We start from the raw sequence: 114,794 nt of genomic DNA, 5'->3' as shown, positions 1-114,794 counted from the left end.
TATGTTATATAACATTATATAACGATTATATAACATATATAACATTATATAACGGTTATATAACATATACAGTCAGCCCTTAATATAACGAAGTAGACATCCGGGCTGATCAGCCCTTCATTATGAGAAAATTCGCTAATGCTATAACAAATTATCTGGTATAGCAGAAAAATTTGGTATAATGTGATAAAATATAGAAAAATCAAATACATTTGTAAAATGTCAGATCACAGAGGCAAAGAAATTTCAAAGCATAAATCATTCATCTTTTGATAAATGAATTAAAATGGTAAAATTGCTTATTTGGGAAAAATTTTATGAAAGCAACATCAAATTATCTTTTATATTAAAATTTATCTTGCAAAAATCTTTGTTATACTAAAAAACAAATTCGTTTTAAAAGAAGTTCGTTATAAAAAGGGTCATTTACATATGTGAAATTATAAAATTTTCTTTGTTCAACATTATAATACATTTTATTAGTAAAATTCGGTGTAATGAATTTTTTTCATATGACTAAATGCGTACCACACTAAAGATTTGTTATATCGTGAAATTCGTTATATCAAAATTCACTATAGAGGGCTGACTGTATAACATTATATATAAACAGTTATATAACATATATAACATAAATTTATTAACTTGACTATTTTAATCAGTAAATAAAAAAGATAAAGTAAAGATTAAACAATTACAATTAAAATTAACATTGTTAACTATACATTTAAATGACTTTATAATTAAAATTATTTAAAAGGAAATAAAATTTATACACACTCGCACATATGCACACCCTCCATTTTTGGTAATTTTTATATAGTAAATTTGTCGATCATTAATTATCACGTGACTTTAGTAAAATACTGATTTTTTTAAATATTCATGCCGCAATTCTTACGTACATATTATAAAGCCTTAAAATTTTATTTACTATGCGTATTTTTGCCTATACTACAACTTTACTTAATGAGCCATGAAGAGTTTATATATAATATATCCATAGGGATGCGTACATGCGCAGGTGTGTACAAATTTTAAACCCTACTTAAAATTACAAATTAAAAAATTAAAAATTTATTATACTTTTTAAAATTAAATAAACTCTATTCCAAAACACCTAGAAAATAAAACTTTTAATTAAAAAGATTTAAATAAATCAAATTTTATAAAAATTAAGCCAGTAGTTAATTAGAAATTAACTGGAAATAATTGTTTTTATATATAAATAATATTTTTTAAATATAAATATAATGACATTATCATATTTTATATATTTTCACTTTTTTTCATATTATTTATTAAATAATTGTTTTTATATATAAATAATATTTTTTAAATATAAATATATGATTATTATCATATTTTTTATATATTTTCACTTTTTTTCATATTATTTATATATATTTTTATATGCTCTACAAGTTTATTTAAGGCATCAAAAAAGGTTATAAATCCAAAATTTGATTTTATCTATATAAAATAAGAAAAAAAATCAAAAAGTTAATTTTTCTTAAAATTTACTTTTAAAACTTATTTTAATATTTTAAGTAAACTTGTACATAAAATATATAAAAATACATACAATTTTTGATTTTAAAAGTTATATTATTGGTAAAATTTCAATAATTAAAATTTATTATCAATCACCAGACAAATCCACATTAGGACCCTGAACAATATATATATAGCAATATAGGTCAGATAAAAAATTCAAAATTTACTAAGGTCAATAAGCAAATATTTTTCATGTCTGCTAAGCAAACTTTTATCTAACCCATAAATTTTTTACACTGCTAAGCAATTTATTTTATGACATATATATATTTATATATAATTTTTTTTATAAAATATGTATATAAAAAAAACTAAAAAAACAAAAATTTTTGAAATAATGTATGGATAAAGCTATTATTATTTTTTTGTAATATTACGGTTTGAGACACAACAATTCATCAAATAAAATTGTCCAAATTAGAAATTTAATAAAAATATTTTGGATGCATATATTTAAAATAACTCAACATAATTTAATTGTTACTAACTTAAACTATAAAATGACGTTGAGATTATCCTGATTGGTGATCTAGATCAAAAGTTATTAGCCTGCAAAGTTTGGTATTTTCTTAATAGATGGTAGGATTTGAAACATCTAATTCTGGCCAGAATTTGACAAAATTCTATAATTTAGACCAGAACTATGACTGGCTGAGAGGTAATGCAGATCATAGCATTTTTTCCCATGGCACGACTAAAAAGACAAGCACAACACTGTCAAAAAATAGCTAAAAAAAGAAAAAAAGCTGTGAAAGATTTGTTCCAGATTTTATTTTTGAAAATATTGATGATTAATAAAGTAAAACATTTCCCGATATAGTTTGATTTTTAACCAATCGCAAATTAGTGTTATATATATCACGTGATTTTTTTAAAATCTCAATTTGAAACAACTTGATGATTTGCCAACTATACAACTTATAAATGTTTCTTATTAATATTTTCGTATATCTGTTCTGTGACTTCAGAGCGTAATTTAGGCACTTTAGTCAAAGGAAACATCCAAAACCTTCTTAAGTAAAGTTGTTCAGCAGGTTCGAATCTACTTACATATAAATTTTTATCATGATTGAATAGATATTTATGGATTTATTCATGTTTTTTGTAACGCCACCAATACGCGGAATTAAAATTTACTGTAAAATTTGTCAAAAAAAATATTTTTAAAAAATTTTCTAAGTAAAAATGAAATAACTTTTATTGATTATTACAAAAATTATAGTGTAAAATTATAAAAAAACAGAAAACCACTTATTTTTCTTGCTCTCATTTTCAATATATATTTTTTAACTGTTACACAGACGCGTATATGATTTATAATTTTAATGTTACGCGGACGCGTATTTGTTTTATCAAAAACACGTTACACAATCACGTCTAAAAATGTTTCCTGTATTACGTATACAATTAACTTATTCTTTGTATTAAAAATAGTAAATTTTTTTTACACAAACATGTTTATAACTTTGTTTACATATTTTATTAATTTTTTTTAATGTGAAAAATGTAAATATATATTATATTATATATATATATTAAAAAAATCTATCCTGCTACGCAAATATATATCTGACTATTAATAATTTAGTACTCTGCTACGCATAATTATATCTGACTATTTAAAAATTATGTTATCAAATAAGCAATAATAAATCTCACATAGGAAAAATTTTTATATGTTGGTTAAGCAAACTCAAAACCTACCTTTATATATATTGTTCAGGGTCCTTCCACATTACACAATTTTATTAGTAAAAAAATCTTGTATGACATTAAATAAAAAATCTTCAATCATATTAAAGTCCTTAGTTATATATTTTAGTATGACTATTCAACAAATTATTTCGATTTATCTAGTTGCACAATATTTTATGTAACCTTTTTTTTAAAAAAATTTTGTTAAAAAAAACATACAAAGTATAAAGTTTATGAAATTTTTGGTGCATTTGTTCAAGTCCTCGCGAGTCTGAAAATTTATGAGTTTATTATTTATGTTTTGAATAAATGGGAGTGCTTCTTTTCGATAAACTTTTGTTACAGAAATAAGTTTATTTGATAGTTTTTATATGAAGTCAAAATTTCAATTTTATTATACTTCAAAACTTTTGTTTTTTTGTTATTATTATTATAATAACGTTTAACCCTTTAAATATTCCATGTAGACGGCAGATTTTCTAGGATATCATTAATTTCTTTTTCTGTCAGTAGAGCTTGGACTCGCACTCATGTAACTCGAGTTGACTCGAGTTGAACTCGCACTCGAGTCAGAAATTTCTTGACTCGAGTCAACCGGGATCACGTGGTTGATAGTGCCGGCTGAACCCTATTTGTAATTCCTGCCGGCACTACGACTATAACGGTCTGGGTAAAATTATGGATAATTTTTTTGGCCTGCACTTTAACTTTTGACTCAAATTAACTTGAGCAACTTCACTCCCGACTCGACTCGAGTACTCTTCGAGTCAAAAAATTCTTGACTCGTTTTACTCGAGCTGACTCATTCCGATTCGATGCTCTATCTGTCAGTACTGTACTTTTAAGTAACAAAGGATTTAATATTTCTTTTTCTTCTTCTGGTATATTTGATTGTCTATTTGAATTTTTAGAAGATAATTGTTGTTGTGAAATTTCATGTGATATAGAATGAGGGGTATTTTCGAGAGCTTTTTTTTTTTGTGAGGATTTTGTTAATCTTATGTCTGTTTTAACTAGTATTTCTAAATAGTGTCTTCCTTTTGTATTTATCTGTTCAGTTTTAATAACTTCTTAATGATACATTTCCTTTATCCTTTTCAATCCTTCTTTATAAGCATTATTTAATTCTTCTAATCCTTCTGGAGTTAACTGTGAAGGTGGATTCTTCTTGAAAAGTTTGTATTCCCTATAATTACTTATTTGAAATACTTCAACTAAATTATCTATCAATTTCCATAGAGGATCAATTTGATTATTTACTTTATGATCTTTTTTATCATAATTGTATGGATCTAAAAACTCATTCAATAATGTATCAATCCTTTCCCTTTCGTTTTAGGTGGTTTGAATTTGAAGATTTAAGTTTTTTTGATCAACAACATTTCAGATTACATTTGGTTTAATATATCCAACCCCATGCATTTCAAGAGTTTCATCAAAAGCTGAATAATGACCTTTTCTTGCTAAATTAATAGAAGCACAATATTTGAATTTTTTTTCTAAATTAGGATATTTGTTAAAAATTGATAGGAAATGAACCACAGAGGTTGTATAATTATTTTTTCTGCGATAGGGAAAAGAGGCGAGAATGCTGTTAGACTATCATGTTGTAATTCATAGTTACCAATGCAAATTCTGATGAGATGACTTTTTCATATTGCAAAATATTTATAATAGTAGTACCAAGCTTTGACACATATGTTTTCATTTATTGGGCCATCTGAAATTTCTTCAATACCGATATTCTTCTTTTTTGCATAAATGTAAATTGCTATTCTAATAGTAACCTATAACAATTACAATACTCTTTTTGCTGACCTATAGTCGACAATAGCCTGAAGTTTATCTAAAAATTGAACTCCAATTGCTGTAGCTAAATGAAAGATCCCATAACTTGAAAAATGGTCAGTATAACATTAAGCATTTCTTTCAAAGTATGCCATTGGCTTAATATTGGCCTTATTTTTTTCCATCACACATGTGATTTAATTAACCTCCTAAAAATAGCCTTATCTACACAAATATTCAAATACTTATTGTCATTTAACAAAAATTCTTCTTTATACATTTGTATAGCATCAGGAAATTTGTTTAGGCGGAATTTAGTGTAATATTTCAAAGGTGGTGTAAAATTTCGAAATATTACACTAAAAACGTAATATTACAAAAGTTTACGCTCTTAAATTTAAATAATTATAGTAATTTAAGAATATCTCGCTATCTACTGATCCAATCAAGACGATCTATAGCTCATTGGAATCAGCTCATTAAGACGAATCAAATGGTAGTAAAATCGCATTTCTACAGTTGATAGAACGTTCTATAGTATACAATAAAGTTTTAAATTAATAGAAAGCCATCTATTGAACGTAAAGATGCGATTTTACCACCATTTGATTCGTCTTGATGAGCTGATTCCAATGAGCTATAGATCGTCTTGATTGGATCAGTAGATAGTGAGATATTCTTAAATTACTATAATTATTTAAATTTAAGAGCATAAACTTTTGTAATATTACGTTTTTAGTGTAATATTTTGAAATTTTACACCACCTTCGAAATATTACACTAAATTATGCCTAAACAAATTTCCTGATGAGTACAAAAAATCTCATTATCATCATTTGGAGAGCCGGTAGGAGTTAGAATAACTATGTTAGGAGGTGGGATTAAATACCCAAACTCACATTGAGCAATAATTTCCTTTTCAATCATTTTAATATTCAAGTTTTTATTATAACTTATATTTTCACTTTCGTTTATCTGGAAGTTTAATAACTTCTCAAAAATACAATCAATCTTATTTTGCATTACACGCATTCCTAGTGTCATTCCAAAAAGAGGTACTATTAGCATTCAATTCTCTAATTTCTTCAGACATATTATTAATGGGTATAGCCGTATAAGCAATGTTGATTGGAATACCATCCTTAAGATTGCATGTGAACTTGTGAGGTTCTACACATTATATCGTAAATATTGCTGAAACTAAAACTAATCTCCTTGAAATTTATATTATCAATAACAGCTAAATTAAACATATTCTTTCCTCTTATTAATCATTTTGTAGGATCAATGTTTTGCATTCTAGTTTTTTCCAACCGGTGTTCATGATGACTTGTATGTCCAATTATTGAACATTTTGTCAATAATGAATAGAGTGAAGAAATTAATTTTGGTCGTCTACACAAAGATGTTAATATAGTAGAAAGTCAAAGATTAAAATAAGAAAAAGTGTATCCTACTAATACTGAAAGCAAAAAGGAAATGGGCTTGTTTATTTTTTGAGGATTAGATTGTTTTAAAGGTTGGTTTTGTAATATTTTTTTCTGATTAAATCATGTTATTTTTTTTGATTCCAATTGTAAAAACATTCTTTCAAAAAAAACTTTTAAAAACTTAGTAGGAAACGCATCAATATATTCTTCCCTCAGCCAAAAACGAATCATCCTTGTGCAATTCTTTCAGCCAAAAACGAATCATATTCTTTATTAACAAGAGGTTCTGTGAAAAATGTCGAGACAAGTGACATCCCCTCGTCCTCCACCTCGGTTAAGAGATCTCACATATATTGATTACGATATATATGAACATCCTAATATTCCTGCAGGGCACCTTCACTTTGGGAGAAATGGTGGTATGTGAAATAAAAAATATGAAATATAACTTATTTATATGATTAAAAGTGCATATTTTTCATTTAGTAATACCAGCTGGTGATTGAAGGTATTTTTAATTAGCTTTTAAATGTTCGTATAAATGCTACAATTTGTTACCAGCTATTTCTCTAAATTTCTTAAAATCTTTTTCTTCTAATTCTTTTTCATTAGGATAGATTGGAATCTGATTTAAACGTATCAATATTCAAACTATAAAAAAAGTAGGGATTTTTAATAAAATTAAAGAATGATAAGATTGACACTGGTCAAAAACCAACACTGGTAAAAAAATGGTCTATCCTACACATATCCTACACATATCTTACATATATCGGGTACTCAAAATGTAGAAAATCATACACAAATAATACACATATCATACACATATCGGGTACGTACCCGATACGTTGTATTTATATGTATATTATTTGTACATTTATTTTCTACATTTTGAGTGCCCAATATGTGTAAGATATGTGTAGGATAAATCATTTTTTTACCAGTGCAATATATTAGGTAGCAGATATGTATCAGATATGTACCTGATATATTGGTTTTTGACCAGTGTGAGTTTGATTTATTGTACTTGTATTTATTTTGTCTAAATAATTTTTATTTAAATATTGAAAATAAAAAGGTAAAAAAGTTTCAAGAATTCTTTTCTGATATTCCATTTCTTTATTATCTTTAATATAAAGTAACTAACGTGCAAATTTTTTTTAATATCTTGATCATGATATTTTTGATCAACACAGGTTACCAATATTTTTTCTTTACTAGGTTTTACATGAAAGTGGTCGCCTTTCAATTCATAACATTATGAATAAATGCAACGTGAATTTTTAACATCTTCAAAGGTAGGTATACAAACTGGATCACATTCCCTAAGAGCAGGACATGTATGTTGTCTGTTACATATAATCTGTATATTTTTTTCTAATAATTTTCGGAAATGTTTTGAACAACCATCCACTGGTCAAATGATGAAGAATCGGTGTATTAAGAGCCAGTTAAGAATCGGGACCAATCAGGTTTCGGTTCTTAACCGGCTCTTATTTTTTTTATCATTAAATAATCAGTATCCCGATAGGCCTATTGATTCTATTATATAAGAAGCCGATAGATTCTAAACGTATATCAAATTTGATCAGCTGATAATAAGTAACAAATTGATTACCTTCCGGATTTCCCGATGACTAATAAATAAACACCCGATCTGTCACTGATCTGTCATTAATTTATAAATAAGCATCGGTAAAACATCACATGTCCGATAATAATACTGATAGAACATTGATATTAGACGGTGAGAAATTTAAAGGTTTAATAATAATTATTATATATTTATTTATTTGTATATTTATAATATTCATAATATAAAACATGATTGATATTACAGTATTATTATAAATTTTAAATATGAAACTTTCTATTGATCGGTATTACTGACACATATTTCCAGGTTTCTTTTCGTCCTATTGAAAAAGAACCTTCAACAAACCGACCCAGTATACTATGTACGGGGATAATACAATCCCTGCTAAGATCATAAAATTCTTTTTCCATAGTTCTATATTGCACAAATTTTCATCGCCATTAATTGTGCAATGAAATCTAGTCTTGTGATTTTCTGCCAGAAGGTACCACTTTACAAATGCTAGGGAATGATTTACAGAACCTTCCGGAAAATGTATAATATGTTCAAAATAAAATTGAACAATACCGGGATAAGTATCTTTAGTATTATCATGGAGAAATTGGGATAATATTTTGGCCGATGTGACGTGCCTTTTAGAATACATTGACCCAAAAACTTCGGATCCAATTTTTAGTCGTCCATAAGTGTTCACTTTTGGTAATACCGGTATAGCAGAAGGAGCAGCATGGATATCTGATAGTGCTGCGAAATCTTTTCCATAGGCATTGCGGTAATATTCAACCAACAAATCTAATACTTCTTTTGAAAGGTTGGTGTCTATCCTTTTAGGATTAAGAAAAGTACCTGGAAAAGGTTCCGAACCCGTTCCGGCCATTTCTTCCACGTTTCTAGACATTGATAAAAATTCCCGGTAATCTATTCCATTAATTTCATCATGAATTACAAGACTGCCGGTAGTTTCTTTCGGTGTAATTAGTGTGATACAAGTCGATAAATGTTGATGGTCTTGGGCGCATGAAGAAAACTGATCAAGAAGAGAGTTGAATTGAATGGTTTTTAATAATTCTGGTTCGATTCTTCTATTACTGCTATGATACGATCCTATAAATATAGACTATTTAATAAATTGATTTAATTATATTGATAAGTTCGGAAATCTGGAATTACCTAATAGACCGTTCATGCGTTCGTAACTGAAACACCAGAACGCGTATAATAGTCCATAGTCTAACGCACAATGGCAAATATGTAAGCATAAATGTAAATTCGGCGTAATTTTTTCTGCGCCGTAATTTTCTTCAATGAGCTTTGCCACTTCTAGAAGATTTTTATGAGCTTCTTCTAACCCATTCGTTGTTATAGATCTGCATACAAGAATATTGCATGCACGGACAAAATTGGCGAGTATCAATTTATCCGATTCTTGAAGCAGATCCCATGTTATGGAAGTGGCATAAATTAAGATAAAAGTCTTCCATTGATCAGCGGTGAACCTTGAAAAGCCTTCACCCTGTAGCAATTTTGTAGGGAATTCTACCGATATCTGCTGGAACTTTTATTGCATTTGCCCTTTTTTGCATTGTTTCTAAATCTTTTTGTGTCAATCGGCCCTCCTCGATCCACAGTCTGGTCACGATCCACTTAGCAATACCCAAGAACAAACAATGCATTGGATCCACTGTGAGAAATCGCACTGAATCAAAGTACGGAAGTCGATACATTTCTGACCACCGTACTAAAGTATTATGGACGTGACTATTTCTAGCATCTTTAGTATTGCAATTCAACCATTCTCGCGCATCCCTTCGAACCTGGTTGATATCTCTTTCGACAAACCATTCATCAATATCATCAAATCCGCCAAAATTCGGTTGATTTCGATCATCATATTGAGCCTTTTTTAAGCATCTATGACAAGCCACTCGCGCAGAGATATGACCGCAGAGTTTTCTCGCGGCTGGAATATCACATGAGCAGCATATTACTGCGGCTCGAATAGATTTTCCGGTAGAGCTTTCGTATGTTTTCGATAGTTCAATCCCATTCCATAACTCGATTAATTGATCGATGATGGGAGCTATATAATGGTTTAGTTGATGTAAACTAGGCTCATTTGGCCCCGGAATTAAAGCCATTGTCAAAATATTTGATGGCTTGAATCTTTCATTTCGAGGCAGGTTACATATTACACCATATAGAGCTCCTATACTATAAGTTGAATTATCGAATGGTTGGAACCAGTCGATATTTAACATGATGCCTAAGTGGCGGTCTGAGACATCTTTCCGGAAAAATGGTATATTTTGACGATGATCCTGAAAGGTTTTCCAGATCTTTCCGTCATAAATATCATTCAAAAATTGAGAATCGTTACGGTCCGCCCATTTTCTACATAATTTCTCAAATCCTTTTCGATTATACATTAATTGTAATTGGTGTTTTAAACTAACAGTAGGGAACGTTAAAGAAGGTCGATAGATTGTTCCGTTAGTAACCGGAACTTTCTTAGCAAGTGTAGCATTGCACTTTTTTCTTTGATTTGCCATCGGATGATCCGGAAAATCTACATAGGTACAATGAATTGTGGCTGGAACTTGGTAAGGGTCGTTAGTTGATACTTCTGTTACATTATACAATTTGCAACACTTTTCACACGATGCGAATTTGACAATATGAGCACAGACGCCAAGTTTTTTACGTGCCATATACAAAGATGTAGGAAAAGAATTGTACGTGTTTGCATCCAAAAGAACCAAAAGATATCTAAAAAATTTGACTAAAGAATCGGTAGTGACGTCGGATAACTTATATCTCTCGATATAATAAGATCCATAAAACAATCCAATGAAAGTCTTCAGTAAAATCAATGAAGGAGGCTTCTGGATCATCACCGTATGTATTTTCCGGTGCGTCAAACCAGCCGGATGAAGATTCATTTGGTATTTCTTCGATAGGATCAAAGTCATTATCAACTTGATCGTTTTCTTCATCATCAGCATCACTAGTATCATCATCTGAAATACTTTGTTCAATAACAACAATAGGGTATGATACATTCTTGGAATTTCCACTACCGATATGTTTTCGTTTATCTTTCGATTTGGCTTTTGATGATTTCGATTTTTTGGGAAGAAACGAATAATTTTCCTCATCAACAATAGGTTCATGATGACCATCATCTGAATTATGTGATTCTATTTCCATTGGATCATTCAAGAGGTCTACCGATGTATCTTGGTTTAGGTCATCAGATGAAACTTGATTTAAATCTATAATTTCTTCAATAACTCCTCTTGGTCTAATATCCCTTTTTAAACTATGACTATTTTTTGTACGTGGATCAACCATGTTACCTTTACATTTATTGCAATGACACGGAACTTTATTTGATGTTTTCTGTTTAAAATTATAGGATTTCTTTACAAAGACAGCTTTTGTTCTTCGGTATTTTCTCGTCATTGTAAATAATAATATAAAAAAATTTTATTAAAAATGAATTTCCGGTTCTTCGATGAACGGATATATTAGTATGATTGATAATTGACATTGTTGACCATATTAGGTTACTATCAATTTATTGTATTTATTGTATTTAAATCAATATAAGTTCCTTTATTTGAATCAAAAAAAGCTTATACTTCAATAGACTATTTCGTTATTTTCAATAGACTTATCGGCATGAAAAAAAAGGAAAAAAAAATTCAATCAAAAAAAGCTTATTTAATAGACTATTTCGTTACTTTCGACAGACCTATCGGTCCTCATATGACAAAAAAAAATATATATAAAGACCCCTTTCTTCCCACGAACTGATTTTTTTTTCTCTGCCATATCATTATACTTTGATCTAAATCATTAAAAAAAAATCGTAATCATTACATTTAATCTAATTATAGGAAAAAAAAAAATATTATTAATAATCATAATATTTTAATTGTGGAAATAAATAAAGGTATAAAAGAACGTCTTTTACCTTATTGTATTGTTTTTTTTTTATCCTTTAACAAATTTTGGTAAAAATGCGTGGAAGAAGACCTTTCAAAATTAAGAAAATAAGCTTAAGACGCTTATCTACAACAAATTTAACCTCTTACAACCATCATCAAACAAACTCAATGTCACCACATCGTCGTCACCGTTATCGTTCAAGAAGGAACAAGTCTAGATGTTCTTCTTATTCTAATTATTCAGATAGTCGTTCACCAAGTCAACAAAGAGGACGTTCGACTACAAGACATAATAGGACTAATTATTCAGATAGTCGTTCACCAAGTCAACAAGGAGGGTGTTCAACTACAAGATATAATAGAATCGATGGTATGGTTATAATATAATAATTATGTTTTTTATTTTACATATTTTGAATATAATGTCATGATTTCAATTTACAGATATCGAAGCCCTAAGCAGAGCTATCACTGCACTTACGGAAGAAGTTCGGACCTCAAGAAATCTCAAACAAGGAACGACCTACAAGCTGAATGGCCATCAACCCCTCAGACAACACCAGTTCCAAGGAGTAGACAAAATACATCACTCACGCCAGAACCAGAAACTGGATATCGTCGACGTGCTCGGGTTTTGCTTGAAGATATGGACGAAGATCAATATAAGTTGTTCCATGCGAGTATCAAGTAACTATTGGTTATTCAGCAAAATTTTTTAATCGATATTTTTTTATAAAATTAAGGATGAGGTCGTGCAGATGCTTAGCGGTCTCGATGATTCATTGCAATTGGATCATACCAAAAAATGGGTAGAAATTGCACCACACGTTTCAAAACACATCATGAAGGAGATCGCTAGAGTCTTGACCGGAAGGTTTCAATACAAAGATATAGAATTGAAATGGGTCTTACAGAATCTACACCGCCATCGTAGAGAAAGCTGGATGGTTAGCCTTGATCCGGATAAGACTAGATTTGAAAAGAAGAGAAAAGGAACGAATTCTCGAAGAAAAGATGTAAGTACTGAAGACATCCGAAATATGAAATTAAAATCCTTGATCTTGTTCCTTTCTATCCTAATCACTAATATCTGATTGCAATAGAAAAAAGAGCGACGTCAGAAAGGCATCGAGCATATGTTCAATATTAATGATGCCTCGCTTAAAGAATTTCAACCGTCATCATTATCTTCGGGAAGTTCAATGGTGCAAGACTGCGAAACCATATTTAATGAAGGAGGATTCCACAGTGATGAAGTTTCTGAAACTGATGAAGAGCTCACCAAAAAAGAAATCGAAGATCATGTTCGTCCTAAGAATAAAATTGAAACGGATAAACATGTTCTTCATGTTTATGACAAGCCCTGGAGGTCACGTCGCGTAAGTATCAAATAAAACAATTGTATAGTTATTGTATACATTTGCTTATTATCTCTTTTTCATTTTTATAGGGACGTAAATTACTTCGCTTGGCTGACCGAGTTGGTGAGAAAATAAGTCATGTAAAACTTTCACGACATCGTTGGTATGATGATAAAACGTGGATCGACGAGTCAAAACCGCCTGAAGGTGCCCCTGATTGGTCGATATCACAGTCGTACGGATCCGACGTACAACCACAAGATGAGATCGATAATATCGATAATATTAATGATGAACCTAACGAACTTGATGAACAGGTTTAATTAATGCATTAATGCAATGTTAGATTTAAAAGAGCACGTATATTAATAATAATTTGTAGTTTATATTTTTATTACGCAAGAATGATTTGTAGTTTATTTCTATATAACAACGATTAAATATAGCAAGCAAATGTATTACTGTAAAATTGATTAGTATATTGCTATATAATATATTGCAACGAATAGTAATAAATTGATTAAAACAATTTGAAATATCGTGATTTCAATTACTGCCCGGCGTGTATTGTATCGTTTAACGATACTTTATGATAACCCAAATAAATACTTAAATATTATATAAATATAAGTAAAATATCAGAAATCCGATATTAACATAATATTTATCCGATTTGCACCTTATAGTTTATTAAAACTTCAAAAGATTCAGTTATTAATTTGGTAAATATTGGGCGTTTATTTGTAAAATAACAGAAACCCGATTCTTCACCAATAGAAATCCAATACTTATGAAGTATTTATGCCCGGTTGTATCCAGAAATGCAACAAGAACCTGAGCCCAATCGGGAATAAGTATCGGGATTGTATAATATATATATCTGTGAAGAATTAGTGAAGAATCGGGTACCTGAATTTTCTCTGATATGTTGTCATTCGACCAGTGTATCTCCTTGACTAAAAAGTAAAAAAGTTTTTTACAAAATAGACACCTCCGTCTGCGAAGAATACTAGCTGCCATAGATGATGTTTATTTAATTTTTGAATTATGTAATTTATTCTGATCATGATTAAAATGATAACTACAAACACCTAGTTTTTCTAAAGATCAATTTACTTCCAAAATTTTTTTATTATCTATTTGCCACACTCCAACTAATTGCCATAATGTTTAAAAGCTTTCTGTATTTTTATACTTTTGGATTTTACCATCTACTTTATCAATTAATACACACGAGGTCAAATCTTGAGTCTTTTTTGTTCAATAAATATATCAATTTCATCATCATTCTTATTCTCTTCATTATCACTTTCAAATTCGTCATAATTACTATCACTATTTGATTCAAAGTTTTCATTGTATTTTACATCAGCTTTGTTTAATTCAAATATACTTGATTCAAAAACTGCTTCAACTTTGTTATTTTCATTAATATTAAAGAAGACATTAATGAATATTTGTGTTTTTGAAGGATTTAAGTTAAATTCTATAACATTAATTCAAAAATTTCAATTACGATTACTAAAGAATTTGCCAACTTTAACTTCAAAATCCTTTCAAATGAAGAAACTTTTCTTATAAATATGTATAAAAAAAAATGTCATATTCAAACTCATGATTAAAAAAAATTATTTTTATTTGGCTTGTTTTATTTCACTAAATCCAGTTTAGTTAATGATTTTTGATAAAAATCATAGTAATGCATAATGTCGATCATTAACAAAAAAAATTTGGTCTGTATTTATCCAGTGATTGTTATATAATTATATAATATTTAATATAAAAAATTTATTTATTAATAAAATGTTTAACATTTTTTTTTTGAAAATAATTTTTTTATTTTGTTTTTTTTTTCATTTATAGTTTATATACTTTTATCTTATTTTATATATTTCAAGCAAAGTTTTAATAGCAAAAAACTCATAGTAATTTATTAGGATTCTGCTTACTTATAATAAAGATCACTGTAGAAAATTGGGCCTTTACTAATAGTTTTTACCTTACCTTTTTCTTAAATTCTATTGGTTAATTAGCTAAAAAGGAAAAAAATCATAACAATGTAACATAAAATTTCCTTTTTTAGTAGGATCTGCAAAGAATTTTATATATGATTTTTACCTTAGGCCTGGAGGTGACCTATTTTATAAGTAAGCAGGGTTCTAGTTTATTTTAATAGTAGAAATTATACTTTTCGTCAAAATGACAAAATACTAATTAAATTTATTTTGACAGATGTAATGTATTTTGACAGATGTAATTAATTCATAGTAATTTTATAATAAGGAAATAAAATTTGTGCGCACCCGCGCATGTGCGCACCCCTCCATTTTTGGTAATTTTTATATAGTAAATTTGTTGATCATCAATTATCACGTGACTTTAGTAAAATCCTGATTTTTTTAAATATTCATACCGCAACTCTTACGTATATATTATAGAGCCTTAAAATTTTATTTATTATGTGTATTTTTGCCTATTCTACAACTTTACTTAATGAGCCATGAAGGGTTTAGAATGTCATTTTTGACTTTTATATATAATATATCCATGGGGGTGTGCATAAATTTTAAACCCTTATAATAAATAGTGAATTGGTCCGTTCGCCGAAATACAACGTAATTAATTAGCGGAGAAGTATAGTAGAAATTTTATTTTTCTATATTATTTTTCTTATCTTACGTGTTTTCTTTTTCTTTGTGGTGTTTCTGGATTCAATTCGGTCTGAAGAGGCGTATCGCCTAGAATAAGCAAGCTTTGGGACAACGATAAGATGAAGATATTTTTAAGCTACCTTTTTTAAGTGGAATAACAAAACTTTGGACATGGAAAGAGCAACCAACGAACTTCTTATTAACGAAGATTTCGTGGAATTTCTCCACAACAATTTTCTATCTATATACCAACAGGCCCTCATTTTTCAAGATATTTGACCAGGCTATCAAGAAGCACGTGGCTGCTTCACAACACAAGAAACACCTGTTTAGAGTTTTCTTCTGGGATACTTTTACTAGTCTACAGGAACATTTTAAACACAACCTTCACCAACGTCCTTTGCCAAATATCATGAATAACACATAGCCACTCTTTCTGATTAAGCAATAACAAAAACTACCAATCAAAAAGCCTTCTAAAAATTTCTGAATCAAGTCACATGCCCTTTTAGATACGTTTTTAATAACATTTCAAAACCTTTCAATGACACAACAAATAATTACCAAAAGTGACTCACCCTTCTCCTTTTTTTTATATCTGGAATGGTTGACCAATCACGACTTACACAATGATTTTAACAGTGTTACATTCAGCTCAACATTTACCTGATACTGTAGAACAAATCTTAGATTTATCTTTAAACAACACACGTCAAATAAGTAAAAATCGGTCAAATATCGGACTGCCGATTTTTGGCTGTATTTGTCCGATTTGTGGCTTTATTCAGCCGATTTTATGACGCGAATTGCTAAAAATAGAAATTCCTCTTTTTAATGACAAAAAATAGGAATGCCACATTTTAAACCATCATGCCGATTCAAATAATAATCGGACTGCCGACTTGTAAATAAATTTACAAAATATCATCACAATCAAACTGCTGGCATGAAAATAAACATGCTGATTCATAAATCAGAACAACAAACATTTTATATTACCTGCTGATTCTTCAATAATTTCCCAAATCGGACTGCCAATTGTACCGATTCATATAATAATTTTTCAAAAAATAAGTGCCGATTTATAAATTGGCACAACAGACTTATACTGCCATGCAGATTCATGTAGTAATCATCCAAAATCGGACTGCGATAATCATGCCATCTCACAAATAGAATTGCCGATATATAGACCAGTAAGAACAATACTTAAAATAACCTATGCCTGTTTTTATTTCGATCACAAATAGAATTGAATAGAAATGCCGATTTATAGAACGGTAAGAGCAATACTTAAAATAAACTATGCCTGTTTTTATTTCGATCACAAATAGAATTGAATAGAAATGCCGATTTATAGAACGGTAAGAGCAATACTTAAAATAAACTATGCCTGTTTTTATTTCGATCACAAATAGAATTGAATAGAAATGCCGATTTATAGATCAGTAAGAACAATACTTAAAATAACTTATGCCTGTTTTTATTTCGATCATAAATAGAATTGAATAGAAATCCGATTTATAGATCAGTAAGAGCAATACTTAAAATAACCTATACCTGTTTTTATTTCGAGTAAGCCAGAATCTTTCTATTTTTGATTTTTTCGTAATTCATCATTACCCGTTTTTTCTATTATTGACCGATTTTAATTTATATGAACACATATTGTAATATACGTTTTTTTATTTTGCAGTTTATGATATATTTATTATTATATTCTTGCTATATTTATTATTACTGTGTTATAATCATCTTACTAATCTTACTATTTTCTTTCACTTTTTAAAAGAGAACGTTTTTTAGTAGTTGATCCCCTAATAATTTCTTTTGGAACCACTAGTCGAAATGGATCATCCTTTTCATCGCTATCATCGATAAGAATATAATCATTATTATCGGTTTTCTTATCATCATTATTCTTATCGTTATTATTATCGTTAACGTTATTGTCGTTTTTATCATTACTAGCATTGTTTTTATCTTCGTCGTTATTGTCGTCATTGTTATCATCATTGTTATCGTCATTACTATTATCCTCTTCATCACCATCTTCGTCGGATTCTTGTATAACCCAGCTTGACGAAATCCACCAACTGGGAATGTTCTCCTTTGGTTTACTTTTTTTGTCAAAATTTTCATCTGAGCAGTAACGTGGACGACTTAGACCAAATCCGATGCTAATACCAATTTCTTCCGATCGATGTAGAATTTTTTGAATCTAATAAAAATTTATAATTTATTAAGCATAAATGCTATATTCATTAATAACATCACGACTTCGCATACTCCCGACGACTGCCACTTCTTGTCGTAAATCTTTATTACTGAATTATTGTTAATTAATCAGCCTGATCTTGTATTTTTACTGCGTTCTTTGTTTGCTAATTCCTCATCTTCTGTGGACCATTCGTCCGAGTGTATGTCTGAAGTATTAGTCGCCTTTATACAATCTTTGATGAATTCTTCCCATTTTAAGTTACGAGGTTGGCATTCAGTCAAAAGTTTGTCTCGTGTCGATATCATATGTTGCAATCCTCTTTTGCGCTGGAACATCTTCTATTGAAGAGTAAATTAAAAAATTAATTAATTGTATATGTTTTTATTATTAAATAATGAATTTTATACCTGATCCCTCCTGGATATCATGTGTTGTCTTTTGGTATGTTCTGGCATTTTACCTTCTTTTTGCAGTTTCCAAATCTCTCGGCGAGATTTATGCAATTGTTTTATGATTTTTACTATCTCTATATCATATGCTACAATAGAAGGGTTCATGGCCGATTTTACTGCTGGCAAAAGTTTTCTTTCTATTGCTTTTTTTGTTCACTGTACGTCTTTGATAGGTCGAATTGAAGTGACCGATTAAGATTATTGAGAATATGGACTACTTTATTTTATTTAATAAAACAGTCATTAAATGATCAAATATTTATATTTAATAAAGATAAATTTTAATAAAAATGTATATTTACGTGAAGTGTCTTCTTATAATTACTTGACATGAGTGGCAGCTCACGTTTCTGTTCTCTAATAATAATAGGTAATAAGCTTCTATTGGGACGATTAACTAAAGGTTCTTCATGACTAGCGTTTTTTTCGGTTAGGTTATTTAAGCGTTGTGTGAGATTTAAGATTACATTTCTTAATTCTTGAATTTCTTGGTTTTCAACGCCACCTATTATAAGTCAGTATTTAATATAATTCATTTTGAAAATTTTTTTTTTTACATGTAAGTCAAAATAGGAGCGTGAGGGAAATAATACCGCTATTTAGAGCCGGAGTAATTGAAGAGGAAGGTTGATTTTGCAATATCGAAGATTGATTTGTAAGTGTTCCTATAATAATTATGTTAAATCGGTATATTTTTTGAAATGTAATTAAGACTAATTTAAAATAATATTACTTTTTGTTAATGATCTTTCTCTATTTTGTGGTGATGAATCTTTGGATGAGAGAGTGGTAAATTGATCATTAGAATCAAATACTTCACAATAGGATCGATGATGGTAAGAATTGCGGGATCTAGATTGTGATTTATGTGATCAATGATGTCGACGTGAACGGATAGGAGAACTAGAATGGGATGAAGAGATATGTTGTTGGTGAGAATGAGGATAAGAATGATGACTACGAGATTGGGAACAACTACGACTACGAGATTGGGAACGACTACAACTACGAGATTGGGAACGACTACGACTATGAGATTGGAAACGACTACGACTACGAGGTTGGGAACGACGATGGGAATGACGTGAATGAGAACGACGATGTAAACGACGTGAGTGGGATCATTAATGAGAACGATGTGAGTGAGAATGACGATGGGAACAACGTGAATAAGATCGTTGATGAGAACAACGTGAATGAGAACGACGATGGGAACAACGTGAATGGGATCATTGATGAGAACGATGTGAGTGAGAACGGGAATCTGATTCTTTTTGTTGAGATCTAGTATTGAGGTTCCTATGCATCCCGAGAAATTTGTAAAAATTTAAATCTTTTAAATCTTTTCATTATGGTATTTATTATTAAAGATCGAACAAGAGATAAAAAGGCACTTTATATACATATTTTGAATCATCCTATCATTTAACGCGTAATTGCCTAATTAAAATAAACTATAAAATAAATTATTAACTTCGTTTTCACATATCAATAAATTTATACTACATCGCTATTCATCAATTAAATATATCAATAATCAATTAATATCATTAAACTTAATTAAATTAATTACTTACGGAAGTTTGTTTTTCCAGTAGAAAATCTGTGACACGACGAAATAGCAATACGTAACGAAAAAGCAATAGGAAATATTTTTGAAACCGTGATGTGAACGCAAAAAGTGATAGAAAATATTTTCGAAACTGTGATGTGAACGAAAAGAGAGAGGAAATATTTTTGAACTGTGATATGAACGAAAAAAAGCGATATAAATATCGTCGAAGAAAGCGTGGTAAACATACACAAATATATCATGATTGGCACCTCCGATTTTGTAGGATTTATGCATCTGGCGCGTGACACTTATGCGTCATCCAGTCACGTGGTAGTAACAAACTGCGCGTCTGCGCCCAAGGCAGAAAATTAGTAAAATTAGTTCGACCTATACTTATTGGGCAATAAAAGAATAACTTTTTATACTTTTATACGTGATTTTGATATTTTGATTTAAAAATAACTCAATCAATTAATTTTTAACCATCGTTGATGTAATAGCGTATCAGTTTGAGACGAAGTACTCGTGTTATTGCGCCTGCATACATTACAATAATGAATAACATCTACAGGAGATGTTCCCCATATCGATAGGGAGAATGATCCCATACTAGACTGACTTTTTTGTTTAAATTATAGTTCATATGTATAACTACTAAAATGATAGATGCAAGTTTATCACGATCATTTAGCGCTGATGGACAAATCGTTCGTTGAGATACTTGTTACATGCAGTATGATGATTAATTACTATTAGATTTTATACAAAATTTATAACATTTTAAATCGATTTTAAAGGTATTAATATTATCTTATCTTGTATTATGAAAAAGAAGCTGGTTTAATAGCCAAAAAAAATATCATATTTACAAAATATAAAGGAATTTTCAAATTTATCTAGATGCAAAAGCCAAAAAAAAGAAAAAATGAAATATAATTGATTAATCATGACTTGTGAAATTTGAAGTATTCTGATAAGCTGCTAAATGTAGGTGATTGCGATTGTTGTTGTTGCGATTGTTGTTGCAGTTGTTATTGCGGCTGCGTTTGTTGATGTTGTTGCGAAAAATATAATCGTAAATTTAAATCATAAATTTCTTTTTCAGTCTTTTATTTTTTCGTCGTATATTTTTAACCACTCCACCAAATTATTTTCACAGGAACTTTTCTCCAACTTATTAAGTAATTTCTCTCCCGAATCGTACACAACTTTTTTAAAGTCCTGCAACTAGACTTGCAAATCGGCAACTTCCTCATCCTTTCCCTTTAATTCCTTTAGCATTCGCTCTCTTCTATTTTTTGCGATTTTGCGAGAATTTGCGAGAATTCAACGATGGTTTGCGAAAATAATCTTTCTGGCTAATCTCGGAATTTATAATTCGATGAATAAAGCATGTATTATTGCTAAAAATGGCTAATAACATTCATTATGCTATATTTTAGGGGGTGGGAGAGGCGCAAAAGTGCCTGTCAGGTGGTATTTTCCAATCATATATATATAATTGGTTAAAATCCCGAAAGATTTTGAGTAAATATTTGATTAATACAAATTAAATAAATACATATACTAATATGGTGATATTTATTCACTGTGCTTCAAAAATGTGGCTGATTGTTTCACTTTAATAAGTATCTAGCGGCTTTTTGTGAATCTTTAATATAAATAATTCTCCTAATGAAACATAATATATGCGGATTAAAGAAAATAACATATTAATTCAGGATCTAAATTTTTCAAAAAAATTTCCTATATAAAAAAAAATTTTCAAAAAATTTTCCTAGATAAAAAAATGTCTAACCCTCAAGCTGTTGCCAAATCTAATAGAACTGACCTGACAACAAGAACAAGAACTAAAGTATACTGCTTTTGTAAAGAATGTAATGGCAAGTTAGTGGACCCAAAAATGAAAACTAAACATGGGTTAAAATATAATATATCTTATGCGAATAATAATTTTAGTAACAATTATCAAGAAGCTGAGCCTTCTAATGCTAATCCATCTAATGATTTTGGTGATGATTATCAAGAGGCTGGGCCTTCTGATGTTAGACAATATACTGATGATAATAATGCAATAGAATGCGAACCTTTACTCGAGAGGATACCTATACATGAATCGGCAAAACATAAATTCACAAAGAAAGGGAAAATATCTGATCACGTTCTTGAAAATTTATTACCAGATAACGGAAGAGATATGAATGATGATCAAGATAGAGATTTTGAAGACTATGACGATGAAAATAGAGATTCTGAAAGTTTTGAAGATGATGATGAAGATGGTGTTTCTGGCGATTTTGAAGATGATGACGAAGACAGTAATTTTGGATTTGAAAGCGATGAAGAATATAGAGACTCTGAAGATTTTGAAGATGATGATAAGGAAGAAGTCAATTTTGCGTCAAAAGATTTTGACGATGATGAACCAAAACTTCCTAATATCAACAATGATAATTATACCTGGATTATCTTATGGATATTACAATATCAACAAAGATATAAGCTTCCTAGTAATGTTTCAATAGATTCTTTATTTAAATTTCTAAGGTTTTTTCTTTTAACGGTAGATGAAAATAAATTTTCATCTTTTCCTTCCTCCCTGTACGTAGCCAAAAAAATATTGGGAATATCAACGAATATTATCAAATATGCCACATGTAATAAATGTTACAAATTGTATGACATAAATGAAATATCAAACACAACCGAAGTACCAACATGTAGTTTTATAAACTATTCGAATCATAGCAAAGAAAGATTTCGACAAAAATGTAATAACCCTCTAGTCAAAAAAATAGACAGTAATAAAGATAGTGGCAATAATCCAATTATCCGTCCGATAATGACATTTCCATTAGTTAACATTAGGCGCCAACTAACCCTATTTTTCGGTCGCAAAGATTTTGAGGTGACATGTCGAAAGTGGGCAGAAAGGGAAAACGAAACTGAAGCCTTATTTGACATCTATGATGGGAGGATTTGGATGAGTTTTGAAGATGGCAAAGGAGAACCATTCTTCAAAAAAGAATACACCAAAACTCATATCGGATTAATGCTAAACATGGATTGGTTTCAACCCTATATAAATTCACAATATTCTGTCAGCGTAATATATGCCGTTATTTGTAACTTACCCCAAAGCGAACGTTTCAAGCCCTACAATATTCTCACACTAGCAGTTATACCCAGTCCTAAAGAGCCAAAGAAACATGAAATCAACAATTACTTATACCCCATCATAAATCAGCTAAATCAGTTATGAGAAGGGTATCATATAAAAACCTATGAATATAACAACGGTCGTTTTATCCATGGCGCGATAATAGGTTGTGCTAGTGACGTTCCTGCGACTCGAAAATTATGTGGTTTTATATCAGCTCGAATCGCATGTTATCGATGCTATAAATCAGCAAACTTGGTAAATAATCAACCCAATTTTGGTGGGTTTGAAGACATTAACGACTGGTTTGTTGAGAGAGATATTAATTTAATAAGGGAGAAGGCACGTGAATGGAAGAAATGTGCAACTGAAGAATCGCGTAAGGCTCATGTCTCACAGTATCATGTTCGTTGGTCAGAAGTATACCAATTACCTTATTTTAATTCTGTGCGCTTTTGCGTAGTTGATCTCATGCACTGCCTCTTTTTCGGGGTAGCAAAGTGGATTGTAATGAAGCTCTAGATCGACGAAGGTATATTAAATAATGAAAAGCTCAAAATAATGCAAGAGTGAGCCGACTTGATAAAATTTCCAAGTGACCTCAGTCGCCGTCCCGTTAGAATAGCCACTGGCAACGGCTTTTCAAATTTTACGGCGGACATGTGAAAAACGTTTGTTCTAATTTTTGCAATACCTATCACATGGAATCTCTTGAGAGAGATCAATCAAAAAATTCTTGCTTATTTCGTACGTTCCTGTAAAATTTTAACAAATCGGGAATTACAAAAAAGCGAGCTAAACGAAGCATTTACAAAACTACTCGAAATGAATAAATTAATTGAAAAAAAATACGGACAAAAAAAAATAAGCCCAAATCTGCATTTATGCCTTCACATATGTAAATGCGCTTTAGATTATGGACCTTTATCCTCATTTTGGTGTTTTAGCTTTGAACGAATGAACGGAATTCTAGGTATGATATATTAATTTCGCCGATTTGAAAATCGTATTGTTTTTTTAATTTATACAGATTGAGCAATTTATTTCTTAAGAACATAGGATCTTATAAAAATAGCAAACGTAACATTGAACCAGAGTTATTAAAAATAATGGTTGAAAGTTTCTTTTTAAACTATTACCTCACAAATTGCGATAGCAATATATTAAACACCACTTTGGACATTATAAAGCCTAGAAAATCTGCAGGAAGCTTGGCTGCACTTGATGATTTTACAAGTGATGAGTATCAAAATTTTCTGAGGCTTTCACTTATCGAAAATGAATCAGCTTATGGAACAAAACATTTTTCCGGGTTGTTAATGAAACCGCGCCAAGAAACATGTCTCCCAAACCGCGTCTTGGACTTACTGGTTGAATTTTATAATAGTTTGTATAAAGAATATTTCGTCCCCATTTATTCTATAACGGGTCCAAATAACGATATTGTTGTAATTTCCAAAATTATACAATACGGTAGAATAAGAATTGGGGCGGATATATTTAGTTCCATTCAGGCAGCTCGTCATGAGAAATCATCATACATATTAGCTCGTTTTGAGCAGGAAGATGGAACTATAGACACATATCCCGGTCAAATTCAATTTTATTTTGAACATACTATTTATTTAAAAAATTCATCATCATTAACTCATTCGCTAGCACTAGTTAAATGGTACAGGCTGGTCCAAGATCATAGGACAAGATATTTTTGTCAAGTAGACGATGACATAAAATCATGTAATATAGAATTATGGACAAATGGGTTTCATGATATGAGTCGAGATAGTATTATACCAGTACATCATATATTAGGAAAATTTATAAAATGTGATTTTAATATTGGAACGAGAAAGATAAAAGAATATATGGCCATGATTCCTTTAAATAAAAAAATTTCATTTTAAAAAACAAATGAATCTTATATAAAATTGTTTATATGTAAATCGGAATGACGAATTTGAATTATATAACATTTGTATTTGATTAAATTATAACTAATTTTTTTTATTAAAAGATATATCATATTTTTATTATATTATTATTATATTATTGTTACATATATTATATTTATAAAACTATTAAAGGGTTATTATCATTGTTGTTGTTGTTGTTGTTGTTGTTGTTGTTGTTGTTGTTGTTGTTGTTGTCATCGAATTCGTTGTTATTATTATTGAATCACTATTATTATTATTCGTCACTCATCATTATTATTGTCATCATCATTATTGTCATCATTATTATTATTGTCATCATTATTATTATTGTCATCATTATTATTATTGTCATCATTATTATTATTGTCATCATTATTATCACCACCTTCCTTATGACTTTCATTGCTGTCTTTGCTGTCTTTGCTGTCTTTGCTGTCTTCGCTGTCTTCGCTAACTGGCGCCCAGGTGGAAGAAATCCACCAGTCTGGCATTTTTTCTGTCAGTCTACTTTTATTATCGATGACATTATCTAAACGATGACGCATACAGATTAGACCAGTTCCAATACTCTCCCCGATTTCATCCGCCCTACTTAGAATTCTCCTAATCTAATTAAAAAAAAAATTATTTATAAATGTTATATTGATAAAGAAATAACTTTACATACTCTCGTAGATTGCCATTTTTTTTCATGTATTTTGATTACAGAATTCGATTTATCTAAACGTTCTGGTCTTTTCTCTAGATTTTTTTCATTATTGGCAAGATTTTCATCTTCTGATGACCACTCATCGGAATGAAGTTCCGAGATCACTACAATTTTTTCACAATCTTTCATGTACTCGTCCCAGGTAATTTCTTGAGGTTTGCAGTCATTTAAAACCTTGTCTTTTGTGTTAATCATGTGTTGTAAACCGCGTTTACGTCGCGTTATTTTCTGTTAAAAAGTTAATTAATAGTTAATTAATAATGTTAATGGATTGCATAGACAATTAGAAATAATTGACAAATTTTGCATTTTATTAAATTTCGTACTTGGTCTCGCCAAGAAGTCATATGTTGACGTCTACTGTGCGTATCTAATTTGCCATCCTGGGTTATTTTCCAAATATCTCGGTGAGACTTATGAAGCTGTTTGATTACATTAACAATCTCGGTATCGTATACTTCAATCGATGGATTCATTGCCGCTTTTACCGCTGGTAAAAGTTTTTTGTTTATTGATTTCTTCTGGTCACTAAACGTTTGTGAAACATTAAACAAAATTCTGGAACCTAAATTATTAATGATTTGAACAACTTCATCCTATTTAAAATAATAATGAATATGATTAAAGATTATAAAAGATAAATATTTTATAATAGAGGTGTAACTTACACGAAGTGTTTTTTTAAAGATTGGAGTCATTGGTGATAGTTTTTTCCTTTATTTCTGCTTATTATGGGTGATAGACTTCGATTAACACTTGTTGTTATACTCGCGATCGTCTTATCACTGGAATGGCTGAAGTTACTGCCTGTCAAAGCCTCCAGTCGACTAGACAATTGTGATACCGCGCTTTTTAGTTCTTGAATTTCTTGATTTAATAATTTTATAATAGGAAAAACAGTTATGCAATGAAGCGCGAAGTTGATGAAGCAATGATATGAATGGGTCCTCACCTAAAGATTGCGAAGATTGCTCTTCTTGATGATGTTGCTGTTATCCACCTATCAGAAGTTAATAAAGATATTATAAATTTATTATATTTTTAATTGATTTGATAATAATATATATATAACCACCTTCCGATAAATCTGGCAAATTTCCTATTATTTTACAAGTAATTAGTACAGGTCATATTAAATATAATTTCAATAATAATATAAATAATAATACTTTTTGTTAACGATCTCCCCCTAGAAGGGAGAGAGGATTGTTGAGAATGAGAAATGGAAGAAGAATGATAATGATGTCGACGTCAACGAGAGTGAGAGGAGGGAGAGGGGGAGAGAGAATGAGAATGATGTCGACGTCGACGTCGACGAGAGTGAGAGGAGGGAGAGAAAGAGAGATAATAATAATGGTGTCGAGAATGAGAATGATGTCGACGTCGACGTCGACGAGAGTGAAAGGAGGGAGAGGGGAGAGAGAACGAGAATGATGTTGACGTCGACATCGACGAGAGTGAGAGGAGGGAGAGGAGGAGAGAGAATGAGAATGATGTTGACGTCAACGTCGATGGGAGTGAGAGGAAGGAGATTGATGATATTGCTGAGAGCGATCTTGAGAAGGAGAACGAGGATGTGATTCGCTACGTGAAATAGGATTAAGCGTCAATTTATTTTTTTTCTTCATTTTAATAATGTAAAGAAACAAGATTGAAACGAAAAGAAAGGTGAAAAGTCACCTATTTAACCATTACTTACATCATTAAAATAATATCATAATCGTTATCTCTTAATTAAAAATTAATATCATCGATATCACTTAATTAAATTAATATTATCGATATCACTTAATTAAACTAAATTAATTATCATGTGTATATCACTATTAAAATTAAACTAAAAATTAATACCATCGATATCACTTAATTAATTATCATGTATATATCACTATTAAAAATCGTAAAATGAAATTTACTTAGCAAAACAATCATCAACCATCGTTCTAAAATTCGATAAAGGGATGGAGAAAGTTTTATATAAAAAATTATTGATTTGTTTGTTCACGTGAAATATTAACAAATAATTATACAATGATTATTGCCGTTTTCGACAATTGGAATGTCGAACAATATAAGGCGATTTTATAGTAACCAATCAATTGACAAAAGTATTTTTTTTAATCATGATTGTTGCAATTGGGCGTATGTATCAGTTTGTATCAGTTTGGAAACGGCTAAACTATCACTCGTAATACCGATAGTATTGTGTCCGTATACTAACCATTGTGGGTCCAGAGTGAAAATCCATGTGATTTGCAAATTTTTAGACATTCCGGACCTATAGACCTTAAATAATTACTTGCACTAGTTAAATGGTATAAACCGATTCATGATTCTCAAGATAAGATTTTATTGTCAAGTATATAACGACATAAAATCATGTAATATAGAATTATGGATAGAGATAGTATAATACCAATATATAATGTATTAGAAAATTTTATTACATGTAATTTAATGTTGAAGTGAGAAAGATAAAAAATTATATGGCAGTAGAGCTCCGAATGGGTCAGGTCAGGTCAGGTTAATTGATAAACCTGACCTGAAATTTTTTTTCAGGTCAGGTCAGGTCAGGTTATATCAGGTTGTCTGTTTGACCTGACCTGACCTGAAACCTGAAAAATTTCAGGACTATTTTTATTAAAGTATTGAAAAAAAAACGGTACAAAACTTTTTTTTTTAATATAATATTATGAAAAAAAACGTTTTTGCAACATTTTTTATTAAAATATTGAAAAAAAATATTGCAAAACGTTTTTTTTAATATAACATTATGAAAAAAATGTTATATTATGAAAAAACGTTTTCGCAACGTTTTTTCTCGAAATATTGCGATTCAACATTTTTATATTAAAATCATATAAAAAAGTGAATCCCAATACTGCAATTCACTTTTTTATATTGATTTTGTATAAAAAAAGTGAGTTGCGGTATTGCGATTCACTTTTTTATATAGATTCTATATAAAAAAAGTGAGTTGCGGTATTGCGATTCACTTTTTTATATAGATTCTATATAAAAAAAGTGAGTTGCGGTATTGCGATTCACTTTTTTATATTAATTCTATATAAAAAAAGTGAGTTGTGGTATTGCGATTCACTTTTTTATATAGATTCTATATAAAAAAAGTGAGTTGCGGTATTGCGATTCACTTTTTTTATATAGAATTAATATAAAAAAGTGAATCGCAATATCGCAACTCACTTTTATTATATAAAATCAATATAAAAAAGTGAATCGCAATACCGCAACTCACTTTTTTTTATATAGAATCTATATAAAAAAGTGAATCGCAATACTGCAACTCACTTTTTTTATATAGAATCAATATAAAAAAGTGAATCGCAATACTGCAACTCACTTTTATTATATAGTAGAATCAATAGTTTCAGGTCAACAGGTCAATCAGGTCAGGTCAATCTTCATACCTGACCTGAATTTTTTTTAAAAATCTCATACCTGACCTGAATTTCAGGTCTGGTCAGGTCAGGTTACCTGAATTTGGCTGACCTGTTCGGAGCTCTATATGGCAGTTATTCCTTTAAATAAAAAAATATCATTTTAATAAAAAGAATGAATTTTCTATAAATTTGAATAACATTATTAAAAATTGGCTCAAATCTCAAAATAATATATCACGTAACTTATCACGTATTACTAATTTAAAGTTGCTATTCTCCTTATTCTAAAAATAATTATTCTAAAATTCACGTGTATTTTTCATCAGCTTGTTCGCATTTTTCAGGACGCGTATTTTTATTATATAAAATATACCTTTCATCATTCCATACCCTTTACTTTCGCTCAATAATTTTTGTCTTTTCATCAATTATATTTTATTAACGCCATTATGGGTTCTCGCCGTTCTACAACTTCGCAGAAAAAATCTAAGGAGCGTTTTAAGACGCTCAAAGCGAAGCGTATGATGACCGTAAAATTTTTGAAAAGTAGGTATCGTACGCAAGGTTCATGGTTGTATTTCTCTAATGGAGTCGCCTGTAGACGGAGTTTTATACTCCCAGAGCTGTCCGGTTCTTAGATGGGTCACCTGAAGACGAGGTCTTATACCTCCAGGCAGTCTCGGTTCTTAAATGGAACAATCCTGAAGAATGCTTCCATGGACTATCGACTTATTCACTTAGCTTTTGCTAACCACCCATTATTATTTTTATATATATGTTATGTATTTTTTTTTATTGCTCAGTGAAAGTCGATTGTTATAACAGAGGCCTGGGAACATGCCTTGCATTAGATGCTTCGCAAACCAAGATACAAGAGCTATAAAATAGGACCCCGGATATCTAATATAAAGGTCATAATGGACTTTTGGCCAAAAACACCCCTTTTTGCTGAAACTCAAAAAATCGTTTTTTGTAAATATCTCAGCATCCAGTAATTCAATTTTAATGAACTTTTTTTTATTTTGTAGCCCTCATTTAGCTCTACAATTTAAAAAAAAAGTTCATCAAAATTGGACTACTGGATGCCGAGATATTTACAAAAAACGATTTTTTGAGCCCCTGAAAAATGGGCCAATCTGCCGAAAGTGTGACTTATGACCTGTTTTGGAGATATCCGGGGTCCTTATAAAATGCTCATCAAAGGACTACTAATGCACTACAAGAGCTCCAAAATGCTCACCAAAGGACTATTAATGCACTCTGGGACGCAGAAGATAGGGTTGAGGAGCTGGAGAACCATGAAGTAGAATCAATTTCTACTCTTCATCGGCAAATACGCAAATTACGATGTAAGTACTATCTTCCTTATTACTTAAAAATATCTTTGTCCTATTATTTCATATTATTTCATTAACATATCTTTTGTTAATTTCAGCGGAAAATCAAGCTCTAAAAAATCTGAGAAACTTATTACAGTCCCCTCTCGATATAACGAACCCTAGGTTCCAGCTGATCAGGGCTTCGTTATAAGCAACTTCGTTAACACTATAATGAATTATTCGGTATTGTATAATGAATTCTTCGGTATAGGAATATCGGTTATACAGATCATGTGACTTGTTGATCTGATTACCGATAATTTAACATTTTTTTTAATCTTTTTTTTATAGTGGTGCTTTCTAAACTTCAAAATAGATGCCTAGAATGAGAAGTAAGTGGGAACTGGGGGTTTTTTATATTAATTTCGTTTAAAAACATTTACTAATGTTCTTTTTTTATTTTTTTTATTGTAGGAAACTTCCTGGACTTCGAAATGGACGCTTGAGACGAAGTAAGTGGGGAACTCGATTTTTTTTATTAATTTCGTTTAAGAACATTTACTAATGTTCTTTTTTATTTTTTTTATTGTAGGGACTTCGAAATGGACGCTTGAGACAAGAAGTAAGTGGGGAACTCGATTTTTTTTATTAATTTCGTTTAAGAACATTTACTAATGTTCTTTTTTTATTTTTTTTATTGTAGGGACTTCGAAATGGACGCTTGGGACGAAGTAAGTGGGACAACTCAATTTTTTCTTTTAATTTCGTTTAAGAACATTTACTAATGTTCTTTTTTTATTTTTTTTATTGTAGGGACTTCGAAATGGACGCTTGAGACGAAGTAAGTGGGACAACTCAATTTTTTCTTTTAATTTCGTTTAAGAACATTTACTAATATTCTTTTTTATTTTTTTTTATTGTAGGGACTTCGAAATGAACGCTTGAGACAAGAAGTAAGTGGCACAACTCAATTTTTTCTTTTAATTTCGTTTAAGAACATTTACTAATGTTTTTTTTTTATTTTTTTATTATAGGGAATGCTTCCTGAAGTGTTCTATATAAAAATGTTTATTATAATTCCTTTTTTTTGTAGGAATGCTGTTTAACAATAACTGAATATATAATAAATAAATTATTAATGATATATTAATTTAACTAGGAGTGTCCTTACCCCTGTGATAAATATAAATTAATAACAATTCACATCGAATCCTAATACAACTGAATTAATGTAAATTAATGTAATTCTGCCTAAATATTAAATAAAATAGCCAGAATTATTAATCCCGATACGATCCTGATACAATCCCTGATCCATAATTTAAATATAAAACACAGGGGTGATATTTAATGTCATAATGCATCAATATTTATTAATAATTACATTTAATTATAAAGAAATTCTTCGTTATAACTGAAAAAAATTCGTTATAAAAAAAATCCGTTATATCGAGAGGCATTTTTATATAAGAAATTCACACACTTTACTTCGTACTACGTTATACGGTAAATAAATAGTAAACTTCGTTATATCAAGGTTTTTTTCATATTTAAAATCGGTACCACACTGTATGATCCGTTATATCATGTTATTCGCTATATCGAGGTTCGCTGTAGAGAGGGGTGACTGTACGCTCCAACTTACCTAATAATAATAATAATAAAAAAAAAAATCAAAATAATTTTTTTTTAAATAATTATGTTCTCTTTTTCTTTTATGGTATAAGTATATTTCTATTTGTTAAGTTAAGAAGCACTTAACTAATTTTCCACCTAAGGTCCTAAGTTTATTATCTTTAAGTATATCATGAAGGTTTAATTCACTTATTTTCCAATACTTCCTTTTTTTCTTCTCTATCCGAATTTTCATTGTTATGAAGTCGGTACATTAGTATATATATATATATATTAAAATTATTAAGTCTGCAGTATTACCGTGACAGTATTATACTTTAAATTGACAAAGATATGCTGTAACCGGCATGGTTATATTTAAAGGAGCAAATTCCGATTTGTACATCAGACCTGCGATATGAAAAGCGGACAATACTATATAATAATACAACATCTGAATTTAATGTCGGTTTTATTTAACAAAGATCGGTCATTAAAAATTGGTATTTCCGACTGAATTATCGGATTTCATCGAAAGCTATACTGAAATTGGCATGGCTATATTTAAAGGAGCAAATTCCGATTTGTACATCAGACCTCTGATATGAAAAGCGAACAATACTATATAATAATACAACATCCGAATTTAATATTAACAAAGATCGGCCATTAAAAATTGGTATTTCCGACTGATGTATCAGATTTCATCGAAAGCTATACTGAAATTGGCATGGCTATATTTAAAGGAGCAAATTCCGATTTGTACATCAAACCTCCGATATGAAAAGCGAGCAATACTATATAATAATACAACATCTGAATTTAATATTAACAAAGATCGGCCATTAAAAACTGGTATTTCTGACTGATGTATCGGATTTTATTAAAAATCGGCATAAATGGGTACATCTATACATAAATACGCAAAAATCGGCATGTTTATGCTAATATCGGCAAAGCTATTTTAAAAGGGTCAAAATCCGATTTTTTTTCATTCGACCTGTGCAACTATCATGTACTCGCCTGAGTCTCATCTTTAGTTGTTTCTTCGCTCCAAGAAAAAAGAAGAATCGTGACAAACCTACCAGTAGATTAATACTATACCAGGATTTTTGTGTTTCTTTAATTTTTTTATATAGTTTTTTTTCAATTTTTTGCAACTTCTTTTTTTGTCTTTTTTTATTACCTATATATTTTTTCAGATAGAGCTTTCAAACGGTAGTTACAAATCGTTATGATATGGGGAAGACTACTAGTATTAGGATTTTATAGTTGTGCATCTAGACACTCTATAGTAGATATCTTATCTCGTTACGCTTTTCAAACTTCATTTTGCAAATAGGACCTCATCTATTCTCAACTAGCAATATCCAGTAAGCGTATAGACTCTCCTATCTACAGCAACTTTACTAAAAATGGCCAATTTTTTGAAATATTTTTATAGATCTAGATACAATGGCTTTCAAAACAATTGTGCAATTATTTTGTAAAATTTTTAAAATATATCAAGATATATTTAAGGTATTTTTGAGATTAAAATATTAAAATAATATTAAAGTTAATTATATTATAATAATAAAATAATAACAAAAACATTAAAAAATTATTGTGATATTATTTTGAGTTATTTTTATAGACCTAGATACAATATAATTACAAAATAATAGCAAAAATATAATAAAAACATTTTGATGTATTAAATGTATTTTTGTAGTATTTTAAAATTATTACAAAATCATTTCAAAAAATTGACCATTTTTAGTAAAGAAGTTGGGTTTTGATTTTAATTGTGCGCTCATAAGATCCTACAATTTGGATAGATGGATTTGTCCAACACTGGAGCTACTTTATTAAAAATGGCCAATTTTTTGAAATGATTTTGTAATAATTTTAAAATACTACTAAAATACATTTAATATATTAAAATGTTTTTATTATACTTTGGTTATTATTTTGTAATTGTATTGTATCTAGGTCTATAAAAATATCTCAAAATAATGTCACAATAATTTTTTAATGCTTTTATTATTATTTTATTATTATAATATAATTAATTTTGATATTATTTTAATATTTTAATTTCAAAAATACCTTAAATATATTTTGATATATTTTAAAAATTTTACAAAATAATTGCACAATTGTTTTGAAAGCTATTGTATCTAGGTCTATAAAAATATTTCAAAAAATTGGCAATTTTTAGTAAAGTAGTAGATTTATGGAAAAGGAATGATCTGGATTGTTTAATTTTTTTGATTTTACAGGAATTCTAAAAATTGTTTTTTTTATTTTTTTATTTTTATTTGTAATGTAGTGGATCCTGTGATTGCCTTGTGAAGAAAAAGGGCATTTATGCTAAAATAGGACATTGCAAATATTTCTTACCCTCTGAGCAAAACGTATCACTCAACAGTATACACGTGAGGTGCTTTTCAGCATGACGAGTGGTTTGGTAGTTAATAATATTAAATTATAGTTTAGAGTTATACTTACTTATGTAATTTGCTTTAACAATTAATTTAATAAACTATCAAATATATTGTGATTAAAAAAAAAAAATATTACATTTTTTAGTGTAATATTTTGAAATTTTACACTACCTCCAAAATATTACACTAAATTACGCCTAAAAAAATTTCCTGATGTATTATATTTTATTATGCTTTTTAATTAACTATTATATAAAATTAGTTAATATGCATAGGACCCCGGACATCACATATATAACTCACATTTGAGTTTTAGCAAATTCAATCAAAATTAGGTTAAACTCATAATTTTAGATAGAGCAAATTGATTGAAAATTAATTAATAGTTATAATTATGAGTTTTAGCAAATTGTATTGATTTTACAAAGTCATATTTTATATTTGAGCAAATTGGTACTTTTTTTTAAATTTAATTTATCCTTTTTTTTTAACTTTATAAATAATATTTTTAAAAATATTAGTTTCGGGGTCCAGGTTATATTTTGGCCAAAATTAAGTATAATTCCGGCCAAATTTAAGCATAATGCAGGCCAAAAACCGTCCGTTTAGTTTCGCAACATTTTATTTTTTAATAATTATTTATTTAATTTATTATTTTTATTAATTATTATTTTATCTATAATCTACATATTTTAATTATAAAAATTGGCAGTTTAATTTATATTAATCATTTATTTTTTTATTGATAATAAAAGAAAAAATTATTAACTCATATTTTGAGTTTTAGCAAATTAGTATAGATTTGAAATGTGATAATTTGATTTTTAGCAAATTAGGTCTATTTTAGCAGGAGCAAAAAGTACTTAAATTCATGCAGATTAGTTATGAGTTATATATGTGATGTCCGGGGTCCTATATGCATAATAGATATCTGTATATCAGTAATTTTCTATCTGTTACTTAAAATTTATATTTGAATATCCATATATCTGTATAGATATTTAGATTTCATATCTACAAATCAGACTACTACAATTATACAATTATACAATTATTCTGTAAAATTTTTAAAATATATTAAAATATATCAAAATTTATTTAAGGTATTTTTGAAATTAAAGCATTAAAATAATATCAAAATCAATTATATTATAATAATAAAATAATAATAAAAGCATTAAAAATTATTGTGATATTATTTTGAGTTATTTTTATAAACCTAGATACAATACAATTATAAAATAATAACAAAAGTATAATAAAAATATTTTGATGTATTAAATATATTTTAGTAATATTTTAAATTATTATAAAATCATTTCAAAAAATTGGCTATTTTTAGTAAAATATATTAAACAAATTTGTGGTACTGAATTTTACAATTAAAATTTAAGAGAAATTAACTGTACGTAATAAAAAATATATGATTTAATGTAAAAAGCATTTGTTTGACATTGCAATTGCTATTAATTCTTATAACAAATTTATAGGTTTTTGCTATGGATTTATATTGTACTTTTAGAATTAGATTAGAATATAGAAGAAATTGATTTTAATATCAAAAATCCTATAATTACTATAAGAAAAGGAAGGCTAATTAGAAAAATAAAGAGTTGTATTGAAATTCAAGATTACTATGGCACTATGCTAGAAAATTCTGACATTTACAACTATTAAATGATAAGTTAATAACTAAATGTCAAATAATAATACAAATAGAAGTAATAATAATAAAAAGACAAGCAAAAGACTTATTAAAATTGTGAGAAAAAAGGTCATAATAAAGCAATATATAAATTTATTAATTAAAATGCATAAATTATTTCAAATATATATTGTTGATTTACTTGATTATATATTAGCAAATAGAATTAAATGCCATTTATTCATTAATTTAATAGATTATGTAAATTACTATCTAATTGTATATATTATAAATTATATGTTAACTGTATTAATAAAATAAAATATTTGCTTTATAGCATTATTTTGATTGTATCAGTTTTTTTATATTGAAAGTACCTAAAATTGTGCTGATGACATTTTAAAAGTTTTATATTTGTAGAATATAAACTTTTATAATTAAAATTGGAATTAAATTACCAAAGGTTAGAATTAGTTAGAATTAAAGTTAGGTTAGGATTAGGATTAATATTAGAGTTAAAATTATGGTTAAAAAGGGTTAAGATTAAAAATTTTGTAATTAATATATTAGGCCAAGTAAATAAATTTATTCGTTTCTCATTACCGGGCGGGTCATGTAAATGTTACGAAAAGATAAAAAAATTTATTTTATTTGGTCATGTGATTTTGGGTTTGACCAATCATAATCATAAAAAAATAATTTTTTTTCCACCCAGTAACCCGGGCAAAAAATTTATTGAATCAACCAATCATCTTCTAGGAAACGACTAAATTTTTTTTTGAAAATAAAATTTTTTTCCGGGCGGCCGGGTCAAATTTAGCAATTTTTTTTCATGAGAAACGAATAATTTTATTTCTTTGGCCTTATATTTAACAATAATATAATGAATTAAATTATTAAAATCTCTTAAAAAATCCAATAGTAATTTATGGAATTTTAGTGATTTAAAATTAACAAAAAATTATAAACTTGTAAAACTTTAAAAATTACAGAATTCTTAAACTGATAGTAATAAATAGGTTATAAAATTTGAAATTTAGTTACTACTTTTAATAGATAGAATTTTTTATTATTAACTATATAACCAATAAAATAATTGTTAAAATGTATATTTTTTTAATAATAACATGAAACCCATTAAACTCTCAAATAAATATTTGATCCAAAACTTGTAACTATTAAATCTAAGAAGAAATATAATAAAAAATAATAATTTAATATAATCAAATCTTGTTACATAATATACTTGTATTATTAAATATTTTGGGATTTTTTCTTTTTGGTGTATCATCATAAATTATTAAATCATCTAAAATTTAACTCTTCCTATATTTCTATTATAATAATAATGATATAAAATCACATTAGCAAATCAAATGAATCTTGTTGTTTTTGTTGAGAATTAAGTTGAGTGTTATGATGAATAGGCTGTTGTACTGGCTGTGCAGTAGTCCAGGTTCCTTTAACTGCCCAAGATGTAGAGTCAGCTTGTGCAAGAGAATTCATTGTTGGCTTAGCAGATTGTTTTGTATTGTTGGGTTCTTTTCCCAATGAATCCAAAGATACAAGATTAGATGCCCATATATCATTAGATTTCAAGTTGGGAAAGGAAGTATTTTGGTTTGGAATGTTCTGTAAATTTTTAAATATTAAAAAAACAGCTTTCATTAAAAAAAAAGATATTTTAAAACATCTAAATTGCTTACTTGCTTCGGTGTAGTTGGTGAAATAGGTTTTGTTGTATTGAAAGCATTAATAGGCTGTGAAGTATTTAATGATGTAGAGGAAGCTTTTTGTGTGTTAATTGGCAAATTTGTAGATGGTGGTGCAGATACAGGACCAAGAAAATCGTCAAGTAAATTATTGTTAATTCCAGAAGAAACATTTACATTAGGTTGAGTTGGTGATTGTACATTTGAAATAGGCTGAACTGATTTTAAATTTGTGATTGGTTGAATTGAAGGAACTGAATTATTTTGAAGTCCTGATGACTGAGAAATTGATGATCTTTGAGATGATGGCATAGGTGGTGCACTTTGAAAATCTTGGAAATCATCATCTATAAAAATGATTTTTTTTAAATATATTGGATAGAAGGTAAAGATAAACATATTTTGAATTAAAATAATAAAACATATTCTTTTCTTACCAAAATCATTGGAAGTGGTTTGATTGGAGGTAGCTGAAGTAACAGAAGGATCATCGAAATCAAATAAATTTACTTCTTTCTGTTGTTCGGATGAGCCGTTGGAATTAGAAGTGACTGACTCGGATGTCTTTTTAATTGAAGATATACTTGATCGATTATTATTTCCGAGACTCGATCTTCTGTCATCTGATGGGGAAATCCTTCCAGACCTATAATCACTTTGCCATTGTATGTCGTAATCATCATATCTGGAACGAGATCTCTCCTCAGCTAAACAATAACAAATATTTTCATATATTAAATTTTTTTAAATTTTTGTAAATAAAATACTGGTTAATATAAAACTTAACGATACTCACAATAACTATACGAATCGTTTCCGAATCCTCCATAACGAGATGATCCACCATTAAAGCTTCCGCTAAAACCTCCATAACCGATTGCGTCTGAACTAACGCCAGTGAATTTACTTCTATTGGCTTTTGCTTTCTTACGTTCTTGCCTAACTTTTTCGTTATCGTTTAGAAGGTCTGCAAGTTCTTTTGCCCGATTACGAACTAAATATATGTATATATTAAATATTAAATATATAAAATAAAATGAAAAAATCATTTTTATTCGATGTCCAACTAAAAATGTTTTCCTAACCGTTTATTCCTTGATCTTTTCCTTTTTCGTCAAAATAAGAGAAATTTCTCAAAACTTTAATAGTTCCCATATGTGCTCGGGCATCATCAACAACTCTTTCAGATCCATGTTTCACAAGATATTCAAGCAATTGAAGAGCCTGTTAATAAAAAATTAACAAAATAATTTGAATTAATTACCTATCCAATGAAATATCAATTAATTAAATTGGCTACCTTATAAATTTGTCTCCATTGCCTCGCTTCCTTTTCTGTAAATCGCTTATAAATTGTTGGCATGATCTCATTAAAATGTGCGCTTCAATTAAAATGAAGATAAATCAAAAAATTTCCCGGTTTGTATAAATAAAAAAAAATTCATTCTAACAAACTAGCTTATACCATTATCACTTACTAATTATAGGTACCTTGGGCAATTTCTTGCATCAAAGTACTACTAGCGCCCCAAGGTTCATTATTAGTGGCCTCACGTACTTTGGCCTCCATTTCAGTATAGTTCATCACGACATTCTTACTAAAAAAATACTTTTTAGCAATCTAGTTGAAACTTAACTTACAATGTTTATAATAAAAACTTACACTTTATTAAATACATCTTTAACATCCCAAAGGGTTATATTATTTAGTTGGTCCATATCCTTTGTGAAAATTTTTTAATTATCGTTTCGAATTTAAATATTTTTCAAGTTTTGATTTTTACTTTTTTTTTACTTTTTACTGGATTTACTGGGTGGCTGTGTCACTCACCAGCTTAATTGCTATTTTTAACACATTTTTTTTAGTGAGGCTCATCATTTTAACTAGGTTTAGCTAATGACTAAATCTGGCCAAGGACTGCAATGCCAAAACGGCCTACAAAAAATTCGAATCATGGTCGTCTTCACCCAAGAATCAAAGTTTCATACATACGATGACGGATCGTTTAGTAATTTTGATATATTTCATTATGCTCTTTATTTAATAATATCAGCTTCCTTGCCTGGAATTGCGAGAATTTGCAATTCCACAATATCAAATATAAAATAATTTACAATCTACTATGATAAAACACAGCCACCTTTAAAAAATCCTTCTTTTTATACTTTCACGTGACTTGCATCAAATTTATTTTAACCAAGAAGTGAACAAAACGAACTTGTTTAACTGTAATATCAAATTATTCTTTGCACGATGATATAATCTTTTCTAATAAGTATGCCAAGAGTTTTTAGAATGAATTAGCTGAAGAAAGACAATAAAAACTTTCTAATAGATATTGGAATTGGATAACATATTAGCAGTTATTATTGGCATTATAATTTCGTCAATCTGAATTACGAACCGAACAAATTTATAAATGCTTCAATAATTATGGTCAATAAATGATTGAGAGAGAAAACGATACACAATTTCTTATCCTCTTTACGAGAGGTTAAGTAACTTGATTGGATGATAAAAGGTCCAAATACTGTACCCTTTTGATATAGATAATAATTTAACAATTTAACAATCCATTCAAAATTTGCTTTATCTCTTCTGAAAATCGTTACTGGAATAGAATTCTCAAACATCATTAATAAAACTTCCAACAAACCGTACACATGCTTGAGTATATGGAGCTGGTGGAAGTTATCTTGAACTGTACAATTTCCAGGAGATTTCTTGGATAAGAAATTTTGAAAAACTCTTTAATTACTCGGTCATTATGTTAAAGTTGATTACAAAGTGTATTTTAATAATGTCGAAAAGATGGAAAAGAATTAAATTAGTATTTATTATACAAGAAAAATACTTCTTTCTTATCAATTTATTTTTATTATTAAAAATTTTACTTTGTTTATATTGCTCTAATTGTTAAACTTACTGAAAAACAGAATAAATGTTAATGAAGATTGAAATATAAATTACGTTCTGAATAGTAACCGATTAAGAAATTACAATTATTATTTTATTTATAAAATTCTATTAATACCATAAGTTAATACAACTTAAATAAAAAATATAAAGTTTTTATTAAGATCTTGAAGAGGATAATGAACTTGCAGCTTGATGATTTTTCGGCATTTTCTTTTTTGAATCTAATTTTTCTAATTCAGCTTTTGTATAACAAGTAGGTGCGGCTTCTACTAGCCATTGGGGCTGAATTTCCATAACTTGTCTCATATAATCTTTCTGGGTAGCAACTAATTCATAATAAAGCACCCATTTTGGTGGTGTTTGAAATAATGAACTACTTGGATGAATATATATTCTCCTTCCAGCTTCTCCAAATTTAATCTTTTGGTAAGAATCACCAAATGGTAACAATCTCGCTGTATTCATAAAAAATCCTGCAACAAAAGATTTTTGTATAGGAACTATATCAGCAGGATTTGGATTCGATTCTAACTTAACTTCAGTTCGTTCGCATAATGAGACAAGTTGATCTCGAACATCTCGTGCTCGTGTCATTGAACGATATACGATGAAGTTCTCATGACACCAGTGCAATGAGTAATTTGTATCAACCCATTGTTCCCAAACATTTAATAAGGTGAGATGATCTCCACCGGGCTTTGTAAAGTTTTGACGCGCTTTATCAGCATGAAATTTTTTATCCTTTGGACGATAAAAAACTGAACTTTGAACATTAAGCATACTAATAATTGATATGACATCTTCAGAACAATGATATTTTTCTGAATTTATAATAGTTTTGGATAACATAGGATCTAAAGGATATTCTGCCATTCTTCTTCCCAATTTTGTTAATTCTCCTTCATTATTTAAAGCACCAAGATCTGATAAATCTTTAAGAGCTGAAATAAGAGCTTGTTCGTGAGGAGGATCCATAAATTCGAAACTCATGACATCACGAATACCAATACTCTTTAGTGTTAATACTACATTCCCTAAATTAGTCCTTTTAATTTCGGGAACGTTATTCTCTTCCATTTCATTTGCATATGCATGTTTTGTATACAACCTGAAACAATGTCCTGGTCCGACACGACCAGCTCTTCCTGCGCGCTGTGTTGCTGAAGCTCTTGAACATGTAACAACCTCTAATGTTTCCAAACGTGTTTTTGCACTATAGAAGTTTTGCTTTACAAATCCTGGATCAATAACAAATGAGACACCATCAATAGTAATAGATGTTTCTGCTATGTTTGTAGCTAATATCACTTTTCGAGCACCAGGCGGTGTTGGTTCAAATATTTTTCCTTGCATATCGGGAGGAAGGTTAGCATAAATTGGACATATTATAAGTTCTCTTATTTTGCTACCTAAAACCCTACAAGCTTGTTGTAAACTTTCTTGTACAGTCTCGATTTCTTCTTGGCCCGTTAAGAAGACCAATATATCGCCTTTTTGCTGAGTTATATGTAATTGCATCACAGTTGTTACGGCAGCTCCAATATAATTTGCTTCAGGAGATTTTGTATAACAAATTTGGACCGGATAAGGCTTTCCTGGAATTGAAAAGATCGGAGCTCCATCAAAATAATCTGCGAATTTCTGAGCATCTAATGTAGCACTAGAAATTAAAAGTTTTAGATCAGGCCTACTACGAGCAATATCTTTAACTAATCCAAAGAGAACATCAGTATGTAAAGTTCTCTCGTGAGCTTCATCTATAATAAGACAGTTATATCCATCCAATAAAGGTTCAGTCAAAAATTCACGAAGTAACATACCATCTGTCATATACTTAATTATAGTCTTATCAGATGTACAATCTTCAAATCGAATTGAATAACCAACCTCATATCCAAGTTTAACACCCATTTCCTCCGATACACGAGCCGCTACACTCATAGCAGCAACTCTTCTAGGTTGTGTACAACCAACTTTTTTACCGCCCTTGGTATATCCTGATTCATACAAATATTGTGGTAATTGAGTGGTTTTACCAGAGCCTGTCTCTCCTACAATTACTAAAACTTGAAATTCTTCTATAGCATTAAGTAACTCATCACGAAATGCATAAATTGGCAAAGATTTACGAGTTTCTTCAATAGTCTTTGCTTTCTTTTCAGCTTCATCAATTTTGGCCATTATTTCATCATCTTGACTATTTGATTTCCAATCCCAATTTAAAAATTCTATAGATTGATCGTCAAAAACATATTCATATTGTTCCTCTTGCTTAATTCTATCTTGAGCTCCGACTTTTAATTGTGATTTTACGATCTGATTTTGTTCCCATTGGTCCTGATCTGTAACAAACCTATGCTGATCGCGATCTTCTTCATAACGTTGATAAAGAACCGACTCCTTTTTTTTCTTATCTATTTTTCCTTTCTCTGTGATATAATCTTCCGGCATAGCATAATCATCAGTTTTTCCAGAAAGACTTAATCTTTCTTTTGTTAATCTCAGAGTTTCTTTTTTCAATTCAAGTTCTTTTTTCTCTTTTTTAGTAAGTTTTTCATCTTTGAACAAAGTATCTTCATCAAGAATTCCCAGTTCTAACATTTTCATTTGTTTATCGGTACGATCCCTTAAATATTCTTGACGAGACCGCTCACGAATATCTGGTAAAACCTTCTTACGAGCTTCTGCATCATCGGCGAGATTACGTCTTTTAGTAGTTTCACTTTCTGCTTTAGACGATCTGTCTTCAACAAGATTTTTGGTCTTCTCTTTGTCCTTTTGTCTTAATCTTTTAGCAAATTCATCTCTTTCTTTCAAATCTTTAATTTTTTCTTTCTCTTCTTTTTCGTATTCATCTTCAGATTCAGAATACTTTGACTTTTCCTTTGACGACGAACTTTTAGACTTTCTGTCATCTTGATCACTTTCCCACGTATCTAATTTTTCTTTTTTACGTAAACTTTTATCCTTTTTAGATTTTTTAGATTTTTTTGAATATGGTTCCTCAACGCTAAAATCGTCAAGAATCAACTTATATGATTTTGACTTTGCCAAAGCTTCTTTTGCTTCTTGTTCTTCTCTTTTCCTTTTTAAATAAGTTTCATCTTTTTGAGACTTTTTTCTCGGTACTCGATCAAACAGATTATCAATAAAACGTTGAGCTTCCGCTGTTTGTGGTAACTCAGTTAGCTTTTCTCGTAAAGATTCCCGAGTATTACAAGATTGAGCTTCAGCAATAATATAATCTACAAAGATCCTTTCGGACATTCCAAGTAACTTCATCACATTGTCGGAAACCCAAGAACGTAAATCCATTTTTCTTTTCTTTTATTTTTAACGAAGTTGAAATTTAAAATTTTTTATCACTTGATAAATACGAATTTGGACATTAGACCCTAGCATTAATCTAAATTTGACTAGCATTATATCAAATCTTGCCCCAGAATTTATATTACTAATGTAGATCATCACGTGCCAACTAGACGATTTTGCAGAATGCGCACATGATTTGAATGGGTAAATGTACATTATACTATTAATGGGTTGTCAGTTAACACTATAAATAATTAACTAATTTGTTTATCAGAATTAATTATAAAAAATATAAACGACATTATGCGAATCAGTCGTAGGAAGGAATATTTATGTGGACAAAGCCCTTTTTTCTTTAAATTTTTTTCTTTGTTTAGTTTTTATAATTGCACATTAGTTACGTTTGTCTTATTTAATGTACGCATCTGCCGGTCGGGCGGATGGTCAAGTCTTTTATATCATTTTGTAGTCACGCGAGTACATTAAATTATTGATTTCTTTATGGTTTTATTAATAGTTATCTTTAATTGGTATAATACTTAATAGAAATTAGAGAAGTATATAAAAATGTATAATATTACATTTTATTAGAAGAAAGGAATTGCAGAAAGAAATTACTGTATTTTCCCATTATTAAGCATCCTTTTTTTTGTTATAGACGCAAATATATATGTATATATATATATAAAGAAATAATGAAATAAGCAGTGTTTTGTAATATATTCGGAAGAATTCAAAAAAAGATAGTCTTAATTCCTAATTATCCTGTTTAATTTTTAATTTACTTCGCCACACGGGTCGGATGATCGGCTTTTTATAAGCAATCTAGATCAATTGGGCTGTGCCATATTAGATCATGTATTTAAGTAGTTTTTCACCGATCATGGGAGAAATTGGTTTTGTCGGTTTTTTTATCCGATGGTTGTATATTTATCGGTGTATAATATCGTATAGGTTGAGCGTGATGAACTAAATCTGCGCACTGCGTACCTTTAATTAACATAAATGCATAAAAAGTTAAATATCAAAAAAAAGATCGATAACATGAATTAGTTCTTATATCTTACTTCTTCCTCCCTGATCTTTGCTATTCTTTGTTCCTAAGCTTCCTTCTCTCGAAATCTTCTGTGTTCGTCATAAATATGACGTTCTTCCATACGAGTATCAGTGAAAAAGAAAAAACCAATTGGTTCTGTTGGTGGAGGACATTAAGGTTTTCTAGGAATTTCGGGCTCAAAATTGGGGAGAGGTTGTGCATGGAATCGATTTTCTTTGTAATATTCCTGCTCTTTTCTCACTTTCTCATAAAATTCTCTTTGATATTTTTCTCCACGATCATTAGTTAACAATGCAAATGGTTTTGGGTGAGTTGGTGGATAATAAGGGCGTGTAGGCAGACACTTGGAACATTAAAACAAAAGAGAACAATTATTTATTTATCTTTATTCTTGTACGTACAATACATTTAATGGTTACATACATCAGGAGAACCAGTATGAAGTGGTTGCGCTTTAAATTCACGCATTTTTTCCATTTTCTCTTTTTCTTGACGAATCCTTTATTCAATTTCTTGTGATTTTCTCTTGGAAATTTCCTCACCAGGTAAACTAAACATTGGTAATTCGATTAACCGGTGTTCAATCACCGGTCTATATGGTTCTTTATAATCGGGTACGGGATTAGCTTTGATGACATGTGGTGGTGATTAATAATTAATTACCCGGCTTGTAGTGGGTTTAGTGCGCAAGTGTGGAGATTTCGGTACAGTTAAGGTATTTGAACGTACTTTACCGGACTTAGGAAAAATTGCGATTGTTAGCTTCAATATCACGATGTTGATTTTTGAAACATATTATCATCTGATACCTTAGCATCGAATCTGGTTGGATTTTCTAAAAATTGTTGTACACTGAGAGCTAAAGGAATAAATGGTGGGTTTGGGGAATTTCTTTATTATGAGAGTTATTGACCCGCGATTCAGTATAAAATTTGAAAGGCTTTGACACTGTTGGTACGAACGCACTTTTCTAATAGACGAGATATATATTGTTATAAACGCGTTAATATGATAATATGATAAGTATGATAAACCACTTCAAATTTATAATAATTACTTGTATCCACCGCTCTTTTTAGCTAAATAATTTTTTGTTTGTGGCGATTGAGCACTTGACGCTACCGACATGACCCAACTAACATCTTCCATATATTCAAACTTTTCGTTATTAAAATTAGTTGCGTTCATAGTTTTTTTTACAAAAATCAGAAGTTTTGTACTTGTTGATCGCACGCGTATGACGTAAGGTTTTTAAAAATATCAAAGCGAATAAACAAGTTTTTAATTGGTCCGTTAATATTAATAATTCAACACCAAATATCACCTGATTTTTTTCATTTCGGGATAATTAATTTTGGCCGGAATTAAAGAACCATAAATTTCGTCCTAATTTATATTATATATGCCTTATTAATAAACTCTATATTTAAAATTGTATTAGGCTTTCTAATAATATATTTGTGTTTTCCGTACAATGATCACAAGATTCATAAGATTCATCTGACAATCAGACAATCACTGATGCGCTAATAATAAATCATAGTAACAGGTAAGTTATAATTAGAATAATTAGAATGGTTATTTTTGATATTGTGACATTGATAATAACGGAGTTTATAAGTTGATTGCTCCGCTAATGGCCAATGGATATCTGAAAATCAAACAAGAATGAATTTGTGAAACAAACTATAAGAACTTTAATGAAACAAGAATAAAATAATTTTATCCAATTTTAGAAATTCCATATTCTAAATGCTGCGGTTAAGTATCTTTTTTAAATATTTGTGACATGAAATAAAACGGGCCAGCTATAAACAGTTTAGACCGGTTTAACGATGCCAAACATAGAATTTGTATAGCATGTTCGTCTCCAGTTTTTTTTTTTATAAAATATAATTCATGCAAGGAGTATTCTTCTTCTTACTGTAGTGTACTCTTTTTTTCTTGGTGGCTCGGAGAAGAAGGTCATTTCGTCACTACCGAAAATTTTTCTTTTAAAGAAAAAAAAAGTTTGACCGTTTCATTTAATTTATTATAATAAAGAAAAATAGTATTACTGAGTATTTTGTTCTATGAAATTTTGTATTTATTCTGTTTTTACCTCGACAATTTTCGTGAGGTGTTTCATTTAACGTTTCATATAATTATAAATATCAAAAAACAAAAAAAGTATTATATAAGTTACTTAAAAGGGAGGGAAAGAAGCGTAAAATTTTATTTATAATAAATATGCGTAAAATATACCCTCCACCTTTCAATAAGTTTGTAGTTTTTGTCTTTTATAGCTTGTTGTCAATAGCAGCAATAGTGTCATCGCAAGTCACTTTAATGGATAATGGGTGTAAACCGAGTGCCTTAAATTTTACTAATAGACCAGTAATAGGTTATGTTCAACCTAGTATAGATCCTAATTCAATTCAATGGGATTTATATAGTCATATAAATTTTATTGGTAAGGGGAAAAAAGATGCTTCATTTCGTACAAAAGTTTATTTTTTTTTTTACTCAAATTGTATTTTGAAATATAGTGAGTGATTATAATAATCCCGAAAAAAATAAAGAGAAGTATACTGCTTTGATTGCCGCCAAAAATGCAAATGGAAAAAATGTAAAAGTATGTATTATAAGAATATATAATTGATAATTATGAATAATTAAATCATTAACGTTTATTCTATTGTAATAGATTCTTCTTTCAATAAGAAATTATGACCGTTTAACATGGAAGGAAGATAAAGATTTTTATGATGCTCTTGACTATATAAGTGAATTTATAACAAAAAATAACTTTGATGGGGTGGATATTGAATATCCTGGAATGAGAGGATTTCCATGTAATCAAAAACCTGTTAATGACGCAGATTTTGGAGCTTTTATAAGGAATATGAAAACTAAATTGCAGAACAAAATAATAATAATGTTAACAGTTGGTAGCACTCCTACTCCTAGCGAAGAGATCATAAGTCTGGTTGATGATAAAATTGTTGATTTACTTAATATTGAAACATATCATTTTAGTTTATATGCAAGCCCAAACCAATTCAACACGGTAGGAAATGATGTTACAACAAATCCAAATTCTCCATACGGAAGGTTTAAACAAGCATATGATATCTGGAGTCTCAGAATTAGCAAAGAAAACAAAGAAAAAATAATCATGGGGATAGATTTTGGGAATACTTTTCAAGTTGTAACTAACAAAACTATTATGGATAGTCAGACTGTTGAATATAAATATGTTCCTTACGATATACCACAAGAAATTAGAGGTCAATTAATTCAGATCAAAAATCTTTGTAATATCCAAGCCAACGCTGCATTATATTCATGGCCATGGAAGAATTTGTCAGCTTATGCTCTTGATTATTCACAAACTAATGGTTCCTATGGTTCCTGTAATACAAAAAATAATTGGACGCGTAAATTTGATCAAACAAATTCTGTTCCATGGCTTTATAATAATAATCCTTATAATTCTAATGTAGATTTTAGTATTTTTTATGTATCTTATGAAGATTTTAGTTCATTATATGCTAAATTGTTAGCAGTGGGAGGAGTTTCAATATCTGATATTAGTTATGATGATGATAAAAATAGTTTATTAAATTATATACGCGGTAATCAATTACCATCCTCCCCAGTTGATTTACCTCCTACTAAGAATAATCCAGGTAAAGGAACTTCTCCTTTAAATCCTACTGATTCAACTAATGCTGATGATAAAAACCCTTTAGATAATCATAAAGCCAATGCTGGGGTCATCGTCGGTGCAGTTCTTGGAGGATTACTTTTATTAGTAGTAAGTTGCTTTGTTTGGTACCGAAGAAAATATATTCTTAATTCCAAAGATGCCGGTGCCATTTCTAAAAGTACTATGAGATCTCATACAGCAACAAAAAATGCAGAAATGTCATGTGATTCTTCACCAAATCGATTTGCTGTTCCAACCACTGTTATACCTGTTGCATGTGGTTATGTCACTGCAATGTTCGATTTCGAAGGAAAAGAGGAAAATGATTTAAGTTTTAGGAAAGGTGATAAGATTGAAGTTTTAGAGAGAGGTGATGGGCCAAATGATTGGTGGGTTGGAAGAGTTAATAATACTGTAGGCGAATTCCCTGGTAAGTTTTTTATTCTTTACTTAATTTAATTATTGCATTTATTGGTAATTTGTTATATTTATTTATTTTTATTTTAAAATATAACACGTAGGTAATTATGTCAAGGAGACAGGGTAATTTCTTAAATTATAATTACAATTATTATTATAAATTCAAAACTTTTTTCTTTTTTTTTAATAGAAAGACAATTTGATAATTTTATTTATGTATGTACTATAACCATAATTATTTGAAAAAAAAGGCTTTTTTTATAATACATCAAAAGATACTGCGTAATTTATTTATAGTCATGTGTTTATCATGTGAAATGTACGTAAAAATCATTGTACTTAAAATTTTAAATACCATATATTTAATAAAGTTACTTCAAATGCTAACTCTGTCAATATTGATTCATTTATGATAAAATAAATACTATTAAATTCCTCTCATTGAGACGAATCTAATGAGCTTAATTTTATTGAAATCTAATCACTGGACCACTTAAAACTAAGGTATATATGATTGAAAATACCTCTGTAATTTATATAAAAAAATGTACTTGTACAAAAATTGGCGGTTGCACACTATAAATTAGTTAAATTAGTAGTTTATCAGCCAAAGTTCTTGTATTTCTTGTATTTCTACACATTTTCATTTTGTTCCTTACTCTCTTTTTTTCTTCCAACTTTCTTAAAAAAAAAAAATTTTTACCTTCTTGTCAAAGTAAAAAAAGAAAAAAAAGATAGAGTTATCAAAGAGATACAAGAATTTAAAACAAACTCTTCTAAGGTAAACCGTTAAAGTAAATTTCGTCATTACTTTATCCTTTATTTAATCAATTTTACACGTTTTTTTAAAAATAATTCACCCTCACTTTCAATAAACTTTACAAGTTTACAATTTTTTTGATCTATGAGCGTCTTTCTAGGTACATTTACATCTGTATTAAGTTTTATGTAACTACCTGTTAAACTACTAAACTGATCGGAAAAAAACGGGAATATAGACGCCTTTGTATTTTGCACGCCATCTTTAGTCCCCTTTTTAGTGTAAAACGTGGCGTATAGCTTTTAGTAGGGGGCTAGAAGGTCTAGGAGATTCAATGATAATATGATATTCATTTAAATTCCGTTAAAAGGTTAGTAAGAGTGACAAAGGGGTTTCTGCTTCTAATTGTTGTAAATAAGAATTTGTCATTGCAGATAATGAAAACCAATCAATAAATCACACTTACTCGAAACATGTATATAAATACTTACACAACATTTTATTATACTATAAAAGGAACACCATTAACACCATTTGAATCGGAATATGATTGCCGGGGTACCCCGAGATTATTAGTTTCAATTAAATAGGTAAAATTAGATTTTTTGTAACGATTCCTAAATTCTTTTCTTTCATTTACTAATATTTTGTAAATAAGATAACAAATAACCCACATGACACTGTAACATTGGGCTGTAAACAGTTAAATTATATGCAACAAATTATAAAAAAATAAGTCACAAAAAGGTATGTTCAAATAATGATTTGCTTTTTACCCCGTTGAGTGTTGTTTCTGTGTTGCTTTTTGTGTTCTGTTCTTTTTTTTTTTTTTTTCTTTTGAACAAGCAAAAAAGAAGTCTTTTCAAATATGTTTCAGTTGCTAATTTCTTAACCTTTTCCTTATTACGTTTAAAACTTTACAAAGAAACCAATATGTTATTAGAAACAACTTTTTATTATTTATTAAACAAAGTAAAGGTTTCCTGTTACAAAGAAAGATGATGAGAATTCAAGTGCGGAGTTTTTCGACAAAATTCCGTAACCAACCGCAGTAGTTGAAGAAGTTATTACTCTCAGTTTGAAAGGAGTTCTCTTAGTTCCTGTTTACTGCGCATAAACAATAAAAACTTTTTTTTTTTTTATTGTCCTAGTAAAATTTTCGCTTTTTACTATCACCTTGAAAGGTTAAAAGCCGCCTTTACGACTTCTTTTCACTCAGCCCGCGTTTTTTTTTCGCCAAAAAGTAATGTATGGAGACCAGCCCAACAAAGACCCGATATATTATCATAATTATAATAAGGGACCCATTCATCAGTAATGAGACGATAAGCAAGTTTTGTACCTATACTTGATCAATTCTGATTTTTTATTTTGTGAGTGAAACGTTATCGAGATTATTGATTTATTCCGTATATATAATATTTAAAAGCGACAAATGAGAAAAATGAAAAAAAAAGCCCCCCCAAAAAAAATTTTTTTTTTGTTCTTTTTTCGTATTAGTTTTTTTTTTTTATTTTTATACATTGAAAAAAAAGTATTTATTTTAATTTATGTCCATTTTTGTGTAGCTCTTCTTCTAGTCTTTAATTAGTTAGTTGGAATTTATATGTTTCAAGTGTAAAATTCACTCCGAAAATAAAGCAATATACAACAGTTTATTATGACTGATTGTCAATCAATACACGGTAAGTATATTATATATATACAAAATATAATATTGTAATATTTATTTATGTATTATGATGGTGATGATATACAACAATATGAATCCTTTTTAAAGTACATAACATATATATTTATTTTATTGCTTGTGTTTCTTTTATTGCTGTCTTGTTTGTCTACAATTCCGCATGGCTGTGTCTGGTTTGTTGAACCAATAAACCTACTTTTTATGGAATATGATCGCGAGTAGTATACTTAATCCCGTGAAATTATTTATGAAATTATTAATAATGACTCGGCTATTTTCAAAAACTGTATAAATATCCCTCAAACCCCACTTGCTCCCCGAATTTCCGACTAACGGCCTCGTCCTTTAAAAAAAAAATTTTTTTCTTAGAAATTAAAAAAAATTTTTTTTTTTTTCAAAAAAATCACCAATCATTATCCATTATCCAATCATATCAATCCAACTGTTTTTTATTTTTTTTTTTCCTTGACGATAGTAGGTTATCATATTTTAGTTTTTCTTCTAATCATTCGGTCCTGTGATCTTTTTTTTTGGACGAGACTGACGTCAAACTATTACGTCATCTTAATTACAAATACAGAAAAAAGCATAAATAGGACAAACCCTTATAAACAAAATTATTTTTTTTATTCTATACGTCTTTACGACCTTTTGTCCTAAACTCTTCAGTGAGGATTAGCTCAATACTTTTTGTTCACTATAACTGATTGCCTCGTTTTTTCCCTTTTCATTGAAATATTTTTCTTTTATTGTAACTTTTTCCTTTCTATTTTGAAAAGAAACGAAAGAAAAAAAAGAACGAACGAAACAAAAAAAAAATAAAGTTTTTTTATACAACCTTTTTACCAAAACGAAATTTTTATTTACTTCTGAAATCTCGTCATGAACCATCAAGCTATCCTTCCCAACACTCAATATTCAGCACCTGCTGCTTTTGTTCAAGTACATCCTGTTGCCGTACCAACGACTCCAATCGGAAATGGAGCGTTAACGTATCCTGGCTCTAACATGATGGTTGACGAACAAAACAGTAGTGTCGCTGATCAAACAAACCAGTCACAACCACAAAGCGTTGCTGGAATGGTTCCTACGTTGCAGTAAGTATTTTCAGTCGATGGTTCATGGTTTTTCAGTGTGAAAGCTGAAAAGAACTATTTTTTTTTTTTCTCTTTTATATGGATTTTTGGTTTGGTTTTTCGTTCTCTCATTTATTCGTAAAAAAAAAAATTACCGGTAAGAAGATAAAAGCGCCTTTTTTTTCAAAAAAAAAATAATGAATTTTCTTTAAACGTAAAAGTGGAAAGAGTTGTAAGAACGAAAAAACAAGCCAAAATCCAAAATTCGTCTATATTTATATTGATTTTCTCTATCTTTATATCTTGTGCTCCATTTGTGAAACATTTTCACGTGATCCTTGTTTTTAGAAACATCGTCGCCACTGTCAACCTTGACTGTAGACTTGACCTCAAAACAATTGCACTTCATGCCAGAAACGCGGAGTATAATCCAAAGGTACTACCGCATTCCATGCGTTAGTAGCATAGTCAACTGTGGTATATAAAATTATATCAAGAATATTTATGCTAAACAATGATACAACCACCCATGTTATTAGCGTTTCGCTGCTGTTATCATGCGTATCCGTGAACCTAAAACGACGGCCCTGATCTTTGCTTCTGGCAAGATGGTCGTCACCGGTGCTAAATCTGAAGATGACTCCAAACTTGCAAGCAGAAAATACGCTCGTATCATTCAGAAACTCGGCTTTGCTGCTAAATTTACCGATTTCAAGATTCAAAACATTGTCGGATCTTGTGATGTTAAATTCCCTATTCGTTTGGAAGGTTTAGCTTATTCTCACGGACATTTCAGCAGTGTAAGTATTGCAAAAGAAAAGAATTTAACAAATTTTTTAATATAAATAGCATGAGTATTTTTGTTCTTAATATTTTCTCTGTCTTTTTTTTAGTATGAACCAGAATTATTCCCAGGTCTTATTTATCGTATGGTTAAGCCTAAGATTGTACTTTTAATCTTTGTGTCCGGAAAAATTGTATTAACTGGTGCTAAAGTAAGTAGATATAAAAATTTTATCGAACATGTATAAACGGCGCTGTTAATTAATTTTAAATGATTTTCTGTTACACTTTATAGGTACGACAGGAAATTTATGATGCTTTTGAATCCATCTATCCTGTATTAACTGAATTTAGAAAGCCTTAAACTGATCAATTTTTATAATATTTTATTATCAAGAGTTGTCAGTGATTAAAGAATAATATGTGTTGAATTCTATTAGCTTGACTAATAGTAACACATTTGTCTTTTTTTAATCAAATATGGCTTTTAATTTTCCAAGCTTTTTTTTTTGATGTTAAGGGAAAATAACCGAGCAATTATAACAAGAAACCACGCAATTTAATTTGCATAAATTTAATAATTCCCATTTCTTTTATATATTCTAATCATTGCGGATTTAATTCACTTTAATGAACATTTGTGTTTAGTTTTTTTACATTCTCATAAATCATATTGGGGTCTGTTGTGTACAATACACGATGGATTTTGTTTCTTTTTCCACAAACTATTTTGATTCATTTTATTGCTATGTATTATTACTATATAGTAATAGATTGAATTGGTGTAATATATATTCTCTGAAATAAGCGCATTTGTACAAAAATTTCCCCCTTCCCCTTTTAAATTTTTTTTTTATCTTTGATTATAATTGATCTTTTTTTTTCTTTTTTTTTCTTTTGCTTTAAGAAAAAGACAAGAAGGTATGATTGCAATAATCAAAGGTTTTTTTTTTTTAATTTTAAAAAGTATTTCTCTTTTTTTATTCCTAATAATGATTCGTAAATATTTCTTTTTTTGCTTATATCTAAGTGACATTAATTAATTTACGAATGCAATGAAAAAAAAGAAACATGCAAAAAAAAAAAATTCTTCACTTTTGAAAAGTAGTTTTTATTAGATTAGTTTTTTTTTCCATAAAAATTTTTTTTTTTTTTTAAAAAAAATTCTTTTATTATTGATTAGGGAATTCTTTACAAAATAGAAAAAAAAATGATTATATAAAAATAAACTCAAAAAAAAGAAAAAAATTACTATAATCGAAAACTATTTTTTTTATACACTGTATGTAAATACTGTAAAAGGAAAGGTTTAGATTTTCCTAATTAAAACATGTCACGCATAAAAAAATCTTTGATTGCAAACAAAATCTTTTTTTCTTTTTTAAAAAATATCGTAATATTTACGAGTTTGGAAAGTTTTGTACAACTTTTTTAAAAAAAATTATTTATTTATTACAGATGAGTCCAATTATTTTTTCTAATATTATAAAGTTAAATTTTAAACTACCCATTTATTTTCAACAAAAGAAAATCCATACCTTTCATCAAATTAATAAATTACACAATAAATTCTTTAAAAATTGTATTGAAAATAATTTTTTAAAAGTTGAATACAATTATCCAATTACAAGAAAAATGAGTACTAAGCCTGAAAGCGAAGTTAGTGAAGGATTACCTTTTAAAACTTTAAGATTTTTACCAAAAAATGGACAAGAGAAAAAGAATTCTGCTATATTAGTCTTACAAGAATGGTAAGTTTATTTATGTTCTTTATTGTAATAAAATAAAAAGTAAATTGGTAAATATTGTGAAAAGTGTTGAAATGTGCAATAATGCGAATAATACGCGAAGAATTTATATTAATTAAATAGGTGGGGGATTAATGAACAAATCAAAATTCATGCTCAACGTATTGCTGATAATACAAATACATTGACTGTTGTTCCCGATCTTTACAAAGGTAAACTTGGCTTATCTCAAGAGGTAAGCATATTAATGAAATATTTTTTTTAAAAAAAACGTGATTTGTTTTAAATTTTTTGTTTCTAAATTTTATTAGGAAGCGAGTCATCTAATGACTGTAAGAATCTTTTAATCATATACAAAACGTATTTGTCTTCAATAGAGTCAATATAACATTTTATTTCATTTAATATGCATAAAAAGAATTTGGATTGGAAACATGCGTTAGTGGAGTTAGAGTCACTTGTTGACTCTTTGAATAAAGAAAATCGAGAGTAGGTTTTAGATATGATTATCAAAAATAATTATTGAGAATTTTAATAACCACGTGAGTGATGATTTATTTCAGAAAAATTGGATCCATCGGATTTTGTATGGGAGGTGAGATTAATTATTTATCTAAAAATGAGAGTTATTTTTTTTTTTTTCATTTAGAAAAAATTTTTGAATTTGAATATTAGGTGCTATGAGTCTTGCTCTTGCATCACATTTGAAGCCAAAGAAACCTTTGAGCGCGGCTGTTACTTGTTATGGTATTCCATCTCCGACAATTTGTGATTTGTCTGTTATTGCTGTAACAACTCCCGTGCAGGTTCGTGGTTTCAAACATAAACTTATGAAAAGATAATTTTTAGAAATTATAATAATGGACTTAATATCTAGGGTCATTTTGGAAAGGAAGATAATATGACTGGGTTTAGTGATCTAAATGCTGGTATGCAATCATGCAATCATGCAAGAAACTTTTTTTTTTATAGCTGTATAATTTTTGATATTTTTATTTTTTTCTATTTAGCTAATTCTCTTGAAAGACAACTTGAAGAAGGAATAGAAAGATTTGATGAGCCAGGAAAAGAAATTGCAATTTATAGATATGACGGACAAGGTCACGCATTTTTGAATGATGAAGAATGGGCATTAAAAATGCGCAAAGAACTTGGTTTTGTCGGTGGTGATAATGATGAAATTAAAAGTTTAGCTTGGAAGAGAATTTATGAGTTTTTTAATAAATACTTGTAAAAAAAAAAAACTTGTATTTATGTCAACGGAAAACAAGCCCTCACGCTAGCAGAAGAAATAAAAAAGTATGATACTAAGACTCTTAACGAATTTTTTAAAGGAACAGTAATTAAGTCTTAATGATACTTTTTACTATGGTCTAAAAAGTTAAGGTTAGTTCGTTCGGTAATTAATCAGATGTTGATTTGTTGTTTCAAATTTTTTACTATAATTATGCAGTATAATGTATATAATCCTAAAATTTTTATTTTCTAATTTTCTAATAAATTAATCATACACGTATACACGTAAGTGACGTAACTTCGTCGTATGAATACCTCTTTATTTAAATCATATTATTAGTTATGGCAAATACTTCTCTATATTTCTAATATAATTATTATGTTACTTTAATACCACAACAATTTTTAGATAGCATATATTACTTGTCAATAAATATATTGTTAAATATCAAATTCTTTAAAAAGAATACAGGTATTTTGGAAATCAAACATCACTTATATATATTTCTTTAAAACTAATAATAAAAAATAAAAATAAAAACAGTGAATTTTTAAAATTGTAAAATTGTGCAAGTATGAAAGAATTAATAAATCATTAATAAATCACTTGTGCATATTCTAACTTATTTATTTTTATTATAAATGCATACTTTTTAAAATAAAAATTTGATAATATATACTCCTTTCGAATAGCAAAATAAATTTAAAATATAAAAAAAAAAATGACTGATACTGTCTGTATATGAACAATTTGGTTGTACAGAATATAGTAGAGAATATAGACCTGAATCACTTTTAAAATGATACGCGTCTAAATTCGGACTTTCGTAGAAAAATATTTATATATATATTTTATTTTTCGAGTCAATATTAGTGAGATCAACTACAATTTCACTTAATATTCCATAAAGTATGCGTATAATAACGTGGAATGTTAATGGGATAAGGTCAATTACAAACTATTATCCGTAAGTCATTGAAAAATTCCAATGGTCAATTGTTCTTTCTGAGTGAATACGTGTTTCAAACTGATTTTCGAAATGCTTTCATAAAGTATAGATGGAGCAAGCATAAGGATTATAAGGTTAATTTTTAAATACCATAACTTTTATATTTTAAATTTTTTTTAAAGCCATAATTTATTTTAGCAAGTACTGGATACGCTCAACGCTGATATAATTTGTTTTCAAGAAACAAAAATTACTTTAGATAAGTTAGATTCTTCATTGGCAATAGTACCAGGATATGATGCTTATTTTTCTTCTTCGAGAGGAAAAGGTGGATATGCTGGGGTCGTCATCTATGTAAAGACAAGTGTCATAAGACCTATTGCAGCTGAGGAAGGAATCTCCGGTATTCTAAACGAAGTACCAGCGAATGCTAAATCGAAAGATGTAACGACGGCAGGAATCGGACCCAGTATTATTAGTGAATTTACAACTGAAGAATTGTTGGAAATAGATTCAGAAGGTCGATGTGTTATCCTTGATTTTGGGATATTTGTATTGTTCAATGTCTACTGTGTACACGAATCATCCCAAGGGCGACTTCCTTACAAACTAAGATTCTATAATATTCTACAAAGACGTGCAGAAGCTCTACTTGATTCTGGGAGAGAAGTTATAATTGTTGGAGATTTGAATGTAACACATCGAGTAATTGATCATTGTGATCCTCAAAAATCAATTAAGGAACATGGTTTAAAATCTTTTGGTGACCATCCGGCAAGAAAATGGCTTGACAGTTGGATTTCACCGAACGGGCCAATGATTGATTTGTGTAGGAAGTTTCATCCGGATGAAGAAGGATTATTTACATGTAAGTTGTTTTATTACTATAAATTATTAATGTATATTATTATTATTATTGGATATACGTAAAAGTATATTTCTATTCGTTAATAGGCTGGAATACATTAATCAATGCAAGGTGATGCAATATTTCATAATAATTATTACGACTCTTCTTTCAATAGAAACTCACTAATAATATTTTTAATATTTTTAAAACTAATACCAGGCCAATAAATTATGGTAATGTGAAAACTTTTTTTTAAAAAAAATTTAATGACAGTTAATGCTTATTTTTTCTCTTTATTGTATTTAGGAACACGTTTAGATTATATACTTGTTAGTGAAGGCTTAACTAAATGGTTCAAGTCATGCAATGTAGAACAAGACATTATGGGGTCAGATCATTGTCCTGTCTCTTGTGAATTGTTTGATGAAATATATGAAGGAGATAATAAACTTTCCTTACTTAAGGAAAATACTTTAATGACCCTAACACCTAAGCTCTGTGCAAAAAATTTGGTAAGGTTTTCTGGGAAGCAACAAACATTGAAAAGCTTTTTTATCAAACAGGAGATAAAAGAAAAAGAGGCACAGGAAAGGAAATCAGTAAAGACAAGTAATGATAACATTGTTGAAAATATTCCTGAAACTTTAACTAGTAATACAATACCAACAGATTCATCAATTGACATCTCTGAAGGTTTAAAAGAGCAATCGGAAATTAAAAGGAAGTCAGGCCAAGCTTCGGTTATTAAAGTTCAAAAAGCTAAAGCTAATTCTTCCAAACTTATTAAGGAAAAAAGTAGCAAAGCACAGGCAAAGTCAAAATTATCATATCCAACCAATCAAGTATCTTTAATATCATTGTTCAAAAAAGCTTCTCAAGATACACCACCAGAAAAAAAGTTAGAGGAAGTAACAAAATCGATAGAACTGAAAGACTCTCAAGGTTTACAAGAAAAGAGTACTATTTCAGAAAATATATCAGATTCTTCAAATTCTTTTGAAGAATCTTTAGATGATATTATTAATAATGTTGAAGATGAGTGCATAGAAGTTTCTTCCAGCAATAATAAAAGTGATATACAATCTCAATGGAACGCTTTGTTTAAACCACGGCCTATTCCAAATTGTATTGGACATGGAGAGCCATGTAAGGAATATACAGTCAACAAACCAGGGATAAATCAGGGAAGACGATTCTACTTGTGTTCAAGGTAATAAATAACAAAGTTTTCTGATTCAATATATATTATTAAATAAATTAATTGTTTTCTTCTTAAACAGACCCGTCGGAAACTCTCAAGAAAGTCGGTGTAAATTTTTTGAATGGACTAATGGAAATAAGCTAAAGTTATCAAAATCTGTAAAAAGATATTCTGATCAAAAGCAAGATAATGGGTTAAATAAAAAGAAACGAGATTTTTAATTTTTGTTAGTATGATTAATGAGCGTATTAATTAAATTCAATGGCTCTATATACTTTTTAATATATGTTGGTACAACTAATGTATTTATCCAATAGTTTTTTATTATTATTGTTATGCGTACATAGATTTAATATGAGACAACCGACCAAGATGACAATAACGTTAAATCTTTCAAAATTTGTAGCATTCCATAGAAAAATTATGATTGTTTAGTTGATTTATTAGCCGCCATCTCAGGTGCAAAAATTACGTTCTTGACATTACTTTCTTGACCCGGTCAAAATATGCATGATTATGTGTGATAAAAATGTTCTTTTCTTGACCCGCAAAAAAACATTAACGCATTGTTATTTCTCTTATTTCCATATTTTTTCAAGAGTTGTATATAGATACAGAGAGATTAATCGAGCAATGCAAACTTTAAAATAGAAAATTTTAGGTCAAATGTAATGCCACATTTGTACAAAATAATCCTTAAACTAAATAATAAGGGGACTGATCCAGAAAAATCAAGGTAAAAAGAATTTTTTGGTTAAAATTTAAAAGTTATTGTATTTTAATCTAGTCATATCAAAAAGTATAATATTGAAATATGACAGAAATAAATTAGTTAAAAATAACATATATTTCATAGTTTTATTTAATTAAAAAAATTTCTAATTACCGCAGGTGATTTCACTGATATAATAGATCACATGATTTTAACGCAGTTATACAATTAATTTATTATTAAAGTCGAAATACAGTAAATTATAATTAAAATTCTATTAAGACTTAATACAACTAATTTCTTTCACCAAGAGCTTTACTTTTACAATTTCGCAAATCATGACCTATACCTTGACACCCTTTACATTTTCTTTGTTTTTTATTGTTTCCACTAATAGTTTCAATATTTTCTGCAATACATTCTAATCCTAAATTAGTCATTTTTTGCTTCTTACTTTGTCTTGCAGCTTCACCTTCGCTCAGATATCAATTTGAAGGACGTCCACACCACCTTGAAGTAACTGGATTGGAACAAATAATAGTAGATTCATTATCTCCTTGATAATTATGTCCAATATTTTCTTTATTAATAGTCTGTTGTTGGAGTAAATTTAGCTGTTTTTCATCTATAAAACCTTGAAATATTCCATTTAATTCATTATAATGAGTGATGAACTCTTTCCACTGATTGCATGGCCATTTGTTAACGAAATTTCAGCAATGATATTTTTTAAAATTATATTATAAAAAATGGCTTCTATTGCTAACAACTTTACTTTAGAAGAACTGGTAAACTTCCTCAAGTTACTTGACAAAGAGACTTTCGCTTTCTTACTAGAACAAACATTGTGGATTGTTAGGATTACCAGTGTGACTAGCATTTTTTAAACTGCTACCGACTTTGAACCTGCTATATACAAACGTTTGGAAGAACTACAACAAGAATATTCTGAAGAACTTGCGGAAGTCCACCCAATCCTAAAAAAAGAAGAAAAGAACGGTTATTAATAACCATTCATAATATTAAAAAAAAGTAAAACAAATAAGATTCATATGTGAATTTTTGGGTTTTTCCATTCTTTGAAAGCCTTCCCGAGACACTGAACCTATAAAAAAAAGAAAAAGAACGGTTAATACCGTTCATAATATTAAAAAAATAGAAAAAACAAAGATTCGTACATGAATCTTTGGGTTTTCCGTTCTTCAGAAGCCCTTTCAAGACACTGAAACCTATAAAAAAAGAAAGGAATGGTTAGTAAACCGTTCCATAATAATAAAAAAAAAAATTTAAGATTAATACTTACAAATTCTAAAAGTATATCCTTCAGAAATCCATCCCCTTTCGTTTTACCCTTTCCTTTTCGTTTTCCCGAAATCTATAAAAAAATAAGAACGGTTAGCAAAGTAAGCAAACTGTTCCATAATATTAAAAAAAAACTAAGATTCGACTTACGAATCTTTCTTTTTCTTACAAGTATTTCCAGACGAAATGGACTTCATGATAAATAAAAAAACTAAGAAAAGAAACGTTATAATGTTTCTAAAATAAAAAAACTGACTTCCCCCTCCCATTTATCTTATTATCCAAAGTCTGGTGTGTAGTTTTGACTGGCATTCTGAGAAGGAAAAGACGAAGCCACTAAAATTTAAAAAATAAATAATAAAAAAAAAAATTTTTTTTCCTGCACCTATAGAGCCAAAGGACGAGGAAAAAGAGGAATAAAAGTTTAAAAAAGAATGCATAAGATTCTTTTTTAAACTTTTGATATGTGTAACGCGTGATGTAGATATTCGACCAACATGCATATTGTATAATCATAGATCATTACTAACGATCTTTAAAAGTTTTTTCGCCAAATAAAATAATGTAAGGAATTTTTCAAATCGTCGTTTATCAGCATCCGATAAAACTATCTTAAAAAATTTAATAAGTTTATCGATGGCGACATCAGGAAGACGAAATCTCGCCTGATATTTGAATATCCACAAAAGTATCCACGAATCGTTGAAGTTAATGTTTATGTCAAGATTTCTAAGATCTGATTCATAATCATAGTCATCAAAATCAGGAGCTGTAAATTGTTTGATCAGAACTTCATCTTCACTTAAACTACGGTCATCATCTTCAGATACCTCAGAAGCCTCATCATCATCTTCTGTCAAGGATTCGTTAGCGTCACTTTCTGTTAGAGACCTGTCGGTCAAAGAACCATCACTATTGTCATCATCAGGAATCATATCATCAATCTTATTGGTACGCTTTCATTTTTCTGGTCTCTCTGGCATTGGTTCATTATTGCTTAGAAGTGATTCATCATTATCATCTGATGAATATTCTATTGCTCTAATTCTTTTTTTTCCTCTTTTATCAGAAGATTCATCACCATCATCACCATCATCATCATCATCGCCATCATCATCATCTGATGTATTCTCTACCACTCTAATTCTTTTTTTTCCTTTTTCATCTGGAGATGATTCTACACTATACAATTTGTTCCTGGTACCTTTTAGTTGAGAAGAACTCTGAGATCCAGAAGCAATTGTTTGAAGTCGATTAACTTTTTCTTGATGTCTTCTGAATGTTTTAGAATCCACTAACTTACCACTATCACAATGCAACAAACAATTGCATTTGACAAATTTTCTAGTTTTAGGTGCACTATCAGTAACTTTCGTACGATCTTTATTAATGCGATTTTTCTTTGATTTTGTCATCTTCATTCTATCAATTTGTAATCAAAATTTCCTCAAAATACATCAATCAGTTAGTTCGCACAAAATTTTGATCAATTGGCTTTGCGATTAATTATTGTATACATCAGAATTGAATTGTGCGAATATTATCATAATTAGATAAATTAAACTATTTATTTTAATCGGTTAATAAAGAGATTGTGAAAATTGATACAATTTATTTCTAAATATATCAATAGTATATAATTTATTAATCTTACGAAAATTTGATACAATTTATTTTTATATTATACTATTGAAAATTGATGAAATTGATTTATTTAAAGTTTAATCATAAATATTAATGGTTCGTAAAAGTTTATTTTTAAACTATTAAATAAATATATATATATAAGTCTAATTTTTAGACAGACTTTTTTTTTTCTCACTCGTTACCGATTTTTGTAAAAAAATCCTATATTATTTTATATATAAAAATTTACTCAAAATTGTAAATACATTCAAATATAACTAATATAAATAAAAAAGTCAAAAAGTCAAAAAAATCTAAAAAACGTCACCATTCGGATAGTGATTCAGATAGAAAATCTGATAAGCAAAGTAGTATCAAACAAGGGTAATTTAATTTGGTTGATTTTTATCAAATTCTTTAATTTCTCAATATATTACTTATTTTTCACAATTGATATCTAATGAAAGTGATCCTGAGTTAAGATGTACAATAAGATGACGATTAGAATCTACGAAAAAACAAAAGCCCGCTTTAATTGACATTGTTGAGGACAAGAGAAACAGTGGTATATTTTGAAAATTTACGTTAATCATGTGTGATTGAATTCAATATATCACGAATCTAAAGGATGTGAAATAATAATGAAAGGCAAAAAGCCTATTTTTATTAATTTAGTTAACGAAAACGATGAAGGAAATGATGATACGATTCAACAGAATAAGAGAAATAATGACCAATCGACTCAACAAAATGAGAGAAATAATGATTCCAATAAATCCAGTATGTAATTATATGAAAAACTATCACAAATCAATTTAGTTTTAACCTGATTTCCTTTTATAGCTTTACAAATGCAGATTGAGGAGTTAACTCGCCTGCTTAAGTCTGTTACGAAAGAAAAGCAGAAGATAACTGATCCAAAAGAAAATATTATTGACTGGTCTAACGTGGATCTGGAAATTCAAGGTTCAAAAAGCCGAAAGAACCAGTACGTGACCAGGTCATTGAATAAGCCTAAATATGTGCAAAAATACGGTATACCAGAATTGTCAAAAAGTGTGCAAAGCAGACTATCTCCATCCCTATTCCCATCCTTTTTCTCTTCATCTTCATCAACTTCATCCTCACCATCCTCAAAATTGGCACCATCCTCAAATTCAGCGCCATCCTCAAATTCATTATCATTTCTTCATTACGAAAAAATGAATAGGGATTAGAGGAATACTTTAAAAGTACCGTATTTTATTTTAATTTGTTTTAATTATCTGAATTGCTGCTAATCAATTATGAACTGTATTTTATTTTAATTCATTTTAATTATCCAAATTGTTGCTAATCAATTATGATAATCTCACGATTAGGGTGAAATAGTCAGAATAATGGACTGACTTCCAGACGATAAAAGTCTAAATATAAAAAAAACCTTTGAAAGTCAACAAAAAAAAGTGAATAATATCATCCCGGTTGTTCAAAAATCAATTAATAAGAAGTTCTTCTCGGTGACCGATAGCATCATTAAACATGTTATTTATGAACGTTATCGGCACTAACGAGAGGAACTTCTTAATGCAAGACGAGATGCAAATTGGGTAGAAAATGATAAAAGAAGGTAGCACGCAAATTCCCGATAAAGTGATGTAAATATTAAATTATTTTATTTGATATTACCTTTTTTTATTAATAAATATTTCCTATTATTTATTTAGAAACTTGAAAGAAGATCAAAAATCATTGACAAACTAACCACGTTAAAGGACCGATTGGTAGATAAATTCTACAATGACGAGCTCTGACCTGTTCAGACCGAAAATCGATACTACAGTTCAGAGAAATCGGAGACCGATAAAGACAACTCAAACAAACATAAGATCGTCATCCGGGATCTCAAATGGAGATCATCTTCCATAAGTATTCGAGTAATTTTTACCAATCGGTGTATCTTAATTTAATACTATTTTTATTTGTATAGCTACGTACATTTCTTTGAAATTATGTCGATAGTGCAGCTTCATTAAAGTCTCGACGTGTAAGAAATCAGAAGTATGGTAATTACGCAACTAATGAAATTGATGCGTCAATTAACACCCTATGATGGATTAAAGACAGCTACAATGGATCCCTAAAACAGCTTATCGAGAAATATAGTAAAAATAAATGCTCTCTTCCAGAAGAAGCTGACGAAAACTAGGATCTACTAGAAGAAGATGATCAGGCCAGAGAAGATGAAAATCAAGAAGTTGTTGACGAAAATCAAGAAGAAGTTAAAGAAAATCAAGAAGAAGTTGATGAAAATCAGAAAGACGAAGAAGAGGATCAGAATAAAAATAAAAGAGGTGTTAGTATTGTTTCCTCTGAATATGATAGTATCAGCAGCGAATAGTGGAGTAGTCAAATTATATAAATAACAATTTTAGCAATATCGGTATTTCAATAAAACTGATTTTTTAGTATATTAATTCGTGATTCGCCGATCAGTAACATAAAATTCTCAGTGTAACGTGGGGCAAAAATTTTGCTGATCACTAATTAATTCTGGAAAATTACGGAAATTAGCCAATAAGTAACACAAATTTATATGCAATTTTCAGCCACTTCCTTTTTGTAAATACGTCACCATAACCACGTTTGTTTCAATCAAAATGACTTTTCGATAATTTTGTTTTTTAATTTCAAAAAGTTTATTAGTGGACAATGTCAGATTGTTGCCTCTAATATATAGGCTCTTTCATAATTTCGATCTTTACAATTCTAATATTTGTTCAAATTTTGGGGTTATATTTTAATAAACTTGTTCTAATAATAAAGAAAAAGATAAAAAAGTCATATTTTGTTTATTTTTGGCGAATTTTTATTGAAATTTCTGAAAGTCAAACGCAAATTTCATATTATCAAAAAAGGTATTTTTCATTGTAGCAAAACTATTGGTTGTCTGGGATAACCAATTTTAAAATGTAAAATTTATTACAATCTTTTATTCGCAATTTATTTATCAATGCATTTATTCTTCTAAAAACGTTCTGCATGTTCTTTTTTCGATAAACTTGAATATCTAGTAATCCAATTTTCTATCGTTTTTAGAGAAGGTATTACTTCAGTTGTAATTTCACCATTCTCTGCCATTTCTTTCAACCCATCCAGCATATCCTTTGCAGTGTATCGGTCACTAGGATCACGTTGTCCAACCATAAAAAAGTGAGTTAACGCCGTTACTACTTCTTTTACTAGTCTTTTTCCACTGCCTTTTTTACCATATTTCTGATTGCATTTAAGTGCCCATCCAAGTTGTAGGTGAAATATTTGATTCCTATTATATTTTGAAAGTTTTTGAGCATTTGATCAATTATTTTACATAATAAAACCAATTTTTACTCACTCATCTATATCTGTTTTTGAGAAATCTTCTCTTGATTCTTCACCAATTTGTGATTCTTCTCCTATTTCTTGCTTCAACAAATTCACTAATTCACCTCGTCCCATACCAATATTAAAATGAATATTTCTTCTGTTCAATTCATCTTTTAATTTATCAACTGTCCATCTTCTTAAATCCCAATGATTAGTATTTGTCACTACCAAATGAAAATTGTTCAAATGAATCATACAATAAGTGTGATCTATTAAATTGAAACGCCATTAATGCCATTGAAAAAATAAGCTTGCCTGAAGCTCGATATATTGGCATTGTCCATTTTAAAGAAGCCTTGGAATGTTCACCCACCATTGGTTCAGGCTGTACAAGTTCTGTTTTAGTAAATTTACTCACAGAAAAAGTCATCATTTCTCCAAAATTGGGAAGGTCGCGTGCACAAATATATCCAGCTAAGGGACCCTCCGTTGGCCAAGACCATTCAAACCAATTAGAAATTCCTGGTATAGTTTTAACATTACTTTGACTCCTTTGATCACGATTAGGTTTCAAATAAGCTATTGCTGTACCACTTAAACCATCTAATGCCTTTTCAATATCTTCACCAGTAGTTAAATCAAACCCTAATCGAACATATCTCTTAATAGCATGTGAGATCTTAGATTGATTGAATTAAAAGAGATGAGAATTGCTCGAATGAATATATTTGTCAAAAAAAGCAAAGTAAATATGATTATTACTTGTGCATGGTGACTATCAATTGAGGTTTTAGCTTCGCCTGCCTCTAAAAAACACCACTTTTTACATTCAATATTATACCATTCTGCCCATTTTGAAACCAATGCCATTGTTTCTGAACAATGGTAGTGTGGGCCATTATCACTCATTACGATAACCCATTTTGGCTTTGGATCGAGTAAGGTAAATACTGCATCAAAGAATGAAGCAGTAAACCATGCGTCCTGTCTATTATCATTTGACCAATGGTCAAATGCTTGAATTTCTAATTCGTTGCTTTCTTGATTTTTAGAATATACCAAAACAGTATGCAGTGCCCATCCACGTTTTGCATAGAAGTCTTGTTTTGTTTCTCGAATTCGTTTTGGTAGTATTCGCATCTTATAGTCCACCACAATAAGAATACCATCGTTATTAAGTTGCAAAAGATTTGCATTGAATTGACTGTTCAAATACCCTTTTCTTGTTAGGTGCGCAAGGTAGTATTCTAGCATTTCCTGAAATTCTCTCAATGTTTCTTGTTGTTCATCTCCAAGTAATAATCGCAATTCCTCAAATAAATTGAAGATTTCGTTACATTCAACACACTCGATATATGATCCTCATTACAATTACCAAATGCAAATGGTAGGCAATGATTAATACAAGGGTCATGCGATACTTTTCCATCACATGTCACATGTAAGTGTTTTGGATAATCACGTTTGAGAAATCGTTTAGAATTTTCAATACTTTTAAGTAAACGCGTCTAATTTACAATTTTGTTATTAGTTTTGAATATTTATAATTATAGAAACAAAAATTGGACGGAATAATACCTGTAGTTCTTGATTTTCAATATTTTGTATAATTAGATTTGCCAAATCCTTAAATACATCATATCCATATGTACTACAAGTACTACAAAGTCCGCCCAAATCCTCTTGATATACAAATGGTCCATTTCTCAATCTTTCCAAAAATGCTGATCTCTTCATTCCTTCAGGGTACAATTTGTGAAATTTTTCCCAAAGAGCTTCTTTCTGATCACTAAGGTATTTTAATGGCAACCCTGTTTTGGCATCGACCTTGTAAGAACTTAAATTCACATTTTCTTTACTGCTCATGAACCATTCGAATTGATCTTCATGCTCTTGAGGCATAATTTTTTTTCGCATTGGTGGCTTAGGTGCAGCTGGACATCCATTGCCAAATATACGTCCATGTATTTTTGCATTGTGAATTGTATGTGAAGAAACCTACAAAAGATAATGAATTAACTAGCGAAAAATTTATTCAAAGGTAATTATAAAATAATTACATGAAGTCTAGTTTGTAATTCCTTATAAGGAAACTTATCTGCAATTATTGAAAGTATTCTTTGTTTTCCATTAGCGCCACGTTTATTTAAACTCAAACTATGCTCAAAACTTTTCCAGAATACTTCTGTAGCATTGAACATATTACTTGGTATTGTTCGTAAAAAACCATTTTGATAAAGCATATTTATCATTGCTTTATCTGATTCAGGATCGAGATGATCGCGTCCAAAATTCATACTATAATAATTGGTAAGAAAATTTATTAGTTGAACATTATTTTTTATTTATAATAGAACAAAATTTAACATGTGCTGTTCATCACAGAATTTATATCACGATATACCACCATCATTAGTTATTACCATCACCACCAGATTCGTGAAATATTAATGTGAGATTTTTGCTATTGAAAGTAATAAATTTGTTTAAAAGCTTACCTCTGATTCTTCTTTATCAAATGGTATTATATTGATACATCCTGTAGCACGTAACATCGCCCGCCATGCTCTCATTTCTCTTTCTGAGAAAATATAACCATTTGGATATAACGAAGCTAATTGACTATGTAATTCAATTATTGGACAATTATTTTCTTTCCATTCCCGAAATAATAAATACCAATCAACTTGACTACATGTTCTTTTTTGTAAATGATATCTGAATATTTGCTCCATTTTTGAATAATCGTGCCATTCATTATAAAAACATACAAATTTTTTCAATTGTTCTAGTTTTTTTTTTACGTTAGAATTATCTAAGCCAAATAAAGTCTCGCCTAACCATTCTTTTAACATGCCCATTTTTTTCCACACACTATTAGGATCTGATCCATGAAATTCTTCAGATAGTTGGTTTTCTTTGTAAATATAAATGGAACTTTCATTCTCATTGACAGTTTGGAAAAATAATGCACGTTCTTTAGACCTGGTATAGATAAAGGATGATGCGAATCCACTTCCAACTCCTTTGTTTGTTGACGCGCTAATTGAATGTATTGTTATATTGATCTTTTGCATATTTATTGAAAAAGGTAGAAAGGACAAGTCCGATACAATTTCACTTAGAATGTCATTGTCATCCATACCCATTACCAATGTTCCAGAAAAGCGCGTTTCAGTTTGAAATATTTTTTTATAGAGGTTTGAAATAGCACTAGTAGGGTCATTTTCAACTTCTTCATTAGATTCAGATAAAGATTCACAAAAAAATCCCGGTAACAAATTGTTATGTTTATTTCCTTGAACTATTCGAATAATAAAAGGTCTGTTTTTCAGCTCAACCTGTGTTTTCATACCAATTCGAAAAGGATAGTATTGTTCTACTTTCATTCCGTTCTCCTGTAACGATCTAACATGCCACCAGTTTCTTAAAAAAGGCCCAAAGTGTAAGTCGGGAATAATTATACCAGTAGCAATCAATGTTACTGAAGGTTTCCACCGTTTTGACATGTTTAAACAGTTTGTTATAATATTTAATAACGCGTTGTCAGATTGTTACAAGTATACTCGTTCAAATATATTGATTATCCCCGCCTTGATTATTACATGCATATATGATCAACATCCCGTAATCGGCAAATCACGAATTAAATATTTTAAATATTTTAAATAAAATCGTAAATTTTTGTAAATTTTTAAATAAAAATGTATGGCAATCAGAAGATTTCTTATTGTTATAAATTTATCAAAAAGCTATAAATCGGTATACTGATATGTTAAATAGTAAATATTCTATTGGTAACTATTAATACCCGATTGTACTCTATTGAATATCCTGATTAGTACCTGAGTATCTTCCTTTTGCACCATCTTTTGGCAGCAATCAGGGTTACCGATTGATGAAAATTTTTAAAAAATAGGAACTAATCAGGTGGAATTCGGTCACCTGATTGGTCCTCGATTTGACATCGTTCGACTAGTAAAATCTTTATCTTTAGGTTTTCATTTATCAGAAACCCACCGCACCTAAAAAAATAAAGAAAAGAATGGTTATTAGTAACCGTTTATTAATAAAATTAAAAGAAAAAGAAAAAAAAGTAAAGATTCATATTTACGAATCTTTATCTTTGGGGGTTTGTTCTTTAAAAGCCCACCCAAACCTAAAAAATAAAAAAAGAAACGGTTATTAGTAACCATTCATTAATAAAATTAAAAAAACAAAAAAATTAAAACCAAGATTCATATATACTTACAAATCTTGGTTTTTTTCATTCTTCAGAACTCAGAAGCCCTACCTGAGACGCCAAACCTATAAAAAATAAAAGAAAAAGAACGGTTAATAACCATTCATAATATTAAAAAAAAATAAACCAAGTTCCAAACTTATAAAACTTGGTTTTTTCCATTCTTCAGAAATTATCTGAATGGCCAAACCTAAAAAAAAAGAAAAAAGAACGGTTAGTAACCGTTCATATTAAAAAAATAAAATAAACTCCAAAGTATTCATATTTACGAATCTTTGGAATTTCAGTACTTTGGAAGCCCACTTGAAAGCCGAACCTATAAAAAAAAAGTAAAAAAAGTGAAAGGGAGAAGGGAAAGGAAGAAAAAGGGAAGGAAGGGAAAGAGGAAGAAGGGGAAACAGAGAAGGGGAATGAAGGAAAGGAAAAGGGAGGGAAAGAAAAAAATTAAAAAAAGTTTAAAAAAGGATGTATAAGATGATTCTTTTTTAAACTTTTAATATGCGTAACGCATAACGTATAACGTTTGATTAAATAATTCAATAAATCAACCATAAATCATATATGTCAAAATTTGGCCAATTTTTAATAATTTTCAAAATTTGGCCGAAATGTATGACAGATCAGCCGATTTGTCACATGATTGAAAGTTTTTATTTTGACCAGTGAAACTAACTGTTTTAGCTGAAATTAGATTAATGCTAAGAAAATTAGGAGTATTTTGAGGAATTCTATACAGAATGATCAGTGGGACCTAGTTTTAGGAATGTAGTAGTTATATTATAGGGTTTCGTTATCGGCTTTTACCTTTTATTTTTTATTTTTCATTTTTTTTTGTTTTTGTTTTATTTCTCTTTGGTATGAAGTGTTATTTGACACAAGTATGCCTAGATATTCTCATTGCACAGCAGAAATGGGGAACTTCTCTTACTTGAATCTTATACAGACACAATGTTAACATAAAGTTTTGACCAGTCATACTATAAATAAAAAAAAATAATAAAAAAAATACTAGTTGAAATAAGGCAAATCAGAAGTAAGACAAATTGGCCAAATTTTGGTTAAATTTTGGCTAAATTTTGTATATGATCAATAATTAGCTGACATTTGACATAGCTGATTTGCAGTGCAAAATTCCAATTTTGGATATGATTGATAATCGGCTGCATAACAGATGACATTTGGCATAGCTGATTTGTGGTGCAAAATTCTGATATTTAGTTGTTTCAAATTTCAATGTTTGCGCATTATAATATTTTGACATTTTGATAATTATATTATATGTAAATTTGACATTTAATAAATTCTGATATTTGTATTGTATTGTTTTAACTGTTAACATTTAATAAATTTCGATATTTGTATTATTTGAAATTATATGTCATTTCATTAAAATAAAGTTCAAAAAAGATACTAATTTCAGCGAATATAAAATTTTCTATTGATTGGATTTACCGCTAAATAGACGTTTGAACCAGGGCTGATGATTTTATGATGTGATATAACATAGATTATTTATGTGTTATAACCAAATTATGTGATAAGATTTTTTTTAATTTTTATTATTTTATGTGATATTATTTGATAAATTTATATAATTATTTGATTTTATGTATAATAAAGATGTGATAATTTTATAAAATTTATCATTTAATTTTAATTCCTCATATTTTAAACACCATTAAAGTACAACATACTTAATCCCTTAAGAGAATCTTTAGACAAACTTTGCCGATCATTATCCAAAAGAGAATTGTACATAGAAAAGCTCCGTTCAACAGTACAACTTGATATCGGCAGCCAAATATAATCCAAAGCAATATTAGAAAGGATTGGCAATTGCGTTGCCTTATTTAACCAATATTGATCCAATTTGATTTCACCTAAAAATTCATTATCTAAGCCACAATAAATTCCCCATTCTCGTAATAATTCATCTGATGGGTTAGCGAATTCCTTAATTATATTGTACTGCCGAATGTTCTTTCGTAAAAGGTCTCCAGCATGAATATATCTAGGATCAAAAACTTGGCATGCATGAAAGAGTGGTCGAGTTGGATGATTAGAAATATGGGCAGAAAATTTGCTGTAAGCTGTTTCAAAGGCCAATCTGAAAATAGCATAGAAATCGTTTGGATTAAATCGAAGCTGGATTATTAAATTTTCCAAAGAAGGGCCAAAATCGTTTGAATTCCTATACATTTCGATATAAGAAGTGAACTGTTGAAGTCGTAATTCAACAAGAGGAAAAATAGGTTTATTTAATTACTGGAAAAAATCGAGATCTTGAATGAATTCTTTAGCGTAAAAAGAAATGAAATTAAGATAAATGGTAATGATGCCTGATTCTTTTTCATTCTGTAGACAAGAATTAATGGCCATCAATATAACGTGTTTCTTGTCATTATCAAATTCTTCTTTAAAAAAAGAAGGCCAATAGATGATGTGTTCCTTTGCATAAATTACCATCCGAAACCAAGAATTCCAACGAGTTTTGTTATATAAAGGAATTTTGCATGGTGAAAAAATTCCATGCATTTTCAAATAAGCTAAATATCGGCCTCTTCAGGCAGGAGAATGGACGAAAACCTCTTTAATTTTATCCAATAAACTTTTCAAAATATTAAACTGAGATAATGTTCTCCACGTATCACTATTAATTTAGTACAACAAAAGAAAGATCAAATCTCAGCAAAACGAACTCAAAAAAATCAAATAAGCAACAAAAAAAAGGAGGTCAAAGAACAAAACAATATTATAAGATCAAAATTCAAATGTTTTTTTTTATTATTCAAAAAATTCTGTCTAATCTATTCATAATTTAACTATATAGGCAAAATGATGTAATAATAATACTAATTATTATGAAAAATGATGTAATAAATATATAATAAATTAATGATATACTAATTATTATCGTAATAAATTAATATAATGTAAAATAATTATTATCGAATCAAAAATAATAATAATAGTGATTGTAACAAAACCCAAACCAAAAATCTCTATAAGAAAAACTAATTATCCTATTAAATTTTTTTATACTCACGAAAATAATTTGATAAACATACCCGATAAGATTTATAATATGTGCACAACACGGAACATGAATTAATTGTGGCATCAATGGTAACAAGACTTCACGATAGCATTTTTTCATATAAGCCGCTGAATCTGATAGAAATAAACGTGGCAAATTAAAAGATATATTGAAATGAGTAAGAATTGTTGTAAGAACTTATCCCATTGTAGTATTTGTTACGCGTTCAAGAAAATCGACTGAAACTAATTTTGTTTCATGACAATAACAAAAAAGAGTATTAACAACGCTTCGAGCACAATCATCAGTGGTTTCATCCATAATTATAGCCACGGGTTTTGAATCAAAAAGTAATTTAAGAGATTGATAATACTTGTCAAAAATATTAGGTAAATAATTTTGTCTAAGAGTAGGAGCGTGGGGAATAGAGCCTCCATTTTTAACATGTTTTTTAAAAAATGGAAGTAAAGAATTGACTTTTTCAAGAGGAATGTCTGCTATTGCAAATGCTTCTATAAGGTCTTCAATAAGTTGGTTCTTTGACTCAGAAGCTGCTCGAGTAGACGAGAGAGTAAGTTGCTGTGTTCTATTGTGGCTTTCTTCTTGACTTCTCACATTTGATATATGTTTCTGACTTTTACAGTGGTTATCTACAACAGATTTATGCTTCCATTCCACAGAAACATTACAGTAATTACAGAAGAGAATATTATCATCAACATGAAAAATGTCTTTATATTCATTACATCTGGTGTAAACTGAAACGACTTTGCTTTTTTTTGGCGGCATAATATTTATAACGAAAAAAGAGATCGAAGATAATTGATAATCATCTGAAGCTGAATTTATATTTACTGCGGATTATGTGATTTAACATAGGAAGATCCTATATTATGTGATTTTATGATTTGATATACAGGAATTATGTGATATCACATAAATTATGCGTTTAATGTGAAATTATATGATCAAATAAAATCATCGGCCCTGGTTTGAACTTCTTCTGCCTGAAATTTGGTATTTCGTTGATATAAATCGGCCAAGAATATGATGAACTGGAATAATACAGTCACGGAATTCTAAGTAAAACTTGGTATCCCATAATTCAATATCATTGCATATTTTATCATCTCTAACTCTAAAATGATACTGAATATTTGATAATTCTGCAGGTTTATATCAGTGAATAAATGCTAGATTATATTTGGATAACTCATCTGGCAAATTAACGGCATGTGTAAAGAAGTATTAAACTTGTCTAGAATAGCAATCGATATCACCACTTTCTGTCATAAATTTTGCCAAGATAAATGAGCTTTTTACATTATGTGATGATATCGAAGAGCTGAATATTTCAGAACTAATTCGGCATCTTCCAAATTGATTCATTTTAACTTGAACTATTATCAAATCTTCTGCACCTTTGCTTTCCAAATAGTTTCTGAAATTCCATCATTTCGTAGCTTGCCATGTAGTATTCAACTATTAAGTCAAGTATATTACTTAACATTACAATATTGTTAAATACTGGTCTGAATATTTCGCCCAGAAATGCTTCTTTCACAAGTTAAAAAATGTCAAATCAGTCATCAATCAGTCATCAATTGGGTATCCGATTTGTGACTGATTGGTAACTGATTGTCTCAATCAGATACCAATCGGGCTGCCCGATTGGCATCCAATTTCTGCCAAAATCTGACACCAACTGGGCAGTTCAATTGATGACAGATTGATATACTGATTGGTGACTGATTGGTGTCAGATTGGTGACTGATTGATAGTCAATTTGATGGTCAATTTATGATCAATCAATAGTCAACTTATAGTCAATCAATGGTCAATTTATGGTCAATCGATAGTCAATTTATGGTCAATTATATTGATAGTCAATTTATGGGTTAATTTATGAAATTTATTACAGCACATTATAATATTTATTAAAATTATAAACTTTACAAACAATAAAATACATAGTGTCTTTATTTATTAATATTTAAAATAAAAACCATTCATAATCTTTTTTAAATACTTTATACTACAAAATGATGTAATATTTGAAGACAGATGTTAGTATATAACTGATAAAGTTAGTAATATTTAATAAATAGTAAAGTGTAAATATAAAAGTTAGTAATCATAGTAAAGTACAAATACAAAGTTAGTATTATGAAGAGTTTGATAAAAAAAAGAAAAATACATGATGATATTAGTAAAATATATAAAAAAAAGAATAACATTAGTAATATAAAAAAAAAGAAACATTAGTAATATTAAAAAATGATAAAGTTAATATTATAAAATAAAATATAGTCAGTACAATAAATTTAATGACAAAAATATACCTGTAAAATGTAAAAAGAGTAAGAAAAAAACAGAAAAGAAAAAGCGTGTATATTTTTTGAAAAATAAACAAACTCTAGTTTGGTAATTTATATGCATGTTAAGATCAGGTCACGTGCATAAAGATCAGACCGAATTTTAATTGGTTAATAATAGATAAATATCGAATTTACTCGTCTCATAATTTTACCTTATATATAATGACCTTTTAAATTTGTATCAAATTTTACCTTGATTTTCGGAGACCTAAATTTTTTTAAAATTGTTTAATAATATTAATTTATTTAATATAAATTTAATAAAAAGTATATTATTTTTTATTTAATGTTACGAATTATAAAAAAATTCTCTATTAAAAATATCTCATACAAATTCTTAGAAAATTTTAAAAAAAGAATTTTTATTTCCTATACGAATCTTAGAAAATCTCAAAAAAATAAATCTCTATTTTCTATACGAATCTTAGAAAATCTCAAAAAAAATTTTCTATCAAAAACATCCATACAAACTCTAAAAAATTTTACAAAAAAGAAATCTCTATCAATCAAAGATATCCCATATGAACCCTAAAAAATTTCACAAAAAAATCTCTATTAAAATATCCCATACAAACTCTTTCCATACAAACTCTTAGAAAATCTTTATCAAAATATTCCATACAAATTCTTTCTATACGAATATTTAGAAATCTCAAAAAAAAAAAATCTCTGTTTATTAAAAATATCCTATACAAATCTTAGGAAATCTCAGATATCCCATATGAACCCTTTCTATATGAACTCTTAGAAAATCTCTTAAAAAAAAAATTTTCTATCAGATATCCCATACAAACTCTTCCCATATGAAATTTAGAAGTTTCAAAAAAAAAAATCTTTATTTATCAAAAATATCCTATACAAATCTTAGGAAATCTCTTAAAAAAAATTTTCTATTAGATATCCCGGCATATGAACCCTTCCCATATGGAGTTTAAAGAGTTTTAAAAACTGTATAAAAAAAAATATTTTAAATCATGTTATTAAACCCGTTATTGAAAAGATCTAACTAAATATTATACAAGTTCAGAAATATAAATAATTTTATCTTTCCCTTCCCATATTCCTTATATTTCAAGTCCGGGTTTGGCGTTCTACAAAAAATAGTAGTCTGACCTAAAAAAAAAACAAAAATAAAATTACAATAATATTAAAAAACCAATTCCCTTCCCATTCCTTACATTATCCAAGTCCAGATTCATTTCCAAGAGTCTGGCGTCTTAATCCTACAATAAAAACAAAGAAAGAAACGTTAGTACATTTCTTTAATATATATTTAAAAATCAATTCTCCCTCCCCTATTCCTTACATTTTTAAGTCTGGATTCGTTTTTAAGAGTTCGGCGTCCTAGCCTTACAAAAAAATAAAGAAAGAAACGTTAGTACATTTCTTAATATTAAAAAAAATTCTTTTTTCTTTTTCTTTACACATATCCAAGTCCAGTTTCTCTTTCTTCTGATATCTTAGAGCTGACAGGTACCTTTGATACTGCATTATTTATTTTGCAAACAGGCTTACATTGCTCAAACTGAGAGTCAGGTATATTGGTAGGTGATACTTCTGGTGTTGGTTCTTCGGGTAAAGAAGTATCCATTTCTTTATCCACCAATGGCTTTTCATAATGTGCTACCATAGGTAACTGCTTTGTAACTGAATTATCGTTTTGCAACTGATTCTGTTCCACTTTCGTGATTCTATCTCCAAACTCAGATTCCATCTCCTTGATTCTAACCCTGAGTTTTGCATTTTCAGCATCATACCTCTCATTATATTTCTTATTCGCTTTTAGAAACTCAGTATTCTTGCGTTTAAATTCAGCTATTTCAGCATCAGACTTCAGACACTAAGAGCTTGATTCTAAAACCGGAATTCTCAGCCTCAAGTTCAGTGATACGCTATTTCAATAATTCAAGTTCTGATGACATGATTTATAATATATAAAACTAATATACTGTATATAAGTATTCAAAATAAAAAAAACGTGTTTTTTGGCCAGGGTGCTTTAGCTGAAATTTTGCCAAGAATAAATTTTTATTAATATATGCAAAAAATAAATACAAATGTTCAGAACATTGCCTGTGGTATATGATAAAATTTCTATTCCTAAATTCTAATTCGTTTTCCCCTTAAGATTGGTTACCTTTGGTAACTCGCCTGACTTTACTCTTTTTATTTTTCTCGATTCTTCTAAAGCTTTCACCAGTTTCTGCACTTTTTCAAGTAACTATAAAATGTGACCAAGAAAGTTTTCCACCATGCCTTTCATATCCTCACCATCATATATAACAAATAAGGGCTTCGACAACTTAAATGATATATGATTCTTTTACTGTCTTACGTATATTTCATGAAGTACCATTTCTCTACATCTATTACAATCTCCCATACTTTATCCAAACTATATTCATTATCTATTTCTTTTGCTTTGCGCTTATGGCCTAGTGAAGATTCCATCTGTATGGTGGCTTGAGCCAAGCCCTGCTTAAAATCATTTTTTTGATTTCGATCAGGCCAACTGTTCTCCCAGTTGTACATGATTCAATTCCAAAATCAAGATTCCCATGTTTGTTTTTTCCTTCGACCAACTTTTTGGGTACTATTTTTATTTGGCTTTTAAATGGAAAAGTTGCTGAAGTGAGAAAGGAATATGAATAGATACTTTTTGTGACCTTGTAAGATACGTCAATAAATGTTATTGTGACATGAGTCTCCAATTTATCAAAAAGCTTTTGTAATACCTCTCCATACTTTTCATTCTTTGTGTCCACACAACTAAATTTAAAAACGGGATAAACATCAATACTAGGATTTGGATTATCACTAAGCCCATAGAGTTGACACACTTTTGGGAAGGTCCACTTGTTGAATGGTTTCAAGGGAGTCTCAATGAATACAGTAAACTTGAGATTATTCTTTGATACTAGCAACTGCAACATTTTCTGGAATGTGACATCATTCCTAGGGTAATATTTCCTCTCATTATTCATGAAGTTGAGCACTGCCCCATCATTTTCAAATACTGGTAGTTTATACAATTCACGTATATAATCTTTGAAATCACTGAGAGTTCCTTGCTCAATATTTACAGTCCACTTATTTGCCTTCTGTTTTAGTTTGCTGACAATAATGTCGAACTCTGTAATGTATCAGACGAGTTAATAAAGTTCAAACAGCCTCATGACCTGAAGATTTTAGCAACCTCAGGTAAGGAAAAAATATGTACCATATTCAGACTTGCTAAGTTTCTCCTTCAATGAGGCGATCTCCTCAAGCAGTTCCTGCTCACGGCTTGAAGTGGCGGTAGACTCTATCTGGCAAAGAGACTAAGACATGAATATGTTTTTTAGGCAGTTTCTCAGTTCAGTAGTCTTTAATTTCATTTATTGCTAATAGCTCATCGCTATCCTCAAAGTGAGGGATTGCTTAAGAAATTGGCATGATCGTCAAAGATTGAAGCCTGAGCTTGCCACTAGTCGAAATAAGGCAAATCGGCTAAAAATCGGATATCCGATTTTAGGTCAAATTACGGCTGAAATATGTCCGATTTTTACAAAAAAAATATATTCCGATTGTTATCCGATTGACTGCCAATCAGATGTACTTCGGAACTTAAATCGGACATAAATCAGAACTAAATTATACTAAATTCGGACAGTCAATCAGATGTACTTCGAAACTTAAATCAGACATAAATCAGAACTAAATCATAGTAAATTCAGAAAATTATTATATATAGAAAATTCGATTTAAATTTATTATCGTTATATATTAATTATCAGAAATATTTACGATAATACATGAAAAAAAAAATTTAAAATAAATGTAATCGATAGTCCCGCTTCATTCAGCTAAATCATCACCGGCTGCACTTTTTTGACTATCGATTAACACCTCTTCCGTTTCTTCACCATAGTCTTCATCTTCGTCGAAACTACTTCTACTATCGATTTCCGTATCATATATAAAATCCTCTTGCTCGACATATGACCATTGTGGAGCATCTTCAGGGTGCATTCGGTTGAAGTGTTGAACTTCATCATCATACTGGCGAGGTCGTTGTAATTTTGCCGTTTGAATATCTGCCGAATGTGAGTCGATGACGTTTCGAAGTAAATTTTTTAGCTAAAAAAGACAATATAAATAAAATAAATACAAAATAAAGAAAGGGACACGAGTGATATATCGAAGTATAAATATCGAAGTATAAATATCAAAGTATAAATATCAAAGTATAAATATCGAAGTATAATAAATATCAAAGTATAAACCTCTTGTGATCACCAAGAATAAGCATAGACGCATACGATCGTCTTATCTGGATTCTCTTCATCTGACTCACTGATTTCCGGCGAGTGGTAAGATCGATTTGCCAACATTTTTAATAATTGGCGTTTTTCATAACCAATTATTCTTTCGTCACTTTTCCTATAAAGATCCTTTGCAGCCTTAATTTGACGCAATTTTTTCTTAAATGATAAATATATAAGAAAATTAGCATAAATCATTAACATGATAATAAAGGAAAAAATTCGACAATTTTACATTTTGTATGTGACTGTTGTTGTAAACTCTGCGACTGTTCTCGTCGCTTTTTCCACTTTTTTTCAGTTGTGTTTGTGATCTTCGCGACTTATGGAGGGCACTCAACCAGTTCGTCAATTGTGCTACTGAAGGTTTATAATTCGGAAACATCACCCTTCGAAGTTCGGGAATTAATCTACTGCGAATTTCAACATTTTTTGGACTATTAAACGTTTTGTTATCATCCAAATTGTCATTAGGTTTAATAGTTTTGAGGATCATTTTCATTTCAATTTTTAAATCGGAACAATTAGTATAAAAGTATAAAGACTATACAATTCTGCCTAAAATTACAAAATTACAAACTCTCGCCTCCTTTTCATGTTGTTCTTCTTGTTCTTCTTTTGGTTAATTTTCGGCGTAGTATACCGTCTTCTTTACTTTTTTTGACCTATCTGATTTGAACCGTTTTGCTAACCGTTCTTTTGGAACATCAATAACATCAAGGCTTTCAGATGATGATCGTATCTGGTATTGTTCGAGTTTCGTTTTTAATTCGTTAACCTCTTCTTTTAAGTCGTCATTTTCAGAACCGAATTCTGCGTTAACACCAGCAAGAAATTCGTTATCTTCTCGTAAGCGAGCTATTTAAGTGGCAACGACAGCTGTATGTTTGGTTAATTCATTATTTCGTCGTTCTAACTGTAAACACTTCGCACGCAAATCGGATACTTCTTGAGATAACCTCCGATTCTTTGTATAAAAATGTAAAATCAACAAAAAAAAAAATACTAAATCTAACTGACGATATATACACGATACAGACCTGTTGATGCATCATCATTATCGCGGGTAGGTTCATTAGTTTGATATCTGACCGGAAGCCAAAGATTTTTATATCTCTCTTTTACACTTTGGACTCGTTCATGACTTGGCGCAGATGGTGGTTGAGTATTGGACGAATCCGGAAGCCGAAGATTTTTATATCTCTCTTTTACACTTTGAGCTCGTTCATGACTTGGCGCAGCAGATGGTTGTTGAGTATTGGACGAATTTTTATTGATGTTAGTAGTTTGAGCTCACTCATGAATTGGGGTGGCAGTCCCTTCAACAGCTTGTTGGATATTGGATGAACTTTTATTGATGTTAGTAGTTTGAGCTCGCTCATGAATTGGCGTGGCAGTCCCTTCAACAGCTTGTTGGATATTGGACGAACTTTTATTGATGTTAGTAATCGTTTTATTTCGATTATCACTAGCCAAATCTTTTTCAGTATTTTTATTTTTTCTATTTTAGATCATTATTTTATTTGGTTGTGAATTTTGGCTCATTATTTTTTTATTTTTTTTTTGGTTGCGAAGAGTATTAGACGTTAAAACTCTAAAAAGAAAAGGTTGGTGAGAAAAAATGAAGTTTTATTTAAAAAATTAAACTTTAAGAAACTTTCGCCATCATACTGATCAAATAGTCTATTTTATTATTAATATTATTAATCGAACGATTTGAACGCAAATCGACATCATGTAATATTTATAATTTAAGTGATAGTTGATGATTTTAATAAATTTAATATAATTTAAGTATTATATCAACAATTAAACTCTAAAAAGATTAAACTCTAAAAAGAAAAAGGTTGGTGAGAAAAAATGAAGTTGTTTAAAAAATTAAACTTTAAGAAACTTTCGCCATCATACTGATCGATCGAATAGTCCATCAGGAAATTATATAGTGCGAAAAGTTGCGCAAGTTTACACATCATAATATTTCGTAAGCTTCCAGACCCGCCGCAAGTTTGCGTAAGCGTAATATTTCGTAACTTTTTAAAATATTTCGAAATATTACGATATGCAAAGCTTCGTAATTTTACGATTTGTAATATTCCGTAATTTTGCGGTTCGCAATATTTTGTAATTTTACATAATATTTCGTAAGTTTTCAGACCCGCCGCAAGTTTGCGTAAGCGTAATATTTTGTAACTTTTTAAAATATTTCGAAATATTACTGTATGCAAGGCTTCGTAATTTTACGATTCGTAATATTCTGTAATTTTACTGCGTAATACTTCGCAACTTTTTAAAATATTTCGAAATTCTATGATGCGTAATGTTCCATAATTTGACGATTCGTAATATTCTGTGATTTTACACAACTTAATATTTCGTAATATTTCAAAATATTTCGATAAATAATACTTCATTTTCTGTACTATAAGTTTATATAATGTATGTTTTATTAGATATAATCATAAAAAATTACAAGTATTTATTAATATATACAGAATACATAAAAGTAAAAAAGAGAAAGAGTAGAGTAACAATATTATTAGACGTAAAAAGAAGAGAAACAGCTATAGTAACGTTAGTATTAGATATAAAGATAAAAGAAATATTGTTATTATTGTTAGTATTAAGGTAAAAAGAGTTAAAGAAACAGTAAAAGGAGTAAAAGAAACATGGATATTATCGTTAGTATTAAAGTACAAGTAAAAAGAAATAAAGGAAACGTAGATAGTATTGTTAGTATTACGACATAAAGTAACAAAGAGGTAAAAAAAAAATGCGTTAATATTAAAATAATTAGTATTAATAAATAAATATTTCTATACCTGCAAAGTAATTGAACAAAAGAATAAAGAAATAAAGAGAAAGGAAAAAATAAACATGTTGTTAGTATTGTTAGTATCGTTAGTATTAAAGTACAAGTAAAAAGGAATAAAGGAAACATGGATATTATTGTTAGTATTACGATACAAAATAACAAAGAGGTAAAAAAAAATGAAAATAATTAGTATTAATAAACAAATATTTCTATACCTGCAAAGCAATAAATTATGAAATATATGTAAATATATTGTATATAATTAAAGAAATAATAGAAAGAAGAGACAAAAAAATTAAAAATATTGAACAAAAGAATAAAGAAATAAGAAACAAAAATAAATAAGACAAAAACGCGTGCATGATTAAATGATTAAATGATTAAATCACATGCGAAGGATCAGCCTAATTTGATTGGCCAGAAAATACGATATCGTAAAATTACGGAAATCCGCATTTTAAAAAATCACAGAAATTGTATATGCACAATTACTAAATATTATCCCCTCGTGATAAATTAAAAATTATCAACACAAACTCAACACAAATTTAACAAATTTAACGAAATTTGGCCAAAATTAACAAATTTTTACCAGAATTATCAACACAAATTGAACACAAATTGAACACAAATTTCAGCCACGATTTATTTATGTCACACCCGTGTTGTTAAGAATTAATAACCATTTTATTTATTAAAACTATATTAATTATGGTAAAAAAAATGCTATTACGTGTGATATATATAAAAAATAATATTTATTTTTTATGCAACCCATAATTCTCTAATAAACTATTTACATACCGACCTTCCTCCTCCGTGTTATAAGAGTCAATAGAAAGTATATCATCGTCAGCTATGCCATCATTGGCCGCACCATCGTTGGCCGTACCATCGTTGGCCGCATCATCGTTAGCCGCACCATCGTTAGGCCTACCATCGTTAGTCACATCATCATCAGCCGCACCTGCTCTATCATCAGCTGCTCTATCACCACCATCGTCTACATCATTACCATCATGAGAATCATCGTCCGAATGTGTAAATTTATCCCTATTTTCCAACTTTTGCTAAAAATCAATAAATAAATAAATAAACTGTAATTCAAATAATTCACATTTTGCAAATTGTAAATTAAAAACTTACTAAGTTGTTGATTATCTTCGACTTCATTATACTTTCGCTCATTTGAATGTTTTGATTATTAGGATTTAAGTACGTTTCACATATGCTAATCGCATACGCTATTTGTGTTTTTGAGGGATTTTTATTTTCTTTTCGCAACTTATCGATTATCAGCGACATATATGTCGTAGGTTGCCCATCTTTAACCTTTTTAAATAGGTTGTTGTAACATCTTTTCACCTCCGCCTTACTCTTCCATTCCTGAATCTTTGACGGACTAGCCTGAGTGTTAATAGACGGTAATTTATGCCCAGTCGCTTCGAAAACAGAATACATAACGTCTTTAACTCTAGACGTGAACGTCCCTCGTATGCTTCTATGTTGTTGTACTAACTATTAAAAAAAAATGTTAGTATGAAATTTAATAAAATTCATAATTGCTTTAACTTACAGTCGGGGCAATTTTTTTTTCGAAAAAAATAATCCATTGATTTTTTTTGAACTGGCGCATAAATTCCGGATTTTCGTCTTTTAAATATTTTTCGGTAGCGAGTTTGTACTCGTCTTGCGAAGGATAAACAAAATTTTCAAATAAAATTTTCGACACCTTCTTAACGAGCTTCTAATCAAACGAGGTTAGCATTTCAGGTTTACATTAAATAATATTCATCTTTATTACCTTTACATACTCCGGATCTATTGTATTATTATTATTTTTGTTATTATCGTTGAGCTTTTTTTCTATGTTTCGAAGACGGGTTTCGAGATTTTTTTGTCCGGTGATAAGAACTTCAAGCTTAGAAATTATCTGCGAATTGGTTCTTAATAGTTTTTCTATTGTTTTTTTATTAACTTTAACAATAAAATATAATTTAACTATATATTATATAATTTCTTTTATAAAGAATATGATACATATTATGTCATATATACCATCAACACTATCATCGGATATTCACACTCGCTTCTCAGCTTCGCTACCCTCAGTACTACGTTTTGAAAATCTTTCATTATCGTCAATTCTTCATTTCTCGCCACGCTTTGTAGCCATTATGATAATAAATTTGAAACGAAAATATGAGAAAAAGGAGGAAATATATGAGAAAAAAGAGGAAATATATGAGAAAAAGGTGAACTAGAAAATTCGAAAAGGATGAGGAAAAAGGGGGAAATACATGAATCAGAAATTCAGAAAAAGGAGGCAAGCTGTCGTAAGGTAATTTCCGCCATTCTATACTAAAAAAGAAAAAAAACTTGCGAAATATTGCGAAAAATGGATGAACTAATGCGAAATATTACGAAAAATGAATGTACTAATGCAAAAATTTTGCATCGTGATATTACGAAAAAATATTGTAACACTTTCATAAGAGAACTTTAAAAAAAACTCTCGTAAAAGCACATAGTACAATCGAAATATTAATCAAATCCAATTTATAAAAAAATAACATGTTACACATGTTGGGGCTTTTATGCATAGAAAAAAAAAGTTGCAGCCAGTGAACTCATTTGGCTGATCAGATTGATAGTGATCTTGAGCGCTTATAACCTGATTATCGCATAAATTTGTGGCTGATCATCCGTCCATTATTGTAAAAGTGATTTGCCGTGTTAAGCCAATAAATTTGCGGCTGATTATCAGATGATTAGCCGATTGAATAAGCCATCCGAATTCTTACAGCCCGTTACAGCAAATTCAAAATATGCGAAACACTCAGCACTTTTGCTGTCAGATTCACTTGGCAGGTTGCCGGCAAATTGAAATAGTAAATAAAATAATAAACAATATTTATATGGTACATCATGAGACTTGTTACATTTATTTTTAGATTTGCCAACCCACGAACTCGGCAAGTTCCCGACAGCAAAATTGCTGAGTGTTTCGCATATTTTAAATTTTGCTATAATGCGTAAAATTGCGAATGATTCCGCGATATTAGCCACCAGATTCTTACAGCCAGTTCCATTCATTAATGCGTAAATTTGCGTAGTCGTGTCTATTCAAATAACTCAATCAATTGTAATCCATTCAATTAATTCATTAAATTTTTACAATGAATTTGCAATATAATTTTATTAGCACACATAATCTCATATAAATTAAATAGTGAATTGATACTTTTCATCAAATTTGACGCGTTAATTTAGTAACATGAGTTTCAAATGCCCCCTTTGTATGCGAATATTCAGTCAACGCTTTGCATATACTCAACACGCCCAAAAATGCTTAAAAAATGTAGAAGTAGAAGTAGAAGATGATGATGATAATAATGATAGTGAAAAATATAGCAGTGAAATGGATACAAGAAGTAATCTAAGTAGTGAATATGAAAATGATAAAGTTGAGGTAATTATGTTATTCCAGATTATTCTTTTTAAAGAAAAAGCTCAAATTATACTAACTCATTTTGGTTTATAATTTTAGGTGAATGATGATAATAATGTACAAAATATGTCATTTGACAGTATTGGAAGTGCAATATCAGAGATGAGCCTTGAAGATAGTAACTTTGAAAATATATTAGATTTATCTGAAGAGCCTGAAATTTTTGAAGAACCCAAAAATCTCAATACCAAAACTTGCACAGAATTTCCTAATGATGCTTATAAAGATCTAATGTTATTAGTAACGAAATATAAAATAAACAATAAAGGTGGTAATGAAATAATACGTTTTTTTAATAAACATTCAAATCTTACAGAATCACCATTACCAAAAAATATCGAACAAGGACGAGCATTTATGAATAATATGAAGTTTTCTAATTTAGAATTTAGTAAAGTTCTTATAACAAAACATAAAGATAAAGATTATTTTCTTTATTATCAAAACTTAATACAGTGCATCAAAAATATCTTAACTGTTCCTGACATAACACAAAATTTTGCGCTATCTTACGAAAACTATGAGGTAAATAGTAAATATTAGTTAATTCAATAATTTAAATAATATTTATTTTAATTTATTTATATTATTTTATAGTATAATAGAGAAAGTATTTACAGTGAACAAAACACTGGAAAATGGTGGAAAACTACGCAAGAATCCTTACCTACTGGTTCCAAATTATTATCAATTATTTTATATTCAGATGCAACAACTACAGATACATTAGGAAAAAGTCAATTGCATCCAATATATATTACATTAGGTAATATCCCAATATGGCGTCGTAATAAACAGGATGCAAAGCAACTTTTGGGATATTTACCAATTTTAGAAGCTGCAAATAAAGATCTGGTTCGTGATACCTTTCATAAATCTTTACGTCATTTACTAGAACCTATTATTTTATTAAAAGATGGTATAGACCTTTTTATAAATAATGAAAATACCTGGTTTTATCCTAGAGTTTCAACTATTATTGCAGATTGGCCGGAGGCCGCAAGTTTTTGTTTAGTTTATAAATCCTCCAATTCAAACCTTCCATGTCACTCCTGTTTAGTTAAAAGGGAAAATCTTGCAAATATAGACTTATCGGTTAACGATGTAATACTAAGAACTCATGATGAAATGCGTAAACATTTTGAAAATGATACACAAAGATCTGTTTGCATAGAATCTGTACATAATTTTTTTTGGGATTTACCGTAAGTATGCAAAAGTAGAAATAATTATAATAACATATATATCTATTAATTATAAATATTTATATTATCAAGGAATATAAATATCTACTTGGCTACTGTTCCCTGACAGAATGCATCATTTAGATTTAGGTTTATTTCGTTATCAAATTATCTTCACGTGCGATATCTTAAAATTGCAACATGTTAATGGTAATAAATTAGTTGAAGAAGTAGATCGCCGTCTAGCAGCAATCCCACGTTTTCCCGCCATTAAAATTTTTTCCAATGGACTGCAGTCAATTGCAAGATTAACTGCTAATGAATATTGAAGTTTGATGAAAGTCATGATATTTGTTATTGATAATTTATATGATGAAAATAACAATGAAGTAGATAATTTTGTAAATAATGATGATCTTACGAAATTGTACGAATATTGGAATGAAATGTATATTTTAAGTAGATATGAAGAATTTAGTGAAAGTGACTTGGAGAAATTTAATGTATGTATTAAAATTTTAGTAAAATTGAAAATTTAAATTAAATAAATTAAATTAACATTTAAGTTTTAGAATGCAATACATAGATGGGCCCGGATGTTTGTCAAGGCTTTTAAATTTGTTTCTCCTTCCAATTTGAAGTTACCTAAATTGCATTCATGGGTTTATCATATTATTGACTCAATACGATCTTATGGCGCAATAAATGGCTATACTACAGAAACTTACGAAAGTCTTCACAAATATTTCGTTAAAATACCCTACCGAATTAGCAATAAAAAAGATGTCGAACCTCAGATTTTACGAACTGTAAGTATTTGAAAATTTTATTTATTGTATATATTTATTATATAACTTAAGATGGAAATTAAATTAATAGATAAAACGTCAAGCAATATCTATTAGAATGTCTCAACATTCAGTGAATCCGGCAAAAACACCTCGCACTTGTAAATTTTCTGCAAGACTCTTTGAATTCTCTTTACAAGATGCAAATACATTTTTTAATGAAAAAAAAGATTCCGTAGACAATAAAATGCAGACTGGTTTTGCTAGATTTATAAGTTGTCTGGATTCATATCTAGATTTACTTGATGGGTTCACAATTATTGGTGAAACCCGAATAAACATATACGGATCGGTAACACTGGAAAATGGTGCCATAATGCGTGCCACAAACAGGTATCATAATAAAGTATGGTTTAGCGACATAGCTATTTCAATGGATTCTGAAGAATCAAATGATTATATATCAGACAAAGGACTTTGTTATGGACAGGTATTTTTCCAATTTATGTAATAATTTATTATAAAAGTATTAATAAATATTTATTATTTATAGGCCTTATTGTTAGCAGAAGTATTAACAGACCCACCGCTAAATCTCGCATTAATTCAATGGTACGATTTTAAATCTAAAAGGAACCCATATTTATATGGATGTCCTCACTTAAAATTGATAGAATTATATAACTTTGTAGCTATAGAGTCTATACATGGTGTCGTTCACATAGTACCCCGATTTGATAAACAAAATGAATATTTCGTAAATAAATATATTTTTTAGTCACTTGATATAGGAGTTTTGATTTATTTTAATAAAATTATATCCTTAAAAGAATTTATGGTCACGTTTTCCATATCATAAATAAAATGCAGATTTATTTATTTAATTATTAACAACACGGGCGTGACATAAATAAATCGTGACTGAAATTTGTGTTCAATTTGTGTTGATAATTCTGGTAAAAAATTTGTTAATTTTGGCCAAATTTCGTTAAATTTGTTAAATTTGTGTTGAGTTTGTGTTGAATTTGTGTTGCGTAATTTTTTATTTATCACAAGGGGATGATATTTAGTAATTGCATGTACGACGTACAAGATTTTTTTTATGATTTTTTTTAAGAAATGTACGCAAAATATTTAATCAGAATATAATTGTTTTATTTTTAAATATGATATATTGATGATTTTTTTTAAAAATTCAATAGAATGTGCTAATAATAAATTGTTTTATTTTTAAATATAATATATTGATATTTATATTTAAATAACCAAAACATGTACATGATTTTTAATTATTTTTAATTGAAATCAAACTAAGATTTTTTTTTAAAAAAAATTAAAATAAATTAAGTGATTTATATCTATATTTAGAATCATGATATTTATATTTAGATAATCCATATCCGCATGAGATTTAATTAATATGTTTAATGATGAAAAGTCTAATAAATTAAATTTTAATTGAAACGAGAAATAAAATCAAACCAAAGAGGTATTGTTCAAATTTTATTTAAAGTGACATTTTACGACTTTCTTTCAAATTTTTACTCATCCCAAAATCAAATTATAAAAATAAAATCAAATCTAATAATGCCTCGCCAAACACGTCGTCGTTCCTATAACGTCCATTGGAACTGGGCTATGATGGACGAACTTGTCGACATACGCCGCGACAGAAACCGCGCCTACCATAATATTAATGGTAGAAGCCGCCATGATTTTTGGGACTCTGTTGCCAATAGGTTCATATGACTAATATCTATAATTTTCTTTAAGAAAGAATTTAAATTCAAATTAACCAATCCATTTAATTGAATCAGAATAAATAGAATATTTCGAACGAGGGTTTCCGGGCAACAGTGCAGCCAAAAGTGGAGGAACCTCGTCAGGGATTACCATGTAAGTAAATAAATAAAATTACATTCATTTAAATTAAATGTATTTACCAAATATTCAAACTGATTTTGATATTTAGAACTATGTCCTTTATCGTAATGGTACCCCTGATCGGCCTGGGCGGCGGCTGTGGACGCGTACCGGCCAAAGATATTATCGCGAATTTAGAACGAGATTTTGGGAGAGGCCGGGTAATTATACTATAATAAAATTTTATAATTAATATTACATTCTATTTTACGTTCACATTTTAAATTTGATAAATTTGATCAATTTTAGATACGCGTGATGATCGTAGGAGAAGGAGAAACTTACCTACGTATCGTAGAAGATAATTATTTTTATTTTTTTATTTATTAAGTGAGTAGCTAGGCCCAGTCCGTACCAAATATCGGCTGGAGACTCACGTTTTTTTGGGCTGTGACTGATACTGACGTCCACGCTGTACAGCCTGGGTACTATTTTATAAAATAGTAGCGAACAAGTATCAAATGTATATTTTTTTATTAAGTTATAATAAAAATTAGAATTTACTTTAATTTTTAACATAAAAATTGTAAATAATAAAAAATTCGTAAATAAAAATAAATTTGCTTTCCCAAACTTAAAAAAAAAGGTGTTTATATAAAAGAAAAGGTGTTTATATTATTTTTGATTATTCAATAGTATCACATGCCCCTTGTATACGTTCTACTGCATACGCAGTTTACAATCTCGTAAATTTTCGAAACGGAATATTACGCAGGTTTACAGTCTCGTAAATTTTCGAAATATTTCAACTGTAATATTACGCAGGTTTACAGTCTCGTAAATTTTCGAAATATTTCAACCGTAATATTACGCAGGTTTACAGTCTCGTAAATTTTCGAAATATTTTAACCGTAATATTACGCAGATTTACAATCTCGTAAATTTTCGAAATATTTCAACCGTAATATTACGCAGGTTTACAGTTTCGTAAATTTTCGAAATATTTCAACCGTAATATTACGCAGGTTTACAGTTTCGTAAATTTTCAAAATATTTCAACCGTAATATTACGCAGGTTTACAGTTTCGTAAATTTGCAGAATATTTTGACCGTAATATTGCGTAAATCTTACGATATTGTAAACTTACGTAATATTTTAACCGTAATATCACATAAATCTTACGAAATTGTAAACTTACGTAATATTTTGAAATTTTTCGAAATATTATGCCATAAACTTTCATAAACTTACAAAATCGTAAACTTACGCAATTTTTCGCGCTATAAAATTTCCTGATGTCTATTTTATTATCAATATTATTAATCAAATAATTTATATTTATAATTTAAGTGTAGATTGATGATTTTAATAAATTTAGTATTACATCGACGCAGTTGATGATTTTATTCTAATTTAAGTATTTTAAACGAATTATATTGATATTATTGATATATTATTAACAATTAACTTTATTTCAAAAAATGTTCACAAAAATGACGAGAAAAAGATCATTATCAAGTATACTCAATGAAGAATCAGATTCTAAACCTTATGCCATACCTTCATCACGTATACAAAGAACCAGATCAGTGTCAAATATAATTGACGAAGAATCTTCAAATCAATCTTATCCTACATCATCACCATCAGGAAATTTGTTTAGGCGTAATTTAGTGTAATATTTTGAAGGTGGTGTAAAATTTCGAAATATTACACTAAAACGTAATATTACAAAAGTTTACGCTCTTAAATTTGAATAATTATAGTAATTTAAGAATATCTCGCTATCTACTGATCCAATCAAGACGATCTATAGCTCATTGGAATCAGCTCATCAAGACGGATCGAATGGTAGTAAAATCGCATTTCTACAGTTGATAGAACGCTCTATAGTATGCAGTAAAGTTTTAAATTAATAGAAAATCATCTATCGAACGTAAAGATACGATTTTACTACCATTCGATTCGTCTTGATGAGCTGATTCCAATGAGCTATAGATCGTCTTGATTGGATCAGTAGATAGCGAGATATTCTTAAATTACTATAATTATTCAAATTTAAGAGCGTAAACTTTTGTAATATTACGTTTTTAGTGTAATATTTCGAAATTTTACACCACCTTCGAAATATTACACTAAATTACGCCTAAACAAATTTCCTGATGACGTATTGGAAGGTTAGTTGCATGTAATTGTTCTGAATGTAATGGACGATTAGTAGATCCTCGTACGAAAACTATCCATGAAATTAACCAAGATTCAGAGGATGATGATTCAGAAAGAACAGAAGTACATCTAACTGATGAAGCTGAATTGCCTAGTGATGAACCATACGAAAGTGCCTCAATATCAGATGAACTACGAATGAGAGAATCGGAAGCTGAATTGCCTAGTGACGAACCATACGAAAGTGCCTCAATATCAGATGAACCACGAATGAGAGAATCAGAAGCTGAATTGCCTAGTAGACAACGATCAAGAAAATATGTTCGACCGGTTATAATTGCTGAATTAGGAGATATAGTAGATGATAAATCTTCTGAATCTTCTGAATATACTACGGAGGAAGATGCAAATATCGATGATAGAAATGAATTATCCAATAATGAACCATCTAATGATGACGAATACCACAAAATTTTTGAAGATTATTCATGTCCACCTTTCGAACCATTTCAAGATTCTGATACTGAACAATCAATAAATAATCGGTTCTTATGGATATTATTATGGATCATGAGCTTCTGAACCAGGTTTAACTTACCAGAAACAGCTACAGAATCATTGATAAAATTCTTGAAGCTTGTTCTAACAGAAATCGGTAGTCCTGATTTTGACACATTTCCTGACACTTTATATCTGCAAGAAAAGCCCTTAATCTTGAAGACCGGTTTCATAGTTTTGTGGCGTGTTCCAAATGCCACAAATTATACAACAAACAGGAAATAAAAAGTTTTCTCCAAAATGAGCAACCTGCCATCATGAAGTGTTGCCATGTCAAATTTCCTAATTTGACAACTCAAAGATTAAGGTTGTGCCAAACACCTTTGGCATAGAAAACAACATTGTTAAATAATCAAATTTCAATCAAACCTGAATTATTATTTCCGTTTGTGAGTATTAAGCAGCAATTGGAAGCAATGTATCGTCAACCTAACTTTGAAAATTCTCTAAGGCATTGAATAAATCGTCCAACTTTCAATAATATCCTAACTGATATATACGATGGTGAAGTTTGAAAAACTTTTAAAGAAACGACAGATGAAAGTTCAAATAATTTTTTCCGATCTGATGTTGCTGATTCGCACCTCAGATTGATTTTGAATTTGGATTGGTTTCAACCCTTCGACGGCACAATCCACAGCACCGGAGTAATATACGCCCTATAAAAAAATATATATACTGTTATCATACGGTATAACCGTATTTTGCGATCAGTATCTTTACAGTATGAATAATGTATTATTATTGTATTACACATACGGTATATATTCAGTATTTTGCACACCGTATCATACATATTGTATTAACGCACATATGTTTAACGTGAAAATTATACTGACATAAAGAATGATATGGTGGTGTGAACCGTACGTTTCCCACTGTTGATTAATTTGCGAACAGCATGATATCCCGGTGTGAACCGTACGTTTCCCACTGTTGATTAATTTGCGAATAGCACGATATCCCGGTGTGAACCGTATGTTTCCCACTGTTGATTAATTTGTGAACAGCACGATATCCCGGTGTGAACCGTACGTTTCCCACTGTTGATTAATTTGCGAACAGCACGATATCCTGGTGTGAACCGTACGTTTCCCACTGTTGATTAATTTGCGAACAGCACGATATCCCGGTGTGAACCGTATATTTCCCACTGTTGATTAATTTGCGAACAGCACGATATCCCGGTGTGAACCGTACGTTTCCCACTATGATTAATTTGCGAACAGCACGATATCCCAGTGTGCACCGTACATTTCCCACTTTGATTAATTTGCGAACAGCACGATATCCCGGTGTGCACCGTACGTTTCCCACTTTGATTAATTTGCGAACAGCACGATATCCCAGTGTGAACCGTACGTTTCCTACTTTGATTAATTTGCGAACAGCACGATATTTCAGTGTGAACCGTACGTTTCCTACTTTGATTAATTTGCGAACAGCATGATATCCCAGCAATCCGTATGTTTACATATTAAAAATATACCATTAGTACACGTATTTACATAGAATGTTTTTATTTATTAATAATATAATGTATAAATAAATATAACAGATAATTTATTATTTAAATTGATATGCAATTAATAATTTGTGTAATTAAAATCTAATAAAAGAATACTTCTATTATAGTAATAAAATTATTATAATTAAATATAGAGAAAATAAAAAAAAGAAAGAATTAGTAGTTATAAAAGAAGAAGTGATAAAAAGAGATACAAAATTAGTAGTGATAAAAAGAAGAAAAATTAGCAGTAATAAAAAAAAAGATACAATTAGTAACGATGAAAGAAAGATACAATTAGTAGTAATAAAAGGAAGAAAAATTATTAGTGATAAAAAGAAGATACAATTAATAGCGATAGAAGAAAAATTAGTAGTGATAAAAAAAAGATATAATTAGTAACAATAGAAGAAAGATACATTTAGTAGTAATAAAAAAAAGAAAAATTATTAGTGATAAAAAGAAGATACAATTAGTAGCGATAGAAGAAAAATTAGTAGTGATAAAAAAAAGATATAATTAGTAACAATAGAAGAAAGATACAATTAGTAGTGGTAAAAAGAAGAAAAATTAGTAGCAATGAAAGAAAGATATAATTAGTAGTGATAAAAAGAAGAAAAATTAATAGTGATAAAAAGAAGAAAATTAGTAATGATAAAAAATTAGTAGCGATAAAAGAAAGATACAATTAGTAGCGATGAAAGAAAGATACAATTAGTAGCGATGAAAGAAAGATACAATTAGTAATGATAAAAAAAAAAGATACAATTAGTAGCAATACAATTAATAGCAATAAAGACCGAAAATAAAAGTAACTGTACCTATTTTATTAAATTATAAATAAATCTATTTTAGAAAAGTTCAAAAAGACAAGATAAAAAATTAGTAATAAAGAATAATACAATTAATTATATTTAAGTTTAAAAAAATATTACTTCATAAACGTTAAATATTTTCTTTTTGTGAAATGTATTTCTTTCTATATCTATTAGGCAACCTTTTATTTGGTATCGTTTAAAATTTTCTTCTATAAAAAATGAAATAAATAAATAAGTGCAATATTTGAGATAATACTTCGAGTAAAAAGCAAAATAAAGAATAAAGAGTAAAAGAGAAACAGTTTGTATTTTTCCCAATTTATATCATTCGCGTGCATGCAAAAACAAACAAATGATCAGCATCCATGTGATAATTATCCAATCATAATCTATGAATGAAAGCGATTAAATCACATGATATATATATATCTGGGTTTATGCCGATATTGTAGATATGAATTTTTGTAAGATATAATAATATATTCGAAATTGCATTACAACATCTATTAATCTATTATGGTATAGATTTAATTTTATTCAAAATAATAAAATTTGTTCGTTATAATGCCAAACAGTCAAGTCGCGAGCGATTAGATTGATAGTTCGGTTGTTAAAATCTGAAAATAGTCGAGTTCCACGTATAAAAAGAAGAAATTAATAACGAAAAAACAAGAATCCGAAGACTATTAGAGATACCAACCAATAAATTGAAATCACGATTTCAAGAAAAATTCTCGCAAATTTTTCTTGATATTGCTTATTTTAAAGTTTAAAAGACTGACTAATAAATAAATTAAAATCACGATTTCAAGAAAAATTCTTGCGAATTTTTCTTGATACTGCTTATTTTTAAATTTTAAATAAATTGAAATTACGATTTTTTAAGAAAAATTCTCGCGAATTTTTCTTGATGCTGCTTATTTTAAAGTTTAAAGACCGATTAGTAAACTGAAATCACGATTTCAAGAAAAATTCTTGCGAATTTTTCTTGATACCGCTTATTTTTAAAGTTTAAATAAATTGAAATCACGATTTTTTAAGAAAAATTCTCGCGAATTTTCTTGATACTGCTTATTTTAAAGTTTAAAGACCGATTAGCAAACTGAAATCACGATTTCAAGAAAAATTCTCGCGAATTTTTCTTGATACCGCTTATTTTTAAAGTTTAAAGACCGGTTAGTAAACTAAAATAAGCAGTATCAAGAAAAATTCGCGAACTAAAATCCCAATTTCAAGAAAAATTCTCGCGAATTTTTCTTGATACTTCTCATTTTAAAGTTTAAGTAAATTGAAATCCCGATAAGAAAAATTCTCACGAATTTTCTTAAGGTTCAAAAGCCAATTAAATATAAAAATTACTATTATTATTTATTTCAGTTCATTAATAATTTTTTTTATAAAAATGAGTTGTTTATTACAAACATATTTAACTATTTACTTTTTATTTTTTATTTTTTCATTATCTTTTTTATTGGCCGTCACTGTCCTTTTGCGTAATGTTATTTACCTTTTATTTTTTTCATTATCTTTTTTTATTGGCCCTCGCTTTTTTATTGGCCTTATTGGCCATCACTGTCCTTTTGCGTAAGGTACGTCCACCTCCTTAAGAAAAAATGATAAAAATAAGTTATTTTTAATACTTAAATTAATTAATTAATATACAGAAAAATTATTACTTGTGGCTGTTTCATTTTTTTTTTCTTCTATTTCTTTCTCTTTTTCTTCAATTTCTTTTTCTTTTTCTTCAACTTCTTTTTCTTTTTCTTCCTGCTGCTGTTTTCGTTGTTGTTGTAGTAGTAGTATTTTTTGTTGTTGTAGTTGCCTCTCCCTCTTTTTACGCTCGTACTTACTTCTTATTTCACGTATAAGATTGCGTTCTAATTCTTCATCCTTATTACTATCTGTTCCGCCTGTTTTTTTATATCTTTTACGAAATAAATTTAAGAGTTGACGTTCTAAATCTTCGTCTATATCAGAATCGGAGTCATCCCGAATTTCAATTTCTGCTGCTGCTTCTTCACCTTCACTTTCTCTCTCTTCTTCATCACCACCGCTTTCTTCTACGTTTTTTTCCACTGGCCTCTCCTCACCTCTGCTTCGGGTTCTTTTCGTGAAATATTCATTTATTGTTTTTGCTTTGTGGTCGCCTTTGATTATATAAATATAAATTATATTTTTTGATTTTTTAAAAAATCATATTTAATTTGTATTATATTAATAAAAAAAGAAATACTTACGAACGTGCTGAACGTGTTTTTTTAATAGCTCGTATGCAAACCAATCATTGTATCCAAGCGAAATGTTAAGATCCTTAGTTTTTATTTTAAACTAAAAAAAAATAATTATAAAATTATTCTATAAATATTATATATTTATTCTATAAACATATTGATTAAAGTAAATAAAAATAAATACCTTTTCGATTATTTTAAATAAAATGTTTTTGTGTATGTCTTTATATGACAAATTATAATCAAGATGATAATCTGCACATATTCTCATTGACGACTAGTTTTATTGATTATTAATTTATTACAAAAAGCCTTGTTTGTATGAAAATTCAATTATTATTTAATGTATATACGTACCATACACAACGTATACATTTCATTCGTTATATCTAACGTACTTATCATATCTAACTTAGATATGTATTTTTTTTTTGGTTTTGCAACAAAACTTTTATTGTGTGTCTTTTAATCATACATATCATACATTATTAGTTTTATTAGTTTTTTTACAAAATTGAATTTTTTTTTAAAAAGTATGATTAGACTTATATTAATAACTTACGTCAACGGGGAAGGTTGTGGACGACGTAGAGGGTCTGCGAATATTTCCACGAGCTGATAAAGATGACACATCAACAGGAGAGGTTGTGGACGACGTAGAGGGTCTGCGAGAATTTCCACGAGCTAATAAAGATGACACGTTAACGGGGAAGGTTGTGGATGACGTAGAAGGCTAGCGAATATTTTCATGAGCTGATAAAGATGACACGTCAACGGGGGAGGTTGTGGATGACATAGAAGGTCTGCGAATATTTGTGAACAACACAGCAAAAGTACCATCATCTAAAGAACTTTAAAAAATAACTCATTAGTAATAATATTCATTTAAATTTATTCTTATAAAAAATCTATTATACTTTAATCTTTCCAAGATGAGTTCATTTTGTTTTTTGATCAAGGAAATTTCTTCTTGTTGATTCATTTTTTTGACGTAAACATACGAATATGAATGAGAACACGTAAAAATAAGAAAGAATACGTAAATGATAAATGCAAAATGTATGAATGATGGAGAAACGCGTACCATTAACAGAAAATTCAATCACATTTATTTATGAACAATCGTGACTCAGAGAAACGCGTACCGTTAACAAAGAAAATTCGATCACAAATATGACTCTATACTATCTAGGGTAACTAAATTGTGAACAATCATGATTCTAGAGAAACGCGTACCGTTAACAAAGAAAATTCGATCACAAACATGACTCTATATTATCTAAAGTTACTAAAAAGTCGAAATGATTTATTTAACTAAAAAAAACTATTTTATAATAGATTTCAAAATCTGTTACAATTGCAAAAGTATCGATAATATCATACTATGTATCTAAAATTAACAATTCTAACAAAATGATCAATCATTATTAAAGTTAGTTAAATATAGACAATCATATTTAAAAATCGTGATTTCAATTTACTAATCAGTCTGTATCAAGAAAAATTCGTGAGAATTTTTCTTAAAATCGTGATCTTAGTTTACTAATCGGTCTTTAAACTTTAAAAATAAGCAGTATCAAGAAAAATTCATGAGAATTTTTCTTGAAATCGTGATTTCAGTTTGCTAATTGGTCTTTAAACTTTAAAATAAGCAGTATCAAGAAAAATTCCCAAGAATTTTTCTTAACAATCGTGATTCTAATCGGTCTTAATCACCATATACAGATCACAGTTGTTAGTATCAGCTGATCTTATATTTTCAGTGCTATCTTTGTGATTGGCCGCTATGCTAATAAGTTGTTTTCTAAAAAATCATGGGGCATTTTAAATTTCAGTCCATCAATATCAATACAGTATATATTTGTGAAAAATAGTTTCAGAAATCGGAAGATGATCATGATTTACGTCACAATCAAACGATTAGAATTTACAAACAAACAATTGGAATTGAGTTTAATTAGAAATTACTCTTTTATTATTACATAATAGCGTTATGACTATCTATTTTATATTATCTAACTATTATTGTTAGAAAAAAGCGCAAATTGATCAATTTTGTTAATATAACAGAATAATCATTAAAATTAAATTCGCGTTTAGCTATTTTTAGAAATTGATGGGCCTTATTTTTCAAAGGCTGATTAATAAATAAATTGAAATTGAAATTGAAATTACGATTGACAATTTTTAAATTTAAATCCAATTAATTGCGATCATCAAGAAAATTTTCTGAGAATTTTCTTGGTACTACTTATTTTTTTCGATTAATAAAATTGAGATTGCGGTCGTCACTGGATATAACGCGGTATATAAATTCTACCAATAAAATCAAATCACATGATTAAAAATAATTAAGGTGAATTATGAATTATCTTTATTATTATATTATATTATTTAATTCTTTACCCACTTCTGCGTATAAAAATCTTATAGATTCGTTTATAAATCTTTTAACTACTGCCAAAGTAACTTTTTCTGGTATAAATAAGTTATTTCATTTTTGTATTCATATCCTATCAACAATTTCTTCATCAGTAAGTCCACCCTCTAGCATTTCATCCTCAATATGAACATATCCATATACGTTAATATCAACTAGAAATTAACATATCAAGGTCATCAATTTTTCCATCAAAACTAAAAAATAAAAGAAATAAATATATATTAGAAGAATTTCATGTATTAAGTTCAAGAGATTAAGTTCAAGAAGAATTTCATTAAAATACTAACTTGCATTCACGCCTTTTTATTCCAAAAATAATGAACGGGAAGGTTTTTGTAGTTGACATTTTTCATAACACGAGGTTGCATTTGCACAGCAAAATATTGTAACACAAGATTTGTTGACATAATCCCTTTTCTTTGTTGATATATTGTGTTAATATCGGGTTTTTTTTTTAAATTTTGTATTCCGATAAAAAAAAAGATTATCCAATTTTAATTCACGTGATCATTCAGTATATAATATATTTGATCAAACAAACACAAGTTTTGGATAAATAGTTCTGCACTATTTGGTTCGATATAACGAGTTTTCGGTATATCCAGGTTTGTAACCAGTGGCGATTGTATTTCTAATTTTGTACTTTAAAGTAAAGATGACGACTATAAAAATTAAGATAAAAAAATCAGATATAAAATTCCCATGCGCTTTGCATAAACTTTTACATTTAAAAATTATAATAAAATGGATATCAAAGTACTAACCCGAGAAATGAAATAACAAAAGGAGAAAAACACCCAAACAATGACTTAAACATGAACGTGAAAGAAAGCGTCAAAAGAGAGCCAAAGAAACGGACGAAATCAGTACCAAGTGCCGAGGAACAAAAAATCAAAAAAATAATGGATTCTACTGGTGAAATTAAAGAGGAAAAGGAAGGAGGAAGGGAAGGGAAGGGAGGAAAAGAACGAAGAAGGAGAAAAGAAGGAAAAAAAGAAAGAAAAGAGCGAAAAAGGAGAAAAAGAAGAGAGGGAGGATACGAGCGAAGAAGAGAGAAGAAGAAGGAGGAAAGGAGGAAAATAACGAAGAAGGAAGAAGAAGAAGAGAAAGAAAGCGGAGGAAAGAGTTAAGATTTATCCATAGGAAGAATAGATTCTTCGTTATCGGCATAATATCTTGGTGATTCTTCATTATCAGGATTGTCGTTATCAGGATAGTATCTTGGTGATTCTTCATCAATGTAATAATATTCCGCTGATTCATATTCCGCCGATTCATATCCCGCTGATTCATACACTTGTTTAAGAATATTTTCTCTTAATGAATTCTCCTCCTTCTTTTTTTGTTGATAGATTTCGTATCCTTGCTCCTCTGAAATTATTTTTCCCGTTTCTATGATCTTCAGCCAACATTCATATGCAGCGACATTAATTGACGATGATTTAAAAAAAGCTACATCTAAATTAGGAAATATGTCAACAATGAGAAAATTTTTATTGGAAAGACTTAATAGCCTATCAATTCTTTTTGCTGCTCTGAGAGTGATGGTGAGAGTTGTTAATTTAATTTTTTGTTCGCTATAATCGACAATTTTGGTATTTGTTTGATTTTTTATTGTTTGACCTTTCAATCTGATTTTGTATATGTTACAAAATATTTCGATTTTTTTATAAATCTTTAAAAAATTCAAATAATTACGAAATCCATTTCGTCTATTAATCTCTGCTTCGATATATTCCTGAAGAACATTGTCATAAATTGATATTAATTGAGCGACCAGCGCTCTTATTATTTCTTCCTTACTTCGTTCGAAGGAAGATTCCTCCATTTTTAACAAATTTACCTTCGAGGTAATCTCAAAATTATCTTTTAAATTTTCATTATTAGGAGGTAGACCGATTTCTAAGAAATTGTCATTATTACATCTAAGTTCTTCAACAAAAGCTTCTTTTGTTGAAGAACTTTTTAATTTGTTCAACAAAAATTGTACATATGATTCAATTATTGTGAATTTTGTCGGGTTCATCGTAAAAGATTATTGATCTGGGAGTTTATCAATATTTAGTAATAATTCTCGTAGATTCCTTGCCATCGTAATAGCCGGAGATGATAAAAACGGTTTCTGCGCATAACAATGCATAATTAATATATTGTCAAAATGAATAGAATCTTAATGAATTAAAAGTATAAAAAAATTATTAACTTTTTTATTTTTTATTGTGATTGACTGTTTTTTTGAATCAACTTCTTCTTCATCAATTTCATTAAAATCGTTTTCTCCAAAATGAATTCGGAATATCCCAATATCATTATTTTCTAATATAGCGTTTGAATTAGAAATATTAAGAGATCTAATTTCTAATTCTTTCATCTCTTTAAATGTCTTTGAGGCGAACCTTATTAAATTTTGTTCTTTTGGAAAAATTATTAAGTAAATAAAAAAAAACTTATAATACATAAATAAAAAACATAAATTTATATATCTCATTCATTACATACTAATTTCTTTTAATTTACTTTCTTTGTCGATTGAATCCATTTTTGAGATTTTTGAGGAAAAAATTGAAGGAAGAAGAAAAAATTGAAGGAAGTTTGAGGAAAAAATTGAAGGAAGAAGAAAAAATTGAAGGAAGTTTGAGGAAAAAATTGAAGGAAAAATGAAGGAAGTTTGAGGAAAAAATTGAAGGAAGAAAATTAGTGTTAAAGATGTTAAATCGATAAAAAATTAAAGAAAAAATTAATTATAAGGGTGATTTTTGAGGAAAAAATTGAAGGAAGAAAATTAATGTTAAAGATGTTAAATCGATAAAAATCAGAAAAAATTAATTATAAGGGTGTTGAATCGATTTAAAAATCCAGAGAAAAAATTAATTGTAAAGGGTGTCTATTTAATAAACTCGAATTGATCTAAAAAATCAAGGGGGTGTTTTATTTATTAAAATAAATTTAATTACAATCTAATTATGGTCAATAAGGGTGTTGAATCGATCTAAAAATTTAGAGAAAAAAATTAATTGTCTCGAATTGATCTAAAAAATTAAAGGGGTGTTTTATTTATTAAAATAAATTTAAATTACCAATTTAATTATCTAATTATGGTCAATAATACTCTCATATATGTAATATTTATTTTGTGAATATCACAGCGCAAACTGACGGTTTTGCCTTTTAATATACTCATATTGATAGTCTTTTTTACTCATCTTTTTAATTAAATGGCAGAGGAAAAATTTTTTTTTTCCTCTTATTAAAACTTGAATCAAACTTGGATGCAGTGATCCCACTACCCGTGAGAATATCAAGAAAATTCCCCTTATATACAAATTTTATTTCATATGATTTCACGATCATCTTTTATAAGTATAGAGTTATATTTAAACGTAATTGGTAATGATTCAAACAACAAACAATATCCTTAGTTTCACAAATAAAAATTACATCATCTCCATATGATCTAGCAGGTCGGGCGCGGTTTCTATTCATGCGTGATGCCGATCCCTACTGTAAACTGTATAGATAATTTCACGTGATCATATAAAAAATCCATCAGAAGTCTGATTTATAACAAAAATTCGCAAGAAATTTCCTTCATACTTGCTTAATTTTAAAGTTCAAAAGTCTGATTTATAAATTAAAAATCACGATGATCAAGAAAAATTCACGAGAAATTCTTTGATATGGTGCGGCGCATCTATACTCATCAAAAATTTCGTGTAACTGCCAAATCTATCTAGTTCTACATTTTGTGTAATTTATAAAATTAACACCGATAGAATGATAGATTAGGTTATTCTCTTTCAATCTATCGGTTTTAATTTGAGATTACATGATTTTTTGGTGGACTATTAAAGTTTTAAAATGCGTAAAATCATATGTCTTTATTAGTAAATATCAAAAATTCGGAAAAACTGAAATGATAAATTTCACATGGATTTATGATGTAATTTTGATCTTCATGTATAAATAATGAATCGCAGTAACGAAGATATTGAGAATTTTCATTTTCCCACGCGTTGTTATCATTAAATTAAAAATGCCGCCCGTCAAGAAACGACAAAAACTTTACAAGCAACAGTTTCGGACATCAGATGGTAGGTTTGGAACAAAAAAAAGGAGCAATAACAACCATCCAACACAATATGAATTGAATATTAGAGAAGGGACCGATGACGTCACTCTTGAGTTAGAATTTTCTGCAGAGGAATGGGGAGATGATGATGACAGTGGATGGGAGGATGAGTTTGATTTAGAAAAGGAAAAAAATACTCAATCAAAATTGATGATGATTGAGTTAGGTAAGAAATAAAAGCAATTATTTCAGAATAATTTTTTATTTATTTATTATGTTTTTAGAGTGGGATGTAAATAACGAATTTGAAAAAAAGAAACGAGGTCCATATAGTGCATGTAAGACACCAAAATCAACATATTATGATAAGTGGGGACCAAGTGGCTCATTTACCAAAGCGGCATTTGGCACCTCAAAGATCACAAGTTTTTTTCCCGTATATAAAGCTCAATCTAATACCGATCATAATATTGAAAATGAAAGTGAACAAAGTGGATCAGAGGAAGAAAACATATGTAAAGTGACTAATATTGATGCAAGAATGAAGGCTTTGAAAGAAGAATTAGGAAGTCAGCACAATAAAATGAAGGTTAATGAATACAATAAGAAACGAGCAATATTTGAGTATTTGAAACTATCAGATGAAAATGGTGGTGGGAAAATGGAAGCAAGTTTAAATGTTGCACGTATGGTTTTTGTTGATGGTGGAGTTTGGAAAGCTCGTCAAATACGAAATTGGGCTAATTATTGGCTTCTTCATAATGCACTTCCTATATCATATCAAGGAAAGCATCAAAAAACCATTCGATTAATTGATGATGAAGATGTTGCTGAAGAATGTCATGCTTGGATTCGAGATCAAAATTACAAAGTCATGCCTATAAAATTCAAAGAGTTTATAGAACACAATCTCATTAGCTAAGTTGGGAATTAATAAGAAAAAAACTATAAATATTTCAACTGCAGTCCGCTGGCTTCATATTCTTGGATATACAAAGCAAAGACAAAAGCAAGGTATATTTTATGATGGACATGAACGTGCGAATGTGGTTCAATATAGGAATGATTTTTTAAAACAAATTTTTGAATATGAGAGGCTTATGTCACGTTATGAAGGTGAAAATATGGATCGGATCTTACCTGATTTAGCAGAAGGTGAAAAAGAGCACATTTTAGTAACGCATGATAAATGTATTTTTTATTCTAATGATGGATTACGTGGTGTATAGGCCAAAAATGGTGAATTGCCTTTACGGAAAAAAGGTAATGGTAAATCAATTATGATTAGCGAGTTTTTAACAGAAGTTGATGGACGTTTGAAATTGAAACCAGAAAATATTGAACAATACCCTAATGTTCCAGTAGAAGCTCGTGAATATTTAGAGCCAGGTAAAGATCGTGAAGGTTATTGGACGGCAGAAAATGTCATTGAACAGATAAAGATTAAAGCAATTCCTATATTTGAAGTTCTTTATCCAAATTGTATCGGCATTTTTGCATTTGATAACAGTTCAAATCATGCAATATTTGCAAAAGATGCATTAGTGGCAAAAAAAATGAACTTAAAACCTGGTGGTTTGCAACCAAAAATGCGTGATACTTACTGGGGTCCTGATAACCAGTTGCAATCAATGGTATTTTCTGATGACCATCCAAATGAAAAGCTTCGAGGTCAGCCTAGGACTGAGACAAATATTACAAGAACGAAAAAAATGGCCTAATGGTGGATTGATGTTGGAATGCAAAGAATGCAAAGAAAAAAATGATGATGAAAATCGAATTAATTGTTGTGCGCGCCGAGTAATGTCCTTAGAACCAGATTTTCTTGCTCAAAAGGGTGCAATTGCTGAAATAATTGAAAAGGCAGGTCACAAATATATTTTTTACCCAAAATTTCATTGTGAACTTAACTTTATTGAGCGTTATTGGGGGGCTGCAAAGAGGCATGCAAGAGAAAACTGTAATTATTCATGGGTAGGATTAAAACAAATTGTACCCCAAAGTCTTGAATCAGTTTCATTAATTACAATTAGAAGATTTGCAAGAAAAGCTTGGCGTTATATGAGTTTATATCAAAAAGGAATTGGTGGAAAATTAGCTGAATATGCAGTTAAAAAATATAGATCTCATAGAAGAATTCCGGACGAAGTTATAGAAGAATTAAACCAAATTAAATTTGATTAGTTTATGTTTTACGCCGCGAAATTAAAAACTGATTGCTTAACGACCAATAAAAACCATTTCACGTGAATTTCACGTAACTTTATTATAATTTGAATTTCGGACTAATTGATGAGTATAGGTGCGCCGCACCATAGAACCTTAATACTAAATTAGCTGAATTAGAATTAAGCAGTATCAAGAAAAATTCTCGCGAATTTTTCTTGATAACGACTAAAACATACTAAAAAAAACTCGTTTTTTTTTTGAATTTGAAATTTTTTTTTTTTGTTCGCAAAAAAAAAAAAAATTTAGTGTAACTGAACGATTTAATTAGATACTGCGTAATTTTTAAATTAAAACCTTAATACTAAATTAGCTGAATTAGAATTAAGCAGTATCAAGGAAAATTCTCATGAATTTTTCTTAAAAACGTGATTTCAATTTTATTAATCGGGGAATTAAGCATGGTATCACAAAAATTAAGCAGTATTAAGAAAAATTCTTGCGAATTTTTCTTAAGAACGTGACTTTAATTTATTAATCGAAATTAAAATAAGCGGTATCACATAATTAAACTTTAAAAATTAAGCAGTATTAAGAAAATTCTTGCGAATTTTTCTTAAGAACGTGACTTTAATTTATTAATCGAAATTAAAATAAGCGGTATCACATTTTTAAACTTTAAAAATTAAGCAGCATTAAGAAAAATTCTTGCGAATTTTTCTTAATAACGTGTAATTTATTAATCGAAATTAAAATAAGCGGTATCACATTTAAACTTTAAAAATTAAGTGGTATCACAAAAATTAAGCAGTATCAAGAAAAATTTTTGCGAATTTTTCTTTAACAATCGTGATTTAGATCTATTAATCTCGCAAATATTTTGCTATCATTTATTTTCTTTTTTCTTTTGGCAGAGTTATTACACAAAACCATTAATATTTTTTTAATTTTGGAAATTAATCTAGTGATTGGATTTTGATGTATTTTATACTATTAGAACTGTTTCATTGAGATGAATCGAATGGCGGTAAGATCATTTCTCTACGATTAATATTGGCTGAGTTATGATACAATAAAGTTTTAAGTATAATTTTGGCCAAAATTATGTTAATTTTTGGCTGGAATTATGATATACTAATATAAGAAATTTTTTATATAGTTACATCTCTTTATAATCACCAAATATGAGGATCATCGCAACTCTTTCCTGAAATTTTGAAAAAACATATTGTTCGAAATTTACAAGTTTAAAATAATCTTTCCTCGTTGCTTTCCTCTTATTAAACTTGCTTTACTATGACAACACCCAAAGCTCCTTCGGTTATTAACCCTGATATACCACCTCTGCCGCTTCCTGGACCTACTTTTCCCTCTGGAAGTCGCTCGTTATCTCCTGATAACTCTGGTAGCGTGTCCACTAAGCGTTTGCGTTCTGTCCCTGATAATGCTATGGATATTGAAACAACCTCTACTCGTACCCCTGGTTTCAGCCCTGGTCCTACTGCTCTGACCGGCCTTCCTGTCTGTTATTACGCAACCACCTATTATTAATGATAACTCTCTAGACTCCTCTATCCACGCACAAACCCTTCCTGCTCCTACCACTGTAGCCTCTCAGGACGACAAAGGTAAATCTGTTGCCTTCGCTATCCCGGAACGTCAACCATCCCCCGATGGTAATGCTACCGCTATTAAATCCACACCTTCTCGCTATCATGCTGCGGCCTATCTACGCGACGTGCCTGACGTATTTAAAGCTAAATTTATTACTAATCGCTTTATGTGTGATGAAGTGAATTGTTCGCTCTCTTGTTATTCCTCCTATGGTGTCCGCGCACACTACGATGGATCACGCGATAACAAAAAAATCCTTGTCTTCTTCAATAATCAAGATGATTTTACCGATTGTGTCAACTCCCCATGTGCTGATCTTCTCGATTTGGCATTCACCCATTATTTCCCTGCAGATGCCAAACTCAGTAATAAAGCGAAGTCTTTGTTTGTCACCAACATCCCACTTTTTCTAAACGAGACACAAGTCCGTCAGGCCTTTTCCCGATATGGCAATGTGATTAAGTGCAAACTTACCCTGAAAAAACATTATTATAATAGACACATCCAATTTTCCTCCGCGAATGCAGTTACCCAATTTAATGATATCTGGGTGATCATTTGCCTAGGTAATTCTTTACGTGTCTGCCCGGCATCTTTTTCGAAACTCCAACGTAAAAGCCGTAGAGAACATGTCGCTATTCTTGCTGGCATTCTAAAAAATATTAAAGAAGCTGACCTTTTAGAAATTGCTACTCATGTTAATGCTAAGGCTCTCAATGTTCCCCTATCCATCAATTCTTACAAGCCTAAACCCTATGTATATCTGAATTTCTCCTCATTTGATACTCTTAAAGCTGCGAAAGAGATGACTGTGGCTTTCTGCGGCAAAGGGTTGACATGGCACCTTCCTAATGAAGCTCACACTTTATGCCATGTTTGTAGGTGTCCTAGTTGTTCCCCTTCTGTATGCAATCCTCACCCCACGCGAAAAGTGGATGAACGTTTTAACAAACTGTATTCGCACTTTAATGCTGGTCCTAGACGTGGTCGTCAGGATTCATGCCAATCACGTGACAAATCCAATTTCTGTTTCAGATCGCGATCCAACTCTAGATCCCGCAATAATTCTTCTTCATCCCGATCTAACAATAACAATAATAATGTTATTAACACTTCTCGTCCTAATACTTCTCATAGTAACAACTGGACCAGCAATAATAATATTAACAATCCCAGGAACAATGAAAACTCTTCTGGTTCTACTCAATCTCCACACAAATAATACCCTAATAGATCTACACCTGCTTCTCCATCTGGCGACTCTGCCTATACGCTTCCTCAACATATCATTGATGATTTAAAGGCACAGATCAAAAAGATAGCTAACACCCTCAGTACTCTTGATGAAACTGTCTCCTGGATGCAAGATACTATCACGCAATATGAGTATAGGTTATCTGAGTTTGAATCAATGATGGGTTATGACGGTCCTGGAAACTCTGATTTGTATCGGCCTCGTGATGATAATGAAATCTATTCCCATGATAATGGATGGGATGATGAACCAACCCAAGACACGAGTTCACGATCCATTCTTCCTCTTAATACTTCCTCTTCTCTTATGGACACCTCTCCTGATGCTTCCAGCTTCCTTTTCAACTTTGGATCCTCACTCCGTCTTATCTAGTAGACATGTCCCCTTACCAAACTCCCATCCCAATATTATTGCTCCTGATGCTACTGCTTCCTGTCTGCAATTGGAAATTTCTAATGTTACTAGTGTACATAAGAATCTTTCTGCCCAACTTGGTTCGATTATGGAAAAATTGGACTCCTTCTCTCCCTCAAACCCTTCCCCTTCTAATGATTGAACACCAATTTATATTAGGTGCTTCACAGGGATTTCACCCCCTAACAGTGCGATACCTAATAATATTAATTATAATAATCATTCCCTTTCTCCTTTCCCTCTTATTAATTTTGGACAACTGAATGTTAATGGTTTATGTTCCCCTGTTCGACAATTGCATTTGTTAAATTATTTCTTGCATTCTTCTTTTGGTGTCTTATCTTTAAATGATACTCGTCTCACTTAATTTAGTGCTAAATTTATTTATCATAATGAACATTCTTTATATAATTTTAAATCCTATTGGGCTCCTTCTCCTTCTAATTCACGACCTCATGATGGTGTTGGTCTTTTACTTCGCCATCCTTTACATAAACATGTTCAGAAGATTGATCCTTGGAAAGGTCGTCTTTTAAAATTAGATCTTTTTTTTCATCAAACAAAAATTTCTATTATTTCTGTTTATATTCCTCCTTATCATTCTATCCATTATAAAGAACGTGATGCTATTTTTGCACAACTTAATTTATGGCTTGATAAAGCCCGTTCTAATAATTACCATGTAATCATTCTTGGTAACTTTAATGCAGATGAACTTTCACATTCACATCTTCTTCAACATCATTTGAAATTCTTGCGATCACTTTCTTCTCGATATTTTATGGATCATCAATCCCATATTTCTTCAATTTCAGGTCCCAGTCCTACCTTTTACCATCAAAATGGTTCTTCTAGACTTGATTATATTTGGTCATCCCCTGGATTTCCTGCTCCTGGTCTTTTCTCTCATGTTGAAACTTGTCCTAAGCTGAATGATAATCAATTTACTGACCACCGTGTACTTATAACAGTCTTTGATTTTAGTTCTTGTTTCGCTACTCTAGCTAAAGCTAGATTAAAAAAAAAAGTGAACAGCGCACCATTTTCCTTTACAAAAATTTAAAGGATGATATTTGGGATGTATTTTCCAATGAAGTGAATTCCCGTCTTGAGTTTTATCTGGCCACACACCATCCTTCCATATCTTTACTTTCAGCTCTTCCTTTAGACAAACTTTGGCACGCTCTTAAACGTTCTATTCTTGATGGTGCCATTGATTCTCTACCATTTCAACATGTATCTAATACTCATCATCATAAATATCCTCCTGAGCTTACAATGCTTATTGCTATCAACAAATTCTTAGATAGATTATTGTTCAAATTGATCACCTCTCAGCCTAGTCGTCCTGCTCAAATTTCAAAAATGATTAATTCTTTACCTACACAATTAACTCTTCTCAAATCTCTTTTAGTAGATTATACTATACCTATTTATAGTACAACATCACTTCCTGCTTTTGTTAAATTTTTGCGTTAACAAAAAGCTTTGGTCTCCACCTATCTTTTCACGCAATTTCACCAACATCGTATAGACTCTATTGAGTATTATACCGCTCTTAGAGATGAACATTTCTCTACGACACTGGGCTCTTTTATTTCTTCAGCCTTGTCAGTGGAACATCGCTCTATCGTTCTTGATAGAGTTTTGGTTGTAATTGACTCCAAACCCACTTTACTTACTGATCTTTTAGATATCAAACAAGCTGCTATCAAACATTTCCAATCGGTCGTTACTCCTCCTTTGGTTCAGTATTCTTCCACAGATTCGTTTCCTCCACGCTGGCAAAGAGCATATACTCCTATTTCTGACATTGACTCGTCTTTATATAACTCGGTCATGTCTCCTATTCTGGAAGAAGAATGGAAGAACACTATCCAGTCTATGCCTAATAACAAAGCCTCTGGTCCTTCTAAGATCTCTTATGAGATGCTCAAACATTTAACTGGAGAAACTTTCAATTTGTCTCTTGTGTTAGCTAATGCCTGCCTTATTCATGGTGATATTTCCGCTGATTGGCATGAAGCGCTTATTTATCCTATTCCGAAGTCTCATGAATTTGACGCCCAATTAAAGAATACGCGACCTATTACCTTGTTAGAAACTGTACGAAAATGTGTGGTTAAGGTCATTACAACTCGACTTTCAAAAATCCTCGCTGATAACTAAGTGCTTCAAGGTGGTAATTTTGCTGGACTACCAGGCGGTTCTACTGATATTCCTATCAAGATGCTCGATGCTATCATTCATCAACGCCGTTTTGACAAAACTGATGACCAAGAGTTATGGATAGTTTCCCAAGACATTTCTAAGGCCTTTGACTCGATTGACCTAAACATGCTTAAATTGGCTTTAATCCGTTTGCATAGCCACCTTTGTTGATCAAATTTATTATTAATCTTTTCACTAGACGCAACAATAAAATTATTACCCATTATGGTAATACTTCTGGATATAGAGTTAAAATAGGTATTGACCAGGGTGAAATTATTTCTCCGTTATTATGGGTGATTTATTTAGATCCTTTGCTTACAACACTTAATCGAGAAGCTTGTGATCCCTTTATTTTGAAATCCTCTGCATTATTGGATTACTCTCTGATTGAATATAAACAACATAATCTCCCTGTTTCTCATATCACATTTATGGATGACTCTACCTTGATTGCTTCATCTAAACGAGGAATTAAAGATCGCCTTTCCATTACTGCTGAATTTTATACTTTAAATAATACTCAAGCAAATTCAGCAAAATATATCCTTCTTTCTTCTGAACAATTTTCTCAAACTATAATATTTAATCTTTTTCCATCTCCCTTAATCCCAATTTGTACTCTTACTTTAAAGGCGTTAGCTTTATTCGTGTCTTTCCGTTTTTTAGGTGTTTGGTTTTGTCTTTCGGCCTCTTCTCATTTTGTTCATAATCAAACCACTTCCATGGTTAAAGACATGACTGCTCTACTTAGTCCTAAAAAGCTTTTGGCACAACATGTGACTTATCTTTATAATGTTGTCCTACTTCCGAGGCTAGAATTTCGCCTACAAACCACATTATTTGCTGAATCCACCATCAATCGTATGGTTTCTCCAATACTTTTCCTTATTCGACAGATGGCTGGTCTTGTTTCAGTCACTCCTCTCCCCGCGCTTTTCACATTATTGCCATTTTCAATTCAACAAGCGTTCAGTCGATTCTTATCATCTCATGTGGCTTCATGGCAAAAAATTTTCTTTTACCCTTTATATAAGCTTTTTGCCAACTATATGATTACTTATCTCCAAGGATTCTTGGACTGTGATGCCTGTCCTTCTACTATCGACTTGGAACCATGGTCTCATACTTTTTCCCTGCGAACACATTCTTTGTTCAACTCTTTATTATTTTTTTCTCGATTGAATATCATGTGGTCTTTATCATTCCGACCTATAAGAAAAGATCTACGTCCGGCGATTTCACTTTGGACTATTTTACCAAAAAACTTATTTACTTCCATGAAAAATGTTCGGAAGAATTTCTGCACTCGTTATCTTGCCCAATTGATTACACCGTGTGGCTCTCAACTTCTCTCATAGAAAGATTTACGCTTTCTTAAACGAGTTTCAAACAAAGGATCTGTACCTGCTTGGTTCAATTATTTATTTAATCTTATTGTTACTTCTAATTCTCCTTCTTTTTTTGTTTTACCGCAATTTAGAATTCCTATTTCCCATACTGTAGCTTCCATTTCTTTAATAGATATTAGTCGAAATTATTTGTTTAACCCTCAATGGGCTATTTCTTTTAATCGTAATACTAACTCTTTCCTCGTTGGCCGTGTGATTATTACCTATTCTACTCCGCGAAATGAAGCTCTTATTTCGCATTGGATTGCGTCATCTGTTGATGACTTACTTTCTGAATTTACTGCATGCCGTGGTTGTGCCTCTGCTATCCCCTGCTCCTCTACCTCTAAGATGCTAATTAAATGATGTCTCTCTGAAGATTATTTTCCTATGTTCCTTTAACATCTTTGATCCGTTACCCTACGAAACCTCGTACTTATATACATGCGAACACTCGTTCAGTTTTACTTTCCGCCTCATTAGGCTTTGCCAAATCTCTTTTATTATTTCATCTTTTTGTCCTGAATCGATTAGTCCCTGTGAATAATCAAGTGTCTATGATTTCTGATGTCCATCTCCCTTCTCCGGTGTCTACACTTTATATTAATGGTTCCTTCTTTCCTCCTCCTAGTCATCCGATACCTTCGATGGCTTTTGCATAAACTGCTATAGATTTGGATGGATTTATTCTTGAATCCTTTTATAATATCATTCCTTCTATTTTTCCCTCTGCATTACGTTCAGAAATTTTTGCTTTATTGCATGGACTGGACTCTCTCCCCCAGAATTCTAAGATTACTGTCGCCACTGATTGTGCCCAATTAATTTCCTTATGGTCCTTGTACGTGGACGCTCCTTTTATTCCTAGAATGCTTAAAGAACCCAACCACCTTTTGTGGTCCTCTGTACGAAATATTATCTCACAAAAGAATCTGGATGTTACTTTGATCAAGGTTCCTGCTCATGCTGAC

At 29.6% G+C, this 114,794-nt stretch overlaps 33 protein-coding genes across 34 annotated transcripts; 14 read left to right on the top strand and 19 right to left on the bottom strand.

Moving 5' to 3' along the window:
* Positions 1 to 8,525: 8,525 nt before the first annotated feature.
* OCT59_000740 (uncharacterized protein) lies at positions 8,526 to 8,965 on the bottom strand (the record flags this gene model as incomplete). Its single annotated transcript, XM_066139072.1, has 2 exons — positions 8,526 to 8,557; positions 8,635 to 8,965. The coding sequence occupies 2 exons, from the start codon at positions 8,963 to 8,965 to the stop codon at positions 8,526 to 8,528; spliced, it is 363 nt and encodes a 120-aa protein (XP_065988509.1).
* A 1,910-nt stretch (positions 8,966 to 10,875) lies between these two features.
* On the bottom strand, positions 10,876 to 11,529 carry OCT59_000739 (uncharacterized protein; the record flags this gene model as incomplete). Its single annotated transcript, XM_066139071.1, has 1 exon — positions 10,876 to 11,529. One exon carries the CDS (start codon positions 11,527 to 11,529, stop codon positions 10,876 to 10,878), a length of 654 nt encoding a protein of 217 aa, XP_065988508.1.
* A 560-nt stretch (positions 11,530 to 12,089) lies between these two features.
* OCT59_000738 (uncharacterized protein) lies at positions 12,090 to 12,404 on the top strand (the record flags this gene model as incomplete). Its single annotated transcript, XM_066139070.1, has 1 exon — positions 12,090 to 12,404. The coding sequence occupies one exon, from the start codon at positions 12,090 to 12,092 to the stop codon at positions 12,402 to 12,404; it is 315 nt and encodes a 104-aa protein (XP_065988507.1).
* A 40-nt stretch (positions 12,405 to 12,444) lies between these two features.
* OCT59_000737 (uncharacterized protein) lies at positions 12,445 to 13,701 on the top strand (the record flags this gene model as incomplete). The annotated part of the gene is made up of 4 exons (XM_066139068.1): positions 12,445 to 12,648; positions 12,761 to 13,033; positions 13,121 to 13,396; positions 13,468 to 13,701. 4 exons carry the CDS (start codon positions 12,445 to 12,447, stop codon positions 13,699 to 13,701), a joined length of 987 nt encoding a protein of 328 aa, XP_065988506.1.
* Positions 13,702 to 17,797: 4,096 nt separating this feature from the next.
* On the bottom strand, positions 17,798 to 18,807 carry OCT59_000736 (uncharacterized protein; the record flags this gene model as incomplete). Its single annotated transcript, XM_066139067.1, has 3 exons — positions 17,798 to 18,222; positions 18,399 to 18,588; positions 18,658 to 18,807. The coding sequence occupies 3 exons, from the start codon at positions 18,805 to 18,807 to the stop codon at positions 17,798 to 17,800; spliced, it is 765 nt and encodes a 254-aa protein (XP_065988505.1).
* An 808-nt stretch (positions 18,808 to 19,615) lies between these two features.
* Positions 19,616 to 19,990, top strand: OCT59_000735 (uncharacterized protein; the record flags this gene model as incomplete). Its single annotated transcript, XM_066139066.1, has 1 exon — positions 19,616 to 19,990. The coding sequence occupies one exon, from the start codon at positions 19,616 to 19,618 to the stop codon at positions 19,988 to 19,990; it is 375 nt and encodes a 124-aa protein (XP_065988504.1).
* Positions 19,991 to 22,046: 2,056 nt separating this feature from the next.
* On the top strand, positions 22,047 to 22,918 carry OCT59_000734 (uncharacterized protein; the record flags this gene model as incomplete). The annotated part of the gene is made up of 2 exons (XM_066139065.1): positions 22,047 to 22,804; positions 22,867 to 22,918. The coding sequence occupies 2 exons, from the start codon at positions 22,047 to 22,049 to the stop codon at positions 22,916 to 22,918; spliced, it is 810 nt and encodes a 269-aa protein (XP_065988503.1).
* Positions 22,919 to 24,526: 1,608 nt separating this feature from the next.
* On the top strand, positions 24,527 to 25,321 carry OCT59_000733 (uncharacterized protein; the record flags this gene model as incomplete). Its single annotated transcript, XM_066139064.1, has 1 exon — positions 24,527 to 25,321. One exon carries the CDS (start codon positions 24,527 to 24,529, stop codon positions 25,319 to 25,321), a length of 795 nt encoding a protein of 264 aa, XP_065988502.1.
* Positions 25,322 to 25,611: 290 nt separating this feature from the next.
* On the bottom strand, positions 25,612 to 26,758 carry OCT59_000732 (uncharacterized protein; the record flags this gene model as incomplete). The annotated part of the gene is made up of 4 exons (XM_066139063.1): positions 25,612 to 25,959; positions 26,019 to 26,288; positions 26,387 to 26,656; positions 26,729 to 26,758. 4 exons carry the CDS (start codon positions 26,756 to 26,758, stop codon positions 25,612 to 25,614), a joined length of 918 nt encoding a protein of 305 aa, XP_065988501.1.
* Positions 26,759 to 27,000: 242 nt separating this feature from the next.
* Positions 27,001 to 27,640, top strand: OCT59_000731 (uncharacterized protein; the record flags this gene model as incomplete). The annotated part of the gene is made up of 2 exons (XM_025311035.1): positions 27,001 to 27,069; positions 27,254 to 27,640. 2 exons carry the CDS (start codon positions 27,001 to 27,003, stop codon positions 27,638 to 27,640), a joined length of 456 nt encoding a protein of 151 aa, XP_025175788.1.
* A 3,516-nt stretch (positions 27,641 to 31,156) lies between these two features.
* OCT59_000730 (uncharacterized protein) lies at positions 31,157 to 31,886 on the top strand (the record flags this gene model as incomplete). The annotated part of the gene is made up of 6 exons (XM_066139062.1): positions 31,157 to 31,176; positions 31,255 to 31,292; positions 31,373 to 31,406; positions 31,484 to 31,511; positions 31,704 to 31,733; positions 31,815 to 31,886. 6 exons carry the CDS (start codon positions 31,157 to 31,159, stop codon positions 31,884 to 31,886), a joined length of 222 nt encoding a protein of 73 aa, XP_065988500.1.
* Positions 31,887 to 37,493: 5,607 nt separating this feature from the next.
* OCT59_000729 (uncharacterized protein) lies at positions 37,494 to 39,948 on the bottom strand. The gene is made up of 8 exons (XM_025330472.2): positions 39,844 to 39,948; positions 39,659 to 39,778; positions 39,481 to 39,562; positions 39,266 to 39,404; positions 38,977 to 39,174; positions 38,618 to 38,887; positions 38,175 to 38,527; positions 37,494 to 38,100 (listed from the first exon to the last, which is right to left on the bottom strand). The coding sequence occupies exons 1-8, from the start codon at positions 39,897 to 39,899 to the stop codon at positions 37,828 to 37,830; spliced, it is 1,491 nt and encodes a 496-aa protein (XP_025175789.1). The 5' UTR covers positions 39,900 to 39,948; the 3' UTR covers positions 37,494 to 37,827.
* Positions 39,949 to 40,409: 461 nt separating this feature from the next.
* OCT59_000728 (uncharacterized protein) lies at positions 40,410 to 45,132 on the bottom strand. Its single transcript, XM_066139061.1, has one exon. The coding sequence runs from the start codon at positions 44,413 to 44,415 to the stop codon at positions 41,257 to 41,259; it is 3,159 nt and encodes a 1,052-aa protein (XP_065988499.1). The 5' UTR covers positions 44,416 to 45,132; the 3' UTR covers positions 40,410 to 41,256.
* A 154-nt stretch (positions 45,133 to 45,286) lies between these two features.
* OCT59_000727 (uncharacterized protein) lies at positions 45,287 to 45,937 on the bottom strand (the record flags this gene model as incomplete). The annotated part of the gene is made up of 4 exons (XM_066139060.1): positions 45,287 to 45,402; positions 45,480 to 45,537; positions 45,711 to 45,812; positions 45,893 to 45,937. The coding sequence occupies 4 exons, from the start codon at positions 45,935 to 45,937 to the stop codon at positions 45,287 to 45,289; spliced, it is 321 nt and encodes a 106-aa protein (XP_065988498.1).
* Positions 45,938 to 46,117: 180 nt separating this feature from the next.
* OCT59_000726 (uncharacterized protein) lies at positions 46,118 to 46,657 on the bottom strand (the record flags this gene model as incomplete). Its single annotated transcript, XM_066139059.1, has 4 exons — positions 46,118 to 46,207; positions 46,279 to 46,360; positions 46,428 to 46,439; positions 46,527 to 46,657. The coding sequence occupies 4 exons, from the start codon at positions 46,655 to 46,657 to the stop codon at positions 46,118 to 46,120; spliced, it is 315 nt and encodes a 104-aa protein (XP_065988497.1).
* Positions 46,658 to 46,903: 246 nt separating this feature from the next.
* OCT59_000725 (uncharacterized protein) lies at positions 46,904 to 49,967 on the top strand. The gene is made up of 5 exons (XM_066139058.1): positions 46,904 to 47,921; positions 47,998 to 48,083; positions 48,156 to 49,140; positions 49,204 to 49,590; positions 49,682 to 49,967. The coding sequence occupies exons 1-5, from the start codon at positions 47,699 to 47,701 to the stop codon at positions 49,705 to 49,707; spliced, it is 1,707 nt and encodes a 568-aa protein (XP_065988496.1). The 5' UTR covers positions 46,904 to 47,698; the 3' UTR covers positions 49,708 to 49,967.
* Positions 49,968 to 50,484: 517 nt separating this feature from the next.
* On the top strand, positions 50,485 to 51,931 carry OCT59_000724 (uncharacterized protein; the record flags this gene model as incomplete). Its single annotated transcript, XM_066139057.1, has 8 exons — positions 50,485 to 50,500; positions 50,579 to 50,586; positions 51,078 to 51,087; positions 51,266 to 51,312; positions 51,396 to 51,403; positions 51,492 to 51,583; positions 51,675 to 51,713; positions 51,909 to 51,931. 8 exons carry the CDS (start codon positions 50,485 to 50,487, stop codon positions 51,929 to 51,931), a joined length of 243 nt encoding a protein of 80 aa, XP_065988495.1.
* A 551-nt stretch (positions 51,932 to 52,482) lies between these two features.
* OCT59_000723 (TATA-binding protein) lies at positions 52,483 to 54,712 on the top strand. The gene is made up of 6 exons (XM_025309377.2): positions 52,483 to 52,698; positions 52,810 to 53,127; positions 53,455 to 53,542; positions 53,646 to 53,906; positions 54,000 to 54,101; positions 54,185 to 54,712. Exons 2-6 carry the CDS (start codon positions 52,913 to 52,915, stop codon positions 54,251 to 54,253), a joined length of 735 nt encoding a protein of 244 aa, XP_025175793.2. The 5' UTR covers positions 52,483 to 52,698; positions 52,810 to 52,912; the 3' UTR covers positions 54,254 to 54,712.
* Positions 54,713 to 55,303: 591 nt separating this feature from the next.
* On the top strand, positions 55,304 to 57,354 carry OCT59_000722 (uncharacterized protein). 2 transcript variants are annotated; one of them, XM_066139056.1, is made up of 9 exons: positions 55,304 to 55,640; positions 55,761 to 55,872; positions 55,949 to 55,969; positions 56,056 to 56,126; positions 56,201 to 56,232; positions 56,313 to 56,443; positions 56,515 to 56,566; positions 56,648 to 57,023; positions 57,287 to 57,354. In XM_066139056.1, exons 1-8 carry the CDS (start codon positions 55,348 to 55,350, stop codon positions 56,869 to 56,871), a joined length of 936 nt encoding a protein of 311 aa, XP_065988494.1. In that variant the 5' UTR covers positions 55,304 to 55,347; the 3' UTR covers positions 56,872 to 57,023; positions 57,287 to 57,354. The 2 variants fall into 2 exon arrangements, with proteins under 2 accessions (XP_065988494.1, XP_025175794.1); XM_025318569.2 differs by lacking the exon at positions 57,287 to 57,354 and having other exon boundaries at positions 55,372 to 55,640; positions 56,648 to 57,203.
* A 5,046-nt stretch (positions 57,355 to 62,400) lies between these two features.
* OCT59_000721 (uncharacterized protein) lies at positions 62,401 to 62,823 on the bottom strand (the record flags this gene model as incomplete). Its single annotated transcript, XM_066139055.1, has 1 exon — positions 62,401 to 62,823. The coding sequence occupies one exon, from the start codon at positions 62,821 to 62,823 to the stop codon at positions 62,401 to 62,403; it is 423 nt and encodes a 140-aa protein (XP_065988493.1).
* Positions 62,824 to 62,847: 24 nt separating this feature from the next.
* OCT59_000720 (uncharacterized protein) lies at positions 62,848 to 63,309 on the bottom strand (the record flags this gene model as incomplete). Its single annotated transcript, XM_066139054.1, has 1 exon — positions 62,848 to 63,309. One exon carries the CDS (start codon positions 63,307 to 63,309, stop codon positions 62,848 to 62,850), a length of 462 nt encoding a protein of 153 aa, XP_065988492.1.
* An 846-nt stretch (positions 63,310 to 64,155) lies between these two features.
* Positions 64,156 to 64,731, top strand: OCT59_000719 (uncharacterized protein; the record flags this gene model as incomplete). Its single annotated transcript, XM_025326520.2, has 2 exons — positions 64,156 to 64,294; positions 64,358 to 64,731. The coding sequence occupies 2 exons, from the start codon at positions 64,156 to 64,158 to the stop codon at positions 64,729 to 64,731; spliced, it is 513 nt and encodes a 170-aa protein (XP_025175797.2).
* Positions 64,732 to 66,520: 1,789 nt separating this feature from the next.
* OCT59_000718 (uncharacterized protein) lies at positions 66,521 to 69,156 on the bottom strand (the record flags this gene model as incomplete). Its single annotated transcript, XM_066139053.1, has 7 exons — positions 66,521 to 66,818; positions 66,888 to 67,055; positions 67,117 to 67,538; positions 67,622 to 68,148; positions 68,235 to 68,367; positions 68,438 to 68,857; positions 68,920 to 69,156. 7 exons carry the CDS (start codon positions 69,154 to 69,156, stop codon positions 66,521 to 66,523), a joined length of 2,205 nt encoding a protein of 734 aa, XP_065988491.1.
* Positions 69,157 to 69,345: 189 nt separating this feature from the next.
* OCT59_000717 (uncharacterized protein) lies at positions 69,346 to 70,368 on the bottom strand (the record flags this gene model as incomplete). Its single annotated transcript, XM_066139052.1, has 1 exon — positions 69,346 to 70,368. One exon carries the CDS (start codon positions 70,366 to 70,368, stop codon positions 69,346 to 69,348), a length of 1,023 nt encoding a protein of 340 aa, XP_065988490.1.
* Positions 70,369 to 77,861: 7,493 nt separating this feature from the next.
* OCT59_000716 (uncharacterized protein) lies at positions 77,862 to 78,231 on the bottom strand (the record flags this gene model as incomplete). Its single annotated transcript, XM_066139051.1, has 2 exons — positions 77,862 to 77,866; positions 78,033 to 78,231. The coding sequence occupies 2 exons, from the start codon at positions 78,229 to 78,231 to the stop codon at positions 77,862 to 77,864; spliced, it is 204 nt and encodes a 67-aa protein (XP_065988489.1).
* A 617-nt stretch (positions 78,232 to 78,848) lies between these two features.
* Positions 78,849 to 79,049, bottom strand: OCT59_000715 (uncharacterized protein; the record flags this gene model as incomplete). The annotated part of the gene is made up of 1 exon (XM_066139050.1): positions 78,849 to 79,049. One exon carries the CDS (start codon positions 79,047 to 79,049, stop codon positions 78,849 to 78,851), a length of 201 nt encoding a protein of 66 aa, XP_065988488.1.
* Positions 79,050 to 80,354: 1,305 nt separating this feature from the next.
* On the bottom strand, positions 80,355 to 81,317 carry OCT59_000714 (uncharacterized protein; the record flags this gene model as incomplete). The annotated part of the gene is made up of 3 exons (XM_066139049.1): positions 80,355 to 80,636; positions 80,819 to 80,980; positions 81,057 to 81,317. The coding sequence occupies 3 exons, from the start codon at positions 81,315 to 81,317 to the stop codon at positions 80,355 to 80,357; spliced, it is 705 nt and encodes a 234-aa protein (XP_065988487.1).
* Positions 81,318 to 84,391: 3,074 nt separating this feature from the next.
* Positions 84,392 to 85,769, bottom strand: OCT59_000713 (uncharacterized protein; the record flags this gene model as incomplete). Its single annotated transcript, XM_066139048.1, has 5 exons — positions 84,392 to 84,703; positions 84,780 to 85,151; positions 85,210 to 85,380; positions 85,438 to 85,566; positions 85,692 to 85,769. 5 exons carry the CDS (start codon positions 85,767 to 85,769, stop codon positions 84,392 to 84,394), a joined length of 1,062 nt encoding a protein of 353 aa, XP_065988486.1.
* An 11,782-nt stretch (positions 85,770 to 97,551) lies between these two features.
* On the bottom strand, positions 97,552 to 99,242 carry OCT59_000712 (uncharacterized protein; the record flags this gene model as incomplete). Its single annotated transcript, XM_066139047.1, has 8 exons — positions 97,552 to 97,631; positions 97,706 to 98,176; positions 98,267 to 98,357; positions 98,445 to 98,537; positions 98,618 to 98,722; positions 98,823 to 98,944; positions 99,098 to 99,111; positions 99,178 to 99,242. 8 exons carry the CDS (start codon positions 99,240 to 99,242, stop codon positions 97,552 to 97,554), a joined length of 1,041 nt encoding a protein of 346 aa, XP_065988485.1.
* Positions 99,243 to 101,829: 2,587 nt separating this feature from the next.
* On the bottom strand, positions 101,830 to 102,729 carry OCT59_000711 (uncharacterized protein; the record flags this gene model as incomplete). The annotated part of the gene is made up of 1 exon (XM_025328736.2): positions 101,830 to 102,729. The coding sequence occupies one exon, from the start codon at positions 102,727 to 102,729 to the stop codon at positions 101,830 to 101,832; it is 900 nt and encodes a 299-aa protein (XP_025165319.2).
* A 144-nt stretch (positions 102,730 to 102,873) lies between these two features.
* OCT59_000710 (uncharacterized protein) lies at positions 102,874 to 103,242 on the bottom strand (the record flags this gene model as incomplete). The annotated part of the gene is made up of 2 exons (XM_066139046.1): positions 102,874 to 103,115; positions 103,203 to 103,242. The coding sequence occupies 2 exons, from the start codon at positions 103,240 to 103,242 to the stop codon at positions 102,874 to 102,876; spliced, it is 282 nt and encodes a 93-aa protein (XP_065988484.1).
* Positions 103,243 to 104,736: 1,494 nt separating this feature from the next.
* On the top strand, positions 104,737 to 106,493 carry OCT59_000709 (uncharacterized protein; the record flags this gene model as incomplete). Its single annotated transcript, XM_066139045.1, has 4 exons — positions 104,737 to 104,998; positions 105,057 to 105,611; positions 105,691 to 105,963; positions 106,036 to 106,493. The coding sequence occupies 4 exons, from the start codon at positions 104,737 to 104,739 to the stop codon at positions 106,491 to 106,493; spliced, it is 1,548 nt and encodes a 515-aa protein (XP_065988483.1).
* Positions 106,494 to 106,575: 82 nt separating this feature from the next.
* On the top strand, positions 106,576 to 106,956 carry OCT59_000708 (uncharacterized protein; the record flags this gene model as incomplete). Its single annotated transcript, XM_066139044.1, has 1 exon — positions 106,576 to 106,956. One exon carries the CDS (start codon positions 106,576 to 106,578, stop codon positions 106,954 to 106,956), a length of 381 nt encoding a protein of 126 aa, XP_065988482.1.
* Between the last annotated feature and the right edge of the window lie 7,838 nt (positions 106,957 to 114,794).

This window comes from Rhizophagus irregularis, chromosome 1 (assembly GCF_026210795.1).
Source record: "Rhizophagus irregularis chromosome 1, complete sequence".
NCBI lineage: Eukaryota > Fungi > Glomeromycota > Glomeromycetes > Glomerales > Glomeraceae > Rhizophagus > Rhizophagus irregularis.
Note: the sequence above shows the minus strand (reverse complement) of the source record. Positions and strands in the feature narration are given on the sequence as shown.

Excerpts from the sequence above, each read along its gene's own strand:
- OCT59_000723 (XM_025309377.2), top strand. The coding sequence starts at position 52,913 with ATGAACCATCAAGCTATCCTTCCCAACACTCAATATTCAGCACCTGCT. Across the intron at positions 53,128-53,454 it reads GGAATGGTTCCTACGTTGCA|AAACATCGTCGCCACTGTCA; the intron begins GTAAGTATTTTC and ends CCTTGTTTTTAG. Across the intron at positions 53,543-53,645 it reads ACGCGGAGTATAATCCAAAG|CGTTTCGCTGCTGTTATCAT; the intron begins GTACTACCGCAT and ends CCATGTTATTAG.
- OCT59_000729 (XM_025330472.2), bottom strand. The coding sequence starts at position 39,899 with ATGGACCAACTAAATAATATAACCCTTTGGGATGTTAAAGATGTATTT. Across the intron at positions 39,175-39,265 it reads AAAAGATCAAGGAATAAACG|TTCGTAATCGGGCAAAAGAA; the intron begins GTTAGGAAAACA and ends ACATATATTTAG. Across the intron at positions 38,888-38,976 it reads AAACGATTCGTATAGTTATT|CTGAGGAGAGATCTCGTTCC; the intron begins GTGAGTATCGTT and ends GTTATTGTTTAG.
- OCT59_000728 (XM_066139061.1), bottom strand. The coding sequence starts at position 44,415 with ATGGATTTACGTTCTTGGGTTTCCGACAATGTGATGAAGTTACTTGGA.
- OCT59_000725 (XM_066139058.1), top strand. The coding sequence starts at position 47,699 with ATGCGTAAAATATACCCTCCACCTTTCAATAAGTTTGTAGTTTTTGTC. Across the intron at positions 47,922-47,997 it reads TAGTCATATAAATTTTATTG|TGAGTGATTATAATAATCCC; the intron begins GTAAGGGGAAAA and ends TTTGAAATATAG. Across the intron at positions 48,084-48,155 it reads CAAATGGAAAAAATGTAAAA|ATTCTTCTTTCAATAAGAAA; the intron begins GTATGTATTATA and ends CTATTGTAATAG.
- OCT59_000722 (XM_066139056.1), top strand. The coding sequence starts at position 55,348 with ATGAGTCCAATTATTTTTTCTAATATTATAAAGTTAAATTTTAAACTA. Across the intron at positions 55,641-55,760 it reads ATATTAGTCTTACAAGAATG|GTGGGGGATTAATGAACAAA; the intron begins GTAAGTTTATTT and ends TTAATTAAATAG. Across the intron at positions 55,970-56,055 it reads AAGCGAGTCATCTAATGACT|AATTTGGATTGGAAACATGC; the intron begins GTAAGAATCTTT and ends ATGCATAAAAAG.